General features: G+C 37.4%; 1 protein-coding gene and 1 long non-coding RNA gene across 5 annotated transcripts; one reads left to right on the plus strand and one right to left on the minus strand.

The window, feature by feature from the left end:
• Positions 1–23,766: 23,766 nt before the first annotated feature.
• Positions 23,767–24,746, minus strand: LOC117666384 (uncharacterized). Its single transcript, XR_004591749.1, has 2 exons — positions 24,700–24,746; positions 23,767–23,926 (listed from the first exon to the last, which is right to left on the minus strand). It is a non-coding gene; the product is annotated as an uncharacterized LOC117666384 (long non-coding RNA).
• A 6,634-nt stretch (positions 24,747–31,380) lies between these two features.
• RSPO3 (R-spondin 3) lies at positions 31,381–92,281 on the plus strand. Of its 4 annotated transcripts, none has more exons than XM_034418750.2 (5): positions 31,381–32,787; positions 64,313–64,504; positions 66,399–66,545; positions 67,543–67,740; positions 90,914–92,281. In XM_034418750.2, the coding sequence occupies exons 1-5, from the start codon at positions 32,688–32,690 to the stop codon at positions 91,096–91,098; spliced, it is 822 nt and encodes a 273-aa protein (XP_034274641.1). In that variant the 5' UTR covers positions 31,381–32,687; the 3' UTR covers positions 91,099–92,281. The 4 variants fall into 4 exon arrangements, with proteins under 4 accessions (XP_034274641.1, XP_060548197.1, XP_087738903.1 ...); XM_060692214.2 differs by having other exon boundaries at positions 31,480–32,787; positions 90,901–92,281; XM_087882777.1 differs by having other exon boundaries at positions 31,588–32,584.
• Positions 92,282–105,516: the final 13,235 nt, after the last annotated feature.

The raw sequence follows: 105,516 nt of genomic DNA on the forward strand, positions 1-105,516 counted from the left end.
ATTTCCCAGCTGCCACCCCAACCCACCCCCTCTAACAAACATGCAGCTGCAACTCACAGACCAAGCAATAAATTTTATAGCAGTCGGATCCTTCTGGTTTCTTCTGATAATGTGGAAAGATCTTTTAATGCATCAATTTGGTCATGGTGCCTTGCATGAATGCCCTATTCAGAAGCAAACACCTAGAACCTGATTCCATGTCCAATTCATGGTCAATTCCAGTCATCAGAAAGAGCCAATCCTGGAGATTTGTTTTTGTCAGTTTTGCAGATTAGCACCTACATTCACAAAGTAATAAAACATTTCTTCATTGGGGGGGAAAAGCTGAGAAGTCCTGTTCTGTCTAAGCCAAGGATGCACATGACTCCAGCACCTGCTGGTAAGCACAGTATCAATAATTTAAAAATAAACATTGATATGGGAATGATTTGACAAAGGTTTCATTTGTGCAGTATAACAAGGGAGCAAAGATTAAGAATATGCTAGCAATGCAAAAGAAAAAAAAACCCCGAAAGAAATTGAAAAGACACCTTATTGATAATGAGCTCTTTGTAAAAGTGAATGGAAAAAGGCAGAAATGTATTCATAAGCATCATAATATGTATGTTCAATGTATGCAGATTTCAAATATCTTTAAATTAAAAAAGATATTTAATTTAAATATTTCTAAATATAATATTAAATTATATTTGAAAAGGAGGTATATTTTACTTAATATTTATATAATCCTTCCCCTCCCCCAATTTATAGGTAGTCCTTGATTATCTTACGACCAAAACTGACACTGGAACTTCTGTTGCTAAGAAATGTAGTCATTAAGTGAATTGTAGCTTATTGTCTGTCCTTTTTTTGTTGCAGCTCTTAAGCAAATTACCATGGTCATTGAGTGAATCTGGTTTTCCCCTTTGAATTTGCTTATTGGAAGCCCCCTGGAAAGGTGGCAAACGGTGATGACCTAGAAATGCTGCAACCATTGTAAATAGATGCCAATTGCCAAGTTCCCAATTTTGATCATGTGACCACAGGGGTATTGCGATGGCTGTACATGCGACAATAATCATAAGCAACTTTTTTCAGTACCTTTAGAACTCCGAATGGTCATTAAACTAATGATTGTAAATCAAGAACTACTTGTAGAATTGGTGCTATTCTAAAAACATACTTCTTTGGGCAGATTTTACAAAATCTGTATGATATCAACCCATTTTTGAGTCATGTTGTAAGTATAGGTTGAAGAAATAATCAGTCTGAGGCAGGGGTGTCAAATACAAGGCCTGCGGGCAGAATCTGGTCCGTGATGTGGTCAGATCAGGCCCACCATCCTGGAAAATGTAAGGGGCGTGGCTTGGCCCGGTCTACCCAATGCAAAGAGGACATATCGGACCAGCGTGGCTTCGACCCAGTCTACCGAATGTGAAGAGGAAACATCAGGCCAGTGTGGCTTCAGCCCGGTCTACGCAATGCAAAGAGGAAACATGCCAGCAGTTTGGAGAGTAGCATCAAGATGGCCCCACCCACCCAGTCAACCACGCCCATCCAGTTGACCATGCCCAGTGAATGACCACACCCACCCAGTTGGCCATGCCCACCCAGCCCCCCAAGGTCAACCACAGCCCTGATGTGGCCCTCAATGAAATTGAGTTTGACACCCTTAGCCTAAGGTCACACAGTATACATAAGTCTGATCCAGAAACGGTAACATTTGGACCACTGCAGACCTTAGAAAAAAAGGAAGAGTTATCATTTGGAATGGACCAAGAGGACACAAAGTTGTCTGCCCATCCAAGAACAGAAATCGAATTAAGCTTGTAGTGTTTGTGTTATACTATATAGTATTCCCTAATTTAATTCTGGAAGTACCACTGCCTGAATTAGATTATACCTTACCTGCCGTTAAAAATCCCTTTACATTAACAACAGCGATATTAGTTTGGCAAAATACTCTTTAGACCAATTTGGACAAGGCTGAACTTTTTCTGATCTGTTTATATCAACAGGAATGTTAAGTATGTACTTAACTTTCAATGTAATGCAATAGTACTAAATTACCAGCCTCATGTCTCATGAGTCTTACTATTTCTTTTGTGAGAGAGAATATGATGCATTGACAATACTTATTTCTGCTTTCTTAAGATTTGCTTCAATGGGGAAAAAGTAATAACATACAGACATGTTAAAAGAGGAGAAGCAGCCAGCGAGCCTCATGATTCAGTCCCAAGGGTTTTTCTAAAAATATTCTTTATTTAACCCAGTAAATCAAGATTGATTGGTTTATCGGCTATTATTATGTGCTGACAAAGTAACTTGCTTATCTTACATAAAAACCATTGCTTCACAAAATCCTTATAACTACAGTTCATAACCATGGGTCTCCATCTTTTCACCCTCAACATTTATATGAGGGAGGAACCAATTCACATTCTTGTTTAAACTGCCTTTAAAAAAAAAAGGCCCAAATCCACAAAACTCTGTTTCTTTATTGAAGTCTTTAAATATCCTGATTTGTGGCTGCAATATTGAGCAATGCAGTGTATAATATTTGAAATGCAAGTACAATTAATCCTTGAATTTAGACAAAAAAGTCATATGTCAATATGTGTGCATGTGTGCATGAATAAATGATTAACAATGCTTTTAATATATAGTGATCTCATTTGCTTGGAGAGAAAAAAGTCATGGTAATACACATCTATTGATTTTGTTTCTGAGTGATTTGTAAGGTACAAATTATATAGAGGGAGGAAAAGAGACTTGTTTTAAGCATTAGGATAGATGCTTTTGAATGTTGGTGTTGGAAAAAGACTCCTGAAAATGCTGTGGACAGTCAAGAAAACAAATGGATCTTTGAAAAAGTCAGTTTAGAGTACTCATTCAAGACACTAATGACCAGATTCAAATAATCATACTTTGGATATACAGTACTATGTGGAGAACTAGCTCTCTCTCTCCCTCCCTCCCTCCCTCCCTCCCTCTCTCTCTCTCTCGAAGAGTATAATACTTGAAAGGCGGTTAAATAATAAGTTGATTTGCAATAAGGTATATAGGCTCAATTATAGTGGCAAGAGATGCACTGTTGGAAGACATGAAGGTTGAGATTAGGGAACATATCTTCCTGGCAAATATATATTTATATGGTCAGTGGGAGTCAAGACCACCTTGATGGCACATAATCATCAATCAATCAATCAATCAATCAATCTTTAACTTAGTTTTCTGTATTGGCTGCTCACATGGCCATATTGGTATGGATTATCTTTGGGAATATGATTTCCTCTAGCCAAGCAATAGGTGAAAGTAACCAAATTCCAGGTGAAATGCATGTCTCACATCTTCTTTAACAAAAGGCCGTTTCCTGTTTTTTTCAGTACTAGCTTCAGCCTCCCCTTTTCTATTTTCCTCCTTGTTTAATCATCAGTTCTAAGAATCTATGATAGTCAATCTTCAGAAACCCAAATGGAAACTTCAAAGTACAGTCTTCCTGACAAACTGAGCTGAGAGAATCATAGGAAATTAGGAGTTCCTCACTCTCTTCAAATTTGATAGACGCTAACTTAATATCCTCACTCAGAGAATCTTATCTCTCTTTTCAGTTCTGATCATTAACCAAGACTACATTATCGGAGGTAATCACGCTGCTATATTCTGTCTTATACGTCCCTTTGGGACAGGAGTTATTAATCTGCCTTCTATCTTAATTTATTAGGACCATATATTCCTATTCTTCTTGGACTGTTGGCTTGTCTCATAGAGATTCTTTCTCTGGAGACTACAATGTAAATCTGTCTTTACTGTCAGAAAATATGAAATAGAAGAGGGCTTTAAAGTTATAAGGCTATTGCTGGGCACATCACTCTTATCCTAAGAATTGTAGTGTTAGCTTCTTTTAGTTTGTTTCAGAGGAACAAACCATCCAAAGCAGGGGTGAAATGCTACCGGTTCGGACCAGTTCGGGAGGACCGATAGCGGAGATTGGGACTGGTTCGCCATACTGGTAGCAATTTCTGGCTGGCCATACCCCCAAACCCGACCACAGCCCGCAGCCCTGCCATATTTCCCTGCCTTCCATGCAGCCTTCCCATGGCCAGCTTACGAAGGCACGCAAGCGGAAGGCCACGTGGAAGGCCTTACTCCCTTCCCAGCAGCCTCGCCATGCTTGCCTGCCTTCCATGCTGCCAAACTCATTGTTCAGAGCATCAGTGATATAAGGAAATGTCTTCCAACTCTTCAAGATAGACTTTAAGAGCACCAAGAAGCTGACAGCAAAAGCAGCAGCAGCTGGGGTGACAGGGCGTGTGTGTGTGTGTCCCTCCACGGTCCTCCTCTCCCAGGTGACAGCCAGGGCTTCACCGCTTCCTCCATAGGATACTACAGACCTATCCTTGATCTGCAATGGCCTTCAGATGCAAAAGGACATTTTCTTGTATATTAAATTTTCCATGTAAATAAATTACTTGGTACTTTTTGCTGTTCTCAAAACTTTGTGGGTATTCAAATTTTCCTTTCAGCACTGTACAGTTCAAATGACAATGGACAAGTTTAATGTCAATTTTATGAATAAACAAACAAAGGAAACTTATTTTCATAGAAATCCCCATTTTAACCTTGCTATTATGGAACTGGTACCTTTAACATTGGTTTTCACTCAACTATTCACTTGGCAGCTTGCAGAACAATCTAACAAACAATCTGATATGCCTGGTGGATTCACCAGACAGTAGTCTTTATCATTTTGTCCAAATGGGAAACAATATATAGAATAAATGACCATATATTGATTTGTTTGTAGCAAAGGACCTTATCCAGGGACCTTATATTATGCCCCTAATATTTCACCAGAGCATATCACAGCCTATTAATAGAAGAGGTTCTCTTTTCCTGTCACTGATCCAACTATAGAAGACATAGGAAATGTATGCTTTTACTTCTCTTACTCTCAAAGAAAAATTTATCACGGATTATGCTACTGTATACTTTTTCACCATGTATCCTGACTGAACCTACAGTTTGTTGGCTGCGACAATCCTGCTTTTTAAACCTGTTGTCCTGATTTTGCAAAATTTACCTTAGGCTACAGTGCTAGATGGATAGAGCCACCATCTAGATTTGAAATCCTTTGGGCTCTCAGCTTGGTTCCTTTGCACCAATCCTTTCTAAGAAAGATATAGACTATCTCCAGGCTTAATGTCACCTATCAGTATATAAGTCTTATCCTATTAAATAGATTTCTTTCTAAGTTTTTGCTATTTTCTGAAGAAATTATATTGTATACTTGTAACTGTCACAAGTAAATTGTGAATTCCTGTGGTCTTTTCAGTTGTGGAGTCTTTCCCTCTCTTAAATGAGAGCTGTTTCAGTGTTTCATAACTGAAAATGTTTCTGTTTTTTCCTCTACTTTCCTCGGGGAACTGTATAATATTTACTAATTTATTACACATCTCTATCTGTGGTGCCGCAGTGGTTAGAATGCAGTACCGCAGGCTACTTCTGCTGCCTGCCGGCTGCCTGCAATTTGGCTTAGAGAGGGCTATAAGCCGTTCTCTCTCTCTCTCTCTCTCTCTCTCTCTCTCTCTCTCTCTCTCTCTCTCTCTCTCTCTCTCTCTCCCTCTCCCTCTCTCTCCTCCCTCCCTCCCTCCCCCCCCCTCTCTCTCCCCCGCCTGCCTGCCCGCCTGCCTGCCTGCCTGCCTGCCTGCCTGCCTGCCTGCCTATCTATCTATCTATCTATCTATCTATCTATCTATCTATCTATTTATCTAAATAGGAACTATAAGCTTCCCTCTTATTAACAAAGTCACCTCTTGGGTTCTTCTCAATCATTAGTGGATGATTGTGGACAATCACTTAAATATGAGCCAGCAGTGTGCTGCAGCAGCCAAAAAATGTAATGCTTGGTTGCATAAACAGAGGGATAGAGTTAAGAGCACATGAAGTATTAGTATAGTTTTATAAAACCTTAGATGTAAGGCCACATCTGGAATACTCCATCCAGTTTTGGTCACTACATTATAAAAACGATATTGAGACTTTGGAAAGAGTGCAGAGAAGAGCAACAAAGATGATTAGGAGCCTGGAGACTAAAACATATGAAGAACAGTTTCAGGAATTGGGTATAGCTAGTCTAGAGAAAAGAAGGACTGGGATGACATGATAGCAGTGCTTCAATATTTGACGGGTTTCCACAAAGAAGAGGGGTCAACCTATTTTCCAAAGCACCAGAAGGCAAGACAAAAAAACAAAAACAAAAAACCAATGGATGGAAGCTAACAAAGGAGAGTAGCAACCTAGAACTAAGGATATTCCTGGAAAGCATGGTCAGTCATTAAGGAAATGGTGTGCTAAAGCACTGGTCAAGTGGTATGAGCATCAGGCTAGAAACTAGGAAACTGTGCCATACGGTCCTGCCTTAGGTATGAAGGCTAGCTAGGTCACTCTCTATCCCAACTCACCTCATACAGTTGTTGTTGTTGTGGGTAAACTAGGAGAAAGAAGAAGTATTATATATGTTCTCTGCCTTGAGTTATTTATAAAATCAGTAAAGGTAGGAGGAAAAGAATGAATGAATGAATGAATGAATGAATGAATGAATGAATGAATGAATGAGCGAGCGAGCGAGCAAGCAAGCAAGCAAGCAAGCAAGTAAGCAAGCAAGCAAGCTATGATCCAGGAGGTAACATGCATCAATTGGGTAACATGCATGAATTGTATTAGCCATGGGTAGCCTGGCTTTCTATGAATCTGTTCAGTCCCTTTGAATGTCATTCAAACAGGCTGCCGTTATTATGACTCCTGGATGCAAATTCCTGTAGTTTTCAGTTGAACTATTTCATTTTAATTCATTGTCAGGCTGCCTCAGAACTTATTTAACAGTTCATTTGGTTATGTTTTTGTGCTTATTTGGTTTTGCAAAGTGTACAATGCTGATGCCGTATTTTTCTCCTTGTCCTATTGCTTCACCATCACTCTTTAGCTTCCCTGACTGTTGATGTATTGAGATGTATGTATTCTCATGTATTGACACATGAGAAGAAACAGAAATTAAATTTGAATAAAAACTAGGAAATTCATCTGCGCTTAGGATTTTCACTTCACCCATGAACATTTTTCTCTCCTTGAAAATTGAAACACTTTTCCCACTATGTTGGCCGAGAATGATCAATATAGAAGGAAATCTCTGCATTGCAAAAAATATATTAAATGCTGAACTCTTGGAAGTTCATTTATCCAAGAGCAGGTTTATCTAAAAACTACTATGTATACAAGACAGGAAAAATATTTGCTAAATAATATTATTATTTACTGCTAGCTGCACTTCAGCAGTTCAAATCTCACTGGCTCAAAGTTGACTCAGCCTTCCATCCTTCTGAGGTGGGTAAAATGAGGACCCAGATTGTTGGGGGTAATATGCTGACTCTGTAAACCGCTTAGAGAGGGCTATAAAAGCACTATGAAGTGGTATATAAGTCTAAGTGCTATTGCTATTGCTGCTATTTATTTATCAAATTTATTTGCTGCCCAGCCTTCAGTTCAGGCGACTCTGAGCAGCTAACATCAGGACATAGCAATATGTATCGATAAATTTGAGTAGCAAAGGAATAATTATTGCAATATTTTTGTGTATGTATGTGTACACAGGCATTAAAAATAACCCAAAAACCTGTTTCTAAACACCTACTAGAGCTAAACATTTATTTTCATAATATCCTTAAATTATACACTGTACCCAAGGGAAGCGACCTAACTTGAAAATAATAGCCTCACGCCATTTATTTGGTTTATTCTTTTTAGCTGACAAAAGTTCTGTTTAGTTAAACTTGAAGCCAATCCTTGCTCTTTTTTTTTTATCAAACTCTATTTAATCTTCTGAGAGAGACATGCAACTTTAAATAATGTCTTTTTGAATGCCATGAGTACTTGTCCAATCTGAACATGTAGAAATACGTACAAACAAAAGCTACTTATTAATAGGCAGGGATAATATAGATAAACAGGAAGCGCATAGAATGTGTTTAGAAAGGCGCAAGAGCTCAAATGCATGAAACATAAATAAACTTTCTTAGATTTGACTCCCTCTAGAGTATTTTTCAGGGAAAAGCTCATCAGAGAGGTTTCATTTTCATTACAGAAACATTCCAGCAGCAATCCCACAAGAATGTCCTGTTTTTGTCTTTTCTAAACATTATTTAAAAACTTCAAGTTTGGGATGTGTGTATATGTGCATTTGTTTTCACTCATATACGCACAAACACACATGCTAAAGTATAATTACAGTACAGAAGTATCATAAGAAATAAAACCTGCAAAGTCATCTTCTTCGTGGTATTGTTAAGCATCCATGCTTGTACAACAAGGAGTAAAGGATACAATCTGTTACTTTAGACACACCTAATGCTGTTGTACACTCACTTATGAATTAGTTCACTTTCTCCCTAGATAGCACTCCTCAAACTGTAGTTTGAATCTGTAGTTGCAAGAGATCTAAAGGGGCTCAAACTGAGGAAGATTGGAGAAGAGTAATGATATTAACAATCCAATGATTATTCCATAAAAAACCAACAATATGAAACCCAGGTATCTGAAGCAGACTAAAGTATATTTAACTTGTGCATACAGGACATGCATCTATCAAAAGCTGCAGGGGAAGGAAGCTGTTTAGTAAAATCAATCCTTTTGTTACCACCTTTTTCAGTGAATTTCCCTCATTTTCCTTCTCCCCTAGTCCTGGAGCATCAGAGGGGAAAGATAGGAAGAACAGTTTTGTGGAAAAATTAACTCTTCTAACTTAATCACATCACTCATCTCACACTGATTACCTTGGTCATAAACTCCCTGAACTAATCATCCGACCTAATCATCACATTGGCATGTAATCAAATCTTAATTTATTTTAAAGGATTTCCCCCCACACACACACACAAATTGCTTTTGAAACACTTTTATGGGTTATTAGAGAACATACTACTAGATAGCTAAATAGCTAGATAGATAGATAGATAGATAGATAGATAGATAGATAGATAGATAGATAGATAGATAGATGAATTAACAAACATCTTAATTCTTGAACTGGGATAACTAAAATAAGGAAACATAATCTTTAGGTGCACAGTAGCATTACTGAAGTAATTTCAGTAAACCAGGAGCTAATAAGGAAGTCAGTCTGATATAGTGGTTAAAGCATCAGGCTAGAAACTGAGAGATTGTGAGTTCTAGTTTCCACCACCCCTTAGGCACAAAGCCAGCTTGATGACCTTGGGCCAGTCATTCTCTCTCAGCCCTGGGAAGGAGACAGTAGCAAACCACTTTTGAAATCTTGCCAAGAAAACTGCAGAGACCCATCCAGGCAGTCGCCAGGAGTCAAAAATGAAAAAAAAAATATTTATTTTTAATTAATGAAAGTTGTTATTAAAGTAGCTTCTTCCAGATTACATTTATCTTTTATTACCACTACTGTTGCTGCAAAATGCAGTTGTGGCTCATTGCACCTTTAAGCTGCTTCTTCTCTGTGCTGATGCCAGCTGGGCTCTAAGCTAATTTAAAACAACTCTGACCAGATTGGGACACTTTGACAGTGACTTGGAGGTGTTCAGTCTTGACTGCTGGACAATTCTTCTGCAAATCAGGAAAGCAATTGCCAGTTGGTTTTGTCTCTGTGGCTGACTTTTACTGTTGTATGCACACACCCACATACAGAGTTAAATTAAATTTATATATACAAAGTTAAAATATCAACATACACATATACAGTATGCATATGAAACAACCAGATTTCACATTAAAAGAATTCTTTCTTTCATTTTCTCTTCCCTGATTTGATAAAATTTGCTACAGCTTCTGTTACAGGAAAACTTTTAGTAGTATAGTGGTTTGCCTGCATGTAGAGTGCCACTGGTTTAAAATATGGCAGAATTTTTTCTATTTTAATTACTATTTTTCTTTTCGGTAGTTATCCATTCTGCTGCTTAAAATAATAATTTATTGTAATAGTAATACTGGTATCACCAGCCCACCACTTCAATTGTTCAGTCACTTGAATTAAAAGAGTTTGACTCCACATTCCATACAATCTCAATCTATAGGCAGTCTTTGATTTATGACCACAATTGAGCCTAGAATGTGAAAGTCACTGTGGTCATTAATTGTGTCACCATGTAACCTGCCTTGTCTTTACAACTCTTTTTATAATGGCTATTAAGTGGGTCACCATGGTTGTTAAGTGAATGATTTGGTCAGGGGTGAAATCTAAAAATTTTTGCTACCGGTTCTGTGGGCATGGCTTGGTGGTAAGGTGACTGGGAGGGTGTGGCTTGGTGGTTAGGTGGGCATGGCCAAGTCAATGTCACTTTTTTGCCCTTTTTTAACCTACAAAACACAACACAACACAACTGGCTCACCCACAATATAAAAGCAGCTGTGCTGGACCCAAAATGGCCCCTGCAACAAGCAGGAACCTCACACAGCCACAAAAAGCCCAAAAAACAACTTTCACACTTTACACACACACAACACAACACAACACAACTGGCTCACCCACAATGTAAAAGCAGCTGTGCTAGACCCAAAATGCCCCCTGCAACAAGCAGTAACCTCACACAGCCACAAAAAGCCCAAAAAACAAACTTTAGTTAGTTAGTTAGTTAGTTTATTATATTTGTATAATCTTCCCCTTCTCCTGAGGGACTCAGGGCAGTGAGCAGCCATGGTAAAAAATGTACAACAAAAATTAAAAGCTTATTAAAATAATTCAATCATTCAGCCAAATTTAAAATATCCAACTAAGATCATTTTAAAACCCCTATCAAAACCCAATTTAAAAAACCTTTATCCTGTCAGTCCAGCTTGCTGGAATAATAGGGTCTTCAGAGCGCGACGGAAGGCACGGAGGTCGGGGATCCTTCGTATGTCTGGGGGCAGTTCATTCCATAGGGCCGGGGCCCCCACAGAGAAGGCTCTCCCCCTGGGGGTCGCCAGCCTACACTGTTTGGCTGACGGCACCCTGAGGAGGCCCTCTCTGTGGGAGCGTATTGGTTGGTGGGAGGCAATCGGTGGCAGAATGCGGTCCTGTAGATAACCAGGTCCTAAGCCATGGAGCGCTTTAAAGGTGGTAACCAACACCTTGAAGCGCACCTGGAAGACCACACTTTACACACACTTTACACATACAAAATCCACATACAGCTTTGTGAGATTTTGTGTGTTTGTGTAGTTAGAGTGAAATACTACAGAAACACACTAAATCTCAGAAAGCTGCAAAATATTCTTTTATTTTTATTTATTTTTATTTTTATATAAAAGCAGCTAAATTTAAAACTTCCTAAACTTTAAATGGCTAGGTCTAAAAAAGAACAACTAAAAAAAACCCCAATTAACTATTTTTTTAAAGCTCCCAAAGGGGAAAAAAACTTACCCAATAGAACAGGGGTCTCCAACCTTGGCAACTTTAAGACTTGTAGACTTCAACTCCCAGAATTCCTCAGCCAGCTTTGCTTTGCTGACTGAGGAATTCTGGGCGTTGAAGTCCACAACTCCCTGCCTGCTTGATTGCAGGCAGGGAGATTCAGTTGCTTGCTGATACAATTGATTGCAGGGATTACAGCAAGGCATTACGACCAGCAGCTAAGGTAAGCAAGCTGAGGGGGGGAGGGATCGTTAGAGCCATTTAAAAGGAAAAAAGTTTTTTTCTTTTACATGGTTCTGGCGATCCAAGCTGAGTTGCCTGATTAGCAGGCAACTCAGCTGGGATCGTCAGAGCTTGGCTGGTCAGAGCCATTTAAAAGAAAAAAAAGCCTCTGATGATCGCGCAGCTCAGCTGGGCATGGGGGGGAGGGATTTTTGCTACTGGTTCTCCGAACTGCCCGCCACCACCGCTACCTACTCGCCCGAGCCGGTCCGAACAGGAGCATTTCACCCCTGGATTTGGTCTTTAAACAAATCCAGCATATCCAATTGACTTTTTTTTTTGTTACTGTTTTCTTTGCTGGAAAAATGCAAAAAATGTCACAAATTACAGTCACATGACCCTAGGATCCTGTAACCAGTTGTAAATGTGAGCCAGTTGCCTAGCTTTTTTCGAAGTATGTTGTAACTTTGAATAATCATTAAGCAAGAGTTCATTAAGTGTTGACAACCTGTACTTATTTATTTGGGATATTTGGAATCTGGGATGAAATGCTTCTACTGTACTTCAGGTGACTAAAAAAACCAACAAAACAGCATTAAACAAGTAGGTAGAAGAGAACAGTAAGCCTACGTAGGTTGCTTATGAAAATGTCTGTCTGTCTGTCTGTCTGTCTGTCTGTCTGTCTGTCTATCTATCTATCTATCTATCTATCTATCTATCTATCTAACTATCTATCTACCTATCGTCTATCTGTCTGTCTGTCTGTCTGTCTATCTATCTATCTATCTATCTTGATAGCTTGATAGCTTGATAGCTTGATATCTAAATATCTGTCATTTGTTGGGTTTTAAATGTGACTTTTTAATTGTATCAGGCTAATATTATACTTGCAATATCATTGGTAATAATTTCTGCCTACTGATTAGAGAAACAAAGAGGGGCAACCATTGACCCAGGTGAACAGATGTTCCTGCCTCTGCACAGTAGTCGATCAAAGTGCAAAATTTATCTAGGAGAAAATAAAACACAACTGGAAAACTGCAGAACACTGCTTGAGTCAGTAAAACCAGCAAAGTCCACTTCAGTGCAGAGTGGAAAAACACAGATGGAGGCTACATTCACAGTGAAAGTGAAAGTGGGTTAAGTACTATAGAAGATAATGTTGTTTTGTTCCTGCCCTGTAGAAATGATTGGTGGAAGGTGGATGGGACAATATGACTGTCTGAACCTGCCCTAAAAGACTGGGTGGGGAAAAAACATCAGGAAATCCTTAGCTGAATGTTATCTCTATCATACTTTAGCAAATAGTAAATTACATTAATATTCCCATCTGTGCTTTGGCGTACCAATAACAGGTTTTCTGTAAAATATAACAATGTTATTCTCTGATGTAAGCTTTTTAAAAAAATGTAAGCTTTGGAAAAAATGTTCAGAAAATAATAATAATAATAATAATAATAATAATAATAATAATAATAATAATAATACCAATAGTCCAAGGGTGGGTTCTACTTACCTTTATTACCAGTTCACAACAGGGCCACGCACACGTGTTTGCTTTGCTCGCATGCATGCTCTTCTGCGCAAGCACAGAAGCGTTTTGATGATGTCAGGGTCAATGGGTGGAGTCTTCCGCTGGTTTTACTACTAGTTCTATAGAACCGGTGTGAACTGGGGCAACCCACCATGCAATAGCCCTTAGACTTATATACTGCCCCATAATGCTTTAATAGCACTCTCTGGGTGGTTTACAATGTCAGCATTTTGCTCTCAACAATCTGGGTCCTCATTTTATTGACCTAGGAAGAATGGAAGGCTGAGTCAACCTTGAGCCTATGAGGTTCAACCACTCAGGTTCCGGAGTTTGGCCAGACATAAAAAAAGAGTGTGTATTTTTATGTATACTGAATTGGAATGTATTTTACCCCTTTCACAAATATTTTTTTCTAGAGCAAACTTTATCTGATCCCCAATTTCTTGTTCAGAGTAAAAGAAAAATATTGCTAAACTTACTTCAAGCAATTTATATCGTTATGGGTAGGCAATACAGCCTTCCTCCACAGAGGAAATTGACAGCGAAAATTGTACTGATCAAAATGCTACCTACTTGGTTAGGCTTTGTTGGTTTACACATGTAAAAGCTTAGGTTTGCTGAGTAAAGTTTTGAACAATGCCCTAACTCAGTGGTCCCCAACCCCCGGTCCGCGGACCGGTGCCGGGCCGTGGAGTACCTGGCACCGGGCCGCGCAGCGGCCGGGGGACATGAACGCTGCAGCGCAAAGGCTCCTGGGCCGTGCGCAATGGGCCGTGCGCAAAAGCTCCTGGGCCGTGCCCCCACCCCTGCGCGCGCTCAGCGGGCCGCGGCGATAAAAAGGTTGGGGACCACTGCCCTAACTGTTCTGAGAGTTCAGATTAACCAACAGAGAAAGAAAAAAATATAACAATGGGGAAAGTAGTAGCTTTGGACTGGATGACCTCCGAGGTCCCTTCCAACTCTGTTATTGTTTCCTTAGCTGAGCTAACTGAAATTACAGGCTAATTTTTCCAAGAACAAATTCCACACTCTGATTGTGGATCCTTCCTCATTTATCCCTAGCCATGGCATAAACATGATCCAGGGACACTTAAAAAAAAAATACTATAGCATTGTCTTCATCTTACCCCCATGTGGCTGAAGCAGATTATATTTGTCCTTAGGTGTCCATTTACTAGTTTTAAAGAAGCATTCTCGTGTCTCTGATGTTGAATGCATTCCGGCATGCTTTATTAAGCCTTTGGTTATGTGGTCAGGATTGGGATTGACTCATCCCCCACTGACTACTTGAAGCTGCCATGGGCCTATGCCTCCCCTCTAGACACTGCCCTTCATGGCTATTTTGATTTGGCTGTTGGAGAGACTAAAAACTGAGGTCTCACCAGCACTTTCCGAAAAACTGTCCCAAAGATGCTTTTTCAAGAGGCAACTGGACTTCCTGGTTTTTCTTTAAAGACATTCCGCTTCTTATCCAAGAAGCTTCTTCAGCTAAGAGCTGAAAAGAAAAAGAACTAAAACACGCCAAGGAAATCCTCATAATTTGTAGCTATTCGAACTGGGCCTTTGTCAAATCCAGAAAAAGTCTCAGCAATAGACCCTCCATTACAGACAAAGAAGAGAACAACAAACGAAACAACCTTGTCATTCCATACATTGTAGGAATATCTGAAAAGTTCAGGAGGATTTTCAACAACGTATGTTTAGCAGGGGTGGTATTCACTTACCTTCGCTACTGGTTCGCAAATGTGAATGTGCGCGCCTCCTCCTCACATGCGCAGAGCAGAGGAGGTATTCAGCAGGTTCTGACCAGTTCTGGAGAATCGGTAGCAGAAATTTTAAGTAGTTCAGAGAACCGGTAAATACCACTTCTGACTGGCCCCACCCCCATCTATTCTCTGCCTCCTGAGTTCCAGCTGATCAGGAGGAAACGGGGATTTTGCAGTAACCTTCCCCTGGAGTGGAGAGGGAATAGAGATTTTACAGTATCCTTCCCCTGCCATGCCCACCAAGCCATGACCACCAATTCATGCCACACCCATGAAGCCACGCCCACAGAACCGGTAGTAAAAAAATTTGAATCCCACCACTGGCGCAGAGCCTTCTCTGCAGAGGGTCAAAAACGGGACATGATGACATCTGGGCGGGTGGGCAGAGCCCCCCGCCACCAGTGCTACCAGATCACGCGATCTGGATAGAACCGGTTGAATTTCACCACTGATGTGCACACTTTAAACCCAAGAATACACTAAGACAGAAATATGTTCACTCCAAGGACAAAACACTCAGGCACAAACTGAGCAATGTGATGTATGCAATGAAATGCAGTGAGACATGCGCATATCTGCACATTGGTAAAGCAAAACAATCACTTCACAAACACAGGGCACGACATAGCACAAACCTATCAGGACAAGATACAGCAGTCCATCTGCATTTGAAAGACAAAGATTACTCTTTTGAAGACACCAGATTCTGGATAGAGAGAACCCATTGGTTTGAAAGAGGGGTAAAAGAGGCCATCTATGTTAAAACTGAGCAACCTTCTGTCAACAGAAGGAGAGGGATAAGACACAATCTATATCCTGTCTATGATGCAATCCTTTTAGCAGTTCCAGGAAGATTCCACACCCATTTGCATTCTGATTCAGGTGACCTTGAGAGCACAGATAATCCCTCAAGTGGGCTCTCAGAGAGAGTGCCAACAACCAGATGACTGCAAAGAAATATGATCCTTCACCCCACCCACCCCCATCCTGTCAGAACTGATGAAGCTTCTTGGATGAGAAGTGAGACATCTTCAAAGAAAAAATGTAGTCCTTTTGCGGGGGAAAGCACCTTTGAGATGAGCACAAAGATCCTTTGCAGATGGAGCTCCCATTCAAAGGATGTCCCTCCACCTACTTTAGTCCTAAGACCCCTATACCACAATATATTCAGATATTAATTGGGGGTCTCTAATCTTAAAAAGAAAATTTGGGAAAGGATTCAGAGGGCTTCTGAGGGAAGTCTGGAGCAGGAACTCAGACCCAGCGATCTTCATTCTGTTGGCTAGACATGGCTACAACTCATTATAATGGATCTAAGCATTCTTGGCTCCTGGATTGGAAGATTTTCAGAAGATGGCCACAAATGAAATGTTATGAAATGTTTATTGGAGAGTTTCTTTCCCCCTGCCACATATTACATATTTCTAAAATTGTTGACTTCATTTAAAGATTAAAGCAGACTCCACTTTCTTTATTCGCCATAGGAAGGATTGTTCTGTGTCTCGAAAGCTAAATGTGCTAAACACTGCTAATGCTATGATACATACCAGTAAGTTTAGGAATTGTGTGGGGACTGTTAATGCTAATAGAGACTCCCCACCCACACCAGGCTACAATTGCTTGTCTTTTCTGTTTATTTAAATGACACCGTTGTTTGAAATGATGGGGTGAGGGCTTCTTCGGATCCTGAGTCATGCATCCCCTCTCTGGGATGCTTTGCTTAGCCACTCTTAGCACCTCATTAATTACCACTGAAGCAAAGTCAAACTGTTTTGCAATTCTGGTGCCTTTGTTAAGAGATCCCAATCCTGTAGTGGAATGTTAAAAAGGTTGATTATCTGCCCTATGTCCTACTTGATTCCATGCGACACAACTGGCGTTTTAACCCCTGTAAATATAAATATAATTCTTTCTAGTTCTTTTGCACCCATCTCAGTTCAATTCAAGGCTCCAAAGATGTTTTACTTTTTATGCAATATCTCCTTTTCCATGCAATTCTATATATTCTATCCTAGTTTACTAACAAATGGGTGCATAATGGAGGCACAGATCTGGAGAGGTTAGATAAGTTGCACATTTCTTTTTAAAGAAAACAAAATATAATTTAGCTAAATCTATTATTAATCTTGTAATAATACAAGAATGGCAGAAGAGAAATAAGTTGTGAAAAATTGCATTTATTTAATATATTTTAAAATAAAATAACATAAAACACACTTTGAAAGAAAAAAAATAAAGGCCATAAAGAATCTTCTTTTCTAAAAAAATGTTCACAAAAACAGGCACGAAATGAGGCAGAATTCTATTGATGTATTTAATAACTGGCGATACACATTTCACATTTTATTTATGGTAGCAATTAATTGTTCAATTTTTCACTAATTTCCCATTGAGTTTGTGAGAGGATTTAAAAAATATATTTATTATTAAATCTCATGGTTCAAGGCAACTCTGAGCAGTTTCCCTAGATTCCATTTTGGAAGCTGTGAACTGTGGATGAACGAGATACGTCTAATATAAATGTGCTGATTTGTTTGTTTATTTATGACTTTTGCCTGAAACTGAAGTTTACTATCAGAGGAATTATCTTAATATTCTTAGAAGTGGAATTCCATTTATTTTTTATAACCACCCAGGTGCATAAAGAACATTATTACTTATGATCATAAGAAATAGATTATTTTTGCAATGTTATCACCCTATCCCTCAGTGAAAATTGACTACAGTGCCCTGGCTTTTCCCCTTTTGGAGTCATCCATAAGTGCAGGATTAGAATTTCTGCAATTTCTAGAGTGCCAGTTAAATCTTTTCTAGAAGATTCTACAACATCTGGAACAGATTTTGGAGAATAAAGGAGGCAGAAGGGGAATCTGTGGAAATTGCTCTGGACAAATTGGGTACAGGTTGTGTTCTTATTACTATTTGTGGCACATCAACTATGATTCCTGTGTTTCTCACAAGTAAAAAATTAAACCTTCCTTCAAATTGAATTGCGCTAATTCAGTCTTATTGAATGTACAAAAAACTAATATTACCATCTACAGTCTTAGTTCTTTGAATACCCATCCACATATTCTATCTCTAAATGAAGAGGATAAAAATATAGAATTTTCTTTGCTTCTTAAATATACACTGCTCAAAAAAAATAAAGGGAACAGAAGCAGAAGACATCCGAGATCTGAATGAATGAAATAGCCTTATTAAATACTTTGTTCTTTACATACAGTAGTTTATACACTGCTCAAACAACTAAGGGGAACACAAAACTACTGTATGTAATGAACAAAGTATTTAATAAGGCTATTTCATTCATTCAGATCTCGGATGTCTTCTGTTTCTGTTCCCTTTATTTTTTTGAGCAGTATACATTCTTCCAGAGCTGATTTCACCTTCTCCGGGTTTTTTTATCTTCTAAATAAAACACAATACAATTTAATTTGGAATAGGCATGATTATCCTCATCAACCTTTTTGATTGAGGGGAGTTTCTGTTTATATTGCTTTGTTGTTTCTACCTTCATAATATAAACTGAGCTACAAAAAAGTGGAGGAATAGTTATTTTTGTGATCATATTTTATACAGATTCAGTTGTTGACATAGCTGTAAAATATCACTGTCACCAGGTTTAAACTTACTTCATTCCCTGAAGTTGTATCTCTAGACATATATTCAGATCGAAAATTGGTGTTGGAAACTGCTTGAAAACTTGCCAGAAGCCCAGCAATTTTGCTGATCTTAGGAGGGGAAAACTCCCAATAAATCAGACTTAGTAGCTAGTAATCTCAGAGTTGTAGACTAGATTAAAAAGTGAGAAAAATAACCTAAAGCAAAAGTAAACCACTTTGTCTTGTTGCCAGTAAAACTAAATAGACTTGTCCATATAGATACCCGAGATGAGTCTGACTGAAGAGTATCTTTATTTTTTATGATTATGATTTTCTTCAGCTCTACCTATTCCAAAATAACACTTTTCTCTTTCTGTAATAGAGGTGTGGTCTAAATTTGCATTTTGGCTTCATAAATCAAATAACACTATATATCTACATTAGCTTTTATTCTTACCCGTTGATAAAAACATTGTCATAAACTTTCTCAACTCCTTGTTGCTTTTAAAAATTGCACAACTTTCTTATCCGAGAAGATTACACAAGGCTATAATACAATAGGAACTAACTATCACCTCTCCAACATGGAGAATCCAAGGTTGCTCGTGCAACTGCAGATAAATGATGGCTGATGTTTGGAGGAATAATTTAAAGCACTTTCTCTATTACAGTTTTAAAGCATATGGAATTGCACATACTTATATTTTAAAGTACTTTCAATAACATTTGAGTAATAATCTCATACAGCGATAGTGAAAACATTGAGGAAATCTTTAACTGGAAATGTTGGCTTCGTTGACATTAAAGCTATTATATTTCTCTTTCTCTTTACTCTCTTCCTGTGAGTTCTACTCAAAGCAAGAGAACGTGCCATCATTTTTTTTTCTTTCAGAAATGGAACAGGGAGCCAGCCTTTTCTTGGTCCATGATACAAAATGCAATTTGATACCTGTAAGACTTACTGAGCCTAAACTATAAGCTTCATGATCACAACATCAGGCCTAATTTGGGGATTTTGTGTATCCTTCTAATGAAGAGTTCTGGAAAACTCAGATGTCTTGAGTTCCTGTGGTTCTAATGCTAACTACATATTTAAAATAATATTTTTTTAAAAAAAATCAAAGATCAAAACCAAATACCAAAACAATATTGTTTGTTGTTAAATTTTGATTAATGTGTCTTTCTCAAAAAATTATGTTAAGTTTTTATCTTCTAGAGCAGGGGTGTCAAACTCGCGGCATCACGTTGTCATCACATGACGTATTGTGACTTTTTCCCCTTTCGCTAAACAAGGGTGGGTGTGGCCAGCGTGTGAGGCATCCGGCCTGCGGACCGCAAGTTTGACACCTCTGGTCTAGATTAACTCTGATTATTCAGAAATAAATTAAATAGCAGATGTGTAAAATTTGAACCCAGAATATTTTAAATTTTACGCCTCGATTAACTTATCATTATTGTTTCATAATAACTTTTACTAGGTTTTCTTATTTTTAATAGATATAAAATGTATCCATCTTGTCTTTAAATAATGAAAGGATCCTTTTACAGTAATGATCTCAAAAGATCATTGGACCAAAGCTCATGATTTGCAGCTACTCAGTTACATTGACCAGGTTTTTAAAGCTCATTAGACAATGATATCGTTTTAATCCTTTGATTATGGTGTTAAATTAATAGTACTGAGATTAATTCTATCATTATAAAATATTTTGTCCATGATCATACTGAAATGCAAGAAGATAGGGAAGAGGGGGAAAACTGGTAGGTTACATTAATAATATTATAGCTAGGTTTCTCACAGTTCAAAGAAAACTTTTAGTTATAATAGCAAAATAAGACAGAATGCCTGTGTTCTGAGATAGAATGCTTCTGAATATCACACTTGGGGACAATCAGCAGTAAAGAACCAGCTCCCTAAAAGTGTCTATTTATTGAATTTGGAGCCTTTCTTTCTTTCCTTCCTTCCTTCCTTCCTTCCTTCCTTCCTTCCTTCCTTCCATCCATCCATCCATCCATCCATCTAAATAGAGGATTTGCACTGTTTTTGACAAGGACATACTAATGGCAAATAAGAGTGCTTCAGTCATGGATTGTTCCAAAACACTCTAAGGCTTTCAGACACAGGATGAAAACAACAGTGGTTATTTTGTGTTAATCTTTTTTACTGATCCTACTTACTGATCCTACAGTTCCTACTTGGTCAAGATCACAGTGGAGTGTTGAGAAATCTTTAGATCAAATCAAAGTTGTTCTAGCCATACTTTTTCCCAGATTTACTGTGAACTTTGCTGTACCTCCTGGCATTAGATCTGAAATAGCCAACTAGGGAAGCTGACTGGAAGTTTGGAGGGGAAATTAAGTTTGCTTCTCCTTAAGCATTATGTGGCGAGTTTGTTTTAGGAATATAATCCAGATTATGAGGTCATTACATATAGAATTAAATGGCAATTTCCCCAATGATTCAAGTCCATATTTTTTTTCAGCCTTCTTCATGCTGGAAAAAGGCAACATAAAAAAAAATAGGGCTGAACATTTACTCCACTTCAAATACTATATTTGTTTTCTCTTACCCCCATATCTGATGAGAAAGCTGTTGCAACTATGTTACTTATTTTTCATAATTGGATTTTAAATTTTTGGACTAGTTATATAAACAAAGCAGGTATATTTTTATTATTTCCATGGAAAAACCTCATTAAAAAACAAAGCCAGTACTTATAATGACAGCAAAGATACCTGTAGCATTAAAGGATAAAATAATTTTAAATGGTACTTTGCTGGAAAATTTAAGAGAAAAACAAATTAGGGTCTTTGTTTAGCACTGATACTAACTAGTTACTTTGTTCTGGGTTATACAATAAAGTCATTGTTATGTTTCTAGCAATTACAGTTACAAGCTATGAACTGAACTTGTATATTAAGCATATGACTGAATCCTACTTGAAAAAGGATGAAAATTATCAGCTAAGATAATTATATGCATATATAGTGTATTTTATTTTTTATTCAAATCAAAATATCATGTTGATTTCAATTATTTATTTAAAATCTAAACAACTAAAAGCCAATCATGCTTCAAGAGAATAATTAAAGAGTACTTAATTTTGGATAGATCATACCCAATATACTATATTAAAGCCCGACATTGCTTGGAATCTGGCTACCTGAGGAATTGTCTTTTTTCCAAGAGTTTCTATCCATTGTACTCAATCCAACAGATTGGGTATGCTACAGATACCATCAGCCAAAGAGTATTGACTGGCTGATGGAATCTGCAGCCAATTAGTGATGGCTTTCTCTGCTGTAGCCCCTGCCTTCTGGAATATTCTCCCCTCAAAGATTAGAATGGCCCCAACCCTGTTGGCCTTTTGCAAGGCTTTAAAAACTTTGTTAAGGGTGGTAAGGGTCCCATTACTTAATGTTACTTGATTAATAATCATGGCTATGGTTGTATTTCTTTATTTTGTGGATGTTTTCACCGTTTAATGTTTTTGAATTGTTCATATTGTTTTATGATTTTAGTATTATAAGCTGCCTAGAGTCACTTAGTTGAGTTGGAAAGATATAGAAATTAAATAGATAGATAGATAGATGCATACATAAATACATAAATATGTATTAGAAAAAAATCATTGATACTAGAAATCATTATTTATTGGCACACGCGCACACGCACATATATATATGTGAATACACACACACACACACATACACACAGTTTTCCCTAAAATAAGACATCCCCTTATAATAAACCCAATTGGGCTTTTGAGCACATAGCAATAAGGCCAAGCATTTATTTCAGGTTCAAAAAAATATAAGACAGAGTCTTATTTTCAAGGAAACACGATGTATATATATGGTACCATATGTACACTTATGTACCATAATTCTGGATGGTTTACAAATAATTTATTTATTGGTTTGATTTATATGCCGCCCTTCTCCGGAGACTCAGGGCGGGTTACAATGCGTTAAGCAATAGCCTTCATACTTTTGTATATACCTGCTTAGTAGGACTTTCGCCCCCCCCCCAAGCGATGTTCTTTTTATACAAAGTCAGCTTATTGCCCCCACAATCCAGGTCCTCATTTTACCTACCTCGAAAGGATGGAAGGCTGAGTCAACCTTGAGCCTGGTAAGATTTGAACTTGCAGTAATTGCAAGCAGCTGGTGCTACTTAACAGCACTTTAGTCTGCTGTGCCACCAAGGCTCTTCCTAATCATAATACATCTTAATATATTTATGATTTAATGAAAACCGTAAAACTAATATAAAATTTCCCACCATCCCCAAAATCAACACATCCCTTTGATCTAAAACTCCTGAAATGGAAAAAAATGGATAGTACCACACTCATTTAAAACCTAATGTACTCAAGTTTTTCAAGGTTATGTAATAAGAGTGAACCAGATTATGGGGCTCCGATTCTGTGGATGACTTTAGCACTTGCTGAGTCAGAGATGAACAATGCTTTGGAAATGATAAGACCATTGAGAGTTTTCATCCAGCAATAGCAGTGTAGCTGCCCCAAAAAATAATCTAGTTTTATCACTAATGTTGCTGAAATTCAATGGATATTATAAAGTTGCAATCCATTGTTTTGGAATATTGCAATTTTTAGAGAAATGTAGTGGGGTTAAGGTCTAAAATTGATGGAGGTAGCAACATAGGTGATAGAGCTAGATATTTCCTGACTATAAGAGGAGAATTATATGGGTGGATTGTTGCTGGTGTAACACTACTATATTGTGCAACAAAGAGCCTGGGTGATTTCCTGAACTATATCTTTTGCATCACATATTATGATATGTAAATTAATTCCCATTTATTTGGCAATAATTTGTTTTTCTGAAGGAATACCAGACTCTGAATATTTCTTCTTTAATTTCATATTCCATGGACACATGGAGGCTTCCAAGGTGTATATGTGATGAATAGTTTCAGGAAAATAGGCATTGCTGTAGTGAATGTACTTATTTGATTTTATTTTACAAAACACAGATGTTAGAAGCTCTCAATGAATACCTCATCTTAATGTCTAAAGTCTTCACATTTCCAACAGACATCAGGTGCAGCTGAAAGCCTTTCCCCATTAAGATGTGTATGACATATTTTTATAACTTTACTGGCTTCAACTTCTCATGTCATTCTGAACTTCGCCACTGCTACTTTAGCACGATGGCTAACATTTAAAAAAAAATATCAACTGCTCCATGTCTGATTACTGCAGAAACAACTCCTTCACATGCCAGAGCCTGGCTTTAATAAGAGTTCTCGCTTTACAGTCACATAATTACAGTAATGAATAACAGTGGTCCAGACATGCTCCAATATGGAGAAATTGGTTTTGTTCCATTTTCCATGAACTTATAGTCGGCAGTGAAATAGTGAAGGTGGTCGATAATTCTTGAAGTTCAGAATAAAGATGGACAGCATTATGGAGAAATGAAGACAAAATTAATTTCAAGGAAGAAGGCAAAGACAAATTTAACAATAATTTAACAAAATTTAACAAGAATATAGAATGTGTTATATAAGAATATTTCAGTAACAACAAAGACCAGAATAGCTAAAAAAGGTCTTTCTTGAGGTAATATTCAGCTGTAAAAGCTGGTCTTACAGAGAAGATGGATAGCTTAAGTTACCCACTGGAGACAATTACTAACTATTAAAGTCTGCAAGAAAGATCAATCAATCAGACCTGGACCAAATAAAGGCTGATTTATTCCTTGAAACAATGGTCCAAAGGTACATCACATATTTTAGGCATATAATATAAATTGATGACGGAGAAGGAGAAATCATTATGTTTACAAGGTTAAGGGAAGTAGTGAGAGAAAAACAATGGATAATATGAATGGCTAGGACAAGGATTCTTGGAACAGGTATAGGTTATTTTAATACAGACAGACCAAGACAGTAAGCATTTGTCCATGCAATTTTGAGGAGTTGAATCTGAATAAAGCACATGACTTCTATACTTTCTATTCAGGGTGAAACATTCTCTTTAATCAACTAAACTTAAGATTCAGCTTCACTTCTTGATTTTTCCATAAAATCATGTTTATATCCATGCCTCCTCCTTTCCCTTTCCTGTATATTCTGAGGTATAGAAAGAAAACACAAAATGAACATTTTGATTCTATCTATATATGTATTTTGAGATGCGTTTCACTTACTTTGGCAATGTCATGTGAGGAAATTCACTGGAGAAATCAATTACGTTTGGAAGAGTTAGCGGTAAAAGAAACCGGGCTGTTGAAGAACATGGTGGCTGGACACCAACAAAGCTGACACCAGCCAGAGCATAGAAAAGCTCAAAGAAATAGTGCAAGAGCAGATGTGGAGAGAGCTGGTCTATAGAATCTTCAAGAATCAGACTTTACTGAATGGATAACATCATCATCATCATCATCATCATCATCATCATCATCATCATCAATGTATTTTAGCTTTCACTTCCTACTTCTATTGGAATCATCCTTCTGTCTTGGCTAAAGAATCATATTTGTAATTACCTGATCATAATTAAAAGTTCAGTATCTGGATCCCTTACATTTTTTGTTTCAGAAAAGGTAATGGAGCCATAAATTGAACTTGTTAATTACAAGATGGGTGATCTGGATGGTTGAAGAAGGATAAAAATCTAATACGTTTCCTCCTTTGATAAGAGGGATCCTTTAGCACTATAGACATCTGCAAAAAATCAGGCTGGGCAATGGGGACAAATGATGAAACCTATGTCACATCATCATGACACCAGCATCTTTCCTTACTACAGGGCTGTCAAACTCACAGGGCTGGATGTGTCACATGCTGGCCATGCCCACTCCCGGTTTAGCGAAGGGGGGGAAAAGTCACAATATGTCACATGACAACACCGTGACGATGTGAGTTGTCTTGTGATGTCACAATGTATGCAGTTATTTCAGTATCATCATGGTTAGGAGCAGATGTGAATGCATCACAGGTACAAGCAAATTGCATGATTGCCAAATAACTGCCCAACAGTTTTATTTATAAGATCACTGATAAATCCAGAAGTAATCAGTTCCAAGATAGATCAGCTGGTTAGAACCTGATGTTGGCACAATGCTTTTTTTTTTAAATACCTTTATCTAGTTGTTTTTCATTCCATAGCTTTGCAGTGCTAAAGTTAATTAGTTTTAATCCAATCAAGCAGATTCTCTCAAACATTGTCTTTCAATCTAGAGGCCAACTATTGATTTCTTTGTTTTATTACATCTGAGGCAAGCCTTGGAGATATTAAATTCTTTGTGCAATCTTCCTTCCATGGTCAATAGTTGCTTTTCAATCTAGGCATTAGGTGTACTCCCCCATGCTTCATTTCCATGCATGAATCTATCTAGGGCTTACTTGACTGCCGTGATCCTGTTTTCATAATTTATAGTGCTCTTTTCACTTTATCACAACACCTCTGACTGTAGTTCAAAAATCAAACCAACCATCTTTATACTCAATGGGCTATATTAAAATTAATGATTTTACAACAAAATATTAGTAATTTTGAAGTCATCTAAGCAAGATTGTTTTGGGAATAGGGGAGGGAGGACTCCCTATTTATACCATAAGTGCCAAAGTTTATCCTGGATTGATTGGCATGTTTTACTTATTAGCTGTTCTTGTCCAGTTTCGTACTTAAAAGAATATCTACATTGCTTGAAATAGTCATCCTGTTTGAAAAGGCTGAGTACTGAAAGGGAAGCACATGTCTGCTGAGAGTTTCCAAATATTCATGACTAACCAAGCAGATTTCTATTTTAGAACAATTAAAAATAGTGCATTCTTCCATGTGGTAGATTTATATACTAACCAAAGTATTAGTTATTCTTTGGTAATACATTTACTCTGGGAGTTGAAAATCTCCCCCAATATTAAAGCAATATTCTTTCCCAATATTAGAGTAATATTGTTTCTATTTTTGAAGGAAAGTGCATAAGTCTGCTAGGAGACTGCCTGTAAAAATATTATTAATATATATGTCTTCACATGTGTATAGTTGTGAACTTATATGTGTAGAAATGTGTACCAACTAGCATTGTCCCGAATGCAAAGATTGTAGATCATGGAAAGCCAGCATTATTTTATTCAGATGGACATCATAATGAATATTATGTTAGTTTTCTTCAACAGTACTGCTTTTAATAGTAATATCAAAGGGTAAAATATTTTCAACTTTTCTCTTACGGAAATAGAAACATAGATAATTACTAATTTTAAATAATATTTAGAGGGCGAGTTTTTTTTTTTCATTTTGATTATTTAAATATTTCCTATATCCTGACCAATATTCAATAAATAATTCTCCAAGAGACAGCCAGTGATTTAAATGGAATTTAACGTTGTTTTGAATCCTGCCTTTTGTGAATCCAGAACACACTTCGTAAGCCTTTTCTGTCATCTGAGTTATTAAATGTTATGTGTAAACAGTGATACAATAAAACAATACAATATATCTGTCTGCCACGTCCTTGGGTGAAGGTTTATCTAGAATACTTTGTCAATAATGAAAATGTACTCTCTCTCTCTGTTTTCCTTATGCTTCCTCAAGATCCATCTTTCCTTTAAAATTTATGCAGATGAACTACCCAGGTTTGCTGTGGGTTGATTGGTTTGTACATTCTTTTTGCCTCTTATTTTTCTTCTTTATTAACACCATCCCTATGGTCAAAACTAAAAATTCATAGGCTGAATTGCTATTTACTTATATCTACCTCATGCTCCCTTCCCATCTGTTTTAGTAAACTGGATTAGGAGGATTTTCCCTGAACTCCCGTTCAAATAAAATCTCCCACAGAAATTTAAATCCATTATATTTTATGACAGAGATATTTGTCAATACAACGAAAAGGAAAAAGCAGAATTCTCAAGATGCATATTTTAACTTAATGACTTCTGATTTAACTGAAAGACTTCTGTATTATTTAAACGTGGGCAGTAACAGTCTTATTTTTTTTAACAGAAGCATATTGATTATAGGTAAAAGAGAAGTACCGTAACTGTTTATTTGCAAAAATACTAATATTTTCTTGAATAAATATTCATATGTAAAAGCTAGCCCAGTCTTCTAAATAAGGAAAGGGGTTAAAATCAGTGTGACTTCTGAATCAATTAATTAGGGATTTGAAACAGTAATGCCACTGATTTATAAAGCAATCTTCTACTTTTGGTGACTGTTCTGACTCTGTTGCATTAACTAAATTAAATCTGAATATTTAATGAGGCAAGCAGAGATTCTTTTTCCTATAGAATGTACATTTCTAGTGAAGGATGAAACCACCTATAAATATGATTTTAATTCATTTCTTTAAAATGCATAAATTACACTATCCATGAAAATGGAATTAGTTAGATGAAATATCCTCATTAAGAAAGATGGGGACAATTAAAATCCTCATTTTGTCCAATTTCTGGACAATCTGGACTACAAATAAAATGCAGCCTACCCTAGGGGGGAAAAACAGTTGTGACTAAATTATATTGAAATAAACCAAGCTTAAATTAATCATTAGCTTTTTCTTTCAAAAGATTCAACATAATACAATTTCTACCTCAGTAAGTTTTACTTCCAAATAACTGCACATAGGATCAGAAAGTGTTTTAGGACCAGCTTTTGCTAAAGTGCACCTTTACACTACAAGCATTTCCTCCAATATTTCCCACACAATTTCAATAGAGTTGCTAAAATGTATAGTAGTTATTCCATCCTCTATTGTAGAAGTTTTGAATAATGTGCAGGATATAATGAAAACGTTACTCTTTGGCTTAAGAATTCCGAAATTAAAATGTAATTTCATGACCAAGTTATTATTTTTCAGCCCTGTTGTAAGGACAAGTAACCTAACTACGTATCACATGAAAATATTTTATATTTGCTTTCTTTTTAAAATCTGTTGTCCCAAACTTCCTATAAGCAAAATTTTTCAGCTGAAAAGAATGACAGTATTTTAGCTAGTTATCCTTTGGCATTCAAGGTGCTTTATGTTTGATTCCCAAGCACAAATTCTGTTCCTACATTTTTTTTTTAACATGGAGATGTTGTGATGGAAAAAGGAAAAACTTAACCTATTCAGTAGTCTATCAGAAGTCTGTTGATAGTGATTTATGAGTAGGAACTTCTATGCAGATGACATTTAAAATTTTCAATCTAAAAATTAAAGATATAACAATTACACAAGTCCTTTTGAATGTGATTTTTTTGTTCCAAAGGTGGCAAGATTCAGAGAAATTTGATCTAAAGACAAGAGTCTATGTGAACCAATATATTCTATTGATAGAATAGCCTATTTGGATCTTAGACTAATATGGAAAAAGAGTCAAAATATATGTCATTCCCCCCCTCCCCATGGGATGGGATAAAAGTGGTAGATGGCATTAACCCTGAAAAATTTTGTCCAGAAAGAGTGGCACTGAAACAATGTTTAAAACAATACTCCTTTAAGGCAGAGATAGCAAGAATTAGGAAAGAGGATAATTCAGTAAAGTCCCCATAAATAGTTTTGCACCATTGCAGAAAATATCCTATCCCAATTTAAAAATAATGAAAAATTATAGTTTTTTTTTTAATTTACTTGGCTCTCCAAACGTGCCATGGTATTGAAGAATGCCTAAGGACTTGCTGATGGGCGAGTACAGCTTTGTTGCCTCAAATAATGGCTTAATGCCTCATTATTGGCTTTGGTTGAATGTAAAGTTAAATATGTTTACAAAGCTTGACAACTGAGTTAGGATTGTGGCTTACTCGCCGTGTTGTACACATATTAGCAAAAAAAATAGGATGCCATCATATAATACAATGCCGTGGAGAAAGTGACATTCATAGACTCACTCTTCATAGTTTCACAAACAGTTAACTGTTTGAGCTAGAGCCTGTAATCAGGCTGGCTTCCATATCAGATTCAGAACATTTAAGTCTGTCCCATCTATGACAGAGTGGAGATGACAATATTGGACCAAAACTAGTAAACCTCATGGTGAAAGATGGCTGAAAGTCTATTGTAGCCTTAGAAGTTCAGTGAGTGATTTTTGACTGGTCTCTCTCATGTGGGCCACCCTACCTTACAGAGTTGCTGTTATAGATAGAAAATAAAGTAAAATAAAAAGAAATGTTTACATAAGTCATCTTGTGCTCCAGAAGAAAGGCAGGTCATAAATCTAATGAACCGACCAGATATTAGACTGGTCGGCCTTGTCCCATTTTCAGGGCTGAACTTCTAGTTGTGTTTGCAGGACAAGCATAAAAGTGTAACCTTCTATCAGCACAAAGAAAGTCAAGATAATGCTTGTGTTGGTTATTTTAAGAAACTAAGAAGAAAGTAAATGAAGCCCCAAGCAATATTTGCTACCTTAACAAAATTCACTCAGGGGCCAACTATTTAGGACACCACAGAGAGCAAATATACCATATGAAATTAAACGTGTGACTTCACTTTCTACACATTCTTTGTAACAAACTGAGAAAAGCAGGAAAGTTGTATATAAAGTATTTTGCAAATATCACAAAAATGCTTCAACTAAATGATTAAAAAAGGTAATTAAAAACGGCATTTTTAACTTTGGGGAGGGAAGGGTGTAATAATAGAAAAAACTGAAAGCTGAAGAACTGTAAGTAGAGTGGAACTATATTATGTCAGACCAACTTAAAGTTAAGGATGATAAGGTTAACAGGTTGTGAATGGGGATAGAATTAGAGAATCACAACAGAAGCAGTAAAACAGATCAGAAAAAAAGAGCAGAATAAATCTGACTCTGGCTTCTCCCTGCTCAAGCAAACCTGCCTAACAAATTCTATCAGAACAGTGAGAGACAAAAATATTTGACAAAGATGGAAAGGCAGGATTTATGGAAGTAATAAGACTTACTGACCACAAACTTAGTTCAGTATCAGGCAGCCCAGCACACAACTCAGAATCCTTGCTAACTTTGTTCATACAGGGAAGGAAAATTGCAATGATATTTGAGGCTCTATAAACCCTAAAAGTCTATTGAATTATTTTCAATTCTAGTTCCTGGTTTGATTCAGCACCTCTAAGATTTGATTTCAACATCCATTGAAAGGAGAGTTTGGACTGAATCATCTTCAGACCAAACGATCCTTTTGAAGATTCACAAAGCCCTATTAAAATCACAGCGTAAAGTCTAGTTTTTGAGTTTCACAGAGTTGTTTTTCAAACATATTATAAAAATTAAGATGGCGGCACAGAATAAAAACTGCTAGAATAAAACAGGAGCCACATCTCTTAGCAGTTATCAAGACTCTATAATTTAAACTGCTTTTGCAAAATCATTTTTTCTATATTAGGAGGGAGTGTGACTTTCAGTACTGTCACAAAGTCATTAGAACAAATTAATGGCCGCTTACTTTTATATTTGCAGAGAAAAGTACCAATTACCCCTATGATACTCTACGTTACTATCTGCTCTGCTGCCACGTGAAATACTTTGCAATGGGTTCAGTTTATTCTCCCTAATCTAGGGGAAAAAAACCAACTGTTATAAGTTATCCTCACATTAGCTGAGGCAGCTACTATCAGGCCGTACCCGCTTCCACATTTTCAATCTCCAGATACGGTTGGCAACGATCTACTTCTCTCTTAGATATTCTGGAAAGATCCCTGTCATATAGCAAAGGAGATAATTTGGAATAAAACAGACCAGGAGCCTGACTTGCTATATCAGACCTATTGTTTCTGTTTCCTCACTCTTTTTAATTCCTTTTAATGTTGTACAGGACAAAGGCGTCTCTAAAACACGAAAGGTCACTCGCTCCAGCTTCCCTGTTTGCTGGCCTCAGTAAAAAAAAACAAACCCAAAAACGTCGAGATTACGCTTCCCTCAATGAATATTGCATTGGAAAAGGGAGAAAAGGGTGGCTCGGGGCGCTCTGCGGAGCCACCACTTTGGAGTCTCCCTCCCGCCAAAGGCCAATTTGCCAGGCAGAAGGAGTCGCAAGGGCGAGCGCGAGGCTCCCGGTCACGCTCGCTCGCGCCTCTCCCCTCTTTCCCCCCCCCTCGCCCAGCGCCCCTCCCTTCTCCGGCGGGAAGCACAGCCGCCCGCCCGCCGGCCGCCGATTGGAAGTTCCTCGCCCAAGCTGCCGCGCGTCCTATTGGAGTCGGCTTTCCACATTTCATGCGGGCTTCAAAAATGGCCCTGGGCTGCCGGGGAGGGAAGAGAGGAAGGGAAGCGCTGGCTGGCCGTGACCAGCAGAGCGGCGGAGACAGCTATCCCTCCTAGCGGAGCCTCACACAACCGGCCTTTGCGTAGTGGAGAGGCGGGGGGGGGGCGCTGTCACCCACTTTTGGTCTGACTTCGGTGTCGCTGGAATGGAGCCGTTTTTCTAACGGGGCCGCCTGCGTCCAAGGGGCAAAGCGCGCCTCCTCGGGGCTAAGTCTGCTATTCAGCGCGGCTGCCTTTCCCTGCCGGAGATGCTGTGAGGAGTCGGGATGTCCGAAGCAACAACCCTCGGAACAGCCCGAAGACGCGCTCGGTGTTGAAAGGAGCTTCGGGCTGCTCTTTTGAGGCGCTCGCCTCACCTGCCCCAAAGGCTTTCTTCCTCCCCTTTCCCCCCACCCCCACCCCACCGTATGTGGGATTCTCTCCGGGAGTCCTTCGACGGGCGTGAGCGCCGGAGCGCGAGGCGAGGAGCACACCTGCCCATGGAGTTCCCGAGGGGGACGGCCGTCCCGTAGCCGGAGCAGAGCGTGAACCCCGACCAAGCCTGGCTCTCCCCCTCCCATCTTTTTATTAGGAAACCCCCCCCCGCTTTCCGCTGCCCCCCCCCGTTCCCTTCCTTCGACAGAATGGTCTCTGTCCTGAGGTCGATCGGGTCTATCGCTCCCCTATCAGGGCTGCTGCCATTCCTCGCCATCCTTTCGACGAGACTGTCAGGAGGAGATCATCGTCGGGGCAATCGGAAAGTGCACTAATCGATCGTCCACGACCAGAGTTTGCGCCCCCTACCCTTTCCCTTCCCTCCCTCCCCACACACTTTTTTTCCCCCTTTTCTTTTAAAGAAGAAGATCGGGAGCCGTTTCTCAGAGACAGGTATTTCTGCTGCTCTTCCGCACCCTCTTCCCCCCTCCCCACGTCTCCTCCTCCTCCTCCTCCTCCCCGAAGGACACTAGACGAGAACTTTTACAGGGTTACTATGCAATTGCGACTGGTTTCTTGGTTCTTTATCACTTGGAACTTAATGGAATACGTTGGCGGCCAGGAGCACCCTTCCAGAGTACGACGACAGGGAAGAAGTAAGTGCGCCTTTCTCCAAGCGCCTCTCTCGAAGCGGGGCTGAGCGCCTCGCTATCCTGGCGGAATAGCTGTGGTCTTAAAATGAAGGTTTAGGCTTCTTGTAGTGAAGGGTCACCCGTTAATGATATTTATTTAGGCTTCTGCAGAGAAGGATCCGCCGTTACGTTCGGTGCGGTTGCTGTGCCAGGTAAAACACACCTAGGATTGCAGCGTCTCTTTGCCCGCGCGCAGCGATCCTATAAATGCACTGAAGCAAGTGTAGCGGTGGGGTTTGATGTGGAGGAAGTGTAGGAACACAGACGGGTTTTCAGGAGACTGGCCTCCAAGTAAGTACGTTTATGATTGTTCTGCGTGAGTCTTGTTAAATTAGTGGAAGAAAGCCTACGAACTGCAAGTCATTTGAAAAATGGATTTCGCTGTATGGTCTGCGAAGGAAAAGCCTTTCTCGGCCTTTCTTTGTTCGTCAAAAGCTTAGAAACGATCCAGGCGAAATTTGATTAACCAAAGCTTAACCTCTTCCTTATGTATTAGTCTATCCCTTTCCTCTAACTGGTGTGTCATTCAGGATCCGGGAAGCCTAACTGTGCCCCACAATCAATTATAGGATGTGTGGCTGATTAGCTTCTCCTGCTCCCGATGCAATGGAGCTCTGGTGAGGCCCAGCTGGGTTCCAGCAAGTGCCTGCTGATCCTTTTGCAGAGCTATTGAAATGAGGTCTGCCTTCCTTCTAAGCTCCTAGTGGTACTGATGTCCCTTTGGTGAATGGGTTACACGCTGTAGCCAGTAAAAAGAAAAAGAGAGAAAAAGAAAGATAGACAGACAGACACGTAGGAGATGTATTGGGGGGGGGGAGTGGGTAGGCTTTTCTTGAACTACAATATTGGAATGTCAAAATAAATGAGAGTGAAGATTCTTGTCAAAAGTTTACCTTGAGGCTGGAGGAAGGCAAGGATCATCCAACCTATCTCACATCTCTAAGGAGGGAGGATAACTGGTCAATCTAAAGGTCACAAAAAGATCCCAAATTAATATTGTACAACAAACAAGCCCAAAAGCCACAACACACATAGCGGAGTACTGCTGAGCAGTGCAACCTCAGCATTTTCGCTGAGAAATAAGTTCAACTTTGTCACATGGAAGTATTTATAGATTTGTGCCTGTCACTGATTTCAATAGTATATTTTCACTTATGCATCATAAATCTCGGTGGCTTAATTTTGGCTGGATTGTGTTTTGCTCTTACTCAGAAATATGCAGAGGCCTAGGGAACTTTGTAGTGACAATGATGGATGCTAGTTTTTCCAAACATAAGCTACATCTAACTTTGGTGTTCCAGTCTAGGATATCAGTTGATAATCTTGCCTCATGGCTTCATTTTCAAGGCAGTGGCTGGGACAGTCTCAAGGCTAAATAAAATATATAACTTAAATATGTGTCTTAATTCATTTGTAGTGTTAGGTGGAAGAAGGAGATTTTTTTAAAAAAAGATACGTAAGTTCAGAAGAGTGGGAGTCAGTTTGTTCTTGCTTTTCATTTCTGGTACTATCTTGAGAGATGCTCTTTCTCTCATTATCATACCCCATTCTGGTATATTCCAACTGGTTTGGATTAAAAGTTATGCACCAGAGGGGACCAGGTTGAAGGAGGCAGAATTACCTTTTCCTATCTTTCTTGTGAATAACAGCAACACTTTATAGAAAATAAAACAGAAAACAAAAATGTCCATCTGGACTAGTGCTCCCTCAAGATTTATATTTCTAAGGCCTTTCTGAAAGTGTCAGCAAGCCCTCTGGGACCGCTTCATCTTCACGAGTATTTCTCCCTCTGCCTTCTGACACTGTTTGTACTTCTGAAAAAGGCTACTTATTTCCCTCTTGCTTAATGGCTCTATTCTGATAGGGAGAAGGGAATGTCAGAACACACAGCAGTCTGTATTCATTTTTTAAAAAGTACACTGGGTTATTTCCTAGGTTTTGCCCAACCTTCCCTTTCCCCACTATGGCATGCATATCTCTTGAAAGGCTTCCTTTGTAGCATTGGACTCTGAAAAAGAAGATCTGTCTGATTTCACTGAAGGTTCCCTGGAAACATCACTTTTTGCAAGGGATCTTCAGACCATCTACAATCCAGTGAACTGAAAGAAGAAAAGGTAATCAGGGTTTGACAAACGAATCAGGTGATTACCTTGGGCAATGGACTTCTATGTTTTATGCTTTTCTGCAGTCTAGCTAGAAAGACTGGTCTCTAGATAGGTTTGGTTTCAGAGTTGCTGAAAGGTCACCAAATAGATGTGGGGACTCTTCCCCACACTGCCCCCTCTCTCAAGCAAAAATAAAACAAATCATATCCTATAGGATTAAATGTATCCAATGAAAATATTTAAGTGTGTATATGTGTTATCTCATTGAATGCTAATAAATTCAGTCATCTGTCCTGGCTGAAATAAACCAATTTCTTCTAATTTCTCTTTTGTTCTTGCACTTACAGTGGAATGGGGAAGTTATTTTGTAGTTGCTTGTTGATTGATTCTGATGGATGTCCAAATTGGCAGTCAGAAAACAAACCCCCGAGTCTACATTTGCATGGCAAAGTTTTTATCTACTGTTGTCTTATATACACGGACTTGTATTGGTACCTTACTAGCACCCTCTAAAATTACTGCACTGATTGATTACAGTGATATTTAGGTAACAGTCTCTATCACTAATGAGAAATGACCTTGGGGAATCATATCCCCATCGATGAAGTTGGCATAGGATTACCTTTTCAGATTATGCTTGCTTGCAATCAAAGATCCAGACTTAATAGGAAAACTGTATTTTCATACAGAAGTAGCGTAGACACTGCAAGAATACCTATATATGTTTTATTTATATCTCCATGAGATTGAAAAAAGAATATGAACCAAAAAAACAGGTTCTTCAGGATCCATGAGTAAAAAAGTTACAACCTGAAAATAGTTTCATTTTTCCACTTGCCCAAATGAACAGATAATTATTTAAGAAAGAGGAAGGGCTTCTCTGGCCATTACCTACTCAATTCAATTTTCTCCAAGGTTTTCCATCTCTCCCTGAATTTTCAGTTGTTTGCACAGAACTCTAAAACTGTGAGAGGTGCGACCTCTGGTGACTGCTGCAGAAATCCATTCAGAACTCATATACACACTTAAATCACTCTCCCCTTTGCAGATGTGGGCTTGCTTCTTGCACGTGTGCTCAAAGACCACAAAAGTGAAATGCTACCTGGAACTTTGTGCAATTATTTAAAAGGCCTATACTTTGCTTCTATCAACAATTTGCCTTCAAAAGTAACAATTACAGGCCCTAAACTTGTATTTGGAGGCAATGAACATTTGGGTAGAAGAGAATGATCGGTGGAGATGATGCTGATAAGATCAGCAGATTTTTAATCAGCATGTTAGATAATAGTTTATCATCATTACAAATTAATCAGGTAATGTAAAATTCTCCACTGTTGGACAAAGATTTACTATAAAGGTAGCTACTCCTGTTACTTGGGGTCAGAGCAAGGGAAGAAAAGCATACAAGGAGAGTCACGGGTGCAATTTTGAAAAGTAACTATAAGAGATTCCATTTAAATGAATGGTGGTAGACATCCAACATTAATATTTATCACTCATCAGCTGCTGGTATTTTCTAAATTCAGCAGCATTGCTAGTGAAACACAACAGTTTCAGCATATGAAAATCCTGGAGTTGTGTGTCTTCTATTTTTTTTATTCTTCCACATAGTATCTTATCTTTATCTGCAAGAATATTTGTACAAAACATTGGTGAGGAAAATGGAACATGGGAATGTTTCAAAATTGGCTTTGAATTTAGGATGGGATTTATCTTTTTATCTAACTGTAAACCATCAGTTTTCCTGGATATACAGTAGGTGAGTGCAGGAAGACAGGAAGAAAAAGGGAAATGCACTCACTTGTCTACAAGAGTGAGGTGGAAATTGGGGGGGGAGGGGGTGGCTGCACTGTCCTTTCACTGGACCTCTCCTAGTTTTTGCAAAACTTCACAATAGAACACAATAATTGGATTTAATATTTCCTCCTTTTTAAATTAGGACAATTAAAAAACAACTTTTGAGTTTCAGACTATGAGGCTTTGGCTTATGGGTGAAGAAACCAGAAAAACAACAAGGGAAAAACAAGTTGTGGTGAACAGACTACTGGTATGTGGTCACATTTTCTTCTAGTGGGCAGACTTCATGAGAACCTTAAATTTCCTGTGTAAACCAAAAATGATATTTGGTAATGTTCTCTCCAGAAAACAATGTTCATGTATTCAAGTAGTTTATTCATCATGAATAAATTAATGGAATACATTTAAAATGAAACATGGTTTCTTCTTTTTCTGAAAGAACAAAAGTTTCTTTTGTGGTCAACCTAATAGTCCTGCTTTGCCCTGCATGAAAGTGAAGTGAAGTAATCACCTTACAGTATTCATATTTAACTAATAAAGTATTTTCCTGTCAGAAAGAAGACACTTATTTTATCATTTCTGGAAAGATTGTTGTATTAGGTTCATCTGAGGATCAGTTTGAGAAACTTTGAGAAAAATCAGTAGTATAACTGCACTGTCAGCAGAAACACACTTTTACAGCAGATAAAGCCAATATTTCAGCTGCAATTTATTCAGATAACATATAGCATGCAATAGAAAGATTTAAAGACATTAGCAGTGGAGTATTCTGTGTTTTATTCGAGTAAGATTTTTTAAAATTAACACAGTTTGAGAATTTAAAAGGACAATAGTGTAACAATGAAAGAGCCAAAACACATCTTTTCTGAAATATATTCCATTTAATTCAATAAGTCTTATTTTCTGTCATTTTACATGGACAAATAATAGTATATGTTAAATAATTTGAAAAGATCCCCTGTGATAAAAATCAGTCAATAAACAGCTTCTTCTATTTTCTAAGGAATTAGGTGAGAAATAAAGAAACAAGAGACATATAACAGACGTTTCCCTCAAATTTTCAACAAACCAACCAACAAACCAATATGGAAAATAAAAACATTGTAGTCTTGAAGCAGAATAATTAATACAGCTCCTTTTTGTTTGTTGGTTTGCTGCTTTTGTGTGTCTGGTCCATGCATGTGTTAATTTACCTGCGACCCAGTAAGTAATCCTTATCCTGGTCTTGAGACTGATTTTCACATGCATTGTAGTAGAAGCATTAAGTAGGATCATTATATGTGATGCAGAATCAGACTTTGTTTTAGGCTATTATGTCTTTTGATGTTTCACCTTCTCACTCATCATCACATGACATCCCCTAGTTAAATGGATGGTTACTTTGGATAGAGGGGGGGAAATAACCACTCCTCCCAACCTGTTATATATTACATTTACATGAAACAAATGTATCAAACCCATCATTTTTGCTGTCATCCCTTCTTCTATACCTTATTTTGTTTTGTTTATTTAGTATTATTTACATTGTATATATCTATTCGTAGGCTTCCTCATGTACATATTTTTAAAGATTGGTTAGCTATTTTGGAAAGTTGAAAACAGACATCCAGTATGAATATATGAATATCTTTCCATATTTTTTTCTTCCTCCTCTATAAATGTAAGAGAAGCCTGGACAATTGGCCTGGACATTACTTGGTTCCTGCTATACATAGCATAGAAACAAACCCACCCACCCACCCCCCAAAAAAGAGGGGGAAGGGGTTTTCTCTCCATGCTGGCAGCTATTTTGACAGCATGAATAAGAGGAAGAAACAAGATATTTATACTGAAAAGTGTCCCAAATAAATGTTCTTAGATTTGGGTGAGCAAAAAAGACTCCATGTTATTCCTCCAATCATAAGGAATCCTTCTTTAACATACCAGAGCTGCAGTTCTACACTATCAAAGTTCCTTTGTGTTTGTGATCCTCAATCTATAACAGGTGTGAGAAAACATGGCCCTTTTATGACTTGTGGACTTCAACTCCCAGAATTCCAGTGTCATGGTTCCCCACACCTCATCTATATGATTATACATAGATCTTCCTACCAGTATAGGCTACGATATAAAACCACAATGTTTTATATATTATTCATTATTTATTTATTTATTAGATTTATGTGCCACCCATAAAGGCAACTCTGAGTGGCTTACAAACATTAAAACTGATAGACATTAAAATAACAAAACAATAAATAACAACAGCAGTAATAAGTAAAGTTAAGTGGTGAGGAGGAGTGGAGTATAAAGCACACAGGGAGAGATGGGGTTTTTCTTTAACCCAATAGCCACCTCCCTTTGGGGCCCCAGAGCCAGGTTTTCAGGCTTTATGGAAGATCAGGAGGCTAGGTGTGGGTCTCACCTCAGGGGATACAAAAGGGTCCTCCAAAGGATAGGAGCCGGGACTGGATCAATTGGCTCTGGGGCCTCAGTCATTGAGCAAAGCAGTTGTTAAGCATTACACCTGTGTGACTATTTTGCTCAATGACTGCAATCCTGATGCTCCTGTTTTTGGTTGTGGTCATTAAGCAGATGGAGCAAGAAACCTGTCTGCAGAATTCAGCTCCCCTCTGTGAAGAAGGAAACTGCACTGGGTCTTCAGGATCTGAGCTCTGTTTCCCCACTCTGCCAAAGGAGCTTACCTTCCCTCAGTGCATTGTTATTATTGAGAAGTTTCTAGTGGAGGGAGGGAGGGAGGGAGGGAGGGAGGGAGGGAGGGAGGGAGGAAGGAAGGAAGGAAGGAAGGAAGGAAGGAAGGAAGGAAGGAAGGAAGGAGTGGTTACAATATTTTCAGAAAATCATTTGCTTGGGTAGGGGTTTTTTGACTTTATAAAACAAAACAAAACAAAACAACCAACAATCATAAGTCTTAGGCTTCTCCTATTAGGAAAGGTTATTGGTAGGCAACAGAAAATTATCTAGTTATCATTTCTCCTAACTTCCTATTGATGCTACATTACTAACAACATTAGTCAGATATGACCTTCTATCAGGAGAAATCTACTGACATTGTCTCTGAGAGGATAACAATCTCTCCAGCTTTCAAAAGATTGAAATTTCCAAGGCCACACACAGACACAGACACACACACACACACACACACACACACACACTCACACACACACACACAAAATAAAATACCCAACCCATCCCCATCACATACTCAGGAAAGCGACTGATGGTCAGTTTTCCTGCCATAAATAATACTGGGTGAGAGGAGAAAAGATGGCAGGAGATTTACCAATCTCTGCCCTGAAACTGTCCTTCAGTAAAAACTATAAAGACCGTGTGGAAAAGTAGGCTGCAAAGAATATTGCAGGTATCTGTGCTGCCTTTCCTCCCTTCTATCTGAGTCTTCTGTCCAGTGGCAGCATGGCAGAATTGTTTACAAAAGTTGCAATCTTTGCTGGCTTCTTTTGAAAATAAGGATACTAAGGACAATATCCTTAATATAACATAACATTAATATAAAAAAAAACAATATGATACCAAAATATATAAAACAAATCCAAAATAATTTGTATTATAGTTAGCATGTTTAAAAAATGGAATAGATTCAAATCTAACTTTGAATCATGGTCACATATATCTGCCACGTTTTCTTAGCAACAACATGGAACTAGTTTTCCATTGCCGCCTTCTGGCATTTTTTTTTTTTTTTTACTTCTCAGTTCGGCCTATAGGTTGGTAATTCCCTAGAGGTCTATATTCCATAATTAATTAGGCCTGAATCTGTTGGATCTTCTAAACCCATATAAATTCCTAGTAATTTTTGAAAGGTCAATAGAAAATAAGAACTTTTTAAGTATGTCTTAAACAGGGGTGGGTTCTACTTATCTTTACTACCGGTTCGTAATGGGACTGTGTGCACTTCTGTGCATGCGCAGAAACTTCTGCACATGGGCAGATCACCTATGATAACGTCTGGGTCGGTGGGCGGAGCCTCCCACCGGTTTTACTACCGGTTCTTGCGAACCGGTCCGAACCGGGGGCAACCCACCACTGGTCTTAACACATTTCTGTTCTGTTCCTCATTTATTTATTTTCTTCCTATTTTAATTAATTTTCATATGAAATGTTAGTGTACCAGCTGGAAACTAATTGTGGATTGGTTTTCATTTGCCATTATGAATTCAGGAGCACCTAACTATGAAGTTAAGACTAGGCTGGAAGAATCCCAAGGACCACTAGATGACAGCAAAGAGATACAATAACATGATATCTGGGTACTTAAGTAGGGAATGATTGTCATCGTTTCTTTCTTTTTTCTGTTCTGGTCATTTCCTTTCCTTTTTGTTTTTTTTTTCACTTGGTACCACTATCTCTTAATATTTGCTTCTCTCCAAGATTACTTCCTTTTCTTGTACCTTCCATTTAAGGAAGTAAGCAATATTGGTAGAATATAATTCATTTATGATTTCATCACAAGACCTTAGAACTTGGCAGAATTCATACCTGGCAGGGAGAGGAGACACGGGGAAACAAAACAGAACAAAACAAAACAACAACAACAACAACAAAAAAAGAAAAAAATCTGATTCTTAAATGTTGACAGATTTCTATATTTTATCTTGCTTTCACACCTACTGCCAGGAGCATTCTATAGTGAAGTCTGCAGTAAGGGCTACCATATCTCAACTGTAAAATCTTGATTCCCAAGAAATGGCAGCCAAGAAATACCGAAAACTCCAACTCTTTGCTGCCATCTCATGGTGATCCAAACTTTTGCAACTAGATCTGATAGTCCTTACTTTAAGTAGCAATAGCAATAGTACTTAGTCTTATACACTGCTTCACAGTGCTTTACAGCCCTTTCTAAGCGGTTTACAGAGTCAGCATCTTACCCCCAACAATCTGGGTCATCATTTTACCAACCTCAAAGAATGGAAGGCTGAGTTAACCTTGAGTCGGCGGGAATCAAACTGCTAGCAGTCAGCAGAATTAGTCTGTAATACTGCATTCTAACCACTGAACCACCACACTCAAATACTTAGTCTTGATCTAGTTACTATCAAAATAAAATCAGATACCCATTTTTAGTGTGACCAGCAACTGAACAAATATTTCTACCTTGGTTAGAGAACACTTGAAAAACAACTGATCACAGTTGATGATAAAATTGTAGTCAGAAGAATGTTTCAGAGCTGGGAAGGGTTAATATTTTCTTTTAAACAATGACACATCTCCTCAAATGTATTCCTGCTTTAAAACATTAACATTAATAATGTTTATAATAACTAAAATGTGTAGGCCAATTAAATGGGTTTTACCTGGTGCCAAAAACATAAGACAGATACCAGTCGAGCCTCTTTGGAGAATGCATTCCAAAAACAGCACCACCACTAAAATAACCTTATGATTCACCATCTACTTCTGAAAATAGGTTTCCCCTCCACAATGTGCCATAAAAGTTAATGTCTTAGCAGTTGTGTGTATAATCAAAGCTATCTGAATCTATATAGCAAAGCGGTGCAAACATTTTACAGCCTTGCTTACCATAAAGATTTAATGTGATTCAAAACAAACAAAAATAAAGATAAAAAATGTTGATAAAATCTGGGGAGATGTCATATAGTAAGTGACCACTAACTTCTTGTGAAAATTCTCCTTACTTTTAAAAAATAATATAAAGCCTGTTGTTTTGTGCTACAACAGACTAGCATAATTATCTATCCAGTGAATTTGATGAGTTCAACAATTATCCATACAATTGCTAATAACCACTTAACAGTCCTGATATGTGAGTTCTCACATTCATCTTCAGGTTAAAGTCCACCTCAGCTATGGAAGCTCATTGTCTGATTTTGGGCTTGTCACTAGGGCTGTGTTGTGTGGACAGTATGTAACATAGCATTGATCTGCTACTTCTTAAACAAAGCACTAATTCTCCAGTTGGAAAAATGAAACCTCCTAAGGTTTGTGTGCTTGTGTATGCGTAGCAGCTGCTTTAAGGAATTCAGGACATTGCTGATCTCCATTTTGCTCTCAAATCACAAGTACTGATAGCTCTATCAGCCAGCTTCTTTCAGACCAACATACCCCCAGAGAGTGATTGTTGTGAGAGTAAAATGATATAGGCCACCTTGAGCTCTTGGAAAAAAAGTAGAATGTAAAATTAAGCATGAATAAATAAACCTTACCCAATATATACAGAAAGGGAGAAAGACAGACTGATTCACTCATAAAACAGACTGTTTCTCAAAAAGATTGCCTTTTCCTTCCTCATGACTACAATAACATCACTTCTGTCATGACAGGCCTATAATTTATGGAGAATTAAAAACTAGCTATATTAAGAATTTGTAGTTTAGGCACTATCCATATAGGTAAACATATTTGACGTTACCTGGCAACACCACATTTTGTTATACTTTGGAGAGTATTTGAACTGAATCCAAATATAAATCACAAATGTAGCAATAACTAGCTAATGTAAAAACACCTGCATTGCATCTCTGAATCCCCGCGCACAAATTTAAGCTGGAAAACCATGACACTTTAATGTAGTTTATGAAATTTATGTGTGTTATCAGCATATTCACTGAACCAACACAATTTGATTCCTATCAGCTCTATTAGAGGAAAGAAAATTTAACTATATTCCATGAAGCAAGTCTCCCACATAGCAACAGTAAACATTAGTCTATTGCTTCTTTATCAAAGGTACAAATGTCAGAATCTGGAAATATTTTACGACTTGCATTACTCTACCTTGACCTTGTCATAATTCATCCACAACATTTTCTCTCATTCCTAAGTAAATTCTTGAAAAAGTTAAACCCTAAAATTACTTAAAAATAGACAATATAGTTCATGGAGATTATTGATACAATGTTAATAGTGTATAATATCATAGTTGTCCGCTTAAAGTAAAACAACTGAATCAAGAAAATGTTCAAGAAAACTTGTAGAGGACTGCAGTATTATGTTGCCGATCTATGCCTGGTTTTTTTTTTTTCATTAGCTTTATATGCTGCTTCAATCACCAAGTGATGCTGAACAGTTCACAAACCTTATTCAATAACACAACTTTTAAAATGGTAAAACCATAATAACAATGACAAAGCAGAAAGAAGATCTAACATGCATTCTCCTGTCAGAAGGAACCAATCTGTCCCTCATATACTAAAAGGTTCTTGAAATAGATTTTTCATGGTTTTACAGAATTGCAGAGTAACAGAGTTGGAACTGACCTTAGAAGTCTTCTAGTCCAATCCCCTGCTTAAGCAGGAGACCCTATACCATTATGGATAAATGGCTGTCCAATCTCTTCTTAAAAACCTCCAGTGATGGAGTACCTACAGCTTTTGGAGGCGAGCCATTCCACTTATTAATTGTTCTCACTGACAGAAAAGAGGTTGGATCTCTCTTTTTTTAAGTTTCCATCTGTTATTTCTTGTCTTGCTACCAGGCACTTTGTAGAATAGGTTAATCCCCTTTTCTTGTGATAGCCCTCCAAATATTGGAAGATTACTATTACCAAATGTCAACCCTAGTTGCCTGAACTGTGAGATGGGCAGCAAATAAATTTGATAAATAAATCACTTCATTAAACTAGACATTCCCAATTCCTGTAACCATTCATCGTCTAGTTAAGCCTCCAATCCCCTAATCATTTTTGTTGCTCTTATATGACAGTCTCTAAGAGTAGAGACACAGATTTATCAAATAGGCAAAGGCTACTGTGAGAAGATAGTCCCAAAGAAAGCAGCTTCTGAGCAAAAAGCTGACAACCAACACTTTGAACACAGGAATAAACTGTAACTACTGCAGCTCTCAGACTAATTGTTTTCCATAGTAAACTGACCAGTATACATAAGTAGATAAACCATTCTGTATTCACTGCAGATTGTAACACCGTTTAAAGGCAGTGCCATGTAGGAGTACTACCATAGTATGAATGACTAAGAGTAGGGCCTTCTAATTCAGAAAAGGTTGTTAATTGGTGTATAAGATGAAACTCAGTAGAGACACTTTTAGGCACAACTGTCCTTGAACAGGAACTAAGAGCCAGGAAGAGCACCAGATTATGGAGCAGTTCTATCTGACGCTATCTATGACAAAGATGGGATATCACTAGAATCAGAGAGTTTCCAAATTCAGCCCTCTCAACTGAATGTGAGCTTGTTTGTCCCATGTGGATTGTAACAGCTTCCAGGCACAGGACAGAATCTCATTTGCATCTTCTGTTGTGCCTGGGGTCAAGATGTAGATGACAGAGATGTTACCAAGTATGAGGGGATTCTACCAAATGAACACTCCTTTACCCCTATGCTCTTTGCTACGTATAGGCTATTTTGCTGTAACTCTGCTTCTCTCTTTTGGGGAGGAGGCATTGCCTTTCATTGCCAAGCATGAGTTGGCCTGCTCTGTAAAAATGCTATACTGTTCAAAGCTGTAGTAGCTATGTAACATTTTTATGAAAAGAATTTAAGGTATGAGTAATAGAGAGGGGAATTACTCAAATATTGTTTTTAGGAACATGGGGCAAATGAGGACTCTTGTGATAGTGAGGATATTTATTTGTATTTTGTGGCTTTTGTAGCCTAAATATTGAAAAGCTAGTTTATAATGAATTCAATCATTGACATTTAGACAAATTGCATGCAGTTGATACAAATGTGACAAGGTGACAGTTATAGTATATCCTGTTGGTTCCTGCCTCAAAGATTGAAAATACTCCAAGATTGCAAAGCTCCTCGATTATGTCCTAAAGTTTACCCATGATTATTTGAAGAGAAATCTGTTTATGTTTAACTGGGCTTACTCTAAGAATACTCCAAAGTAAACTTGTCTAGAACTATAGTGTTCATTTCACAAGAACTCTAGAATTGAAGTATTGTGTTTTTTGGTTTTTAAAATATCAGATTAAAAGAGTAAGAAATATAATTGACCTGTTGAATGGAAATCTGCACTTTTAGTGGAAAAAGGATTAAAAATCTCTCATATTTATTTTTTACTATAGCAATGCTTCTAAGCTGCTTCTGAAAGCAGGACATTCTTATATTAGATGACTATATAAGGATACGTATTAAGAAGTATTGCTTGAACTGAAGCCGTAAAATTAAAATAGGTTGCAAAAGCCAAACATTGTGTTGGTTCCTATTATTCAAGCCTTTTTTTCAACAGAGCATTTGCTCAGGAACTCACCCATAAAATGGGAGTGATTGTGGTTATATATTAACATTGACAAAAAACATCTTGTAATCAAGGTTTGAAGAAATGTGGACCCTCTAATAACCCATTAATTTATGAAACTCTCAGAATCCTGAACGTTCAATTTTTAACCACTTTTTATACCTCAAATGCTAATACAGTAAATTTGCTCTTATTTCAATAAAGTGCTGTCATTAAGTGAATATAATCAAAACGATGGTTTTCCCAGTAATAAGGTATGGCTGTGAGAGTTGGACAGGGGAGTCTGACATGCTGTGGCCCATAGGGTCATGTAGAGTTGGACATGACTTAACAACTGAGCAACAAATCCTGAATAGACTACATTTACACTGAAAATCAACACAAGAGCAGTGACAGAGGAAGGAGAAATAGAAATGGTATTAATAGGGAAACTATTTGCCATTTTTCAGTTGCACAGATGTAGGGAATATCTGTTCTGCCATGTTTTCCCCATTGGGAGGGGGACACCTACAATTTCTACTTACCCCAAGCCATTCAGAGTGGTGTTTCCAGGTTCGACTAGTTCAAGTGTTGCTTTCTAGCTGGCCTACTGTGAGTTTTTTTTATTATTTATTTATAGGGTCACTATCTAATGATTCTAGGCAGCTCACAACATCTATCAAAACGTAGCTAAAAACAAAAATATTCTTCCCCACAGACACCAGACCAAACAGCCACTCAGCTCAACCTTCATCTTAGCCCAATGCTTGGAGGAAGAGCTGGGTCTTCACAACCTTCCAGAATACTAAAAGCATAGAGATCCCTCAGATCTCAGGTGGAAGCCTGTCCTAAAGGCTGGGGTGGCCACCTAGAAGGCATATCCCAAGGTTCAGGAATTTTTTTTTACTTTGGATTAGGCTAATCCCTGCACTTTGATTGGCTATTGGGCTGAGGCAGAAGTGCTCATTATAATTTTCCAAGCTTTTCTTAGGTAAGATCTGCTGCAGCTTCTGTTAGAGGTCTTCTCATTAGTGTAAGGATTATAATGCTTATCATGCACATAAAATACATTTGTGACAAAGAGGCCCTTTGCAAATTTTTCTCTTATTTATTTGTTTGTTTTGTCAAGCATGTATTAGATAACAGATATAAATATAGACATAATTATGAATACATGAGATGGATACCAATAAAAGGGAACATTAGGACAGGGACGGTAGGCACGCTGGTGTGCTTATTCATGCCCTTTAAAGACCTCTTAGGAATGGGGTGAGGTTGACAGTAGACAGTCTAAGGTTAAAGTTTTGGGGGTTTGGGGAAGAAACCACAGAGTCAGGTAGTACATTCCAGGCATTGACCACTCTGTTGCTGAAGTCGTATTTTCTGTGATCGAGTTTGGAGCAGTTTACCTTAAGTTTGTATCTATTGTTTGCTCCTGTATTGTTATGGTTGAAGCTGAAGTAGTCATTGACAGGTAGGACATTGTAGCAGATAATTTTATGTACTACGGTTAGGTCAGACAGAAGGCAACATAGTTCCTAGTTGTCTAAGCCCAAAATTTCAAGTCTGGTGGCATATGGTATTCTATTGCGGGTAGAGGAATGAAGTAATCTTCTCGTGACATATCTCTGGACTCTCAATTGTATTAATGTCTGATATGCAGTGTGGGTTCCAGACACTGTAACCCACTGTAATCCATGAGCTGTATTCGAGAATTGGTCTAGCAAATGTTTTGTATGTTCTAGTTAGTAATACAATATTACCAATTAATACACTACGCAAGATTAGGTTAACAACTTTTAATGCCTTTTTGGCAATGCTGTTATAGTGAGCTCTGGCACTTAAATTGTTTGAGATGAGTACTCCAAGGTCCTTGACAGAGTAAGGGTCGTCTACGAGATTGTATCCACCCAGCTTGTTTTTTTTGTTTTTTGTTTGCCAATGTGTAAGACAGAGCATTTGTTGGTTGAGATTTGGAGATGTGAATTGTTTGACCATTCTGACAGATAGTCAAGGTCTTTTTGTAGGGTAGCAGTATTGTCAGGGGTGTTGAATAGTTTTACATCATCAGCAAAGAGAACGCTGTTGCTTATAATATGATTACAAAGGTCATTTGTGTGGATCCTAAAACGCTTCCTTGGGGGACACCGCTGTTAACAGGTGCAGGGTTTGATAGGGCGTTCCCTATTTTGACTACTTGTTGCCTGTTTGATAGGAATGCAGTATCCACTTATGCAGGGATCTGGAAATGCCATAAGATTTTAGTTTTAGAAGTAGTTTGTCATGTACCATTGAATCAAAGGCTTTACAGAAGTCTATATAAATTGCATCTATTGCTTTACCCTGGTCGAGTTGTGAAGTCCATATGTTTTTGCAGTGTAAGAGTGTAAGAATCCTGTTCATTAATTATCATCTTTCCCAGAAGAAGAGGCTATATTCACTTCCACTTTCACCTTCATCACCCTTAATTGAAAGTGGGACTGTCCTTGAAGAATATTTGGAAGTTATAGGAACACATAGAATATGTTGGCTCAGGTAGTTCTGAGTGCCCTTTCAGATGGCCACATAAAAAACTCTACTTCAAGAACCCTTTTTTGTTGCCAGTTGGCATCAAGGTGCTGGTAATCATCTTTAAAATTCTTCATGGTTCAGGGTCTGGATATTTGCTAGACTATCTTCTCCCAGTGATATCTGTCCATCCAGTATTAGCAACTCAGCACTAAATCTATCTAAAGTTAAGTTCTGCTAAATTACCTAATTTTAATATAGATAATAAAAAATAAGTAATACATTTCATTGAAGTTCATCATTATTGTTCTCCATGCTGAGGATTGATTACCACTGGAATTTAACAAGTGGTCCATTTTGTTTTTCACTTCAGTAGATTTCACTAAACTGGGATTTTGGAACAGTCTAAAATTAATATGCCCAAACCAACATGAAAATTTATAATATTAACACTATAATATTAACACAAACAACAAAAGGAAATACCCAAAGCCCCAGAAGAAACCAGCTGCAGGGGCATCGGTTACTTTCGCGAATCTGAGGGACTTTCCCTACAATATTTTTACTGTTGTCTAAAGTATAATTGCTTTTTCTTAAGCCATAAATATATTCCCAATGCTGTAAATAAGTTGTTTAAAAGCATCATAAAATTAATATATAAGAATAAATCTTAACAACCTAATGTCAGGTCAGAAGTATAAATCTTACCTAATTTGCTAGGTCAGAAGGGAAACAGACCGGTACTTTTTAGTGAAAAAAATAGCAAGCATCTTCCAGTAACAATGATACACACACACACACACACACACACACACACACACACACACAATATGCTGTTGCCAATAAGATTATTTAAACGGCCTCCGTGTAGAATTTCCAAAAGAAAAATAAACATGTGGAATAGAATTAATTTATAAAACTCTCTAAGGTTTATCTTGGCAGAATTCTTTTCAGCAGTGAGATTTTTCTTTCCCTTCCTTTCTTCCAGCCATACACATTTATTTTCATCTGCTCTTCTCATAAAACGGACATGTTATTTAGCTATAATAAAGCAAGAGTAAATTCTTTTAGACCTAATAGGAGAAGCCTTAGTGTTTCAATGCAGAAAGCTCTCGTTTCATTTGAAATGGAATTTGCTACCACAGGGAGTCCCACCCAGACCAATCTTCATTGATTTCAGTAAGCTTTGAAATTGGATTCATGCTTTCATCTTTCCAAGAAATCATTTCTAATTACAAGGCTTCCTTTGAATAACATTAAGCCCATATTTAAGAATTTTGTGGGATCTGCAAATGGGTCAGTTGCACTGCTGCACCTTCATGTCTTCCCACCTATGAAATTCTTGCCACATGGAATATGTCCAGAGTTTATTTCTTATATTGCAATTGGCATTCCAGTGTAAACCTAAAATACGATATAGGAAGAACTGTCTACATTTCTCCTCACATTTAAAACTCTACTGCAAAGTCAATCAATCTACATGTCCATGTCTATAAGATTATTCAGATACTTCAAATGGTAAATCTTAAACCACTATTTTGAAGTTTCTGTTCTGGTCTGATGTAGCACAGTACAAACATACCCATTATGCTATTTTCTTTTAAAGTAATGTTATACGAAGTACAGAAAAGGCCTATGAAATAGTAAGCAAACAAATTAAGTCACACACAATAGGAGAAAGAAAAAGAAGTAGAGATGAAACTAAAACAAATTCTTTGTATTTTCCTTTATTTCTTATGTTTGTAAGCCGTTCTTTCTACTAGGCTGACACACTTCATATACTTTCATTTACATTTATGTTTTTAGAGGATCTTATTAATTCCATTCAGCTATGACTTTCTCAGTATTCCCCTTAACTTATTGGCTTGTCTTTCATATACTTGTTTTACAGTTCAGTTTTCATTTATGATCAAATCACCTTAATATATTTCTTTTATGTATGTCATTATTTTCATTCCAATGCTCATTGGAATTTTTCAATATATTCATTATATTATATTATATTATATTATATTATATTATATTATATTATATTATATTATATTATATTATATTATATTATATCATTATATTATATTCATTGGAATATAGGGGCCCCATATTCATCTGTGTATGTTACCTGGCTAGGTGGCTCAGTGGCTAAGACGCTGAGCTTGTCGATCAGAAAGGTCGGTGGTTTGAATCCCTAGTATAAGTCTCCTGCATGAGCAGGGGGTTGGACTAGATGACCTCCAAGGTCCCTTCCAACTCTGTTACTGTTACCTTCATAATTTCATCTACCTGTTGTAGACTTTCCTCATCTCAGAATAACTTCTATAAATTCACCCCATTTTTCCTATTGCACAACTAATTTGATCTCATACATTAATTTTCAGATTCATACTTCTTGTTGTATCATAGAATCTATTTGAGTTTTTTTGCAAAATTATTTGGATTTTCAGTTAAAAACATTGAACTGTTTCCATAAATCAATAACCTTTAAAGTTATTACAAGCACTAATTAGACATTTATATATAAATATTTTAAATATCCAAGAGTATGTTAAACACCTTTGTTTTAATCTCTGCTCAGTATCGAACCATTTGTTCAGTACAAATAGTCCTTGAGTTACAACCATAATTGAGCCCAAAATGTATGTTGCTAAGTGAAACATTTGCTGAGTTTGCCCGATTTTACAATTTTTCTTGCCACAGTTGTTGTGAATTATTGCATTTGTTAAGTTAGTAACATGGTTGTTAAGTAAATCTGGATTCCTCATTGACTTTGCTCATCAGGTCACAAAAGGAGCTCACATGACCCCAGGCCACTGCAACCGTCATAAGTATGAACACAGATGCCAAGCATCTGTGACCATGGGGATGCTGCAATGGTCATAAGTGTGAAAAACAGTCATAAATCCCTTTTTTCAGTGCCGTTGTAACTTTAAACGGTCACTAAATGAACTGTTGTAAGATGAGGAATACCTGTATTCCATTTATTCTCATGCATGATTTACAGCCATCATGAATTGTTCTTATCATATTCAACCAACCTTCTATTACACACTCATGGAAAATATTTCAAAACATGAACTTCTTCCATTTATTATGTGCTTTCTCTAAATCAACAGACCTACAATATTTCTCAATGACCTACTTAAGAGCAAAACTCTGCACATCCGTTACTGATATAAACCTTCACTGTACTTCCCAAATTTTTCTTATTGTCATCTCTTGTATCTTTTCAACTAGAATTCATCCAAACATTTTTCTGCTGTACTTAATAAAATAATCACTCTGTAGGTTTTGCCCTGAAACTTGCTTCCTTCCTTACAGTAATAGCATTCTTCCAATAGTCAGACACAGATACTATCTTCACACACATGTTAAACAAGTCACACAGCACTTAAGAAAACCACAATCATAACACTTCTCCAGTTACACACTCTACACCTGCAGCCTAGTCATTTTTTAAACATTCACTGCATTTACTGTTTGTTTTTTGTCCTTTTTTCTTTGACAGTAAAATTTCTTTCAATTTCATTCTTAACATATCACTATCATTCCTGTACTCCTCTGTAAAACATATTTCCAGCATTCTCTCACTTCAGTTTTATTCCAAATGATTTCATCCCTTTTATTTTTAATCCCTTTTACTTTTGCGGAGGCTTCTTGGCTAGTCCTCTTCACCCAATTTCAAAACTACTTTTATTTCCATTAAAACTTCTTGCATTTTTTCTACCTCCTTTCGTCCTTGTCTTCTTTCCTTTGAATACATTCTTTGAAGTTATCATTCATCCTCATGTTCATGGTAATCATTCTCTTATATTCATATTTTTCCTATTCACAGCTTTTTTCATTTCCTTATTTCATCCAGCACTTTTTTTAAAAATTCTTCCCAATCTATGCCTTTCTGTGAACTGCGGTGGTCAAACCAGGCTCACCTAAAGCAAGCAGATCACTTTGAAGATTCAATTTAAGATTTCTTTCCCTCTCACTAGTAAAGGTAAGGGTTCCCCTCGCACATATGTGCTAATCGTTCCTGACTCTAGGGGGACTCTAGGCAGTGCTCATCTCCATTTCAAAGCTGAAGAGCCAGCACTGTCCGAAGACATCTCTGTGGTCATGTGGCCGGCATGACTAAATGCCAAAGGTGCACAGAATGCTGTTACCTTCCCACCAAAGGTGGTCCCTATTTTTCTACTTGCATTATTTACGTGCTTTTGAACTGCTAGGTTGACAGAAGCTGGGACAAGTAATGGGAGCTCACCCCGTTACACGGCACTAGGGATTCGAACCGCTGAACTGCCAACCTTTTGATCGACAAGCTCTGTCTTAGCCACTGAGCCACTGCATCCCTTATTCCTCTCACTACTCAGTACTAACTCACTACTATCCCTCTCACTACTCAGGGCCAATTCAGCTTGCAGTAAATGTTTTCTGACAGAGGCACTAAGCAGTTTCTATGTATGCGGAGAGGGGCATCTCCTAGGTTTGATGCTAAATGTAGTTCATATGTGTATGGAAGGGGATAAGACCTTTTCTTCTGATTCTTCATTCTTCATTCTTGGTTGTTGTTGTTGTTTTACTTCTTTTTTTCTTCCATGTTAACTCTTTTTTAAGTATTAATCTTGACACTACCAAACAATGTTCTGTTACACATTCTCATTACCCTTGCATTCTTCATTAATTTTCCTCAATCTTTCATTATGAACAAAACCAAGCTTTTAAATTTATATTCATTGACACAGACTTATACTCACACCATATTTTCAAACCATCAATTTTCTAAGCAGATGCTCACCATTTATACTTGAATCTCTTAATGGCCCAGGCACTTTTTCTATATCTCTGATCTTATTACCATACAACATTTCATGTCATCTAACAGTATTTTCCCACTCCTGGATCACATTAATCCAGAATATTTAACATTTTTCCATCAAAACTCATTTCTAATCATTTCATTATGGTCATTCATGGAATATAATGTACAACTATCATTAAGCCTATGGATTTCTATTTTCAAGCACCCACAACTACTTAAGATGGCCAAATCCCAATTCAAAATTAAACTTCCACTGTCACAGACTTGCATGTATCAACTTCATTCTCAATAATCAGTACATTTTCATTGTTTGATGACACTATTCCCTGTCTCTTAATTAATTACACAGTCATCCAACATAACTATCTTTATTTATTTCATTTTTGTTAATTAATTTCTCTTTATCATGTACTCCTCATGTCCAAGTCACAATCTTCCATATGCTGTGGTTGCCACCTGATGGGCTCTGCTGTCTATCATGATTGCAATCAATTGAAGCATTCAACTTTTTTTTTAGAAAAACAGAGATTTGAATGAAAAGAGAATTCAATAAACTGATTTCACTTAAGCTTATTTCTCAATAAACAAATATGACGTGCCTTCTGGAGATGTTGAAATCACTGCCAAAGTTTATTGAGCAAAAGTCAAGACAATTAGATATGTGTCTACTTGAACCCATCAAACTAAACAAAGCCATATATGGTGGATCCCATGGACATGCTGAAGGCCTTTGCTTAGGTTTTCTGTCTGGGGCTTGAAAAATAAATGAGAGCATCAACATGTATCTAAAAGACCATAATACATAGTGGACTGTTTTCAGTTCAGTGGGTCAGACTGTTTGTTCAGATTCTGTAATAAAGCTGAATGATTGCATTAAGTCTTATTTCTTTAACAATAAGCAACATAAAACATCCTAAAATGAAATTACAGGATTTTGTGGTATAGTATGTGCAGGAATAAGAAAAGAAGTTTTAAACTAAAAAAATGTTCCTGCTATTATTTATGTGGCTTCTATAAAAAAAACCCTGTATAACAAAAACTTAGAAGGCTGTAAGAGATCCTTGCTACTGGTGTTTCGTAATGCTAATAGTATGAATGATTCCCATATAGTTTGAGAGCTGATGAGGAAATATGTAACATTTAACAATGGAAGTTGTTAAATTTCTAGCCAAGTATTCCAACTCAGCTTTTGGTTTCCTAATATTACATTTTAAAAAATGGTGCAAATAATGAACGACATCTGTAAAGTCAACTCAGGCAACAGCTAATAACAATTGATATAGACCTTGATATATATTTTTAGAAATGATCAATGCAAGTAATACAGAAATGCATATTTAATTCAGATTGCATATATATAGATCCATATATATGGATCTATAACCTATGTCTTGTTTTAAACATGGTTTATGAACAATCATCTGTTCAGATTCAATATTTAAGATATAAAGCATGCTTTACAAGGCCATAGTAGCTCAATTCATATATAATGTAAAGCCAAAACTAGTCAATTCATACTATGGCTTGGCATAGACAGGGGGAAATGGTTTGTATCACCTGATCTTTTAATAGATAGATGATAGATAGATAGAAGCTGCCATGCTGCAAAACAACTGTATTTACTTGCAGAAATACCTTTGGGCCCATGAAGGTCTGACTGGGAGTGTCTGAAGAAGCTAATTCATTTTGTAGTAGATGGGTGTTTGTAATTAACCATAACCACTAGGACAACACTTTTGCTAGTGTGCAGATCTGCCTCAAAATTATTGCACATACTTGGTGTAACATGAGGTATGGATGCAGTCATATGCTAACATCTGAGAGGCTTTAACATGTGACAGGAAATTGTGGTTTGCCACTATATAATTCTGCCTCTTGAAGACCAGACCAACATCCTTTTCCTTATTCCATTCTTTTTCCATGCCTTGGAAGATGACTGCATCTGTTTCTGGTTTGAAACCAGGAGTAAGCAAATTTTTCTGACAAGTGTGCACAGATTGCAGTGCTGGTGATGTGAGAGCACCAGAGTGAATGTTTTCCTCTTTGGGGTTTTCAGTTTTTGGGGTTTTTTTTTCAAAAATGCCTTTAAGGTCTCCAACGCTGAAGGAGAAAATTGGATTTATTTTGGATTTTCAAGGACTTAAATTCAAAATTCTAAATTGGGTTAGATAATCTGAGGGGTCATTGGAAGTTTAGACTTCTGTTTCATGACAATCAATTTCTCTTTCCATCTATCAAATTGTTTGTTAAATTGGAATTTTCAAAAGTAATTCATAATATAATTGCTACAGAAAAAGAATGTTGTGAATTCCAGAATATTCAAGTATTTGAGAATATTCAACTGGTAGTATACACAGAATAGAAGTAATAGATTAACTAGGCATCTCATATGGTAGCAGCATTATTATTTCTTGGAGAGAGCTGAAGGAGTTATAGAAAAGAAACAAAGAAACCAGGTGGATAAACTTTAGCAGTATCCTAAAATCAGACCCAAACTATTCTTTCTGCAGTGCCATAACTGGTGGATGTTTTTTCTCATTGGTTAATGTCATGCTGACAGGACAGTAGTACAGCCAGTAGTACAGCCTAGTATAAGTGGTATACTCATGAATCAAGAGAATGAGTTCCTATAAATTTTAGAAGAACAAGGAGGAATGTATGGAGTGGGGAAAAAGAACTGCTCATTCATTCTTTAGACAGAAAATTCTTCTCAGTTTATTTATATGAAATATTCTTGGATGGAAAGCAAACCACTGGCGGCTCATGTGGCTGATCTGGAGGTTATTTCTGTTGTGCCAAAGAAATTAATAGACTGAATAAATTCTGCATCCTTCCATGGTGGGTTTCTCTTAATCTTGAAACAGTTTCTCAACAAATTCAGGGTGCATGGGGAGGGGGTATAATTTTCATAATCAATGAATCTACTATTTTCTATTTAATATTGAACGGCATGTGGAATATTCATGTATATTGAATATTATTCTCATAATATTGGATATTTTCAGTTAAGGATCTAATTTTTATGGACCCATACAATACTAAATTCCTAGAACATAGAATCATAGGGGTGGAAGGGGCCTCAGAGGTCTTCTAATCCAACCCCCTGCTCAAGGAGCCTTGGTAGTACAGTGGTCTAAGGCACCCTGTTATTAAGCTGGTTATTAAGACCAGCTGCCTGCAATTACTGCAGGTTCGAATCTCGCCAAGGCTCAAGGTTGACTCAGCCTTCCATCCTTTCTAAGGTAGGTAAATTGAGGACCCAGTTGTGGGGGCAATAAGCTGACTCTGTATAAATATACAAAAGGATGAAGGCTATTGCTGAGCACATTGTAAGCCGCCCTGAGTCTCCGGAGAAGGGCGGCATATAAATCAAATTAAATAATAAATAAATAAATAAATAAAGGCAGGTGATCTTATATCACCCAGACAAATGGTTGTCCAATCTATTTTTGAAAACCTCCAGTGATGTAGCACCCACAACTCCAAGAGGCAAGCAATTTCATTGATTGATTATTCTCACTGTCAGAAAATTTATCCTTACTTCTAGATTGGATCTCTCTTTAACAAGCTTCCACCCGTTGCTTGTTGTCCTTCCCTCTGTTGTTTTGGAAAATAATCAAGCCCCTCTTTTCTGTTTAGCCTCCAGACCTTTCATTATATTTGTTGCTCTTCTCTGCATACTTTCTACAGTCTCAGAATCTTTTTTGCATTGTGATATCCAGAACTGTATGCAGTATTCCAAATGTGGCCTCAATAGTGCAATGTAAAGTGGCATTATTACTTCTCATGATCTTGATGTTATTTCTCCGTTGATGCAGCCCTGGGCAACATTGGCTTTTCTGACAGCTGCGACACACTTCTGGCTCATACTTAAGTGGTGATCCATTAGGACACTTAGACCTCTCTATCACAGTTACTTAGACCTCTCTATCACAGGTACTTGAGTCAAGTACCACCTATTTTGTACCTATGCATTTGGCTTTTCATGTCTAAGTGCAGGACCTTACCTTACTCACCAGTGAACTGCATCTTGTTCGACAGGGCCCAATGCTCAGGCCTGTCAAGAACTTTCTGAATCTTCAGTCTATATTCCAAAATGTTAACAATCACACACACACACACACACACACACACACACACACACACACACACTTGGTTTCATTTGCAAATTTGATGAGTTCCCCTTCTATCTCCTTATTTAGATCAAGGGTGTCAAACTCACATCATCATGGTGGCATCACATGACATATCGGGACTTTTTCCCCTTCGCTAAACCGGGTGTGGGGGTGGCCAGCATGTGATGCATCTGGCCCATGGGCCGGGAGTTTGATAGCTCTGATCTAGATCATTTATGAGGCTCTGTCTTTGACTACTGAGTTGGTTTACCCCACTGCATGCTTCCTTCCATGTAGATGTAGTTCCATTAAGGTCTACACACTGGGTGTGGTTGCTCAGCCAACTGTGGATCCATCTGGTAGTGGTTCTGTCTACTTCTCATTTTTCTACCTTATTAAGAAGTAGACTGTGGTCTACTTTGTCAAATTCCTTAATAAAGTTAAGTATACTATATCTGTAGCTTTTCATTGATCCACTAATTTAATCACTTTATCAAAGAAGAATATAAGTTTTGCCTGGCATGATGTGTTTTTATCAATGCTGGCCTCTAGTAAATCACCTTGTTTATTTCAAGATGTTCACAAATCCTCCCCTTGATTTCCTTGTCCAGGATTTTCCCAGGTATTGATGTCAAGCTACTTGGCCTATAATTTTCTGAGTCCAGTTTTTCCTCTTTTTGTAGATTGGTATCACATCAGCTCTTTTCCTGGTAGTTCCCCTGTGCTACAGGAGCTTTGAAAAATTACATTCAGTGCCTCCAAGATTATGTCTGCCAGCTCTTTCAGAATTCTAGGATGCAAAGTATCTGGCCCAGGTGATTTGTATTCATACAGGGTAGATAGGTATTCTCTTATTATTTCCTTATCTATTTTGGCGTGTACCTGTTCTTTCTCCCTCAGTGCTGCTTTTGATAGGTTAGGCTATATCTTTCTTTTTGTGTAAAAAGAGATACAAAGAAGGAATTAAGCAGTTTCTCTCTGCTGTCTATCACCTTCTTTTCATCTGTCCTCATTGGAGGATCTGTCAGTTCATTGACTTTCTTCTTGGAAAGAAGGATTTTCTTGGAATTTTCTTCTTCTTTCTTCTTGTTTGAGTACAACATTGAAACTGTAGCAATATAATGGGATCCTTTAGAGTGGTAGTATCTCATAGTAGCTATAGAGTACCCTGTGTGATAATTATCTGATAAAAAAAATTAGAGCATTCCTGGAGAGAGAAGTATGGATTTACAGTTTAAGATATTTACAAGTGCGCACCTACTCAATGTGCATTCCATTTGTGAATTTTATGATGGACTAAATTTTACATTTGATTAAAACTTTGGTTTTCTGATAGCTTGCTAATAGCTTTCGTTCTGTGCAGATTAAAGCTAGTGCCCTAAGTGCTTTTCTCAATCCCACCTGTGAAGTAGACATAATAACTACATCATTGGCATACTGTAATGCTGGAATTGCACAATCAGCTAGAATAGTTAGGTGATGATCTAAAACAGCAAGTGCTTGGTTTATTTAACTTAAATATAGATTTAAAAGTTGTGAAGCTAATATGTAACCTTTCCTTACCCCTCTATAAATTGGAATGGCTTTGAATAAATATTCCCAAGAAGTACATCAGATTCTCAGGAAAGTAGTTGAGTAAAGTGTTTGAATAAGTCGGAGCAGCCTTTTATCAATATTAGACTGTCTCCACTTGCTCCACAGACTGTCCCTTGGTATTAGGTCAAAAGCAGACTTAAAATTATCAGAAGTTACAAAAAAGGAATCTCTGTCTATCATCTCTGCTAAATGATGGAGAACCACATATTGATCTAATGCTGATCATTCTTCCAGCCTGTTCTTCAATAATGATATTTTTATTTTGTACTCAATCTACCAATTCTAGCTATAAAAATCTGGCATTAAGATTACTTACTGTGTTTAATTAACTAATAGGCCTGCATTTGTAGAGTCACGCCTACTTGTTTTATTTTTGTGCAATGGTACAACAATAGTCTGATTCCAATCAGATGGAAATTGGATGTGTTGTTAATGTGTATAAATATATTAACAACTCTGTAGACCAATTGTTAACTAGGCCCCACTAATCTTTGTTTTTCTTTATGAATCGAGGGAATGTAATCACCTCCAGATGATTTACCTGGCTTTAATTGGGCAATAAGATCTTTAACCTCAGCTATAGATACTGGTGACCAATCCAGGAGGTCACTACAAAAGGGAATCACATCTAAGATTATAGCAAATTCTTTTTTAAAGTGTCATTGAAGTGATCCTCTCATTTTTGTGAAAGGGCAAAAACCTTTATCTATAAGGGATTGATTAAGTGTCAAAACCAAATGGCATTAAGTTTTGCTGCTGAAATTAAATTCCTCCAATTCTTTCATATAATCTGCTTATAAAGTGCTAAAGTGAAAACCAAACAATCAGAAAAGCTCTGATTTATATTCTTCCTCTCAGTCGATACTTTTAGAAATCATTTAATTTATCTTTGCATTCACACTACTAATGAAAAATAAAATATGAGGACAAACTCAGGAATGTGTAGCCTTCACCACTGGATATCTTGGCTGGTGCTAAATGAAAGTAGTTCAGCAACATCTGGAGCACTGCATGTTTCTGTCACATGTATTCAGCAAATTTAAGTTTCAAGGCATATGATGAGAAGACCAGTTTACCTTGGAATGTATATTTTACCTGATACTAAATTTCCTTGCAAATTTAACATTGTGCTTGTAATGTATAGTTGGTTACTAATTTAGATTGGAGGATAAAAAAATTATCTCTTGTTTACAAATTAATAACTACATAAAACAATTGTATATTATATATCATAAGAAAATATTTTTAAGTGGATACGTTCTTACTAAGGGTAGTTCATAAAAAATACACACATGTCCCATTAATGTTCTTGAGGGACATTTCTGCAAGAGGGCTTCCTGTCATCTCCTGCCCAGAGTTGGAGTCAATTATCTTCATACTTTTTGGAACAGAAGCTTAAGTGATTTTTTCATCTTATTTCCACCTATGTCTTGTCGTTTGCATGATGCTGTACTTTTGCAGCAGTAAAATAGATAATACAATGGTGGGTACTGCCCACCACTTATTGGCCACTTTTAGCTACTGCCTTCTCTCCAATTCATTTTGGTGGGCAAGTAGGGGTGTGACTCATTAAATAACCCATTCGGTTATTTAATAATAACTGTGCACTACTATCCCCAAACCATGAATGTTTAATTCATGATACTCAAGTTTAAATTAAAACCCTTTTGCTGCATGTAGCTGAAGGCATATAAACTAGAAAAGATTTTACATGGAGAATTCTTGTTGGCTTCTTGGGAAAAAAAGGCTGTTGTCCCTTAGTCTTCATTTTTCTGTTTTAACACAAAATTCTGTGCTTATGCCCACATAAGCTTTTGGGCAATCTTGTTAAAAAGTAATATTATGGAATAATTTATCATCTGAAGTTACCAGTAAATTAGCTACTATCTCAATACTATGATGTTAATTCATATTTGCAGGATTTAGAGAGCTCTATTTAAGTTTTGAAAAGACTATTCTACAGTGGACGGAACTGTATGACACCAAATTCCACATGGTAATTTATACAGGCGGAACCAGAGATAAATTTCAACTACAAAAAACAAATTTTATTCCATCTCCTAGAATGACATTAATACTTTGATTTCATTAGTTGTGAAGACCTTTTTTAAAAAAATGATTGTTTTATACTTGGTAGCCTGAATCATTTTTGAGTCCTTGCTAATGGCAATAAATAAGTCCATATATTCTAAAGCCAATGCTATAGTCCAGTGATGACAAACCTGTCATACAGAAATGTCACGTGCACACACTCTTGTCAGGGCTGCGCTTCTGAAAAGCCGAACTTCCGGGTTCTAGCGCGCATGCGTGCCTGACAATCAGCTGGCTGGTGTGCATCCGCTGGCCGGTTTTTGGCACTGCTGTGCACGCAAAGGGATCGCGCTCCGGAAAAGCCAAACTTTCGGGTTCTGACGTGCATGCGCACCCGACAATCAGGTGGCCGGCGTACATGCACACCGGTTTTCAGCACCAGTGCAGCTGATCATCATGCTTGCATGCGCGCCAGAAACCCGGAAGTCAAACAGGTAAGGCCGCGCATGCCAGGTGAGATGGCTTCATGTGCCTCTTTGGGCACATGTGCCATAGGTTCGCCATCACGGCTATAATCCAATGCTAAACTTACTGGACTGAAACCAAGAAACAATTGTGGATCAGGTACCATGCGGTATAAGATCAGGATTGGGAAGCACCTGAAGTCTGTGATATGTAGTAAGTCAGTGTCATCTTTAGGAAGTATGACTAAATTATCTCTGCATTGACATATTGACTCTTGCACTCTTCTTTAATACTGAAGTATTATTATTATTTTTGTTTCGTTCAATTACATCTAATTCTTGGCGACTGCCTGGACAAGTCCCTGCAGTTTTCTTGGCAAGGTTTTTCAGAGGTTTTGCCTCCTTCCCAGGGCTGAGAGAGAATAACTGGCCCAAGGTCACCCAGTTGGATTCATACTGAAGGTGGGACTAGAATTCACAATTTCCTTGATTCTAGCCTGATGCCTTCACCACTACACCAAACTGGCTGTCAAAGTATTCATGTCAAATCTCAAAAACGTGCTCTTAAATGCATTCAGAAACCACTTCAAGTCTAAAGTCTAAGTAAAATTAAGTTAAACTTTTTAAAAAACATTGTATATTTTCTTCTTCTTAAGTGCACTATATGTACGAAAAATGTTATGGAGGAATAAGCATATAATAGTTTCAGACAGATATAATTGTGCCCTTCATGAAACATACATTTCACTGATTACATTGAAATTGGAATAGACAACTCTTGGTGATTACCTTTAATGAGTATTATGGAACAAGGAAGATAAGGGCTTCTTTGGTAGGACAATGATAAAAAGAGGATGTGGCTGCAGGGTGAATTTTTATTTTTTTAGGGTATTTTTTCCTAGTGTGAGAGCGTGTGTGTAATGTCTGGCAGTTTTATTTGGTTTGTAAAAGTTGTGTCATCTCTATTTTATTCTAAAACTACATTTTCCAGGTATTTTCTATTTAGAAGCAGCAAAAAACCGAAAACTATCAATGCGTGTGGTTAAAAATGAAATTCATTCTATTTTATCTGCTATTAAGATCCTGAAGAAACATAAATCTAGAAAGTATAAATTCACAGTTACAATATTAGATATCAGAGTCCTTCCATATTTTTGCCCTGCTACTTCAACTAAAGATATTGTATTATTTATTTATTTATTTATTAGTCCAATTTATATGCCGCCCTTCTCTGTAGACTCAGGGCGGCTTACAATGCATTATAGCAATACCCTGCATACTTTTTTTTGTATATACCTGCTTATTAGGGCTTTCAGGCCCCCCTAAGCGGTGTTGTTCTATACAAAGTTGGCTTATTGCCCCCACAATCCGGGTCCTCAATTTACCTACCTCGAAAGGATGGAAGGTTGAGTCAACCTTGAGCCTGGTGAGATTTGAACTTGCACTAATTGCAGGCAGCTGGCAGCTAAGTGCTAGCACATAACAGCACTTTAGTCTGCTGCACCACCAAGGCTCTGTATTAACTAAAGATAACAGAAAAATCTTATGAATATTTTTATTTTTAGATTTGATTGGTACTGATTGAGTGTTCATGAAGAATTCAGGAAGTCCTTACTGATTTTTCTTCATTTTCTTCATTTCATTTTTTTCATTTACCTTCCATGATTTGTGATGATTTACCGAACAAGAATTGTTTTAAAGCAGAATGCATGATATGAAAACAGCAATCACAATCAAATTTATATTAAAGCTGAACATGCTTTAGATTTTCAAGGATTTCATTCTATTGTAATAATCTGAATACAGAGGCAAAATGCAATAAATAAATACATAATAGATACATAAGACTATGAAATGGGAGCCAGTTTGTTGTAGTGATTAAAACATCAGGCTAGACAGGCGAGAGAGTTTGCGAGTTCCAGTCCTACCTCAGGCACTGACCTTGAGTCAGCCACTTTCTCTCATCCCAAAAAAGAAAGTAAGGGCAAACCATTTCTGAAAATCTTTGCTGAGAAAACTGCAGGGACTAGTCTATTCTAGAATTAGTAGACATAAACATAAGCTATGATGACTATGATTTAGAAACAACTAAATATTAATATTTATATAATACAGATGAATTTCTATAACATGTTTTTCCCTCTTTCCATACAGTTATTGGACCTTGCTATTCATATAAATTACAGCTGCAATCTAAATCCTTCTTGTTTAGGTCATTTTGTATCATCTGATATCAGTCTGATAGCAAAGTTGAGCAAACTTGTCTTTCAGAGATATTAAATTGCTGTTTAATATTTCAAACAGCTTAAGTACACTGCTCAAAAAAATAAAGGGAACACAAGCAGAAGACATCCGAGATCTGAATGAATGAAATAGCCTTATTAAATACTTTGTTCGTTACATACAATAGTTTTGTGTTCCCTTTAGTTGTTTGAGCAGTGTATAAACTACTGTATGTAAAGAACAAAGTATTTAATAAGGCTATTTCATTCATTCAGATCTCGGATGTCTTCTGCTTGTGTTCCCTTTATTTTTTTGAGCAGTATATTTCCTGGAACCAAGTTAAACATAAAGAGAGGAAAATTAAGTCTATACTCTGACAATGCAATAGAAGTCATTTCTACTTATGAATAATATGCATATTTTCTGAATACCATTGAAGCTGCAATCTACATATTGTACACAAATTGAAACTAAAGTAAACCTCATTATACCTAATATACAATTTATTTCAAAAACACTGACTTAGGACCAAAATATCTGCATTTTTGCTGTTTTTCTTCTTTTTGTAAAGACATTGAAATTCATTGTATTAAACTTACTAATAACAGTAAACAAATTTTGAAATAGGAATAAAAAGCTATAATATTGATAACTAATGATAACACTTGTGATTTTTCTTCTTAGTGCATCGCAATATGAGCCAAGCTTGTCAAGGAGGATGTGCAACATGTTCTGAATACAATGGATGCATGTCATGTAAACCTAGACTCTTCTTTTTCCTGAAGAGGATTCGCATGAAACAGATTGGGGTGTGTCTTCCATCCTGTCCTCCTGGGTATTTTGGACAACGATCCCCAGAACGAAATGAGTGTATGAGTAAGTTGATAGAATGTTGCAACCATTGCTTTCTAAATTTTGTTTAATATTTGGAAAGCTTTGAACTTTGGAAGCATAAAAAAACCCATGAGTTGCTGGTAAATTGATCAGATATGATATCAGATAGATAATAGCAGAATATGACTGCTCATTTGAGCTCACTTCAATAAGCTTCGTGCTATATATTTGTTATGATTTAAGTATCACCTGATTTATTCAGTATCCTCATATTAAATACCGTGTCTCTTCCAGGGTCAGCTTGATGACAACAATAAATCAAGGTTTATTTAGAATCTGAATCTAAAATACAATGTTTCAAAGATATTATTAGTGGAAACTTAATAAATCAAGTACTAATCAAGGACCTAAGCATTAATAAGTTACTATCTAAGATTTACTATTAAAGTATGTCTAAGAGTTAATATTAAATAATATTATTGTTATTTACATTTTGGATCCCATCTCTAGTAGAGTCTAATGTGTATTCAGGGGCTCATCTTCAGTCATCCCTGAAGTTGATACTGTTGCTTATAATAAATCCTAAAATACAACATAGATGTTACAATTAATGTGCATATATATACATGTGTGTGCATGTGTGTGCGTGTGTGTGTGTGTATATATATATATATATATATTGAAATGGGATAAAATATTAAAATATTTCTAAGTTGTTGACACCATAAAGCCTATGGTGGTTTATAAATATGTACAATTTATAAAATATTACCTTTACAAAATAACACAAATGTGGAAACCCTTCTTAAATTTGTCATTCATGCATAGGATTTTCTTTCCAAAGAATGAAATTCACCCATCTCATCTTCCCTGTATTTATTCACATCAGTTTTTCTCTTTTCTTTTTCTTTTTCTCTTCCTCTTCCTCTTTCTCTTTCTTTCTTTATTTCATTCATTCATCACATTTCTATGCCACTCATCTCCCCTAAGTGCCTCTGGGAGGTTTACAGTAAGAACATGTCTGTTCTTCCTCAAATTAAAATAATGCATGGAATATCATCAGTGTAATTTTATAGGAAAGTTCATTTTAAAAATATCAAAAATTAATATACATAATCTAAGACAAAATGCAAACCCTGATTTTCTCAGATATATTAGGATAATGTAAACTTTCAGAGATGTTTGATCACTCAATTATGTCTTCATGCACCCAGTTTTAGAAAAAAGCCAGTTGATAAGGTTTCATAAAGTTTTATTAAAAGGCATAATTTGATGTTTCTTAGGATTTATTATAAGTAACAGTATCAACTGCAGGGGTGACTGAAGATGAGCCCCTGAATACACATTAGACTCTACTAGAGATCCATAATGTAAATAATAATAGTATTAACTCTTAGACATACTTTAATACAGCGGTGAAATGTAAAATTTCTTACTACCGGTTCTGTGGGCGTGGCTTGGTGGTGGTGGGGTTAATATGACTGAGTGGGCGTCGGCCGAAGAGGTTGTAGAAAAAATGCTTTTAAAAGCCTCTGATGATCCCAGCTGTACCGCGCGATCATCAGAGGCTTTTTCTTTTACTTTTAAAAGCATTTTTTTCGGCCAAAGAGGTTGTAGAAAAAATGCTTTTAAAAATAATTAAAAAAAGCCTCTGATGATTGCACGGCTCAGCTGGGCAATGGGGGGGAGGGGGGCAGGGATTTTTGCTACCGGTTCTCCAAACCACCCGCCTCCCTTGCTACCGGATCGGTCGATCCAGTCCGAACCGGGAGCATTTAATAGTAATATATCTTAATAATAGACTATCACCATTTTCCTCCTACAATGATCCACACAGCAGAAACCATGTCTCATAGTCATTTTCTATGTAAATCAGATGTATTATGTAGGGAATCGAATATGACCAGGAAGTGATTGGTTATTTCTTGTACTTCAGAATGTAAAGCTGATTGTGAAGCCTGCTTTAATCAAAATTTCTGTACGAAATGTAAAAATGGATTTTACTTACACCTTGGAAAGTGCCTTGAAAACTGCCCTGACTGGCTGGAACCGAACAATCACACTATGGAATGCAATGATATTGGTAAATAAATTGTTTATGCTAATAACTTTATCCAGTAAACAATTCTAGGCGAATACTGTTTTGCTACTGTTGGCTCTCTGTAAAGGCATGCAGCTTAAAGTTAGCAGAAAAGAGCCTCAGTATAAAACACAGTATGTTTTATAAAATAAAAGATGTTCCTCTTTATATTTTATAATTTTGAACTTTAGAGGGATTAAACTAGAGGGACTAAAGTGAAAGAACCACTGAAAACCACAGGAAGTATTATTTGCCCAAAATATTCTGCTCCTTACCCATGCTAGGAGTGGTTTTGAATATAATATTTTATTATTATTTTCAGCCCAGAATTTCATGGTACATTTTTAGCTGAATTAAGAGGCCTCTTTGCTGGTGCAATGCAATGATATAGTCATCATCACATTATTTTGCTTTTCATCCTACTTATTGTACTGCTTTTTCACTGCCCAGTATATACAAAAGTTCCGGAAATCACAATGCAATTTCTTACAAGACAATGAAATTGTCTTTAGATCATTTCCCCACTAGTAACTCATAGTCAGCAGAGTTCAAACTTCTTCAGGCCACATATTAGTTATAAAGAAGTCCTGAAATTCTTGATTAAGAGACAAAGCTCTATTGATAGAACACTGGTTGTGTTCAAGATTTTTGTTTGTTTCAAAATCTCTGACTTACAGCCTCTTCTATGGTCCATAAAATCCTTTACTGTGATAAGGACAGACTTTATATTACTTCAGTGATTGCTGGGTGATGCTATAAAAAGGTTGCATGTCACCAGTGGGAAAATGAGCTTTGAACAAATAAGAACTGCAGCCATATTTGAGCAAATGAAAAATGTTCTTGGCTCTTGAGAAGGAGTAATTTAAGATGATACAAATTTATATAGAGAGATTTTTCCTGTCTATATTTAATTTACAGATTAAATATCTGGTGTACATTGAGAGGGGGGTATCTCATTGGTTATTCACCAATATTTATTGATATCATGTTTTTGTTACAGTGCATTGTAAAATTAATGAATGGAGCCAGTGGAGTCCTTGCACAAAGAATGGAAAAGCATGTGGTTTCAAAAGGGGAAATGAAACAAGGGTCAGAGAAATCCTACAACTTCCTTCAACAAAGGGCAAATTATGCCCACATACAAGCGAAACAAGAACATGTGTTGTACAAAAAAAGAATTGCCAGAAAGGAGAAAAAGGTACTTAAGATTATTATTGCCAAATAGTTTTAGCTAATAAAAATCAATTCCATATAAAGTTTATTTCACCAACACTTTTGTTGGGCTTTGATAAAGATAGCTAGCTAGCTAGCTAGATATAGATAGATATAGATATAGATATAGATATAGATATAGATATAGATATAGATATAGATATAGATATAGATATTGACATGATGTGTTGGTATTGTTGATTTATACAATTGCCTCTTCTAGCAAGCAAAAATAGTTTCTGTGTTTGCCAAAATATCTTAGAATTGTATTTTCTCTTTATACGACTATACAAACATGGTGCCACTAATTTAAATAAATAGCTTAGCATGCAGACTGTAAAAGAGTTTCCAACAGTTAATTGATGTGCCTTTCAGATATCTGTTGGCTACACTGGGAAGCAGCAGCATTTGCTATTGAAAAGTGTATGCTTTAATTTTTTTTCAACCTTTTAAAATATGTGCATTTTAGCAATGTTCATGTTTCTTTAATAAAATAAATAATTTTTCAGATTATAAGAAACACTGGACCATAAGACGCACCTAGGTTTAGAGGAGGAAAACAAGAAAAAAATAGTTTTTTTCCTCTGCGCGTCCCGTTTTTGCTCTCCCCGGCATCCAAAAGCACTCTGCAGGCTAAAAACGGGACTGTTTTTGGCCTCCCGAGCTCTTCACGCTTCCCGTTTTCGGTCTCCCCGATGCCTGCAGAGTGCTTCTGGATGCTGGGGAAAGCAAAAACAGGACACGCGGAGGGTTCAGGAGGCCAAAAACAGGCCCATAGACACAGACATTTCCACCCAGTTTTTTTTGGGGTGGGGGAATGCATCTTATAGTCTGAAAAATATGGTACATACTGCAAAGTGCCTTACATTTACTGGCTAAAATTCAAATTTCAAAGTAGGTTGCACTGAATGATTGCAGTAAATTAATATTGACTGTTTTATGATGTATTTCAATTTTATTTCATTACTTACAGTAATTCAGCTATATGAAGTTATCTTATTTGATATGCCTATGTATCTGCTTACAATTAATACATTTTTGTTAAATACTATTGGAAAACATGATGCGATCATGTGAGAACATGTGAGAAATACCATTTCTCACTTGACAATTGGTATAAGAGGAAGCAGATGTTCAGGATAAATCCAGGTTTAATCTTAAAGCATTCAGTGCCTTCCAGGAGACAGACTTTACGCATGGAAGGGCCTTTGTATACATGTAGCAACTCCTTCTGATGTACAATGCCACATTGGATTTCACTGTGTATAGAAGGTCTGTCAAACTGCCGGCTGCACAGGCCATGCCCACAAAGGCAAAAAACATTGCAATATGTCATGATATGGCCTGCGATGCGAGCGGGTTTGATACCCTGGTGTATAGCATAGGACAAAGAATTTTTTACTATTGACTAGTATTGACAATTACAGGTAGTCCTCGACTTATGATCACAATTGAGAAGAGAATTTCCGTTGCTAATGAAGGCAGTTAAGTGAGTCACACCAAATTTTTTTATTATTATTTTTTGCTGTTAAGCAAATTTCTGCAGTTGTTAAGTAAATCTAGCTTCCCCCATTGACTTTACTTGTCATAAATTGACTGGGAAGGTCACAAATGATTATCATGTATCCCTGTTGTAAACAGATGCAGGTTGCCATTTACATAAATTTTGACAACATGAATGTAGAGATGCTGTTATTAATGTGAGGATGAGTTGTAAGTCAACTTTTCAATGTCATTATAACTTCAAACAGTCACTAAATGAATGTTTATAAGTCGAGGATTACCTGTATACCTGTTAGGTCATCATCTCTGAGAAATAGATGTTAATAGGTAGTCATATCCTCAAAAGTTGTATTTGGAATGTTGGGATCTTGTGGGTTGTAATTTGAATCCAAATACTTTTTCCTGAAAGAATATAATTGCTTGCTGAATACTTTTGCAGTCAACCAAAAAATAAACAAGTGCATATCAGAAAGTGGATCACTACTGTCTTCTGCCATTCACCACAAATTTTTATGCATAACAGAAAGTTTGAGTGTGCCTATCATAAATTAAATATACTTCTCAATTTGAATAATCTCTGAACTAAGGCCCTAGGTTGAAGAAGATACTTCTTTGCTAAAGGTTGAAAAGGGAGAGAATTTTATTCTTAGACTCACTCTGCCATTTCAGCAAATCTAACAAGATTTCTTTAAACACAATATTTAAATATTTAATATTCACCGCATGAGGCTTCACCATAATGCTCAAAAACCCAGTGTGAAATGGCACTGTAGAATGTACCAAGTGCTATCTTAAAGGTGTAATAGAAGTATAGTAATAAAGAAAACGCTATCTTTCAAAAAGCTATTCTTTCTGATTTTATTGCTCAGAAACTATAATACTCCAGGAACATATGAAACCATTAATTCATTTATTATAGTACAGCAAAATGATATTCTTAAATGACAGTGCAAACATAAATAGAATAGAAAATGTCCAATTAACCTTCTGCCATTTGTAAAGCCAGGACAGAGAGTGGAAAGATAAGTACAGTATTCTTCTGAAATTCTGTCTGCATTTTTCCATTTCTATGGGTATTTCTCAGACTATGATGGGCAAGTATTTTAGTTTGGAAGGGGACTGAAGCAGCTTTTAATTCTGCAGACCCAAAGCTATCTCAGTTTGCCACCACAGGTGGGATTCTGGATTCAGTCTGTCTCCTTAGCGCAGGGGTGAAATCCAGCAGGTTCTGACAGGTTCCGGAGAACCGGTAGCAAAAATTTTGAGTAGTTTGGAGAACCGGCAAATACCATCTCTGGCTAACTCCAGAGTGGGGAGGGAATGGGGATTTTGCAATATCCTTCCCCTGGAGTAGGGTGGGAATGGAGATTTTGCAGTATCCTTCCCCTGCCACGCCCACCAAGCCACGCCCACCAAGCCATGCCCACAGAACCAGTAGTAAAAAAAATGGATTTCACCACTGCCTTAGTGGTATTACTGTGTCTACAGAATTTTCTACTTCATTGGAAGAGGACATCTTCATCAAGACAGAGAGACACTTCCACCCTTCCACCCCTAACAGAAGGAAATTAGGATAAATTCCTGTAATGTTTAAACCATGTCTTTGAAATCATAGGAACATTTATATAATTAGTATACGGCGAAATACAGTAATACAATAAAGACACTTTATTTTGTATATAGAATCCAGTAAAATGTCCTTTGAGGCCTTTCTAGCAGGGGTGAAATGCTCCCGGTTCGGACCAGATTGCCCGATCCGGTAGCGATGGAGGCGGGTAGTTCGGAGAACCGGTAGCAAAAATCCTTCCCCCCCACCCATGCCCAGCTGAGCTGCACAATCATCAGAAGCTTTTTTTAATGTTTAAAAGCATTTTTTCTACAACCTCTTTGGCCGAAGAGGTTGTAGAAAAAATGCTTCTAAACGTTAAAAAAAAAAAGCCTCTGATGATCAGGCAACTCAGCTGGGATCATCAGAGCCTTTTAAAAGCATTTTTAACAACCTTTTTACAACCTTTTAAAATGCTTTTAAAAGGCTCTGATGATCCCAGCTGAGTTGCCTGATCATCAGAGGCTTTTTTTTTTACTTTTAAAAGCCTTTTTTCTACAACCTCTTTGGCCAAAAAAAGGCTTTTAAAAGTAAAAAAAAAAAAAAAAGTTGGCCACACCCATCCAGTCACATTACCCACACCACCACCAAGCCACACCCACAGAACTGGTAGTAACAAATTTTATATTTCACCACTGCTTTCTAAAACACTCTTGAATTAAATTCCAATAGCCCAACCATTCATTAATGATACTATAACTGTGTTTCTACATAATGACAATGTGATATAATATAAACAGACTTAAATTATTAATATATGAGATGATTTTATTTACATCTACTCAAGACACGACCCAGATGTAGACATCATTAAAATGTAACACAAAGAAAAATAAGCTACTCATTTAGCGTTTCTTCAGAAACAACAAATGGGTAAATCTGTTCATTTTCCTCTATTTATAATCATAAAGTTTTCTAGTAGTAATTAAGATCTGAAGACACATTGTGAGGTCCATTAAAAGAAGAAAAAGCTGGAAGTCTTAAAAAGTAGTTTGCTCACTGTACTTAACTTTTATTGTTTCACGCTTATTTGTTAATAAGCTATTAGTTGCATTGTCACCTTTGTGTTAAATCATGATCATAGTACCGGATTTTGGCTTGAAATAATCTGCTGTGGTTAGCCAGTTCTTATTGTATTATAGTGATTGCAGCAGCAAGTTAGTGTGATGTACAAATAAGGTTGCATAGCGTCTTTGCAGATTCTTGGCTTGTTTCTGGTTGGATTTATGCCATGTCCACTTAATCAGAAGAGCAAGAGAAAAAAAAAACACATGAAAAAAATATTAAAAATGAAATAGGAATTAGCCAAACAAGTCCCAAAACAGGCTTATCCTTTAATTTTGGATTCCTCAAATAGGGTTCCTCAAATAGTGACTAAATAAAAGTTAACTAGAGGAACATATGAACTCATCCCAGTCGTTTCTGCAGTCTTTGCAATTTTTGTCCCTTTCAAATCTCACTGTAAGCTCCACCCTTTAGGGAGCAGGTTACATCATGATGCGTGTAGACTCTGACCCATGTTCACTGCTGACTCAGCCTATAAACAAAGACCTATATGCCATGCACCTGACTTGGCATATAGTGCTACAGTGGGAATACTACAAGTGGGAAAGTAAAGAGTTTATTTTGCCCTGAACTCTAATGCATCTTTCATAGCCCTTGGGATAATGGCAATATTGTACTTTGCAATCGAGAATAAGGCTGTTAACCCTTTCAGATATATTTATATTTATAAACAGGAAGATAAAATATTTCACTCCCAGAAAATAAATATATTTGTGTCAAAAAGGTTTGACACACTGAAATAAATAAGTAAGCAAGTAAGTAAGTAAAATACCTTAAGGATTCTGCAGCTGAAGCATATCATTCCTGCACGATTTTCTAGCAACAGCCTGTGAATCAGTGGTGGGTTCTGTCCGGTTCTATAGAACCGGTAGTAAAAGTGGCGGGAGGCTCCGCCCACCCACCCGGACATCATAATTGATGATTGACGACATGTGCTCCCGTTACAAACCCAGTAGTAAAGGTAAGTAGAACCCATCCCTGCTGTGAATGACAGCAGTATGGTTACAGTTAATCCTCTTTCTTTATAGTTATTCCTCAGGCTGTAGAGAGGATTCAGAATTAAAATGAAAGTAATTATTGTATCTCAGTGTTGACATTTTTACCTACACTGCTGGGTCATCATAACTTGGATCTGCAACTGTAATTCTACTACTATAAATGATTCATTAAGTATTGGGGTTTTAATTGTTTTTTTTTTTCTGCCAACAAAAAAAACTTACTGCATGTTTTTTTCCTTTCTCTTGCAAGGAAGGTAGCATATTTCTGCTTCATATGAACCACTTTGAAGTAGTGAGGTTGTGAGTTCCCAACATAAAGACATTTAGCTGAATTGGCATTATCAGCATGACTAAAATGCAACCAGAAGGGGAACAAAAAGAAAGGAAAATTATTCTATTGTTCTGGACATCCGTACACTTTACATATTATTAACTGTAATTTTAATCTCCTCAATAACCTAGGTTTCTGGGAATAATTACATCAGTGTTTAAAATACATTTTTAAACTCATAAAAAGCAAATGAATGAATAAATAGCACAGGAAATGTAATAGATAAAATAAAATCCATTATTCCAGTGGTCACTTAGGATCAAATTAAATATCCATTTATAGAAATGCCTCAGGATGAGGCAACCTGCCTTATGTGATATTACTTGCATGGATGCAATAATAATAATAATAATAATAATAATTTTATTTCTATACCGCCCTTCTCCCGAAGGACTCAGGGCGGTGTACAGCCAATTTAAAAACACAAGACACAACAATAATTAAAAATTAAAATAATTAAATAGATTTGGCTGATTTAAAACCCCAAAAATTAAAATACCCCAATTTAAAATTATTATATTGACAGCCCTGCCTGGCGGAACAACAGGGTCTTCAGTGCGCAGCGGAACACCCGGAGGTCGGAGATCTTATGTATTTCCGGGGGTAGTTCATTCCACAGGGTTGGGGCTCCCACAGAGAAGGCCCTCCCCCTGGGTGTCGCCAGCCGACATAACTTGGCTGATGGCTCCCTGAGGAGACCCTCTCTGTGGGAACGGACTGGTCGGTGGGAGGCTATTGGTGGCAGAAGACGGTCTCGAAGGTATCCGGGTCCTGTGCCATGGAGCGCTTTAAAGGTGGTAACCAACACCTTGAATCGCACCCGGAAGACCACTGGGAGCCAGTGCAGCTCGCGCAGGAGGGGTGTCACGCGGGCACAACGAGGTGCGCCCATAACCACCCACGCGGCCGCATTCTGGACCAGCTGGAGCCTCCGAGTGCTCTTCAAGGGGAGCCCCATGTAGAGAACATTACAATAGTCCAGCCGGGAGGTGACAAGGGCATGAGTGACCGTGTGCAAGGCGTCCCGGTCCAGAAAGGGCTGCAACTGGCGGATCAGGCGAACCTGATAAAAGGCCCCCCTGGCCACAACAGTCACATGCTCTTCTAAAGACAGCCGTGCGTCCAGGAGGACACCCAGATTGCGAGCCCTCTCTGTGGGGGGCAAAGATTCACCCCCAATAGTCAGCGATGGCACCTGCTGACTATATCGGGATGCCGGTAGCCACAGCCACTCGGTCTTGGAAGGGTTGAGTCTGAGCCTGTTCCTCCCCATCCAGACCCGCACGGCCTCCAGGCAGCGAGACATCACATCAAGGGCATCGTTGGGGTGGTCTGGGGTGGAGATGTACAGCTGAGTATCATCAGCGTACAGGTGACACTTCACCCCAAAACCACGGATGATCTCACCCAGCGGCTTCACATAAATGTTGAACAGAAGAGGCGAGAGGACCGACCCTTGTGGCACTCCCCATGCGAGATGCCTCGAGGTCGACCTCTGCCCCCCTGCCAACACGAACTGCGAGCGGCCGGAGAGGAAGGAAGAGAACCACCGCAAAACGGTGCCCCCTACTCCTAACCCCTTCAACCGCTGCAGCATGATACCATGGTCGATGGTATCAAAAGCCGCTGAGAGATCTAATAGGACTAGGACAGAGGAGCAACCCCTGTCCCGGGCCCACCAGAGATCATCCACCAACGCGACCAATGCCGTTTCTGTGCTGTACCCCTGCCTGAAGCCCGACTGGTACGGGTCTAGATAGATAGCTTCATCCAGGTGCCTGGGCAGTTGTCGTGCCACCACACTCTCAACAACCTTCGCCACAAAACGAAGGTTGGAGACCGGACGATAGTTAACTAATTCAGCCGGGTCCAGGGAAGGCTTCTTGAGGAGGGGCCTCACCACCGCCTCTTTCAAGGCGGCGGGAAAGGCACCCTCACTCAGAGAAACAGTTATAATCCCCTGGAGCCAGCCTCGTGTAACTTCCCGGGAGGCCAGTACCAACCAGGAGGGACACGGGTCCAATAAACATGTGGCGGCACTAATCCTACCCAGAACCCTATCCACATGAATTTTAAGTTTATAAAATGTAAATAGCAACCCTGAAAAAACTCCAGTATTTATGGAATTGCATAGATCAGGGGTGTCAAGGCCTGAGAGCTGGATCCAGTCCACGGGGTGCATAGATCTGGCCTGCTGGCCTGCCCTGGAAACAGCAAAGGACCGGTCCGAGTGCCTGTACCTGCCCGGGTTCTGTTTTCTGCCGCAACGGCCTCCTGCAGTCCTCTGCCAAAACAGAGCCTGGGTGGGCCATGCACAGTCTCCCCAAAATCCATTTTTGCTGGCAAAGGGCTGCAGGAGCCTGTCACGGCCAAAAATGAAGCCTTGACGAGTGATGTTGAGCTGGCCATGCCCCCCTACCCCCACGGCCACGCCCCACGCCCTCCTGACATCTAACACAACCCTGATGCGGCCCTCAATGAAATTGAGTTTGACACCCCTGGCATAGATGGAAGAGTTGATTAGACAAAAACTGTTTCTCCCCAACTGCTTTTTGCATTAACTGTGTCAGGCTGCTAATCTGTCTTAATACAACTGAGTCAGAATATTCATCCTTCTTGTCTAATGCAACTTTCTTACCCAGTAATCATCCATGACTGTAATAATAAATTTACACTATTTCTATAACAAAACTGATCCTTCAGTTTTCTTCTCCTTTGAAAATGCTTCCTGTTTCATTCCCTTTTTCTCAGCTTGAGAATTTCTTTCACATTTCTTTGATATTATTGATTTTTTTGTTATTGCCACAAAGTAGATATTTGTCCATTACTCTGTAGGCACTCTGCTCTGGAGAGGAGTTCAAAACAGAGAGTTCTGCTTGATGTCTTTCTTCTTGGGCTTCTTTGAAGTGTGCCAGAGTATATTGGCTATTGGAGAGATGATTGTACACTGATAGAAACTCAGGTCTATCTTTTAACTACTTAATCTATCACAATTCCACTAACATTTCTCTTGAAGTTTTTAATATTGTTGGAAGAAATGTCCATCTGGGTTCAGTACCAAGTGGGAAGAAAGACAGTGGAAACATGGAGGTTGATTGGAAAGATGGTTTAATGGTGGACAGGACCACATGGTTTGAGATCCTGGGCAATTGAGCACATGGGTGAAAGAGAGAGATTTATACCCTCTCTTGGGCTTTGCTTCCTGTTCCTTTGAAAGAAATGTATTCTGATTGGTTGTCAAACTCTGATCATGAGAATGCTTAATACAAATAGCTTTTTCGTGATGATTCTCAATGTCATTGAGAAAATTGAACTTTGCAAATTTAGAATTTCCTCATGCATACTGGTGTGAAAAGATGCCAGTGAAAAACAGGAACAAGAAAAGGGGTTAATTTGATGTCTTACACTAGTGTAACAGGGTAGCATCAGTATTTAATGTTTCATTACATTTTGTAAAGTAGGATTTTACCCACCTTCCTTTTTAGAAGTTCATGAGTGATGTGGTTTAATAAACAGTTATTTTAGCAACTTTTAATAATGAAGAACTGGTTGAATGTTTTAGGACAGTCTAACTATTCACAGTCTAGGTGTGAAATGTAAATTAGACACAAAATAATGTCATTAAGTATCTTCCTCTCTGACTTTGGTTGAATTCAAAAAAGAGCTAAGTATCCTAAGGACTTTATTAGCATTTGAATGGGAAATTGCTAGGACATCCCAGGGCTGTAGGATAGATGGAGATATGAAAAAACATCCTTGAAAACATTTGTACATTGCTACCAAGAAAATGGATATTTTTATGTAATTGCCAGAGTTAAGCTCAACTTGGGGAGGTCTTTACATCTGGGGCACATAATTTTTGGTTTTGTATCTGATCTGCTTCAGCAGAAGTAAAAGATCCTCTTGGTAAATTGATGGTGCCCCTATGATGCAGGAGTAGTGGAATCTACAATTCATACTTTGTTACATTGCCAGGTCCATAGGGACATTTGTTTGAAGTTGATCTTCCCTCTCTCTAAATTCCTCTGCTTTCTAAATTCCCATTATCTACTAACTAGAAAATACAGACAATTCTGTGTCCTTAAATATTGTGTCCTTAAATATTGCTTAGTTTTTGTGATACAGAGTGTCAACTCTATCCTCCTACTGTGTTTCGCCGAAAATAAGACCCTGTCTTACATTTTTTTGAACCCTGAAATAAGTGCTTGGCCTTATCGCCATGCGCTCAAAACCTCGATTGGGCTTATTATCAGGGGATGTCTTATTCTTCAATGTACTGCCTTGAGACTCCAAAGTGTGGGTATTGCTCCACCTTTGTGGGGGTCCTTGGTCCTCTCTGAGTTTGATTGTTTGCTTGCAGACATTTCATTACCAAACCTAGGTAACACCATCAATACAGAAAGGAGTGGGGATTGCTTTCATTTTATAGATTAGTAGCTTGCCCTTTCAGTCTCGGTGAGAGTGGTCTTGGTGGTTCTTTGATTAGGCTGTTGTTTACTGTGTTTGTTATAGCTTTATAGTTTGCAAAATTGTATTTGGAACTTTTTGAAGGTTCCTCTTCTTGTACCTTCATTATATGTGATAGAGTGCCTGTCAGAGCCATCATCAAGATTCACTTTTGGGAAAGATGTGGATGATACACTTGGTACCCAATGCTGTTCCACATCCTTCCACTGATCCCTCTTCTATCTATTCCAAGAAAAGGGAAATTGCATATATCCTTCTCAGAGTAAGTAAAAAGGCAGTTCCTGTACTACCTTATTGCATTCATTGGTTCTTTAAGGAAATAAGTAAGTAAGTAAGCAACAGAATGGCTAGGAAGTGTGGCAGCACAATAGAAGAGCTTTCTAGGAAGGGTTCTGGAAAAGACAAACCAAAGTCTAACAACTATAGAATAATAATTTCTATTAGAAACACTCTTTTTTTGTAGTACTGTAAACAATATTGTAAAACACAATCAGATAATACATATAATATACACAATATTTAAAGCAAAATCATAAAAATTACAAAATTACAATTGTATCAACTTTGAATTATTCTAAAAAAGATGGAGAAAGAAATCAGTTAAATATCTGCTATATGATTATAACAACAGTATGTTAATGATGCCAAAAATATCCTGGGTTTAGAGTTACATTGACCAGGTTGTATGGATTTTAATCAAATGAGTCAAAATAAAGCATCCAAAAGTTACATATTCCCTACTAGTAAAAAATGTATATTTATACATCACATTTCTTCCAATAATCTACCAGCTCTATCAGACATTATCTTCACCTGGCATCTTTTCTAAGAAGATAGTGCACCAAGTTACAGAAACAGATGCAAACAACTTAGCTTCCTTCGTATGTTCCCATAATGTATTAGAACAGTGGTCACCAACTGGTGGTCTGTGGACCACTGATGGTCCCCGAGAAAACTTTGGTGGTCCACAGAAAAATTATTTGCATTTTTTTATATTGCACTAAAATCTAATCACATGACCACCTAGCCACGCCTGCCCAGCCGGTCATTAGGCAGATCATATTAGTGGTCCATGGGATTTAAAATTATGAATTTAGTGGTCCTTGAGGTCTGAAAGGTTGGGAACCCCTGTATTAGAGTATGCTGCCACATAGTGCTGAGGAAGGGAACATGATTAGATGAATGGAAATATCTTTGGTTAGCATTTTAGTATTGGAGTATTGGAAATGCTGTAAGTGGAAGAGAAAGGAAGGGCAGGGAGGAAAAGAAAAACAAATAATACATAAGCACCTCTATTAAGCTCAGCCAAAGTATAGACTTTTTAAATATAATGACGGCACAATTTAATATGGCTTAATTATGTTTCCATGAAATACTTCCATGCATAGAAACACAGTTAAGACATTGTTAATCACCAAGCTCAGGAAAGTTTATTTATTACTCTATTATTAGCCAGGACTTCATGGGACTCTTTCAAAGTGGTATTGAGTTATTAGCATCTCTCTTCCTACAGCTTATTTCAAGTATCACCTTCAGTACAGTTTTTATAGAGGAAGACTGGCAAAATACAGTCAGTTCTATTTATTAGGAAGTGGCTTAGAAAATGTCCAAGTCAGTGAAGGCATAGGAAAAACTATTCACATCAGATCCAAAAGTCTGTTATATCATCTAGCCTATACTCCTACCTTATATAAACCATATTTATCAAATTGTCATGACATTACTAACAGTTAACTCAAACACAGTTAAGCTACTAGGATACAATAAATTATAATTTAGTCTTTCCTTTGTATGATCTCTAAGGCTGAATTAATAGAGAACAAATCTTCATCTTGTATCATATAGTGGTAAAGTTGTTATAGATTCCTTGTTAAAAAAAAAGATTTCATAGGTCTCATATATTTACAGCATTAATATACAACCTCTATTCCTGTATATTGGACACAAAATATTAAAGGCAAATATACGTGTTCCAGGATAATGTTGCAGGATCCAATCTAGAGGTTTTGTCTTTGAACGTCTCTCTGGTAGAGTGTGTGCTTTGGGCTATTCTGTGTATTTGGTGCCTTGGAGGTGGGAGATACTTCCAATGTAATCTACCAGATCCCCTGCATGGATTGCTCTTGTGACTATGTAGGACAGATGGGGAGGAAGCTAACTATCAGATTGCAAGAACACAAGTGAATGGTCAGATGAGGAGACCCAAACTCATTGGTAGCCTCACACTGCAATAAACAAGGACATACATTCAAATTTGCAGTTAAGATTGTTGGATAAGCAGGCACAAAAATATCCAGGGACGTGATTGAAGCCGGAGAAACAGAGCCCTTGTCAATTAATAGAGGTTCTGATTTACCCTCGGCATATAAAGTACTTAGGAGGTGAGGACTTGGCAGCACAAGGAAACAACTGTCAATGACTTAATAACCAACAATCTGCACCCCAATCTATATTTAAAAAATGACACACTACAGGCACCATATAAATACTACATACAGAATAGGCCAAAGCACACACACTGCCAGAGAGAAGTTTGCTGAGAATAGGCTGTAGCACAAGTCCAAAAACTCAGAAGTCAAAACCTCTGGTCTTTGATTGGTTCCTACAACAAAATATTAAAATTAAACGTAAAACCATGGGACAATGGTGCAATGGTGAAAAAACCAGCAAATGCTGAATTTGGCATTAAAACTGGAAAATAACAAAGGATTAAAGTATTTACATCGAGGTGAAATCTAAAATTTTCTACTACAGATTCTGTGGGCGTGGCTTGGTGGGGGGTAATGTGACTGGGTGGGCGTGGCCAACTTTTTTTTTTTACTTTTAAAAGCATTTTTCCTACAACCTCTTCTACCGAAGAGGTTGCAGGAAAAAAAATGCTTTTAGAAGCCTCTGATGATCAGGCAACTCAGCTGGGATCGCCAGAGGCTTTTAAAGGCATTTTTTTTCTACAACCTCTTCGGCCGAAGAAGTTGTAGAAAAAAATGCTTTTAAAAGCCTCTAATGATCCCAGCTGAGCCGTGCGATCATCAGAGGCTTTTTTTTTTACTTTTAAAAGCATTTTTTCGGCTGAAGAAGTTGTAGAAAAAATGCTTTTAAAAGTAAAAAAAACAGCCTCTGATGATTGTGCGGCTCAGCTGGGCATGGGGAGGGGGGCGCAGGGATTTTTGCTACCGGTTCTTTGAACCACCCACCGCCATCGCTACCAGATTGGGCGATCCGGTCCAAACCAGAAGCATTTTCACCCCTGATTTACATATAACCCAATTTTACAAAACAGCAAATTTAAATCAGAAGAAAAATCAGCCAGTCTTATCTACACTTGAATTCCAACTTTGCAGCTCACAGAGAGGGATTCAGCTTTAAGTGGTGCATGAAAATACATTTCAAAATATATAGAAAGAACAGTGTTTTAGTAGATATTAACTGACATGTGTTTCAGACATGTTTGAAATTGAAAAAATGTGTTTCTCCATAACCCATGCTATTTGGACTATTTGTGTGTATCCCTATAGCAACTAACAATAGCACATTCAGTTGCATCCAATAAAACATTTATTCAAGGCAAATTGAGACTGGAGACTGATTGAGAAATAGTTACACCACAGCAGTTGTTAAGGTAATATATTATTACAATACTAGTAACCAAACTGCACTTATAAATGTAGAAGAATCGTATCATATATTAGTGTTTTAAGTACAAGTATTTATTGTATCTGGCCCTATTCCCATAAAATACTTAACCCACTCAGTCATTAAACCAGTCAAATTGCATCACTGGTGATTCTGGCAGTGCACAGTAACTAGTGTAAACCAACAAAGTACTTTTTTTTTTGAGAATATTGAGATCCTATCCCCTTTCTTCAGATGGCATCAGAAATCTGAACACAGCTGCCAAAGAAGCATTGGTCAACTCTTGAAAATTAGCTCCATCAAATGGAACAATCCCACTACTTACACTGGAATTAGATAATCTAATTAGGCATGTTACTATAGGTTAAATGGGGTTAAATTCAATCTCTTGGAAACTTAACTGATAGTCTTTCTTGTTTCTTTTTTTGGTGTTCTCATATGATACATACAGTTGCTGCTCTCCACTCATCCAATTACAAGTTAATTAATAAAATGAATAGTTGATTAGAAATGTGCATAAATTAATAAATACCAGTGAGTGGTCCAAATCCTAGAACATTGAAATATTGATAATGGCTCACCTACAATTTATTATAATTTCATCATATACCGGTAATTAGGGTTACCAGATCTGGGCTGCAAAAATCCAGATAGATGCTAGATAGAAACAAAGATTTAGCGTATTGTGTATCTGCTGCCATCCAGAGGTTGTCTAGATCCAAATATTGGGCAGAACATTTATGAATTTTCATAAATATTGTTATTGATTTATTATGTTATCTGTTTTAAAAATTCAGTTTCTCACACATGTTTTGCACAAATTCTGTGAGATAGATTAGGCTAAAAGATCATGAAATGAGATGAGTTGAGATGAAGAGTTGAAGCTGCGCCTTCTCATTGGAGACAGTTTGAATCTAGAATAACTATGCAACACTGCTCCATTCTATCATGCTTAACTTGGCTCTCCTTTAAATTAAATTAAATTTAAATTAAATTATCTCCCCTTTACAAATTTTAGATGGACAGTTCTAATCTGTTCTATCAAACATTTAATGGTATACGATCCTGTTTTATTTTCTAACTGCAACTTTGATTCTTGGACTTTATTGATGTGAATGGTTCTGTTTCTGTTTATTGTTATGATATTAAACATATGGTACTTTTATTGTATATATTAGCAGTGCCAAATAGACCGAGGAAGTGATTCTTGATAATTAAATGGAGAAATCAGAAATTTGGGTGGGGCGGGGTGGGGTAATGTTTTAAATATAAATTAGACTAGATCACCTTTGATCTTAAAAAGCCTATATATTTTATTTCAAGATCAGTACTCTAATACAAAATGGAAAAGAAAGTGATCACACCAAAAAATTCTAAAAAGGATTGGTATATCCAAAGCACATTGCATTCATTTGTGAGGTATCACAGAGACACAAATATTGTAGGCTATGTGAAGAAATACATTTGTGTTTTGAATCTCTGGACAAATCATTAGTATGCCAATCCATAATAGGCTTTGAGGACAGAATTATTTGGAATCCAATACACTATGAAATGTGTAATGTAGCTGTTTATGGTTTCCTGCATGCCTAATAGCACTCACAGTTTTAGAAAGAAAGAAAAGGAAGATATAGGACAGTAGAATTTTATTTGTGGTATATATTGTAAGACAAAGTTGAATAGCTAAATCCAAGCAGGATGTATTACTATAGATTCCCATGAAATGGCTACAGTGGCTTTTCTTTGCATGATTTCTACCCATCATTTTCTTGTAATGATTATGCTGACTTTATTTCTAGCGATTTTGCTTTTTAGGCTAGAACAGGACATGTTATCCTAAAGTTTAAACTCTCTACCATCACTTCAGTGCACAGGGTATCACTGGAATTAACGTTATATCATAGTATCACAGTGATGGCTAACCTTTTTGCCATCCCGTGCCAGGAGCGGGGAGGGGTGCCCTGCTCCCGTTCATGCGTGCGCGACCCTCCACGCTCCCACCATTCCTGGCACGTGATGGCAAGGTAGGCCCATTTTTTGTTCTCCCCAGCCACCAGAGCCTTTCTAGGAGTCTAGGGAGGGCAAAAACAGCCTTTCCCACCCCCTCGGAGGCCCTCCGGAGGCCGGAAATGGCCCATTTGCCAACTTCTGGTCCCACCTGAGCTCACGTGCCCACCGATATGGCTACGCGTGCCATAGGTTCACCATCATGGGTATATCATAATAACACTGTAACTGGAATAAGTAATATTCAACTAATCATAGCAAAAGCTTAATATCCATATATTTTTAACAATAAGTGGTGCCATTCCATTTTCTCAGTGCTTGTAATTGAGCACTGTGCTGCCAGACTGATTAGCTGGCTTTTCATCCATTATAACCAATGTGATCTTTCCCTTTTCATGGTAGCATTTGTCCTCAGCAAAACTTCTTTAGCATTTGTGGCAAAGCGGCAGTAACAAAAAATTTTGAAATGCCTGTTCAAAGCTGTTCATAGTATAAAACCTACAGGCTTCCACAGCACAACCGGGGGAAGGCCCCGAACAGGGACATTGTAAACACTGCTGTCAAAGTGCTCCTCTTTACAACATAAAAATTGTGGAGTTTGCCCCAGCTGCAAGTCAGCCCCATAAGAGTGCCAGGTATATGGCTCATTATACCACATCTTTTTGTTGCCTTTCTTCTTTTTCGTTTTGTTTATAGTCAAAATGTGGCTGCTTCTTTAAAAGTGGCTCTTTTTTTTTTTTACAATGTAATGGTGTTATTCATTTTTCATTATTGTGTCATACTGAAGTTATTTTGGTGATGCTCATGCATGAAAAAGGAGAGGGGTCAGCATTGCATATTTGTATGTGTCAGTGTATATGGCCTGATGCAAATGTAGACATTATTACACATTAAATATCAGTACAGTACATTTTACCATGATGCAAAGAATTGTGACTGAATGTCCATGCATCTGCTTTATCTGACCAGCCAGTGTTAATTTTCAAAGAAAAACATCTCTGAACCCTGTTATCTCTGAAGAGTAAGTCAGTTGAACCCAAGGAAGTGGACAGAGTCCTCATGGCTGTGAGCTTGGCCATCTATGTTCTGCACTTCTGCTTGGACAAGGCCTCTCAGGAGACAGCATGCAATTGAGACCAACCGCTGGTGAATGCCTTGGTGTGGGAGCCATTGGTATCACCTGCCGAGAAAGAAGCAGTGGGCCATTCAATTCTCAAGAGGCCATCCTTGAACCCAACAGTGTTCGATACCATTTGTCCGGTCTCTCCAGCCTTCCTTTTTTAGGAAAAGTTGTTAAGAGGGTGGCTGGTTCTCAGCTACAGTACATGGTCACTTGTGCCTTGGTTATTTCCTAGTTGGATTACTGTAATGCAGTCTATGTTGGGTTGCCCATGAAGACCAACTGAAAGTTCCAATTAGTACAGAATCATCAGTAAACAAAGTGAAGGGTATCTCTAGGCTCACCCACATGGCTCCCAGTTTCTTTCTGGATGAAATTCAAGGGACTGATTATTATCTTTCTTTAAAGCCTTATATGGCATGGGATCAGGTTATTTGCATGCCTGTCCCTAAAGACATCTGCCCGACTACCAGATCAGATAGAATCAGCATGCTCCTAGTCCTTTCCCTTAAATGTTGCCATGTTATGGAATCCAGAAAGCATGCTTTTCTGTGGTAGCCCCTACCCTATGTAATATCTCCTCCCACCCCCCAAAAAAGTTGGCTGGCTCCCACTCTTTTAATCTTCCAAGAAGCAATCAAGACCTGGCTTTTTCCCCAAGCGCTGGGAAAGAGGGAACTAAGTTTAGTTATGGCAACAGGTTTTTTTGGTTTTATTGTGTTTTGGTTTTAATATTTTCATTTTATTTTATTTTTATTGTATATAGATTGGCTTTATCTTTTACCATGATTTTAGAAGCTACATTTTGCTTTCTAGTTCTGTATGCCTATGCTAGATATTAGAAAATAGTCTTCCCTCGATAAAGAGGAAATAGCTTTTCTATCTTTTTTCCCACATAAAGTTTGACTTAATTTTCCCGACTCAGATGGAGTCAGGGGCTTTGAAAATGCTATAGTCACAGTAGCTTGCATATTTCTAATATATTAGTTTGCTAGACAATGCACACATTATTCATGTAGCCAAAAAAAATTATCGTCAGACTTTGGGGGGATGGTAAATAGACTTTATATCTTCTATTCCTTAAGATCCTACAATTATGGAAACAAAGTGTTATTGGCATAAGAGAAAACTGTATTACATTACAAATTATTTGAAATATGTGTATTTTATTGGGAAGGGATAAAGCTACTTCGATTTTTTTAAAGCGAATTTAAAAAAAACAATTTAGAAATGTCTGAATTAAAAATCATTTAAACGTGAAATAAAAAAAATTCATCTGGCTGCTCTCTTACTATAATATTGTACTTGAAATAATTTAGATATCTGTGGGATAGGAGCATCTGTACCTTATCATATATAACTTTTCCTGATTATTTCTTGAAATGCAGACTAAACATGCGATTCTGACATAAGGCAGCATCACATTTGTATTCCTAGTTTACTCAAATGCCTTCAGCAGCCGAACTAATGTCTCATAAAGAACAACTATGACCTCAAGGGAATCTTGTAGAAGGCACTAAGCTGTTGAAGGCCAAAAAGAAGTTACAACTATTTATACCAAAATTCCTGATCCTAAGTCATACTATATACATATATCATCCCTATCTTATATTGTATACAAGTCATATATATGCGAAGATTGTTTAAGCAGCAAATCCCACTATCATATTTTAGAACTTTTCAAAATTCCATCATGTTTAATATAAGTTTCAAGAGTATGGCCCATATAAGTACTATTATTCCGCATAGAAACAATAGCTTGATTACAAGATCATGTTTTATAAATGGGTGGCTAAATATGCAAAGACAATCTTGCTTGCAGGGACATTGTATTAAAGGTTAGGATGATGGTAATTACTAACAAGCATTTTGGAGATGACTGGACACAAAACTGGGAAATCTGATTTCCAAACTCCACTTGAACATGAAAGTTACTGGCTGATATTGACGTACCCCCTCACCTTGATCTCCCTTGTATCATTACTGTGATAATAGCATGTAATTAATACTCAGAATTGCAAAATCCAACCCTCCCCATATCATTTGGAAAATATAGATTCTACTTCCTGTACCCGTGGGTCTGTTCTAATAAAAACGTTCCCATCATGATAACATTTCTTAAAAGCAGGGAACCTGACATTTGCTCTTCAGTAAAAGCACAAATCTCTGTACTTAAAACATAAGAAGCTGGAGCTGTTTGTTGACAAATGAAATTAACAGGTCTGGACAGGTACCTTGTAGTGGGAGGGATGGAATCCTTAAAATTTTTGTTTTGGCCAGGATCTGTCAAGTTCAGCCTCAGAGTATTTGAAAGTTGACCTGTCTCCAAAAAAATTGGTCATGCTTCTTGGCAATGAGAAAAATGCTAGAAATATGCATAATTCTGCATTAATGTAATGTAAGTGGTTTGAAGTGACCTGGGGGTAATCAAGAATTGTATTAGTACTTTCTTTGAAAAGCTGGTTCTTCAGCTGCATGTCTTCTTGAATTGTTACCTGTTTTCTTTCTTGTTTGTGCCACAGTAGATGGCCTGGTAAAGATGGACAACATAAGTCCTACCAGGTATATAACCTAAGTTAGCAGTTTCACCTGAATTACTACCATGTCCAGACTAAATTACAAACCATTTTTTTCAGGATAAAAGCAGGGAAAGCCAAGCAGAAGCAAAAATAAATAAATAAAAATCAGAGAGCTTCAAGTAACATTTTATGCTTCTTAATCCTGTAATTAAAAAGTCAGAAAATATAGTTTGTCAAGTAAGATTAGCTTATTTTTAAGCATAATGCTTTCCTTCCAACACATTAGTCTGTTAAGAAGATGTAAAGAACTGTTATAAAAAACCTCTATCTGTGAAGGCCCATAATATTGGATCAATATTAAATCGTAGTGTCCAGTGCATAATTCTGTCCATCTTCTCATTCTTGTATTCAAGAATCATAAAATATAATGGCACTCCACCATTCTCACTCATTCTTCGCTATATAGCATAACCTATAGGACAACATTACATTGTGTGTCTTACGTTGTCTGTCCCTTTATGATTATATTGTATGATAAATCAGATGGACTCAGAGAGTACGAACACCATAAAAATGAAACTGAACATAGAATTCATGCACTCGGAATCAGAACAGACTATGTCGCAAAAAAAAAAAAATGAAATTTACCATGTTCATTTAAAAAAATATATCTTTATTTAAAGGCATTTCAAAAGATGGATTTAAAAAGCACAAGGGTGCCCCTTAGTGGAATTTTAGCTCACATAACTAAGTGCAATGCATTACAGAGCTGTTCAGAATTATAGCAGTTGTTCATTTTATTTTATTTTGAGCACTTGAAGAAATCTGCATTCACATTTTCTCCAACTGCATTAATCACATTGTAAATTATTCTTCTAATTTTAAAGTCAGTTTAGTTTATTCGTTCTTCCGTGTCCACAGTCCATTGGAATAGTTAGGGAACTAAAAAGAGAATATGTTTAACTTTAGTATCAGATTATAATTGTGTTAGTTGTATTTACCATTTTCATTAAGAGCAAGTATAGAGTGGTTAATGGTTTAAACTTAATGGTTTTAAGTCCTGCCCTTGGGTTTGTCAAGTCTTAACCTCATTTCATTTATTTTAATTAGATAATTTCCTTAATAGGTTGTAAGAATATACCTTGGCCTAAGCAAAGCATATGTAAAGGAAGGTAGAGATGTTCTTTGGAAGAGAGGTTTTCAAGATTCTGTTTCTATACCCTAGAACTGTGATGGCAAACCTATGGCATGCGTGCCCGAAGTGGCATACGGCACCCGTTCCTCTTTCGGGTTTCTGGGATGCATGCACACGCAGCGATCAGCTAACCTTTGTGCTTACATCAGTGCCGGAAACTGGAAGAACTGGACTTTCATTTTCCAGCATTTTCATGTGCATGCGCGAACTATTCCCTTTTCGGCACTTGGTGCTGTGTGCGCTCCCTTTTTGGCACTTGGTGCTGAAAAGGTTCGCCATCACTGCCCTATAACAACAAAGTAGAATTCCAGAAATCCTTATGGCAGTGGTTCTCAACCTTTTTTTCACCATGGTCCCCTTTAAATACCTTTTGTGGTGACCACGGACCTCCCAAACTTAACTCAAGATTTAAATCATAACATTTCTTAAGCCTTTGCAGACTTCCTGTGATGGCATTACTTCCCTCCCAGGGTCTATGGACCACAGGCTGAACCACTGCCTTATGGTATTTGTTTTTTCACCTGACCTACTTGAAGGACTGGCATCAACTTTGAAAGCCAGCAATCCAAGGTGATCTCTTTAACACTCCTTTCCAGGATTTGACAATACATTCCATAGTATTCTGTTTAGCCACCAAGAGTAATCTAAGCTGGATGGCATTAACAATTATGTGGATATACAGTTGTCCCAAAGTTGTACTAAAAGACATCCTCAACAATTCCTAATCAAACTGGAGCCACTGTTTGCGGCTGAGTTCCAACAAGCTTCAGCCATAGATTGTCTATTTTTTAATATTTTCTTAATCACTTCTTCTTTATCTTCTTTATCGAAGTGGAAGGGATGTTTATTTGCAGATGATACAAAACTAGATGGGATTTTGAGAAAGAGATTTCAGGGATGCTTGTTAGGTTAGACAGGTTGAAAAACAATAGAATGAAATAGGCAACAGAAACTTATGCACTTGGAAGACAAAAATTGCATGCACGTATTATGGACAGAGATACCTGGCTTGGTAATATTATTTATAAAAAAAGATTTTAGAATAGTTGATTGCAAATTGAATATTATTCAGCAGTGTATTATGGCAGCAAAAAATACAAATTTAATTCTATTATATAAAGTATAAAAGTGTAATTTCCAAATAATTGGAATTAAGAGTTACAGTATTTTGCATTGGTCAGGCTCCATTTAAATGCTGGGTCAATTTCTACCCACCAGATTTTAATAAGTTTCCGCTACATAGTTTTTCTGAAATGCAAATAAGGATGATTTACAGCTAGTAACTAATATGATGAAGAAGACTGCAAGAACCTTGAGAAGACTGAAGGGAACAGAACCCTTCAAGTATCTGAAACTTAAGATTTATTCTGAATTATTCCAGAGACCCTTTGAAAGTTTCTTGACAAAGTTCAAAGCCTTTATTGTCATTGTATGTCATGTAAACAATGAAATTGGTTTAGCCTCTACTGGTGCATAGACAATAGACAAGACATAGACAATAGTCAAAATTTGTTCTGATTTATTCCAGACAGGACAACGAATAGTAATTTAATATTAAAGGGCAGATTCTGGTTGAAAGGTAACAAAAACTTTGTAAGAGCAGTTTGATGGTGGAATCCATTACCCAAAGGAATAATGGCTTCTCCCTGAATGTCTTCAAGTGTGAGTTCCAGAGTAATCTGGATTTCTGCACTGAGCAAGGGGGTAGATATGATGGCCTTTCCAACTCTATGATTGTACAACTAACTGGCAAGATATAAATTCAAATCCCTATTCAGATATGGAGCTCTCCATATCTTTGGCTCAGTTATTCTTTCTCAGTGCTGTGTGGACAAATCAGGGAAGATTCCAAGGGTGAAATTCAATTTTTTTCCCTACTGGTTCTGTGGGCATGGCTTGGTGGGCGTGGCAGGAGAAGGATATTGCAAAATCTCCATTCCCACCCTACTCTGGGGGAAGGATATTGCAAAATCTCCATTCCCTACCCACTCCTGGGGGAAGGATATTGCAAAATCTTCATTCCCACCCCACTCTGGGGCCAGCCAGAGGTGGTATTTGCCGGTTCTCCAAACTACTCAAAATTTCCGCTACTGGTTCTCCAGAACCAGTTAGAACCTGCTGAATTTCATCCCTGGAAGATTCCTTGTCATTTATGTAGACCGGTATTCCAGAGAAGCAAGATATGACAGAAATGCAATAAATAAAAACGTTTTATTACTGTTTGATTTTAAATTCTGGCTTGCTCCCCATAGGAAAGACACTTACAAACCTTATCATAATTATAAGGTATTGCTAATTATTAAAATATATGGAACAAAGCTAAGGCTGCAGTTTTACTCATCTGATTATAATATATGGTATAATGAACAATCTTGACTTCTAACTATAGTAATGTAAAGGCTTTTTATACAAAAAAATAATATATGATGACATTGTGCATAATGCCTCTTAAAGCACTGTTTATAATAAAAAGACAGAGGCTATAATTCATATTTTGAATTAGTTTGTCAAAATGATGACAATAATTTTCTATATATATAAATATAGAGTTCTCTATATTTCCAGGTCTTCTTAATGGTGCTCTTTGAAGAGGCCAATGACAGAGGTTTTCCTTTATTTAAGAGTTCAGGATTTGAGAATGCCAGGATAAGAGAAACTGATCATCTCTAAGTAAATGATTTATACCTTGTAACGTACTGTAGTTTTTTATTGCAGAGAGAAAAAGGGACAGACGAAAAAAACCAAAGAGAGAAGAAAGCAAAGAAACCAGTCAGGAAAACAGAGGCCAAGAATCCAGAAGGCAGGGCAGAGATCCAGAGAAAAAAAACAAAACGCAACCGAAGAAGAGAAGAAACCAGAATAAACAGCAGAAACTAGTTGCCATCAGCACTGCACACTAACCGCCTTACACCACTGTTTAAGACTATTGCTGCTGCTATCACCACCAGACCCCCAGGGTCCGTGTTTCCCAATTATCACCAATAGACAATATTACAAGTTATACTTAAACAACATTCCAATTCTTACTATATTCTTCATGCAGTCACAGTTTAATCGGAAGACTGACATGAAGCAAGATTTTGTTTAGTTTTTTTTTTTTCTTTAAATGGGATACGTTCAGTCTTATATTACATTCTTCCATGCATCTCTTAAAGAGTGTCTCAGCGGGTGGCACTGCCTGGTTGATCTTGTCAGGCTTGGAAACTCGGCAGGGTGTGGCCTGGCTAAGTTCTACAAGATTGGCAAAGTGGTAAGCAAAACTGGGAAGTCATAAAAAAAAAATCCCAGGAGAAAGGAATGGTAAACCAATTCTGTACTCTCGCTGAGGAATCTACGTGGATGGGTCCCTGAAGTCACCAGGAATCAAGTGGATTCAAAGAGACTTTAGCTTTTATCTCTAAGGGTCAATTTAGAAGCTTGTATATAATTATCAATATGGTATAAGGTATAACAATATATTGGATGACTACTTTTTCTTCTGTAAAATATTTTTTCAACCCATTCTCTATGAAGCAAAAAATGCCTAAGGTAAAAGATACAGTATCCCTAGATGCATCATTACAGTATATATGTTGCATAAGGAGAAGGAAGAAGAAAATGTTTTAAGAACTGAACATTCAATACTGCAGTCTTATCAGAATTACGTTCACTGGATTTTGCCACAGATTCATATTTGAAATTCCAGACTGAAGAACTCCAAGGCTCTGAAGCAAAGGCACAAAAGAAATGGAAGCCTCAGTAAACATATTGCAAAGACAAGCATTAGATAGTACTATTATTTGCAAGATAGCAGAATATTTTCTGTCAAAACCTTGGTAATACAGCTGTTCTATGCTTTATAACATTCTTGTAACTGAAATCTTCCAGTGACTGACAAATCATATGGGGGGAAAAAAGCAAAACACTGAGATAATAAAGAATGAAGATGGGAGATCACACAAATCGGACATTTGCACTGATGACTTTTTCATCCCTCTTGTAATTGAACATTGTCACACAGTCTGCTTTGTAAATGGAGAAAAGTATGCTGTTCTTTAGAAATGTTTTATCTAATAAACTAAGGCCACTTTACCAAATATAAAAGGGGAATATCCAATTAACTCCTCTAGCTGATGGAGTGATGGAATGGCAGAACAGGCACAATGGTGGTTATCATGCTATCAGCAGAGTGGGAAAGAATTCTTTAGGGTTGGACAAGAAGAATAAATATTTGTACACTATATCTGAATTTACAGAGTTTCCACAAGCAGAAGAATAATATCACTCATTTTTTTTCTTCTCTCACATTCAATGAGTGCCAAGGTTGAGTTTATTCACTATGAACACAAACATGCTCTAACATTTTTCTGGTCTGTTTTCATAACGTGGCCTTTCTCGGTTCCCCAACCCATTCCCGAGGCAGCCTTGAATCATTGTTAATGGTACTCACTAGAGTGTGGTTATCATATCTCTCTTATCTTGACAGAGCTTTGCAGGGGACACAACTTGGCTGACTATTTTGTCAGCAAGGTGACCCATGTCTATTAGTTGACCTTAGGCTAATATTAGCATGCGTTCTTCCCCCCGATTCCCAGGAACTGTCTTCAAGGGCTGTTGTGCTTTGGGCAGCAGAACAGTCTGGTTCTTTAAAATTGAGTTCCCCGCATCCCCATTTCTGCCAGATCTCTGAGTCAATCCGTCATTCTGCTTCTTGGAGCACCCTTAAACAGCAGCTATCCTACAGTAGTGGCAGGAGGGGAGCCACTGCAGGATAGCTATCTGTGCTGCTTCATGGTCTTCACAGCTTCACAGTCCCCCTCATATCTGTGAATTGCCATTCAGGCAGGCTGCTTTAGAACACTTTTTTTCTGAAATAACTCAATCTGCCGATGATCGCTGACCTACTGAACATGACTTTAGCACTCTTCTAGAATAGCACTAAATCTGTCTCCAGTTTCATTCAGATACGGGGTTAGCAGACAACAGCACTAAACTCATCTCTAAAAAGGAGCAATTTGTCACTTCCTTTTCAAAACCACAGAGACAAAACACTTACTAGTCTGACCACTATCGAATTTGCCTCCTTCCCAGTCTTAGCCCACACTGACTTTCACAGGGGACTCGAACAATGTGCCTTGTACATTGTGAATAAGTGTCAGCCATCTGAGGTAGATCAAGTCAGGAAACAAACCCCCACAAGAACACTAGAACTCTATTTTATTTAGACCATAATAATAGAATCTTGAAAGCCTGATATAATTTATCTTTCCTTCCCTCTTTTACCCAAGAGTGTCCAGGTAGGCCAGTCCCAAGTTTCTCCCTCAGACGCTACTGTCTATCTGGGCTTTGTTCCTGTACAATAAGGATAGTTTCATTTGTTGGCATCATGCCTGCTTCAAAATAGAAATTGCTACCAAGGATGGCAGATTGTATGCCAGTACAAAGACAGATGGGTTACACTTCAACCATGAGAAAGAACCCTAAACAAGCTATGAACAGAACAATTCTCAGAATGGAGTTATCACAGATTAGGAAAATTAATTTTGATTAATTAGTGTTAATACTATTTTATTTTGTGAAAGGCCATTTATTTATTTTTCCTCACAAGCTACAGGGCAGCAGATAGGAAATTATTTTTGAATACAGCAAATCAATTGTGTTCTGACAACTAAAAACTGACCAGGATTTCTCTTGAGCTGGTCAGATTTTGCAGTGTTGTTTAACGAAATATCAACAGTTCCTTAAAAAGGAACCATATTTTCAACTGTATAACAAAACTAGCACCTACTCATGCTCTAGCTTAGAGCATTCACTTTAAGTTGAAATATCTTGTTTCAAAAACGATATTACTAACTATAATAATGATACAGTTGATTTGGATACTCGCATTCCTTTTTCTTCCTAGTTCAGTTTAAGTACGAAGGTCAAGTGGATTTGGGAATTACCTGATTTTTGGCTTCCATACTATTACACAGAAGTAATTTCCTAGTTAAATTAACTTAGTCTTGAAATTGAATGAGTTCACTATGATGATTAGGACTTAGCTTTTTCTTATCCTTGCCCTAAAATGGTAAGCACGAATGAGATTTTATAGCCTGGCTGGATCCCAACATTTATCCACCTGACTCAGAAAATCCTCCCCACCCTTCATTTTCAGTATGTGATTTATGCTTCTCATATAGGAGAAGAGATAGTTGCCTTGGCGTGAAACTAATGATGATTATGATTAACAATTTCTAAAAAGAAGTGCAAAGAGATTTCTTACAAGTGATGTCAACTATCACGCTGCCATTGCCCATGGCTGCATTTGTTAATTAATAGCAAGGTATCACAGGAGACAGAACATTGCTGATTAATGCATGACTTGGGTGCAAAAAAAATAATAATAATAATCATGGCATCTTAAATGTCTCAAAGGTGCTTTTTCAAAAGGCAACTGGACTGTGTTCCTTTGTTGAGGAAGACATTTTGCCTCTCATCCAAGAAGCTCCTTCAATTCTGATTGTCAGAATTGAAGAAGCTCTTAGATGAGAGATGAAACATCCTCCTCAAAAAAAAAAAAAAAAACCCTAGTCCAGTTGCCTTTTGAAAAAAACACCTTTTGAGATAACCATGACCTGGATGACTGAGAATCTCCATAGAAATGTTATCATATAGCACTACCAAAGAGTCTGCATCTTGAGAGAAATCCCAGCTGCAATATCTGTAATTGGCAAATGGGCATAAAAGTAATATTATTAACATTAATATTAAAAACATGTATTAAAAACTTAATTTTAATAACTCAATGTTGCTTTTTCATAGGATTTTGCATTTTCTAGTAACTAACCATTGTTTCTTCCACCTCACTTATGGCAATTGTGAATTCCCTAGAGTGGAGGCATGTAATGTACAAACTTGGAAGCTACTGATTTAAAAATAATAAGGAACTATGTAACTATGTATATGTATATGTAACTATGTATAGTTACATATGTAACTATGTTACAGTCCTTTTGTAATTATTTCCTCCACTCAAGGCCACACAGGTAGAACAGCTATGCTATTACTGGCAAGAGGGGAATTCCAGCATTTTTAATCCATTTCCTCCATTTTAGTGGGATTTTTTAAAACCTGTATTGGTGTGCTAAAACTGTCAAAGCTGTGCAACCCCTTAACTACTAATTTGTGATGGCACTATTTGGTTTGTTGTACAGACTGGGGAAGAGGACGGAGTGTTAGAAAGTCCACAAAGTCTACGGTTTCCCCAATCCATGCTAAAACTGGGGAAAGATTTTAAAAACAGCATTAACATCTGTTCCTATACATTTAAAGTGCCAGCTCCACTTCTACAGTATTGTATGGGTAATTAGAAATGGTAATAATTATATGCATCAACATATTCTTCAAATTCTTAATATACTAGGACAATTTGATTTGAAAAACAAAATTATGAATTTAATTTTCCAAGAAATATTTTATCATTGCTGTTGTTCACCATACTTCCTAGGGAAGCTGGATATTGCAATTCAGCAATATGTTGAGACCAGTGGTGGGATTTAAGTAATTTAACAACCGGTTCTCTGCCCTAATGATTTCTTCTAACAACCAGTTTGCCAAACTGCTCAGAAAGTTAACAACCGGTTCTCCCGAAGTGCTGCGAACTGGTTGAACCCCACCACTGGTTGAGACCCCTAAAAAGTGTGGAGAATGACAGCAAATTTGTTGTGCTGTTTTGTTTTTCAGAATTGATTATTCTACAATGTTGAGAATTACGACTGACAGAGGAAGTTTAAATGTCTCCAAAGTAATACATGAATCAGTGTGTGTGACATTGTAGACATAAGGGATAATATATTATGTTGATAATTATTTCCATTTTTATCCATCCATGCAACCCTGTGGAATTGGAGCTGCTACTTAAAATATATAGGAACAGATATTAAAGCTCTTTATCTCCATCGTTCCACTGTTGTTGAAACTATGTTATGCATCAGATTGTTTTTTCTTTTTGCTTGTTATATTCTGCAAAGGGCCTTATACTTTGATACATGAGGACTTATGCTGCTATGTAAACCTCCATTAAATAATGCCTAATTTGTGTGCCCTAATCTACTGATTAAAAATTCTTCTGATGCCATATCATTTGTCCTTCCAACAACAGTGAAACAGAAGAGATAAAGAAGATTACAACCAAGATGATGTGATTAAAAATAAGCTGATTCAAATGTTAATTTTGCCATATTATTTGTATGAACTAATTGCCATCAAAAAGGCTTAATGCAGCTTTCTACATATTTTTACCTCCATACTCCATACACAGGAGAGACAATGTCTTGATCATTAGACCAGTTCTGCCTCAAACATCAGCAGATCAACTAGCTATCTTCGTTATTAGTTCCTAAAGAAATAGCAATGACAATAAGACTTGCTATATACACTCTGCAATTTTAGGCCATATAGGAGACCTCAAAAGGTTATATATTATTAATTTTGTCAACTTAGATCAGCTGAAAAGCCAAAGGAATACAAAACCAACTGGAAATTAAAACCTTAAATATGACTGGCTTCCAAAGACAGCATTCTGTGTCCCAAGCTTTACAGCAAACAATATGCCAAATACAAGGACAGAGTTTTACTTTGTCATTATGCCTTAGAAACATTACTTTAGTGCCAAACTCATCATATTTCATCACTATCACCAAATACAGATTAGTAAGGATATCAGGACAAAACAATTATGGCCTATTAAGGACAGGAAAATGGACAGCAGTCCATTTCTATCAATGCCCACGATGAATGCTTCATGGTATATTAATTTGATCCAGTAAGTGCAACTGGAAAAAATAATTAAGGTTTCTTGTCCTATTGTGCAGCATACTGCATATGCATGAGTGCATCCTAATTAGTCCCACTGAATCAATGTTACAAAGAGACACAGAGCTTGAAAACAACCTCAGAAACAGCCACAGATGTTTCTCATTTTTAATTATAACCAATATAACTGGCAAAACATCATTGTCATGGTTACATGTCACACTATTACTTTTAAAAAACAAGAGCCAGTGGAATGTCAAGGAAATGAATGGACCAAGTAGCCCTGGATACTTTTAATAATAGTCATTGTTGGCAATTCTTGAAAAGAAAATCTCAGATGCTTTGCTTCTTGCTGACTTTGCTAACCTGCCTTTGATTCCCTTTGGACAAAACTCTCCAGCCTTTATGTCACTAGACATCTGAAGTGTTATACAGGACTCCAGAGACTGAAACTGCCATGTCTAATTAGGATTTCAAGATTTATTTTGGTAACCAAAAGATTTCATCAGACTTTTTTTTTTTAGAAGCACCATGTCTTATAATTCCTTTCTAAAGAGTGCAAATATGTTTTTAACAACTTAATAAGGTTTTTTTAAATGCACTCTGCTTTTTATATCTGTATTTTTTTAAAAAAAATAATAATTAGACATGTTCATGGAAGTTAGCCTATTAGCAATTTAGTAACAAAATCTTTATGAAATTATTTTGAAAATTCATGCAGCAGCCATAAATTTTAGATTTCCATGGACACTGGAATTTTCAAGCCAACCCACTGATCTGCAGCGATATATAAAATAAAAATATAGACAGAGATGGAAAATGGAGCCGCAGGTAAGGAAACGAACTAAACGTTCAGAGATCAGGGACAAAAGGAGGTGCTACAGGAAAAAAAAATAGTACAGAACAGGACCATAAAGCATGTATCATGTTTCCCTGAAAATAAGAGAGTCTTGTATTTTTTTGAACCCTGAAATAAGCACTTGGCCTTATTGCCATGTGTTCAAAAGCTCAATTGGGCTTATTAACAGGGGGTGTCTTATTTTGGGGAAAACAGGGTAGCACCATAGAGGATGAAGTGGACACATAAATTAGAAAAAAATCCAATCCAATCAGAATAGTCAGCATAAGACAGGAGATAGAATAGAATAACAGGGACCTTGGAGGTATTCTAGTTCAGCCCCCTGCTTAGGCAGGAAACCACTTCAGACAAATGGTTATCTAATCTCTTCTTAAAAACTTCCAGTGTTAGTAATGAAACCAATGAGAAGAGCAATACAGGGGATATTGTGGTCAATGTGAAAGACTAAATAGCCTGCCCGCTCAACCCTTGTCTGAGCCCAAGGCCTGGGGGAAGAGCCAGATTTTCATGACCTTCCAGAAATAGGGATACATCAAATGTCAGGTAGGAAGAGTTGGGGTGCTAAGAGCTTGATACCTCCAAGATTGCAAGACAACATTTAAGAGAGCTCACCCACCCTATTTAACTGAATAGGATGACAAGATGGAGAGATCGTCCCACAAATAACCTGGTCATGTGCCATGTAGGGCTTTAAAGGTGATAACTGGCACCTTGAATTGCACCTGGAAAGCAAGGGGGAGCCTGTGCAGCTCACACTGTACTGACATAACTCATGTGAACAATGGAACAAGCAAAACTATGCAGCCACTAATTTCTAAACCAAATTATCTTCAAGAACAGCTCTGTGTAGAGCACACAGCAGTAATCCAAATCAGAGGTGACTAAGGCATGAGTGACTGTGAGCAAGGATCCCTTATTTAGATCCCTTTAGTGCTTTACAGCACTGTAATAAAAAATGTACGTTTGTAAAAATGGCTGTTCTATTTTGCTTCCATAAAAAGGTATGCTCCGTAAAATGATAATGCAGTGTTGGAAAACAAAGATATTTGCAAAACAGAGCCTTTTTTAAATGGGGGGAAATTAAAGAAGGAGCAGATTTGAGGAACGGCTCTTATATGAGAATTATATCTCCAAATTTAGAATTTATACAATCTGGAAAACTGAAGGCCTGAGGGTCTGCTTATCCACCAGGGCTGTGGAGTCGGGAGATAAATGTTCCGACTCCAACTCCTCAGTTTTTGTACTTCCGACTCCGACTCCGACTCCGACTCCAGGTACCCAAAGTTTCCTCCGACTCCGACTCCTCGACTCCGACTCCACAGCACTGTCAGGGCTATGGGGTCGGGAGATAAATGTTCCAACTCCAACTCCTCAGTTTTTGTACTTCCGACTCCGACTCCAGGTATCCAAAATTTCCTCCGATTCCGACTCCGACTCCTCGACTCCAACTCCACAGCACTGTTATCCACAGATGACTTATAATATATACAGGAAACATGCATACTTAACAAAAGTATTGTTTTAGGTGCATTTTGGCATTTAAAATTCTCAGTTTACCCATAAGTTCATATACTATAGAAGACATGTTTCTTATTTCATAGCAAACTACGTTTAAACCAAAGTGTCAGGTTTTTCAATATAAAGGAGTTTGGGCTTTTGGTATGGCAGTTGGACTGGTCTCCAGAGAAGCACATATGGGATGTATATATAGCTAGGGCAAGTAAGTAGACCAACACTCAACACAAAACCTTTGTTACACATTCATATTGATCTTCATAATCATAATCTTCAGCTGATTTTCAACAGCAATGCTAGATTAATTTTTATTAAAATTTATTTTTTTAAAATCCCATTTTTATTACCATAAAAGTAATTCACAATAATAAACATATATTAGTCCTTCATACTGAGTTGAGAGAAAACAACTGGACCAAAAGCACTCATTCATTTTTTGTTAATGTCCCTAAGGTGGGAAAAGAACTGTTTCCTGGTTTCTATACAACACTTTTAACTATTACACAAAATTCTCTCTTTCTCTCTCTTTCCCTCTCCACACACACTCACACACAAATATACACACAAGTTTTCTTGCAATAAAAGGCAAAGGAAATCCAAACTTGCTTTGTTATTTTTCACCAGAAGAATACATAGAGTAAAAATGTATGGTGATTATTTCTTTGCACCCAATTTATGAGAAAATGGCCAAAGAAATGAAACAAGATGATGATGATTGATGATGATATGATGATGATATTAAAAATTAGAATCTGTTGCCAGAAAACCTTCTGGATTTTTCTTTTCAGTTCTTAAAATAAACTAGAAGTCTCAAGTAATCACATTAACATTTTTCTATTTACTAATCATAAAAATCTGTCTTTTCAATGACCACTTCCTGGGCTGAAAACTGGAAGCAGCTTTTAAGTCTTAGTCAAACACTCATTGTTTCCAATAGCTTTTAAGTTTTTAAACAATCAACTTTTCTATGAGTTGACAGGCTGCAGCAGTGAATATGGACCCTAATCTTCCTTCGTATTAAACCGAAGTCACATATCTGCCATATCTTTTTGTTGTGTTTGTTTTTGGTGCAATCTAGCAACTACTATGCTCTTTGTGGTGCCTAACATTTTATGAAACAAAGGAGCTACTTTCTCCCCAAAAGGAGTGCAGAGGTATTACTGCATGGCTAACTCCCGCAATTGTTATAACTGTTACACAACAAAGTACTATTCAGTCAAGGTCTGCCTACAATATCAACGATTAAATGCATTCTGAAGGCTCATCAACTACAGCCAACATTCAACAAATCAACCAAAGAAACATAATTATATTCATATTTAAATGCATCTGAAACTCAACAATAAGGAATAAGATAAAAGCACAAAGTGATTTCATACAGCAAACCACCCTCAAAACATTTCAGCAGAGTACTAATAATGGTCTTTCCATCTTACACATTTAAGAGTAGCAAGCAGGCAATCATTTTCAGAAGTCCTGGTCCTCTTTCTCCAGCAGTAAAGCATAAGCCACAATTGGTCTTTTAGCCCTCAGCCATGTACTTAAGTAACTGAGGTTTGCCCCAGAATTCCATAACTAACAGCAGCAACTTTTCCCTGCTACTGCTGCTGTACTGACTAGGTTGGATAAGTTTTTTTTGGGAGGAAATAATGCAACAACTTACAAATCGTAGCACTTGGAACAGTGGAACGATGCTGCTTGAAATAGCTGGGATTTGTTCAGAGATTAAACAAAACTGCTTTTTGTCCCAACTGTACAAGAAAACTCTCTGAACATGAATGTTTTATTTCAAGCTTGGAGTATGTGAAATAGCGCTTTGAGGTTGAAGCATTTTGTCTGTGCTATGACTCCACGGTATAGATAGAATGGCCAAGAACCACAGGCTGCCATTATGTGCAATCTCTTCTGATCTTCATGCTGCTTTTCGCTTAAGATATTTTTTTTTACAAATTCTGTTCATGTTCTTTTAACTGTAATTATAGCTACATAAATTTTGAAGATTTTTTTTTCTCATCACTTAGAAATATGTGAAGTTTAATATAAAAGGACAAGCTTCCTCAGCAAGGCACTGAGTCTACAAACCAGAATTGTTCAAGCTGCGAGTTTTTGATATCTCATGTACTTTAAGAACAAATCAACCAACAACAACAAAATCTGTATCACTACTAATTCTACAATACAAATCAGTGATTCATCAGCAAATTACTGGTAGTAAGCTGAAGTCTAAATTTAGACATATACCAACAACATTTTTCTTTTTTTTGTTTATTACTATTTGCTCATTAATATTTTTCCTGGAAACATCTAATTGCAAATATAACTTGAATTACAAGCCGAATAAAGATGTAAAAGACAAGAGTACTGACATCTGAATTGCAAAAAAGATACTTAAAACAAATGTTAATGGATATTTTCGTAAATATGTCTTTGTAAACAAAGACACTAATGTAGATGAGACAAAATTATAAGTCAGTTGCCAAATTTATTATGAGAAAAGAGTTGCATGAATATTCAGCTCACATTGATACAATATTATTTGTTTAATAAAAGTATCTCTATAGTGGACCTGCCCAGTGGCAAAGAAATTCTGGGCCAAAGTTAAAAAGTGGTTAGGGGAAATAATACAGAATTCAACAAAGGGAAAACCAGAGCAATTTTTATAGGGATTCCCACAGAAAACTATACAAAGGAAATACAATATTTAATATTGCATATATTGACAGCAGCATAGTCTATGCGCAAAATTGGAAGAAAGAAGACTCACTATCAGAAGATTTAATTAAAAAATTTTGAGAATGCGCAGAGATGGACAAACTAACAAAAGAACTTAAGGAGAAAGAGGATACAGAGTATTACAAAGTGTGGTGTAGATGGTATGAATGGTTGGAAAACAGGAAAAATAAGAAAGAGGAATAAAGGAGAGAGGGAAAAAATGTTGAAGATCAAGATATAAGATAGATGAAATAAAGAAAGATGGTAAACAAGGTAGAGTAAGATAAGGTTATAATATGTGTAAATATGTATAAAAGTAAGAAAGAATCACTTTGAAAAAGCTGTAAAAAAAGTGATATGCATATAAATGTTGTATGTGTCTTGTTTTAATGTGTTCATAATAAAAAACTTTTTTAAAAAATGTCTCTATAGTGGTATTTAATTCTGTGATTTTAATACTGAAAACAAAAAACAAAAACAAAATCTGATTGGTAAACCACTAAAGTAGGGCTGTCAAACTCGCAGCCCATGGGCTGCATGGGTCACGCGCTGGCCACACCCACACCCGGTTTAGCAAAGGGTCATGATACATCATGTGACACCGCTGTGACGACACAAGTTTGACACTCCTGTACTAAACCATATAGGAGTGGAGAGTGGCTATAGAAACAAAAACAATTCTAATTTTGCAGTCAGTTACAATTCCTACCACAGAGTGATGAAATCATAATATTTTCAAAAAAGTCAGACTGATAATGGACACGGCAGCAACCTAATTAAGATACAGCTTGGGTCACAAAGACGACTTCCCACAGAAATATATAGTCTTTGAAAAGATTATAAAAAGCAATTGTAGAACCTTCCTTCTTGAATTTGTTGCAGTGGCATAGAAGATCCTTCCTAGTGATGTCAAAATAATCATTTGTATCAATGCTACTATTTATTGTATAATAGATTAGTCAAGTAAACTTTTGTGACATTTTGGCAGATGCTGTATTTTCATAATGAAAACACTATGTAATACAATCAGGGGAGTCTTTCGTGCTCTCTGAGCTTGATTGCAGACATTTCATTACCAAAACTAGGTAATATCATCAATGCTTCATGCAGACAGCCCCAAGGACACCTCATTCCAACCCAGAGTTACAAATATTCTTATTTATTGGTAATGCAATCAGGTTCTGAAAATGTACAGTATTTTTACTTTGCATTTACTAATGAAAATTACTTAAAACTAATATTATCTTTAGGTCATAGAGAAGAGCTAATTTTAAATAATGTATGCTTCTTATCCCATTACAGGTTTTAAATATTCATTCTCTTAACAAGGTAGCTCTATTTTTCCCTAAGAGTTGGTATGACAGATAGAGAACCATTTAAGTTGCCTCTCCTTGGCACATCAACAATTATCAACGTGACTCAAAAGCTGTGCTACCAAATTATATCTGTAACTATGGCAGCTAAAGTAATTATGAGACACCAAGGGGAAATATGATGAGGGAGGGAGGGAGGGAGATCAATTTGGAAAAGGAGGGATTAGTATATTTAAGATCTTACAGCATTTCATTCTCTTGACATCTTCTAATACATGAATCTATGAATAATATTGCAAAATCAAACCAATTCAATTCAACTCATCAGAACTCTTCTCCAACAGAAAGCCTCCTCACTTCTTAGCAGACTCAGGGGTTAATAAACTCACATTTCCTTCTAGAACACGGGTGTCAAACTTTGCCATGTGACGTTTCACGATGTTTTTGATGTTTTTTCTCTTCACGGAGCTGGGGTAAGTGTGGCCTGTGCGTGATGCATTTGGCCTGTGAGCCACCAGTTTGACACCCCTGTTCTAGGGCAGTGGTCACCAACCAGTGGTCTGTGGACCACTATTTTGGTGGTCCACAGAAAAATTATTTGCATTTTTTTATATTGCACTAAATACTATTTATCTTTTTAAAAAATTCATATTAGTGATCCACAGGATTTAAAATTATGAATTTAGTGGTCCCTGAGGTCCGAAAGGTTGGTGACCCCTGTTCTAGGGGATTATCAGATTCCCTAAAGAAAGACTTAAACTTTGATGAAGTTTTTCAGTAACTTGATACAGCAAGTCTACAGCAAGAAAACATTAGGGGAAGACTGGAAATTAACTGTTGCCTACAGCTGCAGTTCCTACACTTACATTTGAGGCCAAGTCCCAACCTTAGTTCTTCTCTGGTTCAGATCTGATGCCCTGCCTATCAGGTAACCGGCTTACATTTTTTACCCTCATATCTAAGTGGCAGTTGTTTGTTTACATTTTCTTTATTCCCACCCTGTGAAACTTCAGGTTGTAATATGACCCTATTACTATGTTACTCATCGGGGACTCAAGGATGGCATACTAATTTTGTTTTTTCTTTTGTGAGTCTTTTATTCATTCATCACCTGAGAAACTGTCCCTGAATACAAACGTCATTCAAGGTACCATACTAACAATGAACTTACAAACATGAACTCAATTTGGTTCTTATGACTGTGATATAACTGTGAGTTCAGGCAGCCATAAAATATCTCCACATTTTTGCAAGGGTCTAAATACAGAAATGCCTCCCATTGTAGGCAAACCTATATGAAATTAACATCAATACCACAAAACTTAGTATTCTAGTTATAAAAAAACAAGATCTGGAAAATGTCTATGGAAATTCTCAGTCATCCAGGCCATGGTTGTCTCAAAGGTGCTTTTTTCAAGAGACACTGTTTCTTGTTTTTCTTTGAAGACATTTTGCTTCTCATCCAAGAAACTTCTTCAGCTCTGATTGGATGGTGGAGAATGGAAATGGATTTATACTCCTTGCAGACAGCTGGTCATTTGCATTCTTTTAACGAGTCGAGTTGTTAAGGCCACCTGGAGATTTATCTGTCAGGGTCACCTGAGTGGTGCAAGTAGGTATGAAGCCTTCTTGGAACTGTTGAAAGGACTGTGTTGTAGACTTGAGATAGATGACGTCGTATCCCTCCTTCTTTGTTGAGAAAGGGCTGTTCAATTTTGACATAGATGCCCTCTTTGACCCTTCTTTCAAACCAACGGTTCTCTCTGTCCAAAATGTGGACTTTGCTGCCTTCAAAAGAGTGGCCTCTGTCTTTTAAATGCAGATGGAATCCTGAATCTAGTCCTGATGGGTTTGTTCTTCCTGATGTTGTTCCCCGCGTTTGTGAAGTGGTTGTTCTGTTTCCCCAACATACAAGGCAAACATCCTTTCACTCCCCCTCCAGTCAGAGCTGAAGAGGCTTCTTGGATGAGAAGCAAAACGTCTTCCAAAAAAAAAAAAAAAACCACCAGAAAGTCCAGTTGTCTCTTTGAAAAAGCACCTTTGGGACAAGATCTGGAAAAACAACACACGGGCAAACACACACGCCTGCTTGCAACAGGTCGCAGCTAATTTGCAATTTATGCATCCTTCCTGGAAGACTGGTG

The sequence above is a fragment of the Pantherophis guttatus genome, chromosome 1 (genome assembly GCF_059756535.1).
Source record: "Pantherophis guttatus breed Tessera chromosome 1, ASM5975653v1, whole genome shotgun sequence".
Lineage (NCBI taxonomy): Eukaryota > Metazoa > Chordata > Lepidosauria > Squamata > Colubridae > Pantherophis > Pantherophis guttatus.

Bases quoted from the DNA above. Each gene is read 5' to 3' on its own strand.
- RSPO3 (XM_034418750.2), top strand. From the start codon at position 32,688: ATGCAATTGCGACTGGTTTCTTGGTTCTTTATCACTTGGAACTTAATG. The intron at 32,788-64,312 runs GTAAGTGCGCCT...TTTTCTTCTTAG, and splicing joins AGTACGACGACAGGGAAGAA to TGCATCGCAATATGAGCCAA. The intron at 64,505-66,398 runs GTAAGTTGATAG...CTTGTACTTCAG, and splicing joins AGAACGAAATGAGTGTATGA to AATGTAAAGCTGATTGTGAA.